The 122,159-nt window shown below is 40.2% G+C and overlaps 1 protein-coding gene across 1 annotated transcript; it reads right to left on the minus strand.

The window, feature by feature from the left end:
• Positions 1 to 7,090: 7,090 nt before the first annotated feature.
• Positions 7,091 to 121,267, minus strand: GABRB3 (gamma-aminobutyric acid type A receptor subunit beta3). Its single transcript, XM_075093573.1, has 9 exons — positions 121,092 to 121,267; positions 120,816 to 120,907; positions 120,580 to 120,647; positions 42,595 to 42,815; positions 34,428 to 34,510; positions 33,199 to 33,336; positions 26,116 to 26,268; positions 21,593 to 21,837; positions 7,091 to 10,549 (listed from the first exon to the last, which is right to left on the minus strand). The coding sequence occupies exons 1-9, from the start codon at positions 121,169 to 121,171 to the stop codon at positions 10,199 to 10,201; spliced, it is 1,431 nt and encodes a 476-aa protein (XP_074949674.1). The 5' UTR covers positions 121,172 to 121,267; the 3' UTR covers positions 7,091 to 10,198.
• Positions 121,268 to 122,159: the final 892 nt, after the last annotated feature.

Below are 122,159 nucleotides of genomic sequence, written 5' to 3' on the forward strand. Positions count from 1 at the left end.
ATGTGATTTCTCTCTAGAAATATATCAAAAGAGTAAATGCTAGATGGAGAAGGGATATTTAAGGTTAAGGGCAATTTTGGCAAAAGAACAAAAGGGGGAAAAAATCAGCCATAACTACATTCAGCATGGAAAGCTTTCTAACCACCTGAGCAGCGAGAGTCTGCAGCTTCCTCTCGGTTGGAGCCACTGGGGCAATCTCTGGGACTTAAAGGTAGACCCTGATCACTGCATGAAAAGGAATGAGTGGCAGGGCTCCCTGGCTTTGACAAGGCAGGATGCTCCTAATGTTCAGGTTTTGCTCTCAAAAAAGCCAGTGAAAATGGAAATGAGTGCAGGATTTGCTGGCAGCCTTTTTGTTAGCTTGCAGATAGCAATAGGAACAAGTGTACTGAAAATTTCCACAGCTAGCTATCAGAGCCTCATCCAGAGAGTCCCCTCAAGCTCTTACCTTCATGTTTTACAATCACTTTACAATGGAAAAATGGGTATATCCATGAAGATGGTGCTTCAGCAGTTATCAACACTTTTTCTTATTACAGCTGAAGCTACTAAATATGCCTTTCAAGACCATTTGACGTGCCAGCCAGCATTGAACTCCAAATGGGCCACCTAAATTTTAAACAGAAATTCCTCCAAAACTGCTACATTATCAGCAGCATGACGGTAGCCCTCCCTTGCCTTCCCACATTTGAGGTTCTTATCCTTTGCGGTTTTCATGATTCTCTGCCCTTATTCAAACCTGTAGTAACTCACTCTCAGACTGCTGAGCTGGCGTCAGTAGGCAGGAAGCAGCACAAGAATCAGGCCCTCTTTTTACTTTTGTACATCCGAAAGCAGTTTCTGGCCAAAAATTTTCCACTTCCTAAATGTGAGTTGTCTCATAGCTTCAGCTACAATAACCTGGTTCAACACAATCAGCTCTTAGATAAGCTTTCCTTTTCAACAAACATCTAATATATCCATACTACTATTAAATAATAATACTGTTAACATGATGATATCAGTGTTTGTATTAAAAAAAAATAATAAGAATACCTATCTGTTGCAGCAGGACGTCAGCCTGCCTCCAGCGGTGGGGAGAGCCACCTGAAATGCCAGAGGTGCTCCGCTCCCATTTTTTGGGGGTGGTGGAGGTTTTTTATTTAGTTTGGCATTTTGCTGCTAAAGGGAAGGTCTGGGTTTTGTGGACATCCAGGGACAAATGAAAATGCAATCCAGCTATTTGTCACCTTACCAGCTGCAATATACTCGATTAAACTAAAACCGCAAAAACTTCTATCCCCCTCAGCTATCATAATTTCAGGTTTCAGTCCTCTACTGTATTTCGATCTTTCCCATAGATGCCTTAAGTTCTGGCATTTTTTTATGTCTTGAATTTTATGTAATCAATTAACATGTAAATTTTCCGTCAGTCTGGCTAATATTAACTTCAGGTGCTATGCAAAGCCTGTCGAAACCTCCGAGAGCTCTTCTGTTGACTATAATGGGCTTTGGATCAGGACTCTTAATAGCAGTCATTTGTCTGAATCTATTCTAATTTAATGAGTGATTAGCAGATGTTTTTTCCACTCTTTACCTAACAGTTGATAAATCAGAATCCGTGAGGAGCTGTGTACTAAATAATGATATGATTTTACAATCCTCAAATTGCTTTAGAAAATAGATTTATAAATCATGCACATAAAAGTAAAGGATATTGACAAATTCTCTGCTATAAAAGAGGAAGCTTACTGTGCTTTATGTGAGTCTCTCAACAATAAAGTGTTACCTACCATGGGACACTGGGAAAAACTGTCAGATCTTTATATATCTTGGTGTCTTGGGTACCTCTCCTTTCTGTTCTCTTTTACTTGAGGTAATTTACATGCCTTTGGTACTCCAGCTGAAATTCCCGCATTTAGGACATGATTTCTGCTTTTAGGACAATTTAGGAAATTTCCACTTTTAGGACAAGATTCTTGTCTAAGCAATGTTTAAAGAACTCTTTGTGAAGAAAGAGTTGTGCAAAGAATAAAAGCTCTTGATTTTCCGATTACTTGCTATTATTTTTAAGTCACCTTCCAATCCAAGCAACGTTTCTAACACAGAAAGATACCAACTATCAGGATCTGTACTACTCGACCTTTCATGATATTTAGGCATCTGGCTTTCCAGCTCAAGTAATCAAGATGATAATTAAACCTACATCTTTGTGAATGTCAGAACTGTCATTTGCATTTGGAATGTTACATGTCTGCAAGAAATGATGATAAAGAGAAATTTAGCATCAGTGAGGTCATTAGGAAATTGTTCCAGCATTGGCTTCACCAAAAACTTCCTTGTCAAAGCAAATGAGATATACGGAAGTATGCTATATGTACTGTCCAGATAGAATACCTAATCAGTGTCATTATACTTTGCAAATGTAATTTTTGACAGTATTTTAGATGATGACCAAGCAGTAATAGCAGATTATGGGTATCCTTTAGATCGTTTCACTATTAATACTTTGCACTATGTGCAGTTGTATACACTTCCAGTTTCGATAAGGCAAAGTCAGGAGTGGCAAGTTCATGGCAAAACATGTCCTGAAATTGTTTCTGTTTGCAAATAAAGCCATGTCACAGCTTTCCAATCTTAATAAGCAATCAGAAGTTATTTCCCAACAGCCAACGTGGTCCTAAGTTTCCAGCCAAAGTTGTAAGCCCGCACTTTTTCTCTCACCAATATCAAAGGCGAGTGGGACAAAGTGTTGACCATGGTATAGGATCACCTGCCTTGCAGGATGTCTTCTGTCATCTGCAACTGAAACAGTTTAGTCCAAAACATTATAAATCGAGGCAAGTATAGGAATTATTTCTATTTCTCTGGCCTTATTTCTGTCTTGTACTCCCTGCCACATGCAAACTTCAAGCACAGCAACTCCAGCTGCAGAGTACCATGAAGCAGCACTGCTGCACACACAGTTCCCTCTGTTGTCACTCACAAGTTTCTCTGGAGGCTGGTTTTGCAGCTAGTCAAAGAATTAAAACTAAAAATGTTGGCTTGGAACTCCAGATGTGGGCTTTAAATAGCCCTCAGGATGAAAGTATGTATTTCCCTTTGTTATATATAGGGTCTACAATGACTGAGGGACTAACTTAGATAAATGTGCCATGTGAGATGGAATGAATTCAGCCCATGTGTCCTCTGCAGTGGCAAGCAAGTTAGGCAGCTCTGAAGGGCAAAGCAGCATGTCCACTGTGCAACTGTCCAGGAGCAGCAGCAGGAAATACAGAGCTTAGGGAGAACCCATGCCTTGAAGGCACTCACGGATATCTGACTGGCACCCAAAGCCTTTTCACGACAGGATGCGCCCCTCCATCTAAGATGCAGTTAGATGTAGTGCTTTTGTTAGCTCTTGCATCAGAGGCAGATGCCTACGGCTCTTGCCCTAAGTCATGTCCCGGGACCATAATCAGCTGAGCTGGGAATTTCCATCAAAACTCTCCAGCTGCTCAGCCAAGAAGAAAGACCTCGGAAGGCAAGAGGAGCACAAGTGCCTGACTCCAGCCTAGCTCTCGGGCTGCCTGCACTGGGACATTTACTGCATACTGGTTCCTACTCCCCCAATTGTTTGTGCCTTTCACATTAAATATCCCCGGAAGAAGAAAAGACAGAAAGACTTCACTGCTAGCAATTTTAGATACTTTTGCATCTACCTACATTACTGGTGTTTGGGACTGCAAACTCTTAAGAGTAGCCCTAGGCAGGAAAAATTTTGTACCAAATGACTTCTGAACCTGTGGATTAAATGTATCACCTGAAGCAAAATTTGAGCCTGGGTGTACGGAGAGACGTCTTAATTGCCTGACAGCCTGCAAATTCCCCTTTTCTAGTAATTTTCAAAGGATGGGAAAATGGGGTCTCTAGTGGCAGTGCTGGCATTTTAGATGGAGGAAGTGTGAAGCAGCAGTTAGTTGTTAGACTAATATAGTGTCTGATCTGTGAGACATTTTCTAACAAGCGGAAGATGTACTGCTGAGCAAGCCCTCAACTGGCAGCACACATTATTAAGAACCCACCAGGACGTGTTCCTGTGCCCCCTGCTCTGGGTGTGCCTGCTCAAGCAGGGGGGTTGGACAAGGTGATCTCCAGAGGTCCCTTCCAACCCCTGCCATTCTGTGATTCTGTGTGATTCTGTGATCTGCAGGCTAGAGCTCTCAGTAACCTGTAGACGGGTGGTTAACCTAGTGCAGGGGTAATGTCAACTCTGACCTGTGATATGGACGAAGGATGGAGAAAATGCCCAGGGGTCTACTGCGGAATAGATTTAAAGCTTTTAGAAAACTCCCCATGCTCTCCCAGATTCCCAAGTACATTCATATTAAAAAACATCAGCACCTGGAGACAAGTGTGCTAACTCTTGAAGGCTAGAACATAAACTGAAATATATTTAAATACAATATTAGAATGAATAACCTAAAGATTACCATGTTGTATCACAGCCCCAAGTACATGTGCTGTTTGCCTGTGTGCCTTCTGCCAGCTAGGATAATAGCTACCTTATCTCCAGGTTTTAGCAGCAGGAGCAATACCATCTGAAAGAAGCCAACTGCTGGTGGTAAGCTGGGGGATAATTCAGAATTTAGCCTAAGGCTCCCTCTGGAGTCAAAGGAGAGAGATTGGTGCCTCCAAGGAAGCATTCAGAGCAGGGACCTGAGTGGCTTTTGGGAGCTCTGCCTAGGGAAAACTCAGGGAGGTGCTCTCCCTATGCCTTGCTGGAGGTACGCCAGCACAGGGGCAAACTTGGCCTGAGCAGCAACTTTCTGGGCTTTCCCTTGTTTCCTGCAGAGAACAAAACCTGCTAATCTAAATTAGGCTGCAATGCTGGGACAAAGGCATACTGCATAGCACATCGCAAAGGTACGGGACATTGTCCAAGCAAATATCGTGCTTGCTTGAGCAGTACCTAAGTTCAGTTAATTAGGCAATAATTCAAACTCTGGCTGATTTTAGGCGTGGTAGTTTTTCTTTTTGTACTATCACATATCCCTTCCACGTGGGTTTAGTTTTCAAGTATGACAAGCGATGCCGTATGTTGGGTAAGCTGCCAAAGGGTTTGATTTTTCAGGAGATGTATGTATGAGTCCACAAGTCTGGCCCTGACAAGCTAGAAGAATCACATAAATGAAACACCCAAAATCTGTAATAATTTTAGAAAAGCTCAGACCCTGTATTTGGAGGAGTGTGAAGGCACTTCCGAGAGATTCTTTTTTCAAAAACAGCTCAGAGAAGCCTTGAGATTCCCACTGCTTTTAGTTTAATTTTCAGCTGTCTGCCATACTTCTTCTATCAGTAGGTAGCATTTGCTGTTTTGACAGTTGTAACTATAAAATCAACATCTGTGGAAACAGTCTTGATACTTACAGGACCATATTTATTTGGGGAAAACAGCCAATCGTTTCTACTAGAACCTGAACTCCTTATGAGTACTACTTAAGCAATTAATTGATAATCCATATATCAGCTCCACAATACACACAAAAAAATTACATCTCTTACCAGATAGTCCCAACCACAAAACTCAGCTTGGTACATCATTAATTTTTCCTACTCTACAATATGGGCTGGACTGGAATAAATAGATAAGAGATGCTACTTATGATCAGGGAAGCATTGTTGAAAGTGAGCAGAAGCATGCTGAAATCAGAGGGAGCCTTCCTGTTGACTTCAAAGGCCTTGCAGTCTCATCTACGGTGCTGACTATTTTATCTACTCCTAAAAGTTGTGACATGTATCATTAGCTACTAGGAGATTTAAGCAAGCGTGTGACAGCTTGTTCCAACACAAAGCATGGCAACTGGGTTTCAGGACAGTCTGCTTTCCAAATCTTCAGGCTATTTTTTTGTTGTGGGGGAAGGGGTTGGTGAACTGTCAAGATAACTTTAAAAACTCCTCTTGGAATCTGTCCGTATCCTGACTCCTCTAAAATAACTTACTAATGCTTAGCAATAAAAAGCGCAACAAACCCAGTTGGCATGCCTGACACAAGTAGCGTAACTGGAGAAAGTTTTTTTGGTTTGGTTTTGAAATATTTATGACTTGACTAATGAAACAAACAAACAGGGTACCACTGTCTTCTTTTGATATCAAAAGCTCTTTTGCCTCCTGGGCAGGTAGAGCTCGCACATAAAGCAGAGGACAAACTTTCTGCTCTTAACAGGCAGTGCCCCAGCTTGAAGAGAGGTTGGTTTGCCATTAAGAACCTTGCTAAGTCAATGGATGTATTTTTTCCCCTCTTCCTTAATGTACCATAGAAAACACTAGGAAATATAGTAGTTTAATGCTTAAGAACCCCTTTTGCTACTTGTGTGCTGATAAGAAAATGCTTTCACGTGGTTTTATTTCTTTGAAATCGTGTAAGACTAACCATGATGTGATACTTAACGCAATGAAATGTTAAAATTTAGCCAAACACACAGCTGTCATACTCCCTCCATCCCCAGAAAAAAAGGAAACAATTAATCTTTAAATCCTTTTAATAAATGAATATTCATTCATCAATATTTTCAGAAAGCATCTCTTCGTCATTCCATTCTACTATTCTCTTTTTTTTTTTTCACTGCTGAAGAATACCAAAAATACATAGATGTGCCTTAAGCAAAAAAGGCTGGGTTTTAGTTTATCTTTACAATGGGATAAAATCAACTTGGAGTTAAACCACCATAATATTTCTACTGTTTATTGACCCTTTGGGCTATAACACAAAATAGTTCCAGTTTTCTCTTTTTTTTTATTTTAATGCCTTGTACAAAGGGTGTGCAAATGTTATTTATAGTAGTGTTGAGTTGGAAAGGAGTTAATTAGCTATGAAATACATTACTCTGGTGCAGTTTGGTTGAAATTACCATTTTTAGTCTTAAAGCCATCTATGGTTAAAATCACACAGTGCAGCCAGCGGAAAGGGATAAGAGCCAGAAAACGGGAGGTCAAGGCAAACACTGTTGTTAACACATGGTTGTGTGTGTGTGTCTTTGTGTATAAGAAGTGGTGCTGGGACTGGAGGGAGGGAATTGGCAAAAAAAAGGCACAAAAACGTGTGTTAAATGAAGTGTTAACCTTAAGTGAGAATTTCCTGGCTTTTTTCAAGTCAAACCGAGGCTTGGATTTGTTCAAGGTTCAAGCTGCTTGTGCCCCATGGAGCTCAGCTAGACTGATGAACATGACATCTCGTGAAAAAGCTGAAATGCGCAACTGCCCACTTTCTGCAATGCGGGGAGTACGGTTTCATGAAAGGGGCTGCGGTAACACACTGCCCTCCAGTTGTGCAAAGGGTAAGAGAGGGAGAGTGCTCAGAGACTCAGCCCTCTTGCCCATGCAAGGGAGTCGTGGTACCTGAAAGGGTCCTGAAAATGCACACTGCCTCTTCGCTCTGGCCAGACAGTAATTTTCCATTTGCTTGAAAATCCTGGCTGAAGCCACCGGAGAAATGATTTCTGTGGGATTTGGAGCACACATTTCTATCACAACTAAAAAGCCTCTTCTTGTTGAAGATCTCTGCCTGACCACATGATTTCTAGGAGCTGGGTCTTGAAGAAAAGTGGGAATTGTGATTAAATCATGACAGTGGGAGCGCCCTCATCTTGAATCCCATTTTTCAAGGTAGTTCTTTAGGGCACTTACTGAAAGACTGGTTTGAAGATCATTTCGTTAGGGTAATTTTTCTATAGCAAAGACTATAATTTTAAAGTTTTATTAAAATCAGATTATATGCTTAATTATATTTTGCTATTAGGATAAAAATTTGGGAGGGCTTCTCAACAACTCTACGAAATATGTACTTTGGGAGGGTGTTAATTGTTTAGTTCCTTTGATTATAATGATGACAATGTGCACTATAATCCCTTCACAGCTTGAAGAGATATTAGACAGCTAATAATACGCTGTGGTTTACCAATGGGAGCTAATACTGAAGAGATTTTAAAAACCAAGTTTTTCTGCTCCAGCTATACGGGTTCTTTTGAGGCTCTTCAGACTGTTGAGTTGTCTGCAGATACAGTGCTTAAAAACTGCAGTTACAGCCACTTTGCACCACTGCCAAGGATGCAGCAGGACTGCGGTGCTGATCCTGCACACGCTGGCAGCCAGGGTTAGGGCGAACGCTACCAGCTGGGAGCTGCATTGCAGCTTTGCTGCAAGGCAACGGTGCGGAGCCCATTCCTGTTCAAGGAGCATCCCTGAGGATGGGATTACAACACAAACCCGCAACCCAGGTTCGTCTACACTGAATTTCAGCCCAGAACAAAGTTTCACAGTTCAGCTGCAAACAGTCAGGGGTGGGAACAGTAAGAGATCGTACATGGCCGTGCTGGTTTTGGCTGGGGTGGAGTTAATCTGAGGGGTTAAACCACAACAATGGCAGCAGCACAAGTATCACTCCTCTACTCACAGACAAATCAAGGACTAGTGAGAACACGGGTCATTACAGAGCCAAGGCAGCCTTTTCAGTTCCATCCCTTTTTGGTGTTTTTGATAGATGCATATCCACACATTTTTTTCCCATAGACATCTCCAACTAGCATCCAAAGCTCTCTTATCTGGCAAAAATCCCCATCCCTGTCCAGAGGAATTCTACATGCAGAGAACTGGTGGGGCCACGCCTGAATTATTTTTTTAAGATCTATTTATGCTACTGTATCTGTTCTTTGCGAATGTACATGATAGAAACACTGTTTACAAAAAATATATCTTCTTTTCTTTAGAAAGGTTTAGTTCTGATAAATAACAAATTAAGTTTACAGATCTGAAATTGGCATACCTTGATGACTACAATCTACCAGACTGAAAAAAGTTGGAATCCCGGTGAGGGAATGGATCGGGATGAAAACCAAAGTGCTCACATTTACATGAAGGATATGTTTGAACAGGGTTGATGCTGAAACAAAACGTATCGTTTGCTATCTCGTGATCTGTGACTGCAGCACACTAGCTTGCTAAGTGTACGTGCATATACTTCCAGTATATAAATAAAATATGAAAATGCTCCATTACTGAATCAAAGTATTGGAAGTGCTCTATTTGCTCAATTCTAGAGAATAAAAAGTTGTAACATCACAGAAACGAAAATATGACATAGCATGCGGTCACGATAGCAAGCACAGGGAAGAAAAATATTGAGAAAATATACTTATATGCATATTATGCAAATATATTTTACATTAACATACAATGTTATAAGAACGTTAAATAATGTGAATGCATGTTTAAAAAAGGCTACAGCTAGGTGGTTTCATGTCAAAGTAGCAAATAACCTGAGACATCTTCTATGCTTTCACTGGAATAACAATCTTTAAATCTACAGCAGATGTAGAACACATTGACAGTAGTTGAATTCTCAGCTAAATTATACTAAAAATGTGCTGTTCTTTCAAAATGACATGGCAGCTGGAACCAGTCCAAGGAAAGGAAAATGTGCTGTACATTTACAGTACTTACAAAAGATTTGTTTCAGTGTTGATGGACACTTAAAATGCTCATTTGAAATGTTATGAACATGTATATGTCTTGAAAGACCTACAGCAACACTCCCATGATCAGCTTGCTTACTGCAGAAGAGAAAGCAAGAGATCATTAAAAACGATGCCCACTCAGGACCGGGAAAAAATGTACTATGACATATATAAAAGCAAGAAATTTTAGCAAGGAGAAATAAATCTGGCTTGATGAAATCGTAGTTGATGGATCTGCAATATGAATGACTTATTTTAAACTTACCAGTGTAATTCTACCACTTTATGATCAGTGTGTATGGCAGCATTTACAAACAATGTTACTAAATACTGACTTTATACACGATTACAGGTGTTTGAAAATTTCTATGACAATCGGAGTTTTGTAGTGATAATATACAACACTTACTTTCTCAAGGCTTGTTGTTTTGACGACACCTGCCTTTCAATTTAAAAAGTTCCTCTGAAGTGCATCCTATGTTAAAGTGTCCATAACCTCAGAACAAATGTGTACATGTGTGTGTGCATACATATGCGTTTGCTTCGCAGTGTGTGCTTTTATATACACACAATTTGTTCCTGTATGTATTCACACATACATGAGTATGGTCTACATAGTAAAAGTTCATATATATATATATATATTTTCTATAAATATATATACAAACTCTGCAGGCAAGTAGTACTTCACTTGTTGTAATTGAAGTCCTTTAAAAAAGTTCAGTCACTCAGTTAACATAGTATAGCCAGTAAATTAAGTTGAAGAGAGAAAATGTGAATGGAAACACCATTCTTGACCATCTGTCGATGGCATTCACATCTGTTAGATCTGGGATTTTTATTTTCAGTTGCGAAGACCTTCTTCGTAAATGGCCCCTCTTGCTGTGGGAGCCTGTTCTTTCTGACGAACGCCTTCCAAGGCTTTCGCGATGTGAGCTTTGTTTTCTGTACTGGATTCCTGAGTTGTCAAAGGATATTGTTGAATTTCTGGCATCTGTAACGCTGGTAGTGACCTCGTTGCTTGCCACCTCGTTGTGAATTTCAAGCGATGTTAGCAGAATGTTTCCATGGGTGTCCACCTAGGGGGCAAAAATAGAAAAAGAAATTGTTTCAAAAGACTTGGCATCTATCAGCAGAACGTGGGTGTATTTAAATCTCCAAACCCATACATATTTTAAGAAAGCATGTATTTGTTTTAAGCATGTGATAATCTTAGAAAAAAAATGGCAATACTCAGCTGCTTAAAATTAGACAAGTACTTAAATACTTTTACAAACAGGGTTATCATCATACTACCAACATCCAGTACAAAACAGTATTTGGCAAATCCAATTATTCTCCTCTCCCTCTAAACCAGCCATGTTTTAAAGGATGCTGTAGTTCAGTGAAATCTTTACCTTGCTGGCAGTGAGGGGTGAGGGTAAGGGATGGATCCTCTCTCTGCTACCTACCTGTGAAGTTTGCTAAAATCACAAGAGTAGTTCTGGCCTGCTGAACTCTTGCATTTTGGAATCACAGAGCTTATTTACCACTACTCTCTTAAACTCTTCCTTCCAAAGCCATTTGCACAGTTTTGCAGTCATGGCAATGCTTAACTGAGGGGCTCTTCCACTTGGCTAAGTGATCTTAAAAAGCAGTGAACTTCGACAGGGAAGAAAGCTGCTGAACTGAGGAAACAGGAGGCACTCTTTCCTTCCGCCTCCATATCCAAGAGGCGGTGAGCACAGTGTTGAGCACAGGTGAGCAACACGGTGCCACTTTCAGTAAGTAAGTGGAAGCTTGTGATCATTCAGAGCCCTTAAATTCTGGTCCAGACTCTCTAGTCACCCTGAGTACCGACAGAGGAGGAGCAGCACAGAGTTGGGTACAGCTCCTTCAATCCAGAAAAACTTTCAGTTCGCCTGAGTGGCGTTGACAGACAGTCCCAAACGATGCTGTCTTAGTATTTGGTAGCTTCAGCCATGGGGTACCACATCCCCTTTCGCCCCATGTCCTGCATGCTGGAGGACAGGCAGAGAAGACAGCTGATACAGGGATCAGCTCCCATTTTCCTGACTGCTTTTGGGAAAGGAAAATAACACCTGAATGTAAAATAAATGCTCTGTACCGGGTATTTTCAGCCAGTCAATGCATGTGTGACTCTGTTCAAGTGAACTTGGTTCCCCATGTCAGAAATAGATAGTGAATCATGGCATCCAGGATAATTTCCAGTTTTATGTATAAAATTTATTCAACCACAACTTATCCTGCAATTAATACATTTTTCTAACCTGCCACATGATCTAGCTGTGTTAACTGTGCAGCAGTTGAACATCTCATCCTACAAGCATCTGTTTAAAAGTGGTTGAGAAATGACACTATTGCCACGGCCTTTTGAAGTTTATACAGTCATCTGATACCACATCCTTTGCAAGCTTTGTGTGATGCATTAAAAATGTGCGTAGCTATGTGTCTGTCCATATGCATTTAGCTTTCTTCAGTCTTGTTAAAATTCTGTAAAATGGATATTTCTTTCATCAATTATTGATGCTACAGCTTATCTTTCCTCAGTGAAAACAATTATGACAGTATACCAGTAATGCTTTGCCAAGCTTCTTGCAAATGGAAAAGAATATAAAATGCTATGAATGACATACAGGCAAGTAGAAAAAAAAAATCATACGGTGTCCAACAAATCCTGCTGTTGTAGGCAACAGTACATTATGCTGATGAGTGCCTATAAATAAAAATAAACAACGTGAACCAAAATAATGGGGTGGAGAAGCCTCAGTGGTGATTAAGAAGAATTTATTTTCCCCATGGCAGAAACCCATTGGGTACAAAAGTATGAGCTTGAGGTTTATAGACACGAGTTCATGCTGTTGAGCAGTATCTGTAACCAGGGAATACACACACTGTAAAATACAGCCATGGATATCATCACTACTTATGGTGGTCTCTGAAAAAAACTGATGCAGTTTTCTCTGGGTGGGTGGGATAATTTGGTTTTTTTTTACAAATTATGATCAGGATTTGTTACAGCATTGTGTAAAATATCTCCACAATCTGCATTTTCCTTATGAAGATGAAAACTACATCTCTCATCCAGGCCCCCACAGCATCACATGTCATCTCCTTTCCCACCACCTCCCAGGCTTTTGAGTAATGTCCTTCAGCTGACTAAAAATCACCATTTCGCTGGGCTCCACCCTGACAGCACTGCCTTCCCCTTGCAGATCTCTACTCCCTTTCCATCCACCACCACAGATGTCAGCTGATCATTACCTCGGGACTTCCTGATCTCTCCAGATTCTGCCTGCCACCTACATATATATAGACCTTTGCCTGTCCATGGGTACTTTGTCCTTCTACACCAAGCCCTGGATTTTTCTAAGTGAGGTGTCAGCTGAAAGCTTGTATCCTGGAGGGTACACCTATGTGTTCAGGCTTCTCCTGCCCAAGGAAAGTATTAATTCGATTCCACTTATTTCATCACACAGCATAGCCTGCTTCACCTTATCTGCCAACCTTACATGCCACCCTAACGTAGCTTCCGCCTGTAATCCTCCAGTGATGCTGCTGCTTTTCACTGCTTGTCACTGCTTCTATAAATCAAACCAGAAAGGTGGTCAAGAAAGTTGCAACATTTGTGTAAATGCTTTCTCTGAATATACTATTTTGTCCTGTGAGGTTGTATGACAGCACATATTTTCTCAAAATATCAAGTAAGACATGTTTGGAAACATACTTTGGAAATGCATCTCTGTTCATAGAGCAAGAGACTTGAATGTCAAATACAAGGAAGGAGCAGATGAAGAGGTCTGCAGAAATTGAAATCAGCCTTCTGGTCTGCAGATATTCTTGAGACCTATTCCTGCAAACTGATGCCTTCAGAGGTTTTGGACAAATGACCTAAGCTCTCAACAAAATTAGGGCAATATATGCTCATGCTCTGTGACAATCTTAAGGTGATGTTGTGAAGTATGAATACTTAATGCATGCAACATTTTAAAAAGTATTTGCACATAAGCATGACTTCCGAATGACTTAAGCAATTGTTTTAATTGCTTCAACAAATGTACACACCCTCTCTCAATGAATAAAGAAACAAACCAATAATGGCAGGGTATCCTGTGCAAGTCGACTCATGTTTGCCTGAATATACAGGTAAGGCAAAATCCTCCATGAGTAAACCTGAGTTGCAGGGGTTTGGATTCGATGATCCTTATGGGTCCCTTCCAACTTGAGATATTCTATGATTCTATGAGTGCAGATCAGTGGCTCCAGGGAAACTGTTACTCCAGGTGCAGATACAGATTAAGAAAAGCAGCTAACTGATTACAATCATGGCTACACACGACAAACAGGCCAATGTCTTTGATAAAACTTTAGTTTTACTCCTTACGAGCCTTAGAATATGATTTTATCACCTGGCTCAGCAATGTCACTGTCTGCACACTAGAAATTCTTCCCAAAGTGCTAATCCCAGGCTCTGCTCTCGAACCTTTTTATCGACTGGAGGGATGACATTGTGTATTCAACCAATTTCCCCTTACCCCTTACCATCCTCCTTTAACCTAAAGATTGCCCTTGTCTCCCTGGGCCTCCGTGCTTCTTGTAGTCTTTTTTTCTGCCAGACCATGGCTCCACCTGAAGCCGTTCATTCCCATTTCCCTGCTGCAGTCTCCGCTGCCAGAGCTCCCATCTCCTCCCTGACATAAGCCAGGGCTGGTTGTTTCCATGGAGTGCTTCCCACTGAGCTCATCAAAGCAGATGGAAACAGCTGAGTACCAAATCATTAATTAAGTCCCTGCTGAATCAGCATGGATCCAAATATGTAAAAGTGATGCTCTTCCTTCAGAATCAATTTTAATCAAACTCCATCCCTCCCACCTCTGAGCAACTGAGCTCCTGTACCAGGGTGAAGTGATTGAATCTCACATAAATCCATCTGGAGGTTGAGAAGCATGAAGCATGAAGCATTGACAGGACAAGGGGTAATGGTTTTAAACTAAATGAGGGTAGATTTAGACTGGATAAAAGGAAAAAATTTTTTACTATGAGGGTGGTGAAACACTGGCACAGGCTGCCCAGAGAGGCGGTAGATGCCCCACCCCCAGAAACATTCAAGGTCAGGCTGGACAGGGCTCTGAGCAACCTGATCTGGTTGAAGATGTCCCTGCTCACTGCAGGGGGGTTGGACTGGATGGCCTCTAAGGGTCCTTTCCAATGTAAACCATTCTATGATTCTGTGATTCTACGAAATGCTGTGACATATTTTATACACAGAAAAACAGATTCACTTTTGAAGGATCACCACTTCTGAACCATACATATTACAGTACAAAGGAAAAATCCAAAGACTCTAGCAGCCTGATGTCATCACACAAAAATGACCATAACTTACCTAACTGACGCCAGAAAGAGGAGAATTAAGATAAGGCTCACAAAGAACCTCTGGTCCTTGCTCTTGGAGGAACACCACATCTCCGATAGGCTCAGTTTGGATTTTATGTTGTAGACAGGAGACTTCAACACCCTTTTTACACCTGGCAAGTCCTGAATCTACTCCTTAATTCTAGACAAGGTACTGGCTCGTTTAGATGTTAAGTATTATATTTTTAAAGAAATGCAAGCCAAGAGCTGCTATTGAATACCTCTCTCTGATCAAGATGCTTGGAAAACTTCGGCTTTAATGGCAGTTTGGAAGCACTTTACTAGGGTCGGGAAACGACCATAAGGTTTGATTTACTATTAGGTAGTGTCTGAATTATTTCAGGTTCATTTAGTTCTCTGTTTAATATTCCATAAATTTCAAGGAGTACTTTACAATGAAATCTCTTTTTCCTCCTAAGTCTTTCACTCTAGTACACAAAAAGAAAGAGGAGAAGCATTTTGCTCAAACCCCATAGGTATGTTTAGGAGTTCATCAATCCCAAATTTTTAAATACCATGTAAACACTTTCCATCATATGAAGCAATATAAATGCAAATAGTGGGTTTAAATAACAGCGTGAAAAGCTGTCTCTGTAGTTAGCCTTGCATTATTTTACATCAAAATTACTATTCAAGTACATTATCCCAGAAAATAGATCTCCCCTTAAAATTATAATAAAACGGAATTATTCTTGGTGGAAATTGTAATCTAGACTCCAGCTACCTGATTCTCACCTGATCTGCCCTGGTGCGAGCACCTATGGTTATGCAAGGGGCAAAACTACCTGGTAGCAGTTTCCATCTTCTTTACTTATGTGTAAATGGCTTTCCAACCTGTAGAACAGTACACGATCAGGCCCTAAGTGTTATCTGTGCTTAAAACAAAATTCATTGACCACATTATGCCTTTGATATTTTAAAAATAATTTAAAGCAGCAAACACAACAAAAATGAGTGTTGCGTGTTCTCCCTGAGTCTAAAAGGTGGTACCTCTCTCACTAGTATTTTAATATATTTATATTAATTAATAAGCACAAAAAACCTGAAAGAGACAATTATGTTATATCACCCTCGTAGATGAGCTCAGGCTAGCCAGCGGAACTGGGAAGAGGGAAAGATCTTGAAAAACAAGGGAAGTGTGAAGAAGAAAAATAATGAGGAATTTTCATGTTAATATCACTGTCCACCAAGTAAGAATGGAGTTTGACAATTAACCTTGAAGTATTTGAACAGGAGAAGAAAGGGAAATAAATGGATGCTCCTTCCTTGCCCTGTATTTCACATTGTCTGGATTCTTACAATCTCTGGGCTGTACTATGGATTGCAGGTACAATCCTTCTTACACTCTCCAGATCTGCACCATTCATACTTGTGCAAAGTGGCTGTAGAACAAAAATTAGTACACGCACGAGTCGCCCTGTGCATGATGAATGTCCCGATCCTAAGCACTACAGGACTACAGCTCTTCCCACACAAACTGTGCTCACCACCTGTGACAGATATTTTTCAAAACTTGGCACCTACTCATCACACTCATGTTTCAGAAATATCCCACTGTTCGAAACAGCACCGAAAAAAGTATCCAGGAAAGATGAAGATGCACAGGAGAATACTGCCAGCTTTGCTATTCTCATATTTCCCAGTTTAAACTGAGTGATAATTCTGCCACAGCAGCCAAGATATTCATTCTCAGAATAAAGTCCCACTTGTGAGAAGGGTTGCTACAATTAACAATCCTTTAAAAGCACTAAGTAGATGTAAGTGGCCTGAGCCTCTATTCTCAGCAATGCCTGGTGGGAAGCTGCTGCCTTGGCCGACAGCGGGGGTTTGAGCCAGGAATCTCCAGAGCTAAAAATACATGCAGGAACTGCCTGATGAGAAGGGCCTTTTTATAAAGGGTTATGCATTATTTTTGTTCAAATGAAGCTCTTCCCACATGTCTGACAGCCATGGGGGGTTGAAGCTTGAATGAGCTTGTGTGATACTTACCCTCCTGATTCATACCCTGGGGCTGAACTTTTGGTCCCACCAAACTGAAAAAATAAATTGCCACAGCTTGAACTAAGAAGCAATATTTTTAGCAGGGGAGTGTAACAAATCATAACCTCTGTGGACTGGCCCAGAAGGAGCAATGTCCAAAACACATGCTCACCAGCTGATTATGCCAGTAGCCTCTATCACAAGAGTGAACAACAAGTGAGAACAAGATTGCCTTAGAGCTCTCTCATGCTGATTTAGTTGTAAATTAGGCTGTATCTGAGCCTTATTTAAAAGAAACAATTTATGTAGCAAAACTGAAAGTGCACAGAGAACTACAAATGAAGCCTGAATCTGCCAATGCAAACAGGAGAAACAGAATCGATCTGTAAGAGCGGTGATCAATTTTCAAGGGAAAACATTTTTAGAGGCCACCTATTATTTTCTGACAGTTTGTCCACAGAGGACTTTAATTTAGGCACCGATACCATGGGCAGAATAAATATTTTATGAAAAATCACGATACAGTTCTTCCTTTATCCTAGAGCTTGTTCTTATACATGAACCAGTGTATCAAGGTTTTCAAGAGAGAGTTTTCAATCTGAAACTGGTACGTGTATAAAAATTATTTTACACAACAAGAGAAGCATCCTGTGTTCGTCTCCAGTGACTGTGGTTTACTGGGATAATGCTGGAAAAGTTCAGTGAGGAATACCACCTACAGTGCATTACGTGAAATAAAATATGATGCCAAAGCAGTCAAGAGATGGCTACGAGCCAAATTTTCTTTGTAGTCAGCTGCTGATCCAATGAGTCATCTGTAAAGGCTTCCTCAAGTTTCATCTCCTCACCAGCTCTGAATCTTCTGAAACCATTTCCAGCGATTCAGTTTAGTCAGATGTGCCTCAGTCTTCATCCCACATTCAGCAGTGCTACACAGGAGAATACTGGGCAGAGTTTTCCTCTCCCCTCTGCTTTTCTTTGTCACCTCTGCAATGTGAGGACACGGGCTGTGCCATTTATATGCTACGAGGGCTCTTCTTTCCCTAATGCTTGGAGCTATTGGGCTCATTGGCTTTAACACATGGGCAGAGCTGGACAGAAAGCCATAACGTGAGCGGTGAAGCCAACAGGCGGCTTGGCAGCAGCAGCTGGTGGTGCCTCCTCAACGCAGCAAGCCTCAGTGGCAGCGTATCAGGAACAACTCAGAGAGAAATGCCTAAAAGCTTGGCACTGGAGAGGCACGTCCATAGCAGCAGTATCAACATGGAGATGGCTGTGCCAGTTTTGGCTTTTCAAACCCGCAATCTCTGACGCAGCACAATGCAAATGCATGCATTAGGAAGCAGAGTTACTGGCCACGAAGAGCGGCTGCTTTGCAAAGCAATTATCAAAAAAATACCCCACAAACACACCCACATCTGTGGATTTTGTGACCTAGAACATTTTTGTTAAACTCTCCTGCTCTACAATCAAATAAGACTAGGAAAACCCTTTTGCTAATATAAGAGCAGTGTTTATAACCAAGCCTGCTAGCTTGCACGCCAGACTTCAGTTCTCTGATGTGTAAAAAATGAACTACAAGGCCAGTGTCCATGCTGGTTCTACCAGTTTCCATGGGCTAAAATGCTCCTGACTGAAAATAACACAGCATTGGCCCTCATCCTCCTCTTGTTCCCTTTGCCTGAGAGACAGACACTGCCTCAGCAGTACTCCCAGTCTTGGGTACCACAAGAGCAACGCTTGAACTCAGGGCCTGAACGCCAGGCAGTATGTTGTGCTGCCTCTGCTCTGCTAGTGCTGCCTCCCAACACAAGTGATTTCCACGGAGCCGCGGCCCCTCCTGTCTGAGCACTGACTCAGGCTGGACCTGATACAGCACAGTTGTTCTGTCACTACACCCACAGGTTATAGCATCTAATGCGAACAATAAATGGGCTAATGTTTATTTATATATTTGGTTTGGTTTATTTTTTATTGCCTTTTTTTTTCCAGTGCCCTGAGCTAGTGCCCTAAATCAATGACAGGGAGCTCATGCACACGGTTCGTATACAAGCAAATTCAATTACTGAAACAAAACAGCAACACAAATCAACTCAAAATGGTAGTCTTAGAGACAAACTAAAAATAATGCTTTCTTCCAGTTTTATATCTGAAACCTTTTCAAACTTTTTTCCAGCACAGTGTACATTTTGACAGTCATCAAATAGTGGAGATAGCTGCAAAGGGGGCTGCCTGTTTTTAGGGGCTCTCCCATTCTTCAAAAATGTTGCTCAGCCCCAAATCATGTGAGATTTGAAATATTTCCCAGGATTAGAAATCCTCCCTTTCTGAATGGAAATATACTCCATGGAAGCCTGAAGCCTCACCAAAATTAAAAAACCAATAATTTCATTGAACTTGTGCAAAGTAGTCTTCATCTGTCATCTGTGGCTCTGAGCCTCCCTTACTGTGCAGTATGCCTTCCAGTTTGTGAGCCTCTCCCAGGACATTCAGCCCGAGTCCCAGCTCTAAAGCAAGAAGCAGGCAAATGCCAAGCAGCCACAATTTCCATCAGATTCAATGATCTTCAAAAGCCAACAAAGAACAAATTGGAAGTTAATGCCTCTTTACTGCCCCTGAAGAGGTCAGAGCCAGGGTTTCAGAGCTTTCAGGTACTGTCTTCCACAGCGAGTATGTTAAAGAACACTGGCACGACCACCTGTCCTCTACATCCATGGATGCCTGTACAGCACGGTCGATGGTGGGCACAATCCAGAACAATGGAAACCATTTCTATGGTCTGGAAGCCCTGGTAAACTTTGTCCAAAGTAGATCTGCTAGATGGATTTTCCCTGAGCAGCTCATCCTGAAAGCAACAGGACCTCTTACCTGCTCTGAGCAATTCCCTCTGCTTTGCATTTGCCAGTGTTTTTCTGATCAAAAATTTAGATTTGACATCCTACATCCACTGAATCTACATTTTCTGTCTATGCTTTGTTACAAAGGAAGATTTCTGATCAGTGCTACCTACTGTCCCTGTCTTTTCCTGTTGTATGCTGGCACCGCTTCTCTGAAGGCACTGAACCCACTGACAGCAACGAAGTTCTGTTGACTTCACCATTTGAGGCCTGGAGACAAAACGTTTTCCACAGAGAATGGGACCATACTTCATTATTTATCCTAGATAATTTCAACAGCAAATATTCACAGTCAGTATGACTATATGTGTCTCTACAAAGCATACAGAGTTCCCTTTCACTGCTGGGACCACAAGAGACAGAGGAACACACTCTTCTTTCAGCTCTGGAGTGCTGAATTAGTATCCTAATTTCATTAATGCATGGTTGATATTAAAACAGCAGAAAAGTCAGAAAAGTCCATGATATTTGATTAGGATGGCCTGGAAAGGAAAGGTTGTAAGTCAAAAATGAGGAAAAAAAGGGTTGATGTATGGTATGATCAGATCTGGGATATAAAAATGACATGATCTGGCTAGGAAAACCCCTCATTTTCATTAGTTAAGGTTCATATGCTCTTTTGGCAATACAGACCAATTGAACTCGGTAGAAGAACAGTCAGGCATGGGGTGCTATTGGGCCCATCAACAGGACTTGTACTGATTTATGTAAATCATTTAAATGGATGAGACTCACCAGATGGTTTCCACTGGGAGAACTGAACCTTGGTGCATACATCTGCATTACCTGCTTGCAGCTAAAATCTCGTCCATTGCTTTCAATTCTGATACTCTTTTTTTTTCCCATATGCTTTTTTAATTACAATAACTATTTATTTTTTCAGGAAAGGAAATTCATTCTTCTTGCTAGTTTAGTCCTAAGTAGTGCTGCCAACTGTGATGAAAATTTAGTTTCATAATATAGGGGACAAAAATGAGTTTATTGGTTCAAAAATTATTTCACCAATATGAGTGTTGATAATTAGGTATAGTTCTGCATTACATTTGCTATAGCAGACAGAATCATTAGGATCAAAAAATACAGCTTGAAATTACTTTTATGATACTGGTATTTAATAAACTGTCACTGTGAACTCTTCTAATTTATAGCTGATAGAAGAAACAGTCTTACTCAACAGAGCTGACTGAAAAAGCCTCACTGGGAGCATTTTAGCCCAAAAAGATATTCTATTCAAACTGACATGGCTTGCTAACATCATATAGTGTTGAATACCTTGAATTTTACTTCCAAAGGGGGAAAAAAAGGGTATTCACTGGTGAAGTAATATGCCAGGCAAGGAAATAGGCTGGAGCATAATCAGCACAGACCATGCCAATACTGTGCTTCAGAAATCAATCGGAAAGTTTCTCCAGGAACTATAATTTTCTGATGGTCTTAAACAGCAGCAGATGACAATGCCACACACAGTGGTTCAGCTATACTGGCCAGTTAATTAGCATGGTGGAACTAATCCCTTATCTGTTCTCTCGCATTTTAAATGTCTGCTCTATGTGAAGTGAGAAAAAGTATGCCTAGATCCTGGATTCCCTTAGGTAGGTACTTGAACGAAATCACAATCAAATTCTGACTTAAGCAAATACATGCCTTTGTAGATCTGTGCCTTTATTTTCCGACTAGCTGCACTCCCATTGTTATCTCCTTCTTACAGTTACTTGTTACACAGATCATGCTCACTTTGATTTTTGTAAGCCTAAATACACTCTTCTATGTAGGGTCTCGATTATAAAAATACCAAAGTTTGCCCACAAAAAGGAGATTAAAGAATCTTACCCGATTGCCTTCAAACTTTGAGCGATCATTGTTTGCCTTTGCTGTTTTTTCTGCAAGTTTCTTCTGCCTTTGAGGGCCTTTTCCGAAGAAAATGTAGTTGACAAAGGCGTATTCAAGTAAGGCCAAGAAGACAAATACAAAGCAGCCCATAAGGTACATGTCAATGGCTTTAACATACGGAATTTTAGGCAAAGTCTCTCGCAGGTGAGTGTTGATTGTTGTCATAGTCAGCACAGTTGTAATTCCTACACAAAGGAAAAAAAGACCACATATCTTACAACTCTAAGCAGATCATGCTTCAATTTTATTTTCCTTTTTGGCAAATTTGCCTTGTCAGTGTGAAGGAGCTTAAAAATTTGTGAAAGATATCCCACAGGTGACATCACTGCAAACAAAAGTAAAATTAAAGCTTGATGCTTTATTATTCTGCTACAATATTTCCTTCATATGATCTGGGGGAACAGCTAACAAGGGGGCCTGGCACCGATGCTGTGAGTTAACATAGCTTCATGGAAGCCAGGGTAGCTGTACTGAGGATCTCTTCCATGAACACCAAACAGATCAGCAACAGGAAGGCAAAGAGTCTCCCAAGCATTAAACGGTGTGCTCTTACAGCACTGTGCTGCTCAATACAATGGAAATAAGTTTTTAAAAATTAACAAAACTAGTTAGAGCTCTGGATAGATAAAACCATGAGCACATATCAAGGCAGAGTGCTCATATAGATGGTGAAAGATTCCCCTCATGCAGTTTTAAATTTCTAAGAGTTAAGCAGCTGGTTGAAGTTAGTCCTGTGGGGTCCCTCTGTAGCAGATGAAAAGAGACAGGCACCTTTCTAGGGTAGGTCATCCCATCTATTTTAGACACCTGTTTCAGGAAAGGACAATAAAGAAGAGGAATTTGAGATTACTAGTTTAGAGCACTAGTCTAATTTTTACATAGAAAGGGGTGAGACGACTACTGAGAGGCAGAGAGGTATGTGCATTGGTGGAAAGAAAAAGACAAGGAGGGAGAGCAGCATTTTTATAGTGATCGACTGGACACTAGTAAAGCACCTAGAAAATCTATCAGGTATGTCAAACCCTCATTTATTTACCTAAGCATGGACACAGAACCTGAAAATATATTCCACAGCACTGTTTTGAAAAGCTGGTAAGAAAACCAAATTTATTGTCAGCCTGCCTGAATTCACAATAAGCTGCAGGGTCTGTATGTCTGCTGGAAATTTTATGGGAATCGCAAATCACAGGTGGCTGAAAACACTGATTTGTGGAACAAGTCTACATTGGTAAAAGAGGCAAGCCATTCTAATAGATCCCCTCCATTACTATTTTCTCTGATTCCATAATTATACCATCAGTTTGTAAGTAGCCATTAAAATGCAGGCAGCACAAAAATAAAGAATGAAAGAAAATTGCTGCCATATTATAAAGCACAGCTTCTTTTACCTGAAGAGACAGAAATAAAGACAATATAACTCAAAATCAAGCTGTTGGTGTAAACAGTGTCACTCCAGGGGAACTGTAGTAGTAGTCTATGAGGTTCTGTAACAGATATTTTGTATATTTAGTAGGTCAGCGTCATGCGGTTTTCAGTGCTTTTCCTCTAAACCATGAAACAAGCATGTGTTGATGTCAGATGTTTCACGGCTTGAAATACAGCAGAGACACACACAGCACAAGCATATTTAAAAACTGTGTTGGTATAACTCACTCAGCTCTGCAGTAAAATGAGGATTATAGCTGACGTATTACTTTAACCTAAAAAACTTTGACAAAGACTCTAGAAAGCCTCCATGCCAGCAAAGGAATAGGGGTAAGAAAGGTAGAACAGCAAACACTATCATAGATCTGCAGCCCAAGGAAATTCTCTAGCCTGAATTAGCTTCTTTCCTTGTAGGATTACCTGCTGCTGCTTCCCATAAGGGATTCAAAGAATTACCTAAGATCCAACTGATTCTTGTATCAGAAACCCCAGAGATCCCTTTTAACACACCCTTGGCATCTCACTATCCTCCCACAGATGCTTACTAAAGTCTAGGTCAACCAGGGACTTAGAAGCCTGCTCAGCAGGGATTATAGTGCCCACATTTTTGATGCATGTTCCCAGGCTCTAATCTAAATGCCAGAGATGAGTCCTTAAACACCACACGGGGAGAGTTCGGTCATCCAGAATATTAAGCACACCAGATAGCAAGGTGGCTATCACTAACCAAAAGGATCTATGTCCCCTGGGAGATCCTGACACCCTGCAGGCAAATGCCCTTCTGAAGATCAATAATTTATTTTAAAGCACAGCTGGAGGAGAAGCAGCTGACATTTGCCTATCATATAAAAATAGGGTAATCTTTTGATTACAGCCCTTCCCAAGAGTGAAAGCTCTTGAGGTTGCTTTTCTCCTCAAAGGACTGAATTTCAGAACTTCTAGGGTTAACCAGCAAAAACTCAGTTTTGAACAGAATTGCTGGGTTTGAATATTTCTCTTGAGATCAGCCCTATATCAGCCTCTATCTGCTGTGTCTACAGCACACAGTCCCTGGAATGAGCTGGCCTTTGCTCCCTGCCTGGATTTCTCCATTGAGGGAACTACTTGGTTCAGTGCAGGCTGAAGCACAGACAGCGTGCGCAGTGAGGGACCAGGGACAGGAACAAAACATGGGAGTGAATGAACTAGAATCAGGCTTCTTCCAGGGGTAGAGTAAAAGCTTGTCTCCATGTCTCTAAGACTGCACAGAGAATTCGTCCTCTAATAAATACCTATGCCAGCAGGCCTTAACCTCCTCTGAACTGAGCTTTTCAGAGCCAGTTGCATATGTCCAAAGGTGCTATATTGCCTTTAAACTTGGGTACCATTTCATATCAGCTTCAGACTCGTAAGATGGCTGTACAAAGGAACATCGGATTAGACCCATGCTACTGAACTTTATTATACAAACATCACAGACATAATCACCAAGGCACTGATTGTTTTCTCAGAAGAACCTATTAGATGGATTTTCATCCTCTCAAAAGGACTTTCTATCAATCAGAACACCTGGGCTCCTGAGCTTGCCTTGAATGTACTCTCTGACTTTTGTTCTAATACTTGTGTTATCACAGTACAGTACTTGATGAACTTGTGCTACACAGAAATAGGCCACATGAGACAGTCCTGTTCCTTAAACAAGTTAAAACTGTGTGAACCCATTCTAAAAGGGTGCGGAATGTCACTGGGTTTGGTAACTTCGCCTAACTATCTGTTCTCTGCAGCCCTGGCCGGCATATAACTCTAGATGCTGACTGATGTGTTTGAAGTGCTCCCCTCAGTCATAATGTCTCCAGGGTGGATCTTTGGTCTCCAGTAGTTCATTTATGAATACATCAGAGCTGTTTGGACTCTATGTCCCATCTCCCATTAAGCCACTACTTAGCTGCAGCCTGCTGAACATGCACTAGCTGCTGAATGGTAATGCCAGATTGTGTCATGCCCATATGCACCAGCTAATCCACAGTATCTGTAAAATTACTGTACAGTAACTGCAGTTAATCTACAATATCTTCAGCTATCCAAGTTTAGATGCTAGGATGTAATATTATATTGCACAAATGTATAGGCATAGCGGCCCAGCCTCTTTAGTATTTAGGATCTGGGGAGGTACATGGTACAGAGATGGGGAATCTCATGGGGATGGGTTAGAGTCACAGTTTTGCTGTGGTACGTGTCAGAAAAATAAGGGGACTAGGGAATATATTTCTGTTTTAAGAAGAGGGTTGAAGACAGAACAGGCTTGAAGTCAGAATTTGGGATGAGATGAGAGGCTGCAGTAGTCATAAGGATTACTTATAGATCCATTTACTGTTCCTTGTCTCTAGCTACCCCTGAATATGCTTCTGTAATAGATTAAATATTTCCTGTGAGATACTTTGATGCCACCTTCCCTTGTCTAAAGGATACTTTGACCTGAGAAGGTCCTGGACTGGGATCACCAATCTGTGCCAAATCCATGTTTCTCTTCCACGAGGTAAACGGTGCTTTAAGCCACCACAAAAATGCACTTGACATACTGTGCGTTCTGAGGGTGAGCCGGGACATCATGGTCTGTAGCTGATGTGCCCCTGTGCTCTGAATGAGCACATGGTTCATGAGGTCTGTTCCTGCCACTGTCAGTTAAAGGACCCAGGACCTCAGCAGGAGGCTTGGAGCCACACTTGTCTTCCCACACTGAGCTGGACTAAAAGCCTAGGCTCAAGCCCTTGGAGTGTGATTCTGGAGCTGCTCCCCTCACTGAGGCTACTGGTAACAACATTAACTTTGATGAGAACAAGGCTGGGACCCATATGAGCAGCTTATGTCAGAGATTTAGTGGTAGTTACATTCTTGCATGCAGGGGAAAACATCACTTTTGAGGCAACACTAAATGGCGTGACTTTGATGTAAATTATTTTGGAATATCAAAACATTGACATCACGCTGCAGTCTTTAACAACCTCTGAAGGCTACATTCAGTCTGACATTTTAACGTTCCACTCATTCTTAGCACATACCAAGGGCAACTCTTGCTGCTGATGCATCATAATTGATCCAGAATGACACCCATGATAAAATGGTAATCAGTATGGAGGGCATGTAGGTTTGAAGAATGAAGTATCCAATGTTTCTCTTCAACCTGAAGCTCAGTGAGAGTCTTGGATAGGCACCTGAGGAAAGTGAGGGGAAGACAGCGTTATTTACACTGAAGAAAAGACACCTGCAGATAGTTGTCTTCAGTTTCCGTAGAAACTAAAGCATGTACCTTTTATGGGGCAGTATGACATCTGCAGAACAGTAGGGAAAACGCCTTCACTGTATTACTGGTTGGTATTAAAAGAAACCTTGCAGTGAATATAGTGATATCCACACAATTTGTATTTGGGAAGAAAAGAGAGAGTAAATTATTCTAGATTATTGAACAGATGGGTGAGCACCAGTTAGTTTTTAAGAACAGATGCTTAGGTCTCCAAGTAAAATGGTTATCCAAATACAGTTTTATGTATAGTATTTATACTGAGAAGATTAGTAATGTGCACAGTTTTGTATTTACACGGAAGAGTTGTTCATGAGATGGAACTTCTTAATTACATCTGAACTATGAGAATCATGCTACCTGTGGTGTCAAAAATAAATTGTAATGAATCCTAGTGAGGAAAAGCCTTCAGACCAGATCCAAAGGCCTCTATTATCAATTACAGCCAGACAGAATTTTTCTTCCAAAAACACTTTAAGCAAAAAAATATGATTTTGTAGGTGTGTATATATATATAGAGTATATACATAGGATTCATGACTCGTTACAACTGGAGCAAATAAATAATGAAAAAAATGAATAACCTCAATGTCATTGTTTCAAACAAAACATTTTATTATTTAACTTCAAACTGATGTATTTCAAAATTGGTGTTAATCTCACTGAATATATTTTATATATTTAGAAATATCAAACAGTTAAAAAAATTGTGGCTTCTTTCACCAAATGCAAAGATAATGAAACCTGAGTACAGCTGTACAAGAAAAAGGTAGTCTTTCACAAAAAATTAACTCCATTATTTCAGTGTTTGCATTACTAGTAATATATGGTACTTCTAATAGCTCATCTACAAGCTCTAGTTACAGTCAACAGCCTAAAAAACATTTCTGAACGTACCGAGGGCCCAACTAGGTATTATATCACATTCCACCCATTCAAATGCAAATATGTGCAAGATGTGAAAGATTACATCTAGAATCAAATAAAAAATTACAAACTTCCCTTTAAATTATGTTCTTAAGTTTGCGTATGAGCATAAGAAGTTACATTTGCCCATAGACACAAGAATGATGGATTTCCTGAGAGAGGAAGTGAAAGAAGGAATAGAAAACTGCAGATTTCTCTCCATCCTATTTCTGATAGTTAGGTATACTTTGAGTCATATGACAGAAAAAATGCTACACTATTTCCAGGCAGCAGAAGCATCCAGGGAGTGACAAACTTTATGCACCTATCCTTAGCTGTTATGTCAAATAATCTCAGAAGAACGGTCACTGAAAAAGAAGTATCTGGTAGATGTATTTGTTTGCTGTGATTACTTTAATCAGTAGTAATTTTTTCCAGGATGAAATGCCTTCTAGTTTCACCAGTGGAAGAATATTGGTAGAGTCAGGAAATGTATTTCATCGTGAAAATCAGACCAAAGTTTTCTGCTGTGTAAAGCAGTCAGCATAATTTTCAGCAAATAATCATCTAGACTTTAGCTTGCTTAACTTCTTCATTTTCTAATGAACAATGTTTCGTTTCAAAAGACAAATTCTCTCTTTGAAACCACGCCTGCTTTTTTGCTAACAAAGCTTAACTTTTTCATTGAGCTTCTTATGAAATGGTTTCCATAGCCTTGTGTCTACAGACTATGTAAATAAAACAGCAGCATACTTTGCCATCATGAAGTACATTAAAAATGTAGCAGAACCGATGACCTTTCTGTAGAGTAGTGCATCAGACAGAAACCTTTATAAAGCTCTGTTGAGGAAAATTATTTCATATAATACACCACCCACATAAAAAGATTCTCTATAAACCTCTTCCTTTCCAAAAGTCCTGTTCAGGTCTGGGTGTCTGTGGAATATCATTGATAGAGATAATGATTGGGAAATCTCCCATAAAATACTGATTCTTTGACAAATAGGCTGAAAGATTCATTCAAGAAGGTTCAGTGGAACTGAATCACTGAATCAAAACCTCTTCTTTGGGCTGCTCCAGTGCCAAGGGCCCTGGACACATTAGGGGAACTCAGAGGAAGAAGAAAGAGAGCACTTTGCTCTCAGTAAAGCAGGGAAAATGGTGTGGATAGAGGAGGTGTGTGTCAACAGTGGAGAGAAGTAATGTGTCACGTATGTCAGTAATGTTCAGGAATGAAATCCTAAATGGAGAAACAGTATAACAGCAAACTTTAGACATTTATCTCAAATGCTTTTCCTGTGACCATCATCCATTACCTCATCACCACCTCCATCTAATGAGATAAGGTAATTACTGAAACCAGTGGGACCTGGCCTTAGTGGTGGACTCTCCAGACAGATTGTCTAAAGGCCAGAGAGGTCACCATAAAGTTGTTTCAAGCACTAGGTTCTTCGTCCTGAAGCCAGAAGACAGAATGCTAAGAACGATACCTAGAGCCAGGGCTGTCTACTGTCTGTCCTCCTGCTCTAGAGTTGGAGCTGGACTGGAACACAGAGATTCAGGAGCAAATCTGAAGGTGCACTGTTCTTTTTGAGGTGCCCTATGACATCTTAGACGCTAGCATGCAGCTGGTGATATGACATAGCCCCTACATCTTTCTGATTGGCAGCTGGAGGCTAAGATGGCTGCCCTATGTCATCTCAAATAGTCGTTGATAAAGAGACTCACTTGAACTGCATACACATGAGCTAGGAGTCTAAGCTCCAATTACATTTACAGAGGAGTCACTTCATCTAGTCGATCTAGTAAATGAAACCCAGTGAATTATCCATCTCCTCCTAAAACAGACTCCTGCTGGTGGACTGAATTTGTCTACAGACTCTACAGACTGTACTGAGTAGATTCCTATAAACTAAGACACCTGATTCATATGTAGACGCTGAAATTGTATTCACCTTAAATCAGAGCAAGACAAATTCCAGCCCTGTAAGTCTCAGGGTAGGTTTTGAAGGTCTGTGGCTCCTGGACAATCTAACCAAAAGTCTTGCTGGCATCATGGCTACTTACTGGAGTTGACACATTGCTCAGTTTCACAGAGGTAAAGAGAACATCATTCTGTTTTGCAGTGAGTTTCCAAGCTCAAATTTTATTGGGAGATCTGGATCTGAAGAAATTTCAGAATAAGTTGGTCTTTGTATAGTTCAGGGTGAAACTGAAACATGAACTTGTAGCTTCGTTTTTCATACTATGCAGCCAGGGTTCTCCTTTAGGTAGCTTTCCCTGAGACTACAAAAGTTTGTATTACTTTCACCTGTAATGATTTTATGCCTTCACAGATGATTTATTGGCCCTGCTTCCAGCCTGCCATCTCTGCTATAATATCTCACCTCCAGCAAACAGACTACAAGAATCTGTGGAAAAAAAAGAATTAGAAGAAAGGACATTCCTTATTTCCTCTACTTATTTCCCTCTCTTTGTCTGGATGGCTAAAGCTCTGTGAAAAGGATAGGTCCTAACCTGCATGGAACAAAGATTGTAAGCCCAGATCTTTATTTATCTAAGAAGGGACCATCTTGTGTAATTTATTTAATAAAAATGGATTTCTTGGTGAGCTCAACAATTACACTGTTACTTGCCTGATTATGCTTGGATAATGATTTGTCAGTTAAGGCTCAGTACATTTAAAGATTAATTACCAGGAAATTCTAGTTGTTAACATTCCATAAAAATTTGGTTTTTTTGCCTAAAGAACAGCGTTGCTGTTCAGGGACCAGATTCGTTACCTTTCCTCCCATCTCACATAACATGTTGAGGTCTATAGGCTAATTTAAATAGTACAGCAAGAACATAATTTGGCCTGAAGTATTTAAATCTAACAACACTATTGAGAATGCAGGCATGAAAACAAATACTTAATCAATAACTGAGGTCAAAATATTCCTCTTTCATATATTTGGGCACTTGGTAAAAAGTAATTACTTGTTTTTGTTTCAATTTCATTAAAAGCTAGCAAGCCGAAATACATAGCTCCAAGGCTAAATTAGTCTCTTGCTGTTTTATCCAAGTATGAACTAAGATAACAGAGTTGGTCAGTTACAGAATTCTTATTTTAATCTGTTCTTCTGGGAAGGTTCTTCAGCTAATTGGAAATGTACTTTACAGATTGATCTTTCAGAACACAGCAAATAATTAATTTTCAGATCTTTTAAGACTACCCTCCTCTTACCAACAGGTTGCTAATCTGGCTCGGACTGCTATGCGTCTTGAAGCTTTTGGGTGGTGTTTTACATATTCCAATTCCTGTTCAGTTTCTTAGCGTTTCTGGATAACAAACATTTAGGAGGCAGATTCAGCTCACCGGTCTAGGCCCTAAATGTTTGCATGAATATTTACATATGGATGGCACATAAGCTCTCAGTGTAAACCATGAAGATCTAGACTTAACAGCCGGTTGATTCAAAGGGTATGATTTAATTGCCTATACAGAGGTGTCTAATGCCATTTGAGATGTCTTAGGCTATTGAATATAGAACTTAATACTAGTTAATTAATTAATACTGAAGCACTAGATTGGCACACAGGACACAAAACTGTGACTCCGGAACAGCAGCCTAACTCTTAAGCAGGATGCTCTACAGCATCTCAAGAGGCACCAGATACCTATGTTTAGGCAACTGAACACCTAGGTTTCTACACACAGAACTTTGGCCTAACTGGGTATTCCCTGTCCTGAATTTGGATAGGAATAATTAGGTGTGTAAATGTTGTATTTTGCACTTGTCCATACTGATTTTTATACTTTTCTTCAGACCCATTTTGCTAATTTGGCAAGATCATTTTTAACTCCAGTGCTCTACTTCAACATGCATGCAGTTCCTCCAGTATTCTTGCAGCCCCACACAGCTTTATGCCATTATCTGTGGGGTTTTTTCATGCTTACCATTGCTTCTCAGTAGTAACTATGGGAACAGATTTTTCCATTTGCATAAGTTACATAAGACCATACAGCACTGCTGCTCATGGAGGATAGGAGAAATAACTACCCCAAAAGCTGTTCATAGCATGACTCTGAAGTCTTGTTTTAGTTTTATACAATCAAAGCACACTAGTGCTGAAATCTCTGAAATGTTCACTGAGATACTGCACTCAAAGAACTAATATCTCCCCTTGAGACTTCAATAACCTCAAAGCCAAAAAAAAAGCATGCCTGACTTATCTTCCACAAAAATGCAGAAAATGGCTCTAATTACTAGGACAATGAAAAAGCAGGGTCTTGAGAAGAAATTTGAAAAGTGTGTGCTGACTTTATCCATCAGATTCACTAGCATGCTTCAGATTTACAATTAAATATGTGGTTTTGAGAAACAAATATGATGTTTCCTCTCCATGGAAATACTTGTCACAAAATTTCATAATTAATCAAGCATTTTCATAATGTCCTGTACCAAAATAATAGTAAATGCAGTATCGTGTCTTCATCAGTGACACAAATTATATGCTTCAGAAAATGGTACAAGAAACATGGACTAATCTGTTCTCTGTCTTGTCCTACTCCCAAATGTCAAGCTGTCTTAAACCATGAAGGATGAGACTTTTTACTCCCTCCACAAGTTCTTTTTGTAAAGAACTGTTATGATTCTGAATATTTGGTCAGTCACATAAATGTCTACTCCTAGTTTTCATTCGCTCTCATATTTGCCTCACAGCTCTTTGGATGTTTCTTTTTCCTGAATTTAACAAATCTCTCTCATCTCTAAATTACTAAATCATGTCTTTACTGAAATATTTCATATGGAACTAAAAGGTGGCTTTAGACTGTCATAAAAACTTCCCAGATAAGTTCTCTGCATTCTCACTGTTGTCCAAAGATCCATTCCACACAAGTATATCCAGTCTTGTGGAGGGGCAGGTAAGCCCTGGCTGCCAAAGATGATACTGGCTGCAGAAGGGAGGCACATAGGATTAGTGTATTGATTTCTCTTTGGAAAAAAACCCTCCCTTCCAAGAACAGTAGCACTTGGCAAACTCCCTCATATTAATTTCAAACACAGCAATATTTACATTTCGTTCTGAAATACAACTTGTGTTTCTGTGTACTTTGAAGCAGATGTTGTGTCCAAAGAGTGGGTGAAGCGATGCTTACAAACATAATAGAACTGTGTTTCAGTTGTTCTAGTGTGCTGGGACAGACGGAACAGCAAACTCCTGCGGTCTGAAGAGTACTGAAAATCTGGAGGTCCCAAATAGTGGCCCCACACCTCCTGATGGCTTTCTGTGTTGCTTTGGTCTTGTCACACACAACAACATTTTCCTATGCTGGTGTCTAACATTAAACATGTAAATCAACATTGTACTTTGTCACCTGAAGACATCCAATGCTGTAAGCTACCAGTAACTTTTATTATGTCTTCAAGGAAACAAGAAAGAAACACAAGTATTTAATTTTAGCATCCTATCAATGGTAACAAAAGCCCTAGCTTTGTATACATTATAATATATACCCATCACTGCAGATCAAGATATAAAAGACATCACAATCACTGTACAATAACAAAAAAACCATGCACTGAACAGTTGTAGGGAGGTGTTCATAAAAATTGTGGTGGCTTTTTAACCTACTATGCCAAAACATACGTACATATGATTGGTAACCCTGTAGGCTACATTTAAACTGATCATTCAGAGGTGAATGACTTCGTATTTATTTAGATCATAGATATTTAGGTACCTCGTTAAGTATCACACACATACAAGAAAAAGAAAGATAAACAATAAATGTTGTTTCATGGACTCCTGCCTCCAGGCTTTATGAGTAAGCAGTTTCTTTAGCTAAACAGTCAACACAGACTATATATAGTTATGATTAATAATGATTAATAAGACAGTAATTGTCATGCACAAGGAAATTAACACTAAATGGGCAAATGACAATACTTGCCTGTGGCAAAGACAACATTCTTTGACACCAGTCTATATTCCACGATGGAGAACTGAGGAAGCTCAATCCTCTCCACACCAGTGACCGCGTTATCTCCACCTCTCCAGTAGAACTCTATGTCATCAGTGGTGTAGCCATCTGCAGGCAAAGCAGGACAGTAAGTAAGAAGTAACAGCAGACAAATGTAGCTTCAAACACGGTACACATGGTTTGTTATTTGAGACAATGAAATTAATCAGAACAGCTGGAGTGGTATATGGTATTTTGTTCTGTATGCCTGTGGGAAGGTCTCCTGAAGAGCTGTGCTATTCAGATTGCACAGGAATTTGAGGCAAAATACTCTGGTTTTTGGTGTTTTTTTTTTCTTTTTTTAATCATTCTCATAAAATTCACATAAGGATTAATGGCCCCAATGAGCCAGAAAATGCTACCCAATAATCTTCAAAATTGCAGATTAGCATGATTTAAGACATCATACACATTTAACACTGAAACAAGTGTATATTTACGCTGATAAGCACAAGAAGAAGGTGGATTATTCAAAGAATACAGACAAACATAATTGGGGCAGATCTTTTCCACTCATACTAGAGAGTGTGAGTCATACCATTTCCATTAGCTTCTCAAATGGAGGACTACGTTGAATATAGAATATATACTAGCATTTTCTCCAGCCAGTAGCAGAAATGGAGCAGGAACTCTTGAAGCACAAATATACACCTGAATATTGCAGTCCTAAAACACGACTAGGTGGAAGAGAGAATCTGGTTCTGTTTGGAACACAATTGCAAATCGTAAATAGGGCTCATCTGAAAGCCCGGGGGGGTCCTGCGGCAAGACCATCCATGCATAACAAAGCACACTGGAAGAAAATGATATCACAGTGTTTGCTCTCTTGAAAATGAATCTGATTAAAATATGAACATTTATTCTCTTGTGTTGAGGATAAGCATCCAGTCACTGTCTCTGTCAAGTCAGGCTAGAGCAATAAAAGTCTTCATCCTGTCCTAAACCCATTTTTCTAGGATGTATCCATCCATCCATCCAGAAATGGATGACCCCTTATATTTTTTTAAAAAGTCAAATAAACAAACAAAAAATCCAAAGGTTGATAATTACATGATCCACATAATGTTTATAGACACTAGTGTAAATACTACACGGTTCTATAAAAGGAAAACTTCCTTGCATCTGAACAAGGTTTTACATGCATTTTCTTATGTACGTACAGCTTTCTATTTCCAGAGTACAGTTTTGTTCATCTAATGGGTATCTTCTCAAGTCCATCATACAAGCTGCAGTGGTTGTGATTCTGAAATACAAACATCAAATAGAGTTACTGTACAGCCAGTAATCCAGATTTTGTTGTTGTTTATTTCTCAAAGTGAGGACTCTCTGAAGAAGAGCTTACAATAATTGGGAATCTGGTCCATAGTTTTACATGGAGCAGCAGCTTAATACAACAGTGGTTTCACTGACTGCAGTGGAACAACTCACTGTGACTTGCCCTTATGCAACCAGTCCCTTTGGGGTTCAACGGGCCTATCCACATATGCAAATATTACACAAACATTTGCTGAGATAAAAAAATATGACTTTATAACAGAAAATTTGAAGCAAAAAAAGTCTGCTACAAATGTCAAAACGATTAGAGCTGTGTGAATAACTGATTCCTTGGTTTTGCGGCAGCTCTAGAAAAAAACCTGAAATGCTGAAACAATATCCTAAGTTCAGCAAAACACCCAATTTCACAGTTGAATATATTTCTCTAGTTTTCAAAAGTAACTTAGAGGATTTAGTAAGAAAGTTCTCTATTGAATTTTAAATTTTCTCCCCAAACAATAATATATTTTTGCTTCCCTATTTTCAATGCAGGCAATTTAGCACACTAAGGATTAATTTGCAAAACATTACATTATTGATGAATCTGCATTTTTAATCAAGCTCTTGCATATCAGGAGTGTCAAAAACGCACATGCACAACCAAAACAATTGTATTAACAGCTTCACACAGCATTGGCACTTTTTGATTAATAGATTTATATATTTGTACTAACTTTTAGACAGTTATAACCGTATGCTCATGATTAATTTTCAGTGTATTTCGGTGTTTTGCTGAATCACAGTCTTTATCAAGAATATGTACATTATTATGCGTAATTTTCTTTATAATGGCTTCATATAAATTTCACATTTAAATTTGCTTCTGGGACTGACTAGGTACATTCCTTACTGATCCTCTTCTGATATAGAATCACAGAAACATTAAGGCTGGAAAAGACCTCTAGGATCATCAAGTCCAACTGTCAACCCAACACTACCATGTCTCCTAAACCATGACCTGAGAGGCCATGTCTACACGGTTTTTGAACACCTCCAGGGATGGTGACTCCACCACCTCTCTGGGCAGACTCTTCCAATGCCTGACCACTCTTTCAGTAAAGACATTTTTCCTAATATCTAATCTAAACCTCCACTGACACAGCTTGAAGCCATTTCCTCTCATTCTATCACTTGTTACTTGGGAGAAGAGACCAACACCCACCTCGTTACAACCTCCTTTCAGGTAGTTGTAGAGAGCGATAAGGTCTCCCCTCAGCCTTCTCTTCTCCTGGCTAAACAACCCCAGCTCCCTCAGCAGCTCCTCATATGACCTGCTCTCCAGACCCTTCACCAGCTTCGTTGCCCTTCTCTGGACATGCTCCAGCAATTCGATGTCCCTCTTGTCCTGAGGGTCTCAAAACTGAACACAGTATTTGAGGTGCGGCCTCACCAGTGCCGAGTACTGGGGCACGATCACTGCCTTGCTCCTGCTGGCCACACTATTCCTTATACAAGCCAGGATCCTGTTGGCCTTCTTGGTCAACTGGGCACACTGCTGGCTCGTGTTCAGCCAGCTGTCAACCAACACCCCCAGGTCCCTCTCCACGGTGCAGCTTTCCAGCCACTCTTCCCCAAGCCTGTAGCATTGCACGGGGTTGTGGTGACCCAAGTGCAGGAGCCAGCACTTGGCCTTGTTAAACCTCATACAATTGGCCTCTGCCCATTGATCCAGCCTGTCCACGTTCCTCTGCACAGCCTTCCTACGCTTGAGCAGACCGACACTCCCACCCAATTTGGTGTCATCTGCAAACTTACTGAGGAGTGCAATCAGTCCCCTCATCCAGATCATTGATAAAGATATTATACAAGACCGGCCCCAACACTGAGCCCTGGGGAACTCCACTCATGAACAGCTGCCAACTCTATTTAGCTCCGTTCACCACAACTCTCTGGGCTCAACCATCCACCCAGTTTTTTACCCAGAAAAAAGTACACCCGTCCAAGCCATGAGCCACCAGGTTCTCTAGGAGGATGCTGTGGGAGACAGTGTCAAAGGCTTTACTAAAGTCCAGGTAGACAACATCCACAGCCTTTCCCTCATCCACGAGCTGGGTCACCTGGTCATAGAAAGGGATCAGGTTGGTCAGGCAGGACCTGCCTTTCATGAACCCATGCTGGCTGGGCCTGATCCCCTGATTGTCCTGCACATGTCTGGTGAATATAAAGAATATAAAGAAGAGATGGACCTTGTACAGTTAGTTCCTCCACAGATAATATTCTGGTGGTAATTCATGCTAATAATATGATAGAGGAAATGCCGTAAAAGTACCTCTAAAAGCTGGAACCCTCAATGTTAAGGTTTTGTCCATGTGTTTTCTCCATTTTGAAGCTTTCTCTTCAATCCCTTAACCTTCTGAAATTACAGTCGTCTAATCTGTAAAACTAGTTCAAAATTCAGGGGCAACATTTCAAGAGGAGAAAAGTAGTTAGGTGCCTTTCTTCAACTCTTTCACACTAAAAAACCTACTCTGTTGTTATTATGAATGCCCTATCCAACCTCCCAGAAAAGGAACAAAAGAATTCTTATCCTTAGCATATAGGTTATTTCAGATGGATAACCACATAATATCCAAAGGAAGGGATTAAGACCATTACAACTATCTCCTAGGACAATAGATGCCACCCTTCACTGACTGAGAATGTGCTTTTGCAGGAAAATACTATCATTTCTTTGCCAAAGGAGAGACAGTTGTATGACCACAAAGGCAATGGATGAGCTAGGAGAAGAAAAAGCTCAAGGATATGTTACTCAGCACATATTGTCACTTGTGTTCCTACCAGTAGCCAGTGAGAAAGTGATGCAGCTGATCTTTGTCCTTCCCAGCCTTATCCATGGCATGATCAAGTCTCTGCCACTGCTGTTCATTCTAGGTGTCCTCTGTTAGTTCCACGGCCTTTCAGGTACCAAGTATTGTATCACAGGAGGATAATTAGGTCAACCTTCCTTCAGCTGCATGCTGGGAGATGCTCTGCTTCCTCTGTTAACACATGTCCCAGTGGGCAGGAATAGGTTATAAACAGCAATTCCTCAGCTGCTCTGCAGTTTAGGGAGACATCTTCTCTGCAGTCAACATCTGCATGTGCCGTTCTGGACCCTCAAGCAAGGTGCTAGACATAGGGCTATTAATTATGGAGATGAATGTCTCCTCAATATGACAACTACCAGTAGCTATAGCTAAGCATAAAAAACTAGGACTAGCCTAGGGTCTTAGAGGAGATAACTTAAATCTGTGATCATTGATGAACATTTTAAATGACAAGGTCTTAGCAGTGATCAGCTCTACAAAGCCATACTGATGGCACAATCAAATGATCTTGCTCCTGAGTCAATTGGTAACTGTAATCAAAGTAAAACAAGCAGGCATACTTGGGCGCTGCTGTTGTGAGGTTTCTATCTCATGCTTCAGTACATTCACCTACCTAGCCTAGGGCTCATTTACGATTCTGCAGCAGAACCCACGTAAGCTTAGTTGATACAAGAGGGAGCGTCGTACCAGGATCTTAACTATTATGTTGTATAACTAGCCTTAAATGCCAACCATACAGAAAACATGCACTTACAAATGATTAATTTGACAGAATTATTAAAAATTATGCAGCTGGCAAGCTTGCATTCAACTTACTAATTGCTTTATGACTTTTTAAGGAATGTATTTTTATTTTGGCCTGTTCGCACACTGTAGGGATTCTGTGTCACAAGTTCCAGTCTGAGAAACTGCACATTCTTGCTTAAGCAACTTTTTATACTACAGCAAAATGTACGTTTTTAATTTCATAAATATCTACTAGAAAAGAAGATACAGCTAGATATAGATAGGCACTGATTTACCCCATTTACTCAAAATAAGTTGAGTGCTCAGAGGTCCCTCCTGAATGAACGTTCAAGCAACCAAATTTAACTTGCACAAATGCTCACAAAAAGCAAATGTTAATTGCTCAAGCTTGTGCATGCTCCCAAGAAAATCAGGTTTATTTTTTATGGGATGGGATGCTGTGTGACACAGCAGGACAGCAAGGTTTCAAGAACTCATCATCACAGCAGTGACAGAGAAACAATTACGAGCCAGACAAAGATAAAGCAGTACGCAGATACACATAAATTCTGGGTGAAAGGAATACACAAAGGAAGTATTTTTAATTGTTTAAAATTCCCTACTCCAGTTATGTGTCCTCTGAATATAGCTTCTTTCACCCTTCTCTGCTACTTAATTCCCAGGCTGACTGCCTCTGATTATATTGCAGTATTGTATAGGAACCCCACCTGTGACATGCTGGGAAGTGCTGCACAAACTGATGGATATTTTCTATTTTCTGTCCCCCCCCAGGTTTACAATATAAAGCAATATAAATATTTCTTATGTGTCTAGGTCACAGTCCTGATGGCTGATTTGATCTTCTGTCCTCATGTCAGCTGGGACAGAGTAAATTTTCTTCCTGGTAGCTGGTATGGTGCTGTGTATTGGACGTAGTATCAGAATAAAGTTGGTAACACACTGATGTTTTAGTTGTTGCTAAGTAGCACTTACACTGGTCAAGGACTTTTCCAGCTCCCCAGGCTCTGCCGGGTGCACAAGTAGCTGGAAGAGGACACAGCCGGGACAGCTGACCCCAACTGACCAAAGGGATATTCCATACCATATAACATCACGCTCAGCATATAAAGCTGGGGAAAGAAGAAGGAAGGGGGTGACGTTTGTCTTCCCAAGTAACCATTACGCGTGATGGAGCCGTGCTTTCCTGGAGACGGCTGAACACCTGCCTGCTGATGGGGAATAGTGAATTAATTCCTTGTTTTCCTTTGCTGGTGTGTGCAGGTTTTGCTTTACCTATTAAACCGCCTTTATCTCAACCCACAGGTTTCCTCACTTTCACTCTTTTGATTCTCTTCCCCATCCCACCGGGAAGGAGTGAGCAGCTGGTGGTGCTTAGTTGCCGGCTGGGGTTAAACCACAACATCCTCTTTTCATCCTGATACAGAAATAAATTCATCCAAAAAAGAACAAAAATAAGCGTGGCTGCCTTTTCTGACTGATTGCAACTAATCTTTTCACCTTGCAAACATCCATCACGTTTTATATACAAGTGACAACTACGTGAGTCCTTTCAGATAAAATACATATATTCCTCCATTCTATTTATTTATAACATTTAGCATTGTACTGCCAGAAAACAAGAAGTCTATATGTGGCAAACACACAAGTAGTTGGAAGGACACTATTTTTGATCCCCAGTCTATAATGCCATTATTTCATTTTTGGTGTATTATGAAAAAAAGCTGTTGTACCATCGTATGTCTTGTATATTGTTCTGAACAAGGTGGAACAAAGCCAGTATCGTGCCCAAATAAAAAAATTCCCCAGAAATGGGTTGAACTTCAAAAAGTTACTGTCCCATTCTCTCCCTCTCAAAGACTTTTCCTGTGGTAGCAAACTGCTTTCTCTGAAGTAGGAGAAGCCTTGAATAATATAAGGTCAAGTCTTTCAAAACAATGACAAAGTCTACATTGTTCAGGAGAGAACGCAGAGACAGCATGGCCCTGGGATCACTTTCGTTATACTTTTTTTGAGGAACTGCTTTGCTCTGTAAATATTCTATAATCAGTTGCAACCCTCCAAAATTTCCTCTATTATTCTCAGTGACCCTGTGTTTTGTGGCACATAAAACTTGAGGTTCTGATCTCAGCCCACAGGATGAATTACAGAATCACAGAATGGCAGGGGTTGGAAGGGACCTCTGGAGATCATCTTGTCCATCCCCCCCTGCTTGAGCAGGCACACCCAGAGCAGGGGGCACAGGAACACGTCCAGGCGGGTTTTGAATGTCTCCAGGGAAGGAGACTCCACACCCTCCCTGGGCAGCCTGTGCCACTGCGCTGGCACCCTCACAGGGAAGCAGTTTTTCCTCATATTCAGGTGGAACTTCCTGTGTTCCAACTTGTGCCCATTGCCCCTTGGCCTGTCGTTGGGCACTACTGAAAAGAGCCTAGTCCCATCGTCCTGACACCCACCCTTTAGGTATTTGTAAGTATTGCTGAGATCCCCCCTCAGCCTTCTCTTGTCCAGGCTGAACAAACCCAGGTCTCTCAGCCTTTCCTCTTAAGGGACATGCTCCAGCCCCCGATCATCTTGGTAGCTCTCTGCTGGACTTGCTCGAGCAGTTCCCTGTCCTTCTTAAACTGGGGGGCCCAAAACTGGACAGTGTACTCCAGATGTGGTCTCACTAGGGCAGAGTAGAGGGGGAGGATAACCTCTCTCAATCTGCTGGCCACACTCCTTTTAATGTCTCCAGACATTAAAATTATTGTCTCCAGATTGTGGCTCGAGGCCAATGCCATAGAGATGCTCTGAAGACACAAGAAGATAGGCTAGCAGTAGAGCAACATAAAGCTCAAGTCCTTAAATCTGTGGAGCTAAGGCTCAGCTATTTTCTTCCTTCTGATCACAATGCCCTATATTTTGCCAAGATTTAATTTCAGACGGTTATCCTTCATTAAGTAACTCATCTGCTTCACCCCATGGATATCTGACTTGGGATATTGCATGCTTTCAGAGGAAAGGGAATGGAAAGAAGTGTGCCACATGTGAGACACTGGTGAAATCCCTGCTAAGCAAATACTAGCAAGTGAAATGCAGTCTGCTTGTGGACATTTACATTTTGCAGAAGAGGAAGATAACTTACTAAAATATGCTGGTTTACGACAGATAATTCTCACCTGAATGACTCCAAATGTTTTTAGAGTGTGACAGAAAGACTTCTGTAGATTATGATCGCAGGAGTTCTAATCTCCAACACTTTTTTATTATATTGCTTGTGGGGATGGTTCTTGAGATAAAGGAAACAAAGATATCTTGCATAATTTTTTGACACTTAGCTACTTGTGGAAAGGATCCTAAACCTGCAGTGTTCCATTTTGGGTCAACAGCATGCGAGATGAAAGCCTCCTTTTGCTAAAAACAGTTAATTATAGAGATGACATTTCCTGAACATCCTAAACTTCTTTCAAGTTTCATAATAGGCTGAGGCTGTTTTTATTTGGCTAGAAAGATTCATCCAGTTGAAGTCCATACATGAGATGTAAAGGAATTAAAGAGTGAGAGGCCAAGACCCAAGTCAAGTAAAAAGTTCAACTGTTGATAAAAAACAGAAGCAGGTAAACAAGTCAGAACTGCACCATCTGCACCACTTTTCAGATATCTTTCATTTTTATATGAGGGACCATTTATCATGCACTACATATATACAGCAATCTTGAGTATTATTTATGCTTAAAAATAAAAGAAATTTCCGATGATGGAAATAGAACTTTCACTGGCAAAGACTTGTTTTGCTGGTACAGTTTAAACCACTGGAGCAAATACAGTAACCTGTCCAAGGAAAGCAACTTTTTGGTACCCATTAAGATGTTTGCTAGTGTAATTATGTTTATTAAGGGAAGGATTTTTCAGCATTCCTAACCATCAAAGCTATGACAGAAAACAAAAGAAAACACAGGTCCAGCCTAAAATACATAGAAAATAGGATAATGTAAGGTCACTTTGTGCTTCTGCTTTGAAACATAACACACTGCAGTGCTGATCCCTGTGTGAAGAAATCACTGAAGGTACGCATAGCCATCGTCTTGACTGTGGCTGACTATTCAACCAGGGCTGCTTGTGGCTTTTTCTTTATAGACTACAGACACATCAAGAGACAACATAAGCACCCACGTTCAATCTTACCGCCTGTATTTTCAACAAAATTTTCAGGTTTACAATTAATGTTTGCCTTTCTGCTTTCTATAGCCACCAGGCTTTCCAGATGTGGTAACTCTGCAGAAACAGATAAAACCTGACTGAAGGTGCTTCTGGCAAAATTAAGAAACATCGAGTGTGTCATTTGCTTTCTACAGGCATCTTTCAGAGTTACAGGGAAGGTTACATAATACACTACCCAATGTTTGCAATAAACTTGTACCAGGAAGCAAATACCAACAATACATAATGACAGCGATTAAATCATCACGGAAATACAGACCTGAGGCCGTAAAGCACTGTTCCGTCCGGGTGAAGGCGAATCATTCGATTCTTCACAGTAACACCATGCACAAATGATTTCTTGTCATTTAAGAAATAAGTGTCAGGCACCCAGAGTTGATCTGCCACTCGGTTATCAAGTGTGAGGTTGAGAGGTATGCCAGCATAAGCCAGCCTCTTATCTCTCCAGTACTGTTGAAAATACATAGTCAAAGTGTAATCCTGGTGATGAAAAAGAGAAGCACAACAGTCAATCATACTTGCCATAACTAGAATTTTTTTTCCCTATCACTAGCTTACTTTGTTGTTGGTTTATTTTAATTTTATATATATTTAAAAAAAGTTTAATAAAACCATTAAATATTCCTATTGCTTATTAAACAATTCTAATAATTCAAGTATCATTCTAGTCTAAAGGAGCATTTCAAATCTTAAGAAATTCAGCTATTATTAGTATGCTTTATCCTGCTCCTCCATTTCTTTCATTTAGTCCCTCTGACAACTACCTGAAATTATGATGTTTGTGGGACGATCAGTAAGGTAATAGGTAAATACTGCCATCTTCCCCATTTTTAAAACTGACAGATGAATGGAAAAATATTCACAGGATTTTGAATTTGTATGCAAAATTGTATCTGAAAAATAAGCTGCAAAGATGTTGTCTATCCATGTGCCTTTGTGTAAGACTGCATCTTGCAGTGACATAAAGATGTTCTCATTAACAGGCTACATAGGTACTTAGAAGAACAGTCAATTGCAGTAAAATCCTACTAAAGTCAATGTCTGATTTTCATAACTTTGTCAGTTAAGGTTCATGGTGTCTGCTAAGAGCTGTGATCACTAACATAAGAGCCTAAGCATGGAGATCTGGTTTAAAATTCTTTCATTGCAGAATTTGCTAAGAAAAAAAATGGGTGAACATCTGAAAATAATACTTTCTTATATATGGAAATTAATGCTTACAATTAAAGAAAACACTGCTTTTAGGTCTGATAATATTGCCATATTAACAATGAAAAAAATAAGATGGTAAGTGCAGGCCATTAAAAGTCTGATTTTCAAATTACAGGAGTGCTCTAAATGATAAAACTCTTTATGAAACTCTTCACAAAACGCTGAAAAATGTATGTGATCTCCAAACACATTTCAATATATAGCAGCAGGTGTGTAAGCCACAGGATACCTGCGTTTGCATCTGGTTCTACAAGCTGGCAATACAAAACCCCTCAGGCTTGCTGCTTGTTTGGGAAAAGAATGCTCAGGCTTTCTAAGTATGACTGTTGGGAATGGTCCATTCTTGTAATGGGTTTCATGTGGAGACAACCCAATTTCAGGCACTGATCCTGCCCTGCTTCCCTCAAGCCCTGCAGCCTTTCCTTGAAATCAAATGAAACTTGATCATGACTTCACACTCAGAGCCTTTGCATTTTTTATTCAGTGATTCATTCTCTTTAATGAGGGAGCCACTATAGCTTTAAGAAATCAATTTTAATTGCTTAGAAAAATAGATCATTATAGGTATCAAGCTGTTGCTATTTTAGGAAACTAATAGGAGACCTTTGAAAACAAAAGGGCCCGGTGATGGGAGAAAGGAGCCCGTGTGGAACTGCCTGGAAGGAAGCTCATTCTTCAAAACTCAAATCTGACATGACTGCTCAGGAGAACGTGCTCCGACCTTTTGCTCAGAAGCTTTCTTTGGTGGGACTAACCGTCCCTGCTCATCACTGAACAAGGTACATGCTACACTGGGTGCGCTTGCCTCACTCTCATTAGCACGTCAGGAAGACCACATCTCTCCTCATGTTTTCTGCCACCAATTTTCTGACACTGATTCATTAGAATGAATATCCTCTACCAGCTCCATTTTGCCTTAATTAAAGCTTGTTTCTATTAACGTTCAAAATTTGCTATGTGCTTGGCTTCTATGATGGTTCGCACATCAATGTCAGGAAATTGGGGATTATAAAAGCTGTGGACATGTGAGCAGTACACCAAAAGCTCACTATGCCTAAATGCACAGTATATGCACAAAATAATGCAAAACAGAAACAGACAGGGTGGCACTGCACAGCATTGAAAAAAGTGAGCTGGCTAGCCCTAAAATATAAGAGAAGCAGTACATCTGAGCAGAAGAGAGCTTTAGGCTAGGCTCCTTTTTCCTTTGGCTTGAGGTAAAATATATGTTAACAGCTAACAAATGGAGTAATTAACTAGCTAAGTAAAACTAATGTAACAACACAAGCAATAATAGTCTGTCATTTTATTTGCTTATTTAACTAAAATTTATACAGCAGGGAACAACAGAGTAAAAAGTTTACAAATTGCACACAGGAGCAGCAACATCCAGCAAACGTCAAGAACTTTCAGTGTCTTGATGGAAAGACAAACTTCTAAAAAACATCCTCTAAGGCACAAATTTCATTAGGGCTTTCTCAATTAACCTTCACTTCTTATTTTACCTACCTATACATCTGCTAATGTATATGACTGCATTTGCCTGTATTGAAAGCAATGATACTGTGAAAAGTTATTTTAAAAAAAGTACATTATTGCATGTAAAATATTAGTTCATTCCCAGTTCTTCACTAGGTGTCTACTAAGGAAAATGCTCATGCAGCATCTTCTGCAACGGCAATATACTATCCAGATGCCCTGACACATGTGCCTAACCCCATTCTCTGCACTTTGAACAACAGACATAGCAGAAATAGAGTGACCAAGAAAGCATGTGTGCTACCACACACCTTGAAGGATCACTGTATATTTGTGCTCTGTCAGCCTGACCTGATCTGAAGATAATGGGATAGAAAGAATGAATATGACCCATGTTTGTTCATCATCACACTTTTTCTGATAAGCTCAAAGCAAAAAGCAGCAGCAAACTCATATTAGAACTGCACTGAAACTGCTTGGTTGCGCAAGGACTGATAAAATGAGCAGGAAAGGCCGGTTCCTTAGGGCGGACCTACCTAAGTCACTGCCAGCAGAAACTAAGCTTATTAAAACCCATGAGGATGTCAGCTCTCATTCTTCGATTAGCTAATTTGCTAGGCTTTGCCCCATAAAGGAGGATTTCCCCTTTTCTATAATCCAGAGGAAAATAAAAAACGGTTTGAGTGTCGACTAGAAAAAATGCACTAGGTATTTCTCAGGTAAAATGAGAAAATGGACTTCTACCCCTGGGGTGAGTAGCCTACAGAGTTTGTTAAGGCCCACCTTCCTCCAGAGGAGCTTATGATGACTAGTTCCAATATAGAGGTCAAGAGGGTAGATGTCTGAAGCTAGAAGAGATCAATGCCACTACAGCTACTGTATTAGGGTGCTATTTTATATCAAAGATGACACAGATCTGCCAGCTTAAGAAATTCTAACCACTGCACAGAGCACGGACAATTTCCTCAGCATCAAAGGCCTCCATAAATCATCTTTTTTTCCCATACAATACCATGCCACATCCAAGGTCCCCCTTTCCACTCACCAGTTCGTCACACTAATAGACGCTTTAGGTTGAGAATGGTAACAAAATCACTCAAAGCCCTGACAGACAGACAAACACGAAGCTTCTGAATTACAGGAGAAATGTCCTCAGAACATAAAAGGCTGAACTGCACAGGCCACATGAGCTTTCTGTGATGTATTGAAAGACCATGGAACATCCTACAAGGATAAAGAACGGTGATGAGCATCCTTGACTTTCTAGAACTACAAAGATGCCACTAACATAAGGAAAGGCACACAGAAAGATGTGCTGGTGTTTTTTCAACAGTTTTCCCTGTGGGAAAAATTAAAAGTAAAAACTCAAATAGTAGATAATACTTGGGAAGGAATTTAGCTACAAAGGTAAAGAGGCCTCTATACAACTTAAACAGAGTGCAATATATCTGGATTCGTCATGTGTATTATCTGTGATTTCAAAACATCTTAAGCAAGAATTAGAGAGACTCACAATCTTATATGGTGCTAACTACGTACAAAGAAATTTTTAAGTGTTTTCTACATTATATTTGTCTCTTCACAGGCTGAACATACCATGTTCAAGCACAACTATGATTTAACTACAAAGCCACTTCAAACAGGCAGAATGTATTATAGTATGCTACTGTATAGAACCTAATGCACTGACTATAGAACTAATGAACGATAAATACTAATGTGCTGTAATCTTAAAAGCAAACAATAATTTGTTTTCTATTACAGGGTTTGTTATCTTTAATTTTTGTCTCCTGCCCTCAACAAAAAGGAAAGAAAATGTTTAAAATATAGTTTGTTCATCAAAATAAAATTAACCGCCATATAGCAGCAATAACGCTCTAAAATTGACTATCGCTGTTTACAGTCTTAGTGTGTTATGTATCAAGGATGTTAAAGTTTTCCATTAGCTGCAAAAATGTTGTGTTTCTTCAAAATGACTGCTAGATAGAACAGTATAATTAATAATTATGATGGAATACTGTTAATATGACAGCTAATAAAAAGATATTATTAACAAAAAATAAGTAAATACATTGAAAATTAATGGAAATATTGGAAAAAGTTATGCAGAGAAGAACTTTTCCACTGCTTGGGAGGACAGCCTTGTATCTACTTGTAATGCAGATTCCTGTCTTAGATTTGCATTTGGACATAAATACACAACCCGGTTTTCTTAACCAACAGACAAATGTGATTATTACCATTGGATTTTGAATTATTTATTTTTGATGAGCTAATAAAGTAAATACTCACTCAGTGGATAAACAGATGTGTTGAAAATCCATGCCTTAGTCTCCATATAACTTCAAGGTCCCTTCCCTCACCTTCCACATAATTTCAGAAATTAGCTATGGCTGCTGTACTATAAGAAGCTATTTCTGAAGCATTGATGATTGAGTTACACACTTCCCAACAAGCCCAGAGTGAGCTGCAAAGCCAAACTCATGAATCCTACACTTCGACAACATAGCTGTAAATTTGTCTCCCTACTATACACAGAAGAGACCTGAGAAATAGATTCATGAACAATTAATTCACATATAAGAATATAATAAAGACATATTCAGAAGGGCTAACCTTAGGAAGTCAGAATTTACCAGCAATACTGGTCAGTTGTGTGAGATGATCACTTCAAGATTTTTCTCAGCATTTAAAATTTTCTAAAAGCTTCAGCAACTTTCATTTAAAAAAAAAGTTTTATTAAAGAAAAGATTTATTAAAGAAAAACTTACACTGCATTTTACCTGTTGACATTTTGATTTGCCCAATGTCTAAACTATACATTACTTATTTAATTGTCAGTGAATGGAAAAAATCACCAGTCTATTCTTCTGTAAAGTATTTTACAAGAAAACTGCCTGATTAGAGCCTCTCTTGTGTTAGTTGTACTTCATGTGCAGCCTGAGTGAAGGAGATTTGTGCATGTACACAGACACACACGCATCCACCCTACCCCATCAAAGCACCTTCCTCTAATGTTTCTTGGTCTACCTGCTGTTATACTCAAGGTTCATCTCACCTATAAGATCCTGATCCAGGCATCTCTCTGGCACCACTCCAAAAACCCTATAATAATGACCAGTTGAAAACACGGCATGTTTTTTCCCAAACATGTGGCTAAAATAGTCTTCTGTTAAGAAAATGCAACGCCAAAGCAGCTCAGTTACACTGATTTCACTGTGACCCTCCATATATCCATGTTGTCTTGGTATCCTTTGTACCAAATTACCATGCTTTTTTCCCTCTTCTACTGAAACACATGAAGATGGTGTTACAAATAGATATAAGGAACCATTTGATACTACGAAACAAAGTTTTCCAAATAAATGTATGATTGCAGGGGTGTTTCATGCTCTATTGTGCCCTTTGGCACAAGAGTTTCCATCTCCACCACAACCACAGCGCCTTCTCCAAACAGCCTGTCCCCCACCGAGCATCTCTGGGTGCTCTGAGGAGGGTTGCCATACCAACCAGCACTCTGCTTTCTGCAGGCAAAGGGAGCACAGTTGACATAGCAACCGGCCAAAGCAGCTTCTCCCCAGCTTTTCGGGGACAGGTGGTGGTCACTGCAAAAGACGAGAAGCTTCTCAGCAGGAATGAAGGAAGCAGCCGAGCACCCTTGGTGGGTACTGTCCCATGGCACCTTCCCACCACAGCCACGGGGGCTTAGTCTTGGCTTTTCCCTTTATGTGTTCCTCTGCCCACAACAAACTGACAGGGATGTCTTCCTGCTCTTGGGGTGTTCTCTCATCCGAACATTAGTGGACACCAGCTGACAAGGAAGCAAATGCTTGGGCTGAGCTTTGGCATGCAAATACGGAGGGAGACAGAAGAAAGTAAGTTCCTGCAAATATTTCAGTTCAGGAACATAAGTCAAGACAGTAAGAAGCCAGTCTGGGCTGTTTAAGCCCTGACAGATGGGGGTGGGGGGGAGAATACTTAGATATTCCTTCTCTTATTGAGAGTATCACAGGTATTGCAACACCATAGGCTTCTCAGTAATCAGGAGTTTCTATTCCCAAAGGACGGATCAAAGAAAAACTAACATACACCTTTACACATCAAGGGTATCATAGTCTCTGATGTGGTGGCAGAAAGCTAGCTAAAACAAGTATGGTCCTTCACTACACCCCTGAAGATCTGCCCAAAGATTACATGGCAAATTGCAATCAAAATCTACTTGACAATGGACAGATACAACATAAGATTCAACATCTGATGGAGCCCTCCTAAGAAAGAGGAATAGAAATATAAATGTCAAATGTTTAGATGCTATACTGAAAACTCTAAAAGAGACCGCATCAGAAAAATGCCCACCAAATATCCTTAAAAAAAAATTATAAGAAAGAAAAATAATGCTAGGCTCAGTGAGACACTGAACTTGCTTCATGAAGTATAAATTTATTTATTTTAGAGCTGACAGGACCTCAAGAAAACAGGTACATTTAATTGCACTAATTGAAATCCTGCTAACAACCTACAGGGGAAAAAAAAAAATCAACCTTTATCAGCTGTCAGCTGGTTGCCACGATTGAGGCAGCTGACCTTAGAGAGATGGGAACTGACAACTAATGGATTGTGCCTCCTACACAGTAGCGGGATGTGCCACCAGTGAATTGGAGAAATGAGCTAGTGCCCTAAAATCTTAAAGCTATGGGTTTGTTTTTTTTTTCTGGTTATGCAATATGAACAGAGGCTAAAAATTTGGGATCTACCGGGCATCCATTTTAGGGAATGAAGGGTTTGTGATACTTCCACTTTGGTCTTTCCATAAATATATCAACTTATCTCTCTCTTTGGTATTACCTGAATTATCCATAAAAATCTGGAAGAAAAAAACAAAACTCAAGGAAAGCCCTATAAGTTGATATTATTTGTCATATTTGTTCAGGTCTTCCTGTTTCTTACACTATTGTATGCATAATTATTTTAGCGTCTGCAAGGTGTTTTAGAACAGCAGTGATGGAGGTAGTTAAAAGCCTCCATAGCTGGGCATACGCAGATGTGTTTTAAATACGTGACCATAAATGTACAGCTCCACTCCCCTCCTATTTGCTATGATTGAACATGAAAACTATCCAAAACAGTTTCCAGTAAACCTGGATTTCAGATTAAAAAGACTACAGTCTTTTTGACACCATAGAATTGTAAAAAGACCTTTCTAAAGACACTCCAGAACTTGTATAATATTTTTTAATCACTCCTTAGTTAATAAATAAAGCAAAACTATATTTTGGAACAGAGAGCTAAGGGCAACATGCCCTTGAATGAAAACTGAAATACATATCTGCTCCCATCCACACCTTTTGGTTAAAGAAAGGAATATTTACTCCACTGTGGGGAGAACTTTTTAAATTGTCTCCCCTCCAAACGTATTCATTTGCTGACTCTGGGAGCCAGCCAATCTCACTGGCAGTAGAGCAGCAAGGGATGATGCCCAAATTTCTACTCGTTGCCTGTTATTATCTGAACCACCAGATATTCTTACAGGAAATCCCATTCAAGACAGACGCCATGAACAAAATGCCCTTTGAGAAAGATAGTGAGAACGCACTGGCCATGCTTTTAAAATAAACAACTTGAAACATGATCTGTGTATTTTTCAATATTGCGGCACACACCATTTGGGTGTTCCAGGCCTGGAGGGCACCCCAGACCTTGCTGGCCCTGTCGAACCCCAGGAATCCCCCCTCCCTGCCCAAGTCCCAGGACCCCATGTCATCACCCCATGGTTCCCCCCACCCTGCCCAGGGCCCAGGACCCCACATCAGCCCCCCGGGGCCGTCAGCCCCTGCCTCAGTGATGCCGCGGCAGGGCCGGTCTCCAGCTCCCCACAGCCCTGCCCTGCCCAGCCACAGGCCCCGCCGAACCAGGCCCACCGCGGGCCCACGGCCTGGCCTGGCCCCAGCCCGGCCCCAGCCCCAGGGAGGTGCCCGATGGCGGGGCCGGGGCTGCCCCGGCGCCCCCCGGCTGCCCCGCGCCTGGCTGGGCCGGGATGGGCCCGGGCTGCCAGGCCCTGCCCTGGCCCACCATGGGGAACCTCTGCTACTACAGACACCATGACAGGATGTCCACAGCAGCTGTGGAATTTTATATGTAAATGGACAGTTCATTGGGACCAGATATTACATGTTCATTTTTGAGTAAGTAAATAAACTAGAAGAGATTTCTCTGCAATGGCAGAGAGTCAGAAAGGTGATCAGTGAACTGCCCTGTGCAGCCTATTCCCTTCCCTCCAGACATGTTACTTACACTGCCAGCTTCCCTCACTTCACCCTTCCACTCTATCAGAAATGCTAAATCCAACTTTACATCTTGCAGTAACATAATTGGAATGCACGCTAAGTCAAAAGGAAAACAATGTATTTGCTAAAAACTCATTACTGCGGGTAGGATAAACTCATCACGTGCCACAGCTATGCTCATAAAACTTGGTAAAGCGCAAAATAAATGGGTAAAAAAAGCCAAACACTGCATCCAAGAGGAAATATTACAAGCATATGAGATATTCAACCCACACACAAACCTCTTGCTGTGCAGAGACTTAGGAAAGACAAGGAAAAGAGTGTGTCCCCTGTTAGTGCCATTTAAAAAATTAGGCTATGAGTGATTTTAAAGGGAAATGTCTTGCTGAAGGAGAGTCTCCCCTCCTGCATGTGATCTGAACACCCTGCAAAAATCTGGTAAACAGTTTTGGAATCAGGGAATCACAATGTGCCACTGCATAAAGAAAGATGAGGGTTTCAAACTGCAATGTTGCCCAACTCCTGAAGCTACAAACAGGACAGTTTGAACAACTGACCTGAAATACTATTTAATCACAAATCAAAACTTCCAGTTTCGGTAGCCATATTTTTTGAAGAGGAGTTCTCTGATGACAGTGAGCACTCCCAGGGGTTTGTATCCTGCACTGGGTAATGTGTTGGCTACTTTCCCCTTCACGCAAACCTCATGAGGTTCAACGAGGCCAAGTGCAAGCTCCTGCACCTGGGTTGGGCAACCCCCAGTGTCAGGACAGGCTGGGGGATGAAGCGATTGAGAGCTGCCCTGCAGAGAAGGACTTGGAGGTACTGGTGGATGAAAAACTGGACATGAGCCAACTACGTGAGCTCAAAGCCTGGAAAGACAACCGTATCCTGGGCTGCATCAAAAGCACCGTGGCCAGCAGGTCAAGGGAGGTGATTCTGCCCCTCTACTCCGCTCTGGTGAGACCCTACCTGGAGTGCTGCGCTCAGCTCTGGAGCCCCCAGCATAAGACATGGACTTGCTCAAGCGGATCAAGATGATCAGGGGGCTGGAGCACCTCCCCTGTGAGGACAGGCTGAGAGAGCTGGGGTTGTTCAGCCTGGAGAAGGGAAGGCTCCAGGGAGATATTATTGCAGCCTTCCAGTACTTAAAGGGGGCTTACAAGAAAGATGGGGAGGGACTTTTGATCAGGGGCTGTAGTGATAGGACGAGGGGTAACGGTTTTAAACTGAAAGAGGGTAGACTTAGGTTAGATATTAGGAAGAAATTCTATACTGTGAGGGTGGTGAGACACTGGAACAGGTTGCCCAGAGCGGTTGTGGATGATGCATCCTTGGAAGTGTTCAAGGCCAGGTTGGATGGGGCTCGGAGCAACCTGGTCTAGTGGAAGGTGTCCCTGCCCGTGGCAGGGGGGTTGGAACTAGATGATCTCTAAGGTCTCTTCCAACACAAACCATTCTGTGATTCTGTGGTTCTATGGTGTACATACAGCAACAATACTTTCCTCAATGCTATTGGAGGCTATTTTCTGACATCAACACATACGTGCAATACAAGATACTTGCAAAGACAAAAAACTGAATGTCTGTTTCAAGTAACTAAATGTGGAAGGGGCTACTTTTGTATTGCTACATTCCCCCTAGTGTAGTAACAACTGAAAGGACAGAGGGCAAATATTTTTATTTCCTTGGAAATTTGGTAAAAACATTGAGAACTTAAAACTTGGTTTATATACCTCCCTCACACAAAGTGTTTTTCCCTCACTAGACAGTTACTCTGATGTATGTAATGCTTCTCCTGCAGCAAAATTACTCATATAAATCTGTGTGAGGTGGACATATTGATTCCAAAGGTGGTCCTCAAATTCAGAAGTAAAGACACAGACCAGTTATTTAAAGTACTGGAATCTTTCCTACCACAGGTACAGCCTATAACCACTGCTCAATTACTTACCTAATTCATCTACTATTGTCAAATACCTCAGAAGCAGCAAAGTGCATTTAAGAGGCAAGAAATCATTTTCCTCAATGAGGCCTTTGAGTGAACAAAATGTGGCTGAGTAAAGGAGTATGAGCAAGCTACATTATATACCATTGGTTTCAGCCAGAGATTAGTATTCTGCAGAGCACCTCAGTTATGATAATCAAATGGCCTCCTCAAATATGAAAATTATATCCTTGATCATCTACATCTGCTCCTGCTCCAGCAGTGCTTTTTCTGCTGGCTGGAGAATCAGTCCTTCAGACAATGGTATAGGGATGAAGGGTTTAGATTCATCAAGAACTGGACAAACTTTGTACAAAGTTGGTACAGCAGAAATAGGATTAGTGTAAAGCTGCTGGAACTAAAAACCAGGAAGGTTACCAGAGGAGGGGATTGGATTAAAGACTATAGGAAAGCCAACAGGTGCAGACAAAAATCTGGTTTGGGGGATGAATCATAGACGGCTGAAATTAAAAAAGCTTTATATCCTTGAGAAAAATATAAGACAGAAACTGGTAAAACTCATTTAGGACACAAGTTCAGCTCATTCTGCACCCAAAAGTACCATTTGAACATAGCATACAAAAATAAGCAACCAGATCAAATGCAAACATGCTACTATTGAAATGTTATTAGCTTTAAATAAGACGAAGGAACTAGGATACCTAGTTTTAAGTTAAAATATTGACCTAATAGGAGCATCAGAAGCTCGATGGAAGGAAAGCAGTCACTGGAAACCTGTAACATAAACCAAACTACATAGGCAAGGAAAAGAAGGATGCAGTGTAGGTTAAAGAAAGCTTTGCATCAGATAGTTAACTGTACTGAATGTTACATATTATCTCTGCATTAACACGCCAGGCCTACATAAGTATTAGAAATAAACTGTCACTGCCTAACCAGGATGACAATGGTGTCAGTGAGGTGCCAAGAAAGATTTAAGAGACAGCAGAAAAACAAATTAGTAATCAGAAACTTCCATCACCCCCACATAGACTGGATAAATGTCAGGTTGGGGTGTGATGAAGAGACTAAATGACACCACAAATAACTGATTCATGGAGGAGCTTTTGGTGAAATCTGAAACAAGGCAAGACACTCTTGACTTGGTTCTGAGCAACGTGCAAGTCATGGGTCAAAATGCTGTGACAGAAAACTGCTCCATAACCCTGATGGAATTAGGAAATCATCTTTTAAAACCAAGCCTAAAATGACATTTAAAAAGTATTTAATTTCAAAGAGTAAATTGTATAAAAAAGAGGCAGCTCATTTCCAAGTTGGAGAAAAAAAATTGCTTGTAGTCCTCATAATATGAACTTCTGTATATCAAAAATAACTGTTGAGTAACAAACAAAATCCAGAATGTTTAAAATTTCAGGTAAACAATTTCATTAAAAGTAAAAACATGTATTTCAAAAATAAGAAGTCACATCCAAAGGAGTAAAAAAAAAAGAAGATAAACATAGAAAGGCAAGCCAAAACCACATAAACAATAATTCGCTACAGGCATAAACGCTTATTATAAGTCATCATATAGTCTTAAAGAAAGCCTCGTAGAATAAAAAAGTAATGCCTGCCAAGGATTAATGACCAGGTAAAAGACAAGAAATACACAACAGAGCCTAGCAGCCAGTTTTCACAACAGCAGAGGTCACTTGCAGACCTGAACAGGGATCTGTGCTGGACTCCATTCTAGTCATCATTCTCATAAACAGCATAGACAGGGGATGCACATTAAAGTGTTTATATTTGCTACAACATTTCCCAGAACAGTAAAAATGAAAGATTTGAGTGTGAGGAGGTGCAGAAGGACAGCAGCATTCTGAATGCCTGAGTGATACAACAGATAAAATTCAATGCTAATGCAAAGTAATGCATATGGGGGAAAACCAGTCCTAACCCTGGGCCAAGTGGTAGGTTCTGAGCTAAATATGACCACTCAGGAAAACAAATGTGGCAATATTAATCAGCAGTTTTATGAAGAGATCAGTTCAATATTCTGTAAAGCCAAAATATGCAAACAGAATGTTAAGACTGTTTGGCAGAGAAATAAAAAAAAAGGAAAAATTATTGCACTGCATCAGTTTCGTCTACCTACATACTGAATACTGTGTGCAGTTCTGATCCCCATGCCCAACAGGACAGAGTATTACAAGGTACCAGGAGGGGAATGAAAGGTGCGAAACGTCTCCCATATAAAGACAGACTAAACAGGCAAGGACTTTTCTGTCTAGAAAAGAAGCAACTAAGTGATATGTTGCAGACATCTAATAATGTTGTGGAGGAGGCCACCAGCTATCCACAGCTCTTCACTTGTAAGAAACAGAAAGGAGCAAAAGAAATTACCAGATGTTGGACTCAAAACTCTATTTTCATGCGTATGTATATGGATGTGCATGTTTAAACTGGGCAGTTCTTACCCACTGCTTGACACCAAAAATACACAGAGGTCGCAGAAAGCCCCTGAACAGTTTCATAGTTTGATGCTGTGAGAATATTGAAGAAATGCCAAAATTTAGGCTCATCCTACTTTTATACTCTTCTTGAGCCTTTGCCATTGCCCACAGTTGCAAACAGGAGACCGAGAAAGATGTACTTTTGGTCTAACTTCATAACACCATCCTCATGTCCTTTTCTTCATGGAGTGCACTATTAAGTCATTTAGGACTCTACTGCGTTTCCCATGAGCTGATGTGGTTGTCCTGTGGTGTTAATAAGCATTGCTGTGGGGGTTAACAATTTATCATTCCTGGGGGAAAGGAAGTAGAAGTTGTGACCTGTAACACTTACAAAATTCATTTTTTATTCAACGGCAAATGAAGATAATTTTGTACATAGGATTTTTGCAAATAGCATAAATATGCCAATGTAGAATATTTAACTGCCTGTCAAAGTTCAGAAATTAATCTAGAGTTGCTTCTTTAATGATGTTGAATGATAGTTATGTTAACTTTAATTTGTCTAACATCTGCTCCTGGAAAATGTAAGCAGATGCCTCTAATTATTGCCTTTTGATACTTGTATATGCATAGCATGAATAAGAACATGAAAAAATCAGTTTTTTGTGAAGTAAAGGTAAAATGCCATTGGAGCAAATGACACAGCAATGAATCAGATAGCTAAAATATCTATTTTATAGTTAGGAAGTTAGCAAATAAACACAAGAGATACATTACTCCAAGTGAAAATATTGTTTGAAGATGATACATTTATTTAGTCTATGTGAAATTTAAATTAGTTTGGAGCTCGAAGTCAGAACTGTGTTCTTTCCAATTTATGTTGATTGATAGGGGTAATATTCTTGACCTTATTTTCCAACTGCAACACTATTCACATTTCATTTCATTGTTTTTTACGTGTTGAAAGATTTTTAAATTGGTTAAAACCCCACTTGAAGTGGTGCATTTACCCTTTTCAACACAACACAACAATTACATAGCTTTCTGGTGTATGTCAGGAGACAGTTTAACTGTAAATTCCCTGCAGAATGATTCTCCCTTCAGTTATGTCTGTCCATACGGGACCTCCAATCCCATAGCCCCTTGTGCAGCCTCTCCACTGCTCTCACCTACATCTGTAGCCCTGGATTTTGGGTCAGCTGTTGACAGCACTGCTCTCGGACTTGCTGCCATGCCCAGGGACAAATTGCTGCCACCCAGCTGGCTGCTGCTACCACGCAACTGCCATACAAGCCTCCAGGCAGCCACCGCCGCTCGCCTGACGTGCAGGGTCTTGTTGCGGTGCAAGGAAGTAGCTGCTGGCTTTACGTCTGTATTTCTGACAGATCGCTGTCTGCCCAGTCCCCGGCGAGGCTGCTGCTCCACATGGCAGCATGCTGGAGAGTCTCTGGGCTCTCTGGGGTTAGAAAATGTATTGCAGAAAGAGGCCACGATGGGTTTTCAAGGTGATTTGATCAGGAAAAGCTGAACTCTGGCAACTGTTGCAGAAGCAACGTAATCTCAAGCAAATCAAGAAGTTGCACCATTCACACCAACCATGAAGTTGGCTAGGTTATCACCTCTCATACACAGAGCACAGACCATGCCAGTAGAGAAGGAAATATTTGATTTTAAAATATCTATTCAATCCACAGATAAATTCTTTTAGCAGTTTAAATTTTAAGAATGTTTCACTATTGAATGATCTGATTTTATTCATAGTATGTAGACAAAAAGGCTCTGCTTATAACCGAATACCAAATTTTCTACATGGTACAAAACCTGTATATAGTTCAAATTCTGCTAGATGAGAAAGATGTACACAAAACCATATTGCATGCCAGTATAGATTGGTGGACAAGCTAAACGTAATTATTCATCCACCTATAGTGGATGTATGCTATAGTGAGTTTTGATTCTGTTCCTATTTATGCAAACAGATAGTTTTTCTACGTGATTAGCTAGCTTCTGTGATTACTATAAGTTTGTAACTTTTTCTAATATGAATTGCAATTATCAGCTACTAGCAGAAACAGAAGTACCAATCAATAATTATATAAAACAATAACAAAAAGTTATTATTATCTCAAACTCAGAAACGAAGCGTACGCGCAGTTTGTAGTTCAGGATCTAGCCTAGTTTTACATTATCTTTTCTGTTTGTCCAGGTTCACCTCACAAAGAACTAATTCCTATATGGCCAGCGTTTCTACCTGGTCCCGAATCTGGCAGCTCGCCTTCAGAGTAGAAGCTGCCCAATGCTGAGCACATTAAAACCTCTGACGCTATACTGGGAAAAACGTTCTTAGAAATGTGGTCATAATGATGGAAATGGATGCATTTGAAAAACCTGGTTGATTGGTTATCTTTTACAACTAGCTGTAACAAATGCGTTTCCATTAATAAAAGAATTGACTTACTTTGAATTCAGACCCTGTTCCCCAGTGAAGTGATTTATTTTATGCTTATAAAAGTCCTTTGCTAGAATTATTGATGTATGTGTTATTATTAGAATAATATGACATGGTAGAAATATTCCAAATGGATTCATAAAGTGGGTCCCTGATAATATAATAACTAAATACAAATATAAAAGATTTATCTTTCCTACCAGATACACAGATTATACATGATTTGCATGTGCAGGCATGCAGGCTGTAAATGCTGGTTCCGTGCTAGTGTACATGAGAGAAACATCCCATGTCTTCATGTCACACTAACATGTTTTTTCAGTAACACAGCTCCCGTACCTAGGCCAGTGGTTTATGGTTAACATTACCATTTCAAAAAGGTAATTTGCTAATCATTCACAAGCCATCGGCAATACACAAAGAGCCACTGCTTAGAGCTATTGTTTCAAAACCTTTACCTGAGGCCATGAATTCTAGAAGGCTAATTTAATTAAAATTGATTTTAAAAATGTCAGTAGGTAATATTTCTTTTTTGGAATACAAGACTTTATTTTACATACTTTGTGTTTTCAGAATGGGTTGACCTTCCTTTGAGGCAATATTCTTCAAATGACTACAAAATGTAATGTCATTTAGGTGTTTCCAGTAATGACAAATACAAATTATATTGAAAAATGTAGGAAATTAGCCCCTGCCTTTCAGAAGGCTAGAATTTCTTTGACTGTCATCTGTGCTGGGCACACTCCAGTTACTCCTACTTAGTTAAGGGCTCCTTTCAGTCAAGGAGGATGAAGTGGGTTGAAACTGGGGAACACAGAAGTGGGAAGTCATGCACCTATGGACTATGATCGGCAACAACATTAGCTGATCAGCTGGTAAGAAGGGTGGAAGACGAAGCCAGGTTTTTTTGGTAATTGCAAGAGCACTAGGGCTTACTAGTGAAGCACATATGTGAAGGATGCTGTAGTAATCTTAGCATGCAGTGGGTGATGGAAGTGGCAGTGCCACTGCACAAGATACCAGTTACGATTTCACTTAAAATACCCTGTGAGGTTCTGGACATCTTTCCTCAAAAACTTAAACTGGAAAAGTTGTAGAGAAGGGCTAATAAAAGTCCAAGGAAAGAGAGAACCAGTCTTACGAATAAAATACTGGCTTGTTTAGCTCAGTGGCATGAAAAATTGGGTGTATTATGACTCTCTCCCTGCACCACATACACTGATTTCTTTCAAACTGAGTAGTAGAAGATGAAGGGAATGTATGCACCTACGTCTTAGCACAACACGTAGTCAGGATGCATCTGCATTGTTTACCCTGATCCTAGGGAAGGAAACTCTCCATGTTCAGAGGTAATCTAGGACAGTTTACAACTGATTGCCTTGAGAAGAAGCTGCACTTCATCATTTAGTGTTAACCTTTCACAGACAGTCCTAAAATAAACTCGAACCTATATAGAAAATAGGCAACAGGTCTTTTTTTTTTTTTTTTTCCCAAAGGTCCCTAGGTGCAGTTAGGATGTAGGCTCCTAAATTATTTATGACCTTAAACTCCTTACCAAAGCTCTCATCAACTAAATTGTTAAAATTTTAATGGGAATTAATCCGAATAAATTAATCAGAATTTTTCTATTTTATTAGAAAAAATACATTAACTAGATTTAGAAGCATCAGTTGTTTACTTAATGTTGATCTGATTTGTTGGTCACTGTCATTGTCATTAATGAAAGATTCAAAGTGTTTATTTTATTATTTATACTGTTAAAAACAGAAAATCTGAACTAAACCTGAAGTTGTGGGACTTGTCCAAGTACACTTAGGGCTAAAGACACAAATCTATTTACATATCTTAATCCTATTCAAGGGTGTACATCACACTGCACACACACACCAGTCTGCATTTGGAAAGAGAATCACAGACCTCAAGAGCGTGTGAAACCATGTGCATGGGGCCTAATAATACTGGAGGGATGACAATGACAAGCTGCACCTCTGCAGCATGTCGAGATGCCTGATGCCATCTGCTGATGGGCTGCCTCACCAAAAAGTGATGTAAAGGCCCGGGAGCATGGGAAAAGGAGGCAAGAGCCCGCTTTGAGGGTGTAGTTTGAGTGGCATGACAGGTCAGTAAATAGCAGCTGGAGACATCTGTGCATTTGTGATCTGGACTTTGGAGTGTCCCAGGAGTGGACTGATGCCACAGGATCAGGATCCAAGTGTGACTGATGCACCAGGAAGAGCTCACAAGACAGGTTGATGAAGAAAGAAGACACAAAACAGAGGTAAAGCTCTGCTTTGGCACCCTGACGTTTGGCCAAACCAGGGTGTAAGTTACAGCCCAGGTATAAGCAGTTGCTGCTTTCAGATTGTTTCTACATCATCATGTTAGCATTACTGCAGTTTTATTTTAAATGTGCTTAGTCTTTTATTCAAGGATTATGTTCAGTTTTGACTGAAAGGAATCATTAAAAGGAGAAGATATTGATGAAAACCTGCAACAACAGAGATAGTGTGCAGTTTGCATGTAAGTACAGTTACTACTGTATTTAGAAAGGATGAGAGCATATTCATAGATTTCATGCACCAGACCTATGGCATGTCCATGCCTGGATAAGCGTTCTCTAGAACAGAGTCAGAGCAGAAGAACTGCACATTTTAAAATACTTCTGTTGCATGATTCAGATTCTGGGCTGAGCTCAGACAGACAATTTACAAATAATGGGCCAGATTCAGCTAATGTAATGCTATTAGAGCTCTACAGGTTCTGACGGGGTTGTACTCCTGTAAAGGAGATGTAAATTTCTCTCAGTAGATAATAAAATAATGATTCGCATAGAATGCTATGATGCAAGGCAACCCCGAATGAAACATACATGCTTCCCTCCTTTCAGGGCAAACACTGGCTTTTTCTGTTGGTTTCTGCCTGCTAGATATTTCCTTCTCCTTCTACAAACTGAGTTTGTGCTCAGGCAAGTTCTTCATTTATTGATTTTTTTTTAGTATTCCACCTACAGTCATCCATTATATAGTCTATGCCACAGGAGCTTTATCCTCTTTGCCGTATTTTTGTTTCTGAGTATATCTGATTTGGTCTGTGCTTTTAAATGCATTCATCATTCCACAGAAATCATATTTCTTCCTCTAAATATATTCCCCCATACTTGTTTCTGCCACTATGCACTTTTTAGATTACACTTGTTTTTACAATATCATCAGACCAGAGCAATAGATTCCTCCTTATTACTCTGCTGTGGATTTAGTCTGAATTTTCACAGATGTAACAGTGCAGAAACTGAAACAGAACATTTTAAGGTGCTGGAATCAATCTTTTCCCACAAGCCAGCACTTGCATTTATGTGAATGTGTATTAATAACCATTTATATTCCTTATAAAAGTGCTGTGAATAACAATCACGCAATTCTGCAGGGCTGGTCTTAGGAACTTTGCTGGTTGCTGTGTGCTGGCTCTTGCCATATTTCTGTGCATCAACTGTGTTTATTCACTGTTACGTGCAACCAGTTTAAACCTCACTAATCTCAACATCTCCAAACCCCATAGGCAGTAAATACAACTCCCTGCCTTGGAAAAAATACAGAACATTGAAGCCACCTGAAAACTGACAATTTTCTCAATATGTTCAGGTTTTTACATATGATCTGAGCCACCTGAGCTCAAATTTGCCAGGCCCATAAACTCAACAGACAGAAGGAAGAGGAAAGCTGAAAGACTTCCAAAGTTCAGCCAGAAGCAGCCTACATTTTATTCTAAGATTTACATGCAGGTAAAAAAAGGTAACTTTGGCTACTGATCCCTCTCTTTCTGGCAGCTTCCACAGGCTGATATTGCTTTGTGTTTTAATGTTGCGTTACAGAACAAAAGGTATTCATAGGAGACACAGTTCATTCAGGTCTAACTATCTGGATAGTTACACATACAGAATTAAGGAAATGGTACTTAGTAATTTGGAGAATTTTCTTTGAATTATATAGATTTCAGATCAGTTCCTCAAAAGGACCTCAGGATAACTGTTGAGAGTAATCAAAATATTCATTAGCAAGGAGCGAATCACAATAGATTGCAACCAAACGAATCTCATGCAGTCATTGTATTTCCTTATTTGTTTCCCTTGTAAACAATACATATCACAACTTTCCCAGGATGCTCAAACTTATGGATTAGTCAAACTATTTCTATATTTCTAAGCAAATTTTAAAACTCCCTTCCAAAAATAATTTTTAGAAATTTCTGTGCAGAATACTGGATCTTTATTGAACATTTTATTCTTTTACTCTTCGTATGCAGGAAAAAAAGTTGATACCCTTTACTCAAAATATACTCTTTAAACACAATACTTAAGAAAATATTCTGGCACGTACACGCTTTCCCTTCGCTCATCACTTTAACTGTGAAGTTGTTACCAGAAAACTTTAATCAGAAAATCCTCAGGAATAGTGTTCTTATTCTGTAAGTTTTTAAACTACTAAATAACTTCCAAAATTCCTTGCTGTTTTCTGTCTCAGAAACAAGCTGGAACAATCATACAACCACACAACTTCAGCCCTAATGTTTGTTTAAACATGCAGTGCAGTTGTCACTAGGGCCTCCAACCACAATGATGAAGCCCATTCATTTTGTGTGAAACAGCCTCAGAAAGTGCTACAACTGAGTTTTACCCTTTGGTACATGTATGATTTAGTTACAGCGGAGAAATAATCCATGCAGTAGAGACGGAAACAATTTGGAAATACAAACGCTCTGTTGCCATGAAGTCAGACAGACTGGCTTGAGGGGTTGTGCTCTCCCCTCATTTGGCAATAAAAGAGGTAAATATTTTGATTATCTATTACCATCACATGATACGATGCCATTATCTGATACATTTTAAACCAGAATAAATAAAAGGAACACAGAATGACACCCGTATGCAGCAGAGATTGACATTAAAAATATTTGTCATATGCCTTTTCTCAAGCCAGAGGGAAAAAAAAAACCCTAATGCACTATCCTTGAGGAGCCTGGCAAGTACTTCAGTCCAAAGGAGATACATTATTTGCACAGGTATGCTTTTACCAGAGAAGACTGCTTCCAATGAAAGAATGGAAATAACAGAAATACTAGGAGGACAGCACCTTACACATGATTAAGCTCAGCAAGAAAATGGATGTATCATACCAGTGTCTGAGGACAGTTTGAAAATGCAGATGCAGATTATTATTTAGTTTCATTATAAAGATGTATATGAGAGGAAGAAAGGACTACAGTAAAAATGCACCATCAGTGAGGAAAATGCTGCATGTGCAGCCCTGGGAGAAAGCCAAGACCCACAGGACGTTTTTTTCGGGTAGAGCGCTTGTGCCAATAACCAGCTTATTTCTGAACACAAGGGCGATTCCTCCTCTTCACACACAGTGCAACCAGGAAAACAGGACTTTGCATGTATTCTTGCCTTTGTGTGCCTCCTTTGTAAATAAACACCATGACTGGACTGAGTAACACCAAACTCATTCATTTCCCTCACCAAAAAGGTAACAAGACCCTGTATGCTATCAAACAGCGTGAACCTCAGCACAGTAATATCCACACGTGCTGTCAGTTTTAATGATTAATTAATTAATATTCACAAAACTGATTTAATTATTTGTTTTTTACAAAATTTATTCTGTCTGGAATACACATTATGAAGCACCAGATGAATGGAAAAGATGAAACGAAACATGCTCAAAGGCTGTTTATATATTAATGTATTTTAATATGTCTGAAGTATTTTTTTAGTAAAACCTTTATTTTTCACTTCAACTTTTGAGATTTAAGCTACTGCTGAAGTAAAAGTAATCAACACCCTGTGGATACAGAACAAAGAAAGACTGTGCTACTTTATACTTAAAATATTTAAAAAAAAAGGTAAACAAATGAGTTCCCAATTGCCTGTGTATTGAACCAAAGGCTGAATCAGCTCATTTCTAGAGCTGCGCTACCCTTTCAGTGTTTCCAATTCAGGAAGACACAGTCCATAACTAAGTGGAGTGTGTGGTTAAAATCCAAGATTTGCTCATTTCTGGCTCATACAAGATTTTGTTAATATTATCTTTAGAAACAAAATGAATTTTAAAAATGAGTTGTCTGCTTAGAAATAGCAAGCCTCTTCAGCTTAACGCATTTGCTGGGGGTAGCAGGTGAAAACACCTCTTTCTTTCAGAATCAGTGACTGCCATTTCAGGCTGCAAAAAATAGAAAGCAGTAAAATGTCAGCTGACACAATGAATATCTGTATAAAAGCAATGATACAATTTGGCTAAAGCTAGGAAGATGTAGGTGATAGCTGAGGACAGTAGAGCTGTCAGCCTGCTATACAGATTTTATTGCATTTCTCGTAAAAAAAAAAAACAGTGATGCATTTTATATTATGCACGACATTAATATTTTTGCATTTGTTAGTGCTCACCTTCCTATCAGCACTTTTACTTTGTCACTGACATAAATCTGCTGTATTAGCAGCCGCAGAATACAGGTATGCAACAGGATGTAATGACCTTTAACTTGTATCTGTTTGTCTGCTTGTTCAGTTAGATCAGCTCAACGAAAATATTAAGGCAAACTTGATTAAAAGGTAACCTTATTCAGATGTTAAAAAAAAATTACATTGATCAAACTAGAGTATCTGCCAAATTTCCACGACGTCAGTTTTAGTGAAGAGCAACCCCAGACTCCACGGGCAGCCACTCTGATGCTTCTGAGGATATTTGATGTATGCAAGTGCACATCATTTGCATCCCCATAAACATGAGATAAACACATTTCTTTTTTGCATCTGTCCTCTTTTGGTAGCTTTGGACTATTATGTGATCTCTGTCTACCGATATAATCCGGCTGGCACTAATTCAAAGAGTGTGTTCCTGCCAAAGAGTTTTCCCTATGACTAAAATGCTTCATATTTTTCCCCTCTGTACTCCCACACATATTTGCATCCATCTTTGCCTGTGGACTGTTGGGTCTTAGGAAATGCTCAGAAATTTTGCAAAAAAGAAACTATTTTAGCTGCAGAAAAACTATTTCAGAACATTTTTATTGTCTTGGAAAACATTTTAATATTCACACTGTCCTCAGCAGTTGGTTTGCTGATGTTGCTCTCATTGGCAATGAGTAAAGCCCAACCACTCACCAAAAAGAGGACAAGGATAAAGAGAGTACCCAAATGTCAAATAAGTTTGGTAAATTGGGGCACCAATAAACACCATGGTGAAACCAGGATACGTTTCCCCAGTGAACAACGCTGATCTGACAACAGACACAAATAGTGAGACTACTAGTAAATCATGTAAATCACTTACTACTAACAACGCCAGTACAAGCCCTCCCTTTGTCTTTCATAAAACATATGACAACATATAAACAGGACAGAAAATAAGTAGCAATGATTAGTAGATTTCATCTCATTTTTGACTCTTAATGAAGAGACAGCACAACAAATCACAAATGAAAATAAAAATAAAATTCTATGCAAGAGACGCTGTTTACTTAGAGTCTGTAAAAATTTAACATAATTTCAGCTAGATCTATCTACAGTCCTTGTGTTGTTGCTTTGATGTGTGTACATATCACTTGAAAGAATATACACATAAAACCAGAAGTTTTTTTCCTGAAATCTATAGTCACGAAGCATATTTGTCCTGAAACACAAATATTACAAATATAAGAAAGCCTGTTCAAATCCATGAGTGTAAATATTGATTATGAGATAAATTAACTTAGTGGGTAAGTATTCTTTTTTCTTGCATGAACAAAATAAACAGTACTTATTTTACAAAAGATTTTTTTCAGTGGCTCTTTACAAAATAATTCTAGTCCACAATATATATAGCGTCTTTCGGTGTCTTATAGCTCATTTACTGCTCAAGGTTTTTTGTTTTCAGAGCTCTCAGTATCTGGCACCCAAACACCAGGTTGTGACCCTGGAGTACAGCAACCCATCTCACATCTTTCAATAAAAAGAACGTTTTTACTCTACTGGATACTTGACACAAGATGACTCACGAACTGAACACCTGGCAACTTTAGGCAACAAGATTAAAACACCATTTTCTGAACCTTCTAGTAGCTTGCTGACTACTTAATAATAATTCAAATTTTCCCACTCCAAACTATTGCTCTTTTTCCTTTACACTTGCCTTTTTCCTCTCTCCCCTTCTTCCCCTCCCTTTCCCTAACCCCTCCCCACCCCCTTACTCCACCTCTCCCTTTCCCTTTTTTTTCTTTTCTTACCAAAAATAACAAAGTTCATCATTTGAGCCATTATGCAGTGAAGGCAATGAAAAGAAACTCAAGTGGATGTTGGATGACAACAGGAATGGTACCCCATGCGATGCTCACCCAGGATACTCTTGCTGTATTTTAGTGCCAGCATATCGCATTCTTAATTCTACAGCCCTGGACCCCTCCCAAGCACAAACACACAATAATTTCTCAGCAGAAAGATGTGATTGCATATCTCAGTTACAGCTGCCATATTCTGAACACTTGTGATCACTGAAAAACTCCTTCACAGCCAATAGTACCAAATATTGCTGGACATTAAAAAGGCAAAAGCTTCCAAGGACAGAAATACTACACGCTATAATAAACATCTGAAACTAAGCCAGTCTTCCATTTTGTTGTATGGACAGTGACTCTAGATGCAGGCTGTATGAGGACCACATTTCCTCTTTCATGAATGACAAGAAAAAGATAAAGAAAGCATCTATGACTTCTTCAGAGAGCATAAGTCTTTAGGCCCAGGCTCATTCTGATGAATTTTAGGCAGTTACATGAGTGAGATGTGTAATTGCCCCAGGCCAGTAGAGAAAGACAAGCTATTCTAGAGGGCCATTTAGATCTTAGGGAAGCTGAAGCCTCTGGAGGTGCACTTCTCTTTCCATTGACTGCATATGCAACCTAGGACAAATGCACTCAGAATTTAGGCACCTCATATGAACCCCAATTCAGTTTTCACAGGCTAGTTACTAAATGTGGACTAATTACTGTTGAAACAAAGCCACCTCTGAACTCAGTATATCAGAATCTGAATCAAATATCTATTGCAAATGCACTTTTACTCTTGCTATTCTAGTTTTCACCACATAATTGCAAGCAACTCTTGTCCGTTTCATCCCCTTATTATATTTCTAGAGATGAGAAGTTGATATTTGTTTATAATAGGTTTAAAAAAAGCTTTATATTTCACTTTCCTGAATGTTCTGTAAATAGGAAATATCATCCATTGTCTACTTACCACTCAAGATAGTAAAAAGATAACTCACCTCTTCTAATACACCATATGCCCCTATAAAAAATTTCATGGCACATTTGCTTGTAGAAATAAAGCAAGAATTAACGCACCTGCTTCAGCTAGAATTGTTCTGGCCGTCACAGTTGCCAGACAGACTCACAGAGTACTGGACAAGCATTGGTGTGTTGCTGTCATCTTACAAATACACTAAATTTTCATCTCAACGTGGTAAATAAATTGTTTGTACACACAACCATTAGCTTAATTTTGTTAGACTATCTAAAGCTGTAATTTCAGATTTATTAGAAACACTTTTTTTTATTTACAGCAGGGAGAAAGAACGTAAGTGAACAAACAATGATAAAATAATTAACATTACAGTACAAATTTTGACACAGTATCAGAGCCCAAACCCAACATAGGTTTCCTTTTATTTCCAGAGAGAAATTAACTCTTGGTCTGGGGGATTTATTAATCACAAAGCCAAGCAAGTATTTCCATATTAGAGGCATAACATGGGTAAAATACCTGCCTGCCAAGAAATTCATTACAATATGTGTAAACATATAGAGGTGAATGGATCTCTGACACTAAAATTCATTCTCCTGGAGCCTAGTGCATTTCTGCGCTCTAGCAGCTCTGGCAGATCTTGGTGTTATCTAGTCCTGTGCTTCACAACACCTCGTAGAAATGCAATTGCCTGGCCTGGAAGATGATTCACATGACTCTTTGGTACCTGTGGGCAGGGTTCAGTTACCAAGACACACAAACTTACTCCTCTTGGATATTTAAGATTTCTGCACAAGACTGAAGGTAGGGCACATGACCATCAGATGATCCACTCCTTTCCTGGGACAGTACCTGGAGGCCAGATGGAATAACTGCAATGCCCAAAGGGACACTAGATACCTGTAACTGAGCAAAGGACTCCAACCCTCTCTACTACAAAATCACCACAGATCTAAAAAAAAAAAAAAAAAAAGAAAGAGAAGAGATGAGCAGAAGTTGCACAGGCATTAGACTGAAATAGCCGACCGAGTCACAACTAGCAGGCAAAAGCATAGGCCGCAAATTCTGATGTCAAACAAATTTCATGCCTCCTGTATAACTTCTCCCACTTTCTGTTCTATTTTGCTAACTTAGTCATAGAAGAAGCCCCTGCTGTTTCTCTATCAGAGTTTCATTTTTTCTTTATAAATGAATCAAAAGAGAAATGAGATAAAAGATTACAAGAAATACTTAACTGATTCAACTCCTTTTCAGCCCATGTCTGTGGTGTTCATTTCCAACTTTTCCACCCAGACATCCTCAGAATAAGCTGCCAAAATGGGAATTTCAACTCCTAAAGCTGTAAATACCTCCAGGAAAACAATGCTTGAAAATACATGCACTGATAGAGTTATTACTCACTTTCCTGAATGGCTCATTGCTAAAGTCTTCAAAGAGGGCAGGATTTTACCTTAAGTAGGTAGACATATCAGTTCCTAATATCTCTTTATTACAGCAAATCACCAGCTAGAAATGGTATCTTCAAGGAGAATGAATCTTGCCGGTGTAGAATTTGTCTTTTAGAATTACACGCCTGGCATCTCTGCTTGCATAACCACGGTCTTCTGGTTCAAGCACTCTAGCATTTTCCAAGTATGAAGAAGAATCAAAATATAACTTAATTATACTGACATTATAGCTGCTATCTACTTTATGATCTAAAAGAGATAAAAGGTATAAATTTAAGTATTCAAGCATATGTATATCTGGAGAATACAGAAGTGTTTATATCCTATTTGTCTCCTGTGTACAGAAGTAATCTTTGAAAACTCACAAAGCAGAGCCAATAAGAACAGCAGGAAAAGACTTGGCTGTTCTCATTAATTCTACATCGAATTAATTATAAGCAAATTAATAGCAGAAATGTATCTGTCAGATATCACTCATTCTACGGAGTCATTAAAACGCGATGTAATAAATATTGGATGGATAGCAGAAGAGCTGTATGACACAAGCTTTTAAACAGAAGGGCAAAATCATGCTCTATGCAAATTGTTGTCCAACTAAGGCAATTTTACATATTATTAACTTTTTTTACAATAATTATTGAAGAGTTCTTGAATGAACTCTTGGGATTTGAAAAAGGCAATATGATTAAGTTCTGCGACAAAGTATGACCAATACTATATCAACTGTGTGCACCCTCATGAAGAAATCTAGTGAGGAGAAATAAAAAGAAGCCCATCCTATGGGACTGACCTTTAGAAACTGGGAGAAGACATTCCAGCCATTCCTGAGTACATTAGCTGGGGGAATTTGCTCAGGACAAATGTACTGGAAGGATATGTCTGTGTAACAGAAGACATGCACGAAAGCAGCCCTCTATAGGCAAAGATGCAGCACAGATTTTGCAAAAAGATTCTGGCTTGCAAGAGGTTCAGCGCTGAGTTGACTTCTGCTGGTGGCTGCCAAGAGTTTGAGAGAGAGAGAAGGAAGGAGGGAAGGACCTTCAGTAAGATTCAGGCCATTGTAGCCAGGGAATTCAGAAGCTCCACATACAGCATTCCACTGGGAGAGCTTAGAAGACTGTTAGCAATCCATCTCCTGTGGATACAGGCTGATTTGGGTGACAAGCTGAAAATAATGGTGCCTGGTTTGGTGCTGTCTCAAACTACAACCACAGTATGACAGCTGCTGTACAACACTACATATGCTCGACACAGGAAAGGGGAGCTTTCGCTGGTTCTCTGGAGAGAAGGGTTAAAACAAGTTGCTCCATCCGAAAACCAACTGTGAATGAGTATACACAGGATCTATATGTCAGAGTACAGGGCAGTTCTGGAAGACCCCCTAGGGATAAGCCACACATCCCCCTGATGTATGCTTCTGCCCCCTCACACAAGGTTCCCAGGCTGCCTGCCATGCACAGAGCGGGCCGGCAGACAAGTGCAAATGTGGAACATTACTGTAAAACATGCAGATGCATGGGTTGCATCAGAGCACCTATGGACAGGGGCAGCAACTGGTGGGACTGAAGCTGAATTGTACCTCTGTTTTCAAACGCACAAGAAAAACCCAAGACCTAACCCTAAACAGCGGCAGATGACATTAGAAGCTAGGATGCAACTTTACCTCCTCAGAAAACAGGTTACCATCAGAAGGCTTCTGTACTGATGCCAGATGGGCTTTTTCAAGCATCTGTAGATCAAACTCAAGGCTTCAGGCAAACCAGAGACAAATACACAGCAGTGTTTATCACCTACTCGTAAACCAAACCAACCAAACATGCAGATTCAAATAAACCTGGAGGCAGGATTCCTACGTTTTAGGCATTAACCAAGAAGTGTATGCTGTAATTTCTTTGAGGACAGCTACCCCAGCAGGGATATAAGGCAAAATTAATACAGCTAAGCAGGACTTAGAAGTGTGCACAGTATATGATCAGAAACAATCTGCTTTTGAGTAAAAATATAAATTTGTTTTCACAGGCATGATTTATAGACATGATCAGAAAACCGTTTGTAAAATTAGAAGTGAATATTTTTCTGCTCAGATTAGCCATGCTAAATGGGTGATAGTTTTGCCCTTTCTCCTGATTTCCTTTTTTCAACACTCAGAAGTTAACACAGTACCACTTAATTCAGAAAAATGTGTGAGAAAATGTAGGTCACTTGTGCTGAAGGATGAAAAAAAGACAACAATGGAATTAACAATTTTTATTAACAAGAAAGAGAACCAAGAAATACCAACACTTTGGAAATGCCAAGATAGTACTTCAGAGCCCCGCTTTGCCTTCTTCCATGGTCTACATGTAAGGTAGTTACTTCAAGCTCAGGAAACACCCCTAATATCACCTCCGAGTGAGGACACCAGTGATTCCCAGCAGCAGGTGCTCTGCGGCAGACAGCTGCTTCTTGCTGCTCCTCCTGTGCTCCGTTAGCCGGACACCTGGGAAGGCTGGAACCAAACTTCCAGCCACATCCTCTTCGCCATCCAAACTTGGGTGGGAGAGCAAGCCACACAGGTCTTGCTCTCTCTTTCTCTGTTCCAGTACCAAAATGGATGAGAGACTGTCCATGCCAGCATATAGGCCAACAAGTTACAACTCTTTAATCTCCAATGAGGATTAATCAAACCAACCATAAAGTGACCATAAGAAAAAATGCTAATGAGACAATATCACCAGTCATTTAAAACATTTTAAATTTAAAGTAACAGAAGAAGAAGGCTAGACTTTTAACTACTCCCAGTAGAAGAAAGGAAAGCAAAAACGGGAGGTGTTACTTTTTTTATCCAGCAGAACATCCTATCGCTCTCTACAACTACCTGAAAGGAGGTTGTAGTGAGGTGGATGTTGGTCTCTTCTCCCAAGTTACTAGCGACAGAACGAGAGAAAACAGCTTCACACTGCATCAAGGGAGGTTTAGATTGGATATTAGGAAAAATTTCTTCACTGAAAGAGTTGTCAGGCATTGGAACAGGCTGCCCAGAGTGATGGTGGAGTCACCATCCCTAGAGGTATTGAAAAGACATGTAGACACGGCACTTCAGGGCATGGTTTAGGAGACATGGTAGTGTTGGGCTGACGGTCGGACTTGATGATCCTAGAGGTCTTTTTCAACTTTAATGATTCTATGAGTCTATAACCTCACAGGGATGATAGCTGGCTTTAGTTGCAGAGATTTGAATTCAGTTCTCTCAGACAAGTGTCCCTGCCAGGGGTCTTCCAAAGGGTATCTTGAAATGCCTTTAAGCTACTCCTGTCTTTAAGGCTTCTTGTCCTTCCACTAGGTTTAAAATCCTCAAACACTCAGGGAGCCATTAGGAAACAAATGTGAAGTTAACTCAGTCACCGGATGGCTAGGACATTCAACTGTACAATGAGCTCCTCTTCCTGCTCAGGCAAACACCAAAGTGTTACACACCAAGTAGAACATTGTCAAATGGGAGAGACTTGCAGGACCCCACATGCGAGTATGCTATGCTGATGGTTATGTCTTCCAAATGGTAAATGAGTCAAATCCCACTTCAACAACAAAAGGAATTGATCCTCAGATGTCCATGCATACGAGTGCCACTGAAGGCCTAGAAAGTAAAATGAAACCTCTTCTATTTAATTATTCTGACTGAAATAGTCTTCTTTTTTCTCTTTGGAAACTAATGAGTGCCTTCTGAATCAATCTTACTTTTTCCACACACTCAAAAAAAAAAAAAGACAACTCTAATTTCAATATACTAAGAGAAGAAAAAGATCACCACTCCAAAAGAAACCTATAGAGACCAAACAGAAAATCAGAAAGAAAACTAATCCAACTGGCTTACGTGTCAAAGGATATATTGCAAAAGACCATGATCTTCAATGGCCTTTCTTTCAAATCCCATAAAGAGCAATGTTCCACATCAGCTGGAAAACAGTGACTCTGAGAAGGGAAATGCTTGAAAGAGGCCCACTGTGGCATCTTCCTCTTTAACTGGAAGGTCTTCTGAGTGTATCTATATATTTCCACATATGAGCTAGTATTAATTAATGGTCTGCATTTGTTTCTCCCTAGTGTTAGGCGAGGGAAGACAATTTCTGCCCAGCCAAACTGTGACCCTCTGTGGAAAGGAAAGTAACAGGCCAACTCTCAAACTTGGGGGCTCCTAAATAATTTTCTGTAATTCTGAAAAGCTAAGTCCTCACCACCTCTGAGTTGCTGCAGTAAAATAGAGTACTTCTGGAATCTGTTCTCCAAGTAAAAAGATGTACCAGTTTCATTCTAGCCATGGAAGTGCTACTTCACTGGTTGTTCTCCAATGACACAGTCATAGAAAATCCCAAGCACGAGTCTTGCATAATCCTGCAGCTCATTCTCCCTTGTTTATGGATTTAATTATACCTGGATAAGCTATTGCCCAGATAACTTAAGATACAGGAGAAAAAATATAACCCAGTTCATACAATATTGTAATTAAATTTCACAGGGCAAAAGCATGCTGTTTGTTTCACTTGTTTAAAATCATATCATAAACACTAACCTTCTCTCTAAAAACCATCAACTAGCAACATGGAAAAGCTGTGAAGGATGTACAGTTATGCTGAGTGCTATCTGGTTGAAACTTTAATTTGCATGGAGGCCCACGTAAATCCTTGGTGCATGTTATCTAAAACTGTTGTTGAAAGGATACACGGCATAGTGAAAGGGGGTGAACTGAGGCTCCATGGTGTGGGTTAGCTGTTTGTGTTTGGTACACTGATGATGTTATGAAGTTGTTACAGCAACAGGCCAGGACCCTCTTGGGGAGAAAAAAGAAAAAAACCCAAACAAACAAACAAAAAAAAACCCAAACAAACAGAAAGAGTTTACATGACACTTAAATGCATGTAAATCTGTGAATCTGTTTTGACTGAACAGGGATGGGAATGGGCACTGCTCCATTCCAATACCTCTGCATAGGCTTGAATTTCTCCATTTCTTTCGCTTGGGACTTTATTGTCCATTAGATTCCACAACCAAATGTTTACAACCTCCTTTAACCTAAATAAAATCCTAGCTGGTCCAGTCAAATAGAGGAAAACAGATGGGGATATTAACTTTTTCCTAACTGTTTCCCAACAGCTCTGAAATTCCTTAACTTTATGAGGAGCGGCAGAGGGAACTGGGGCTGTTTAGCCTGGAGAAGAGGAGACTGAGGGGAGACCTTAACGCTCTCTATGACTACCTGAAAGGAGGTTGTAGCAAGGTGGGGGTCGGACTCTTCTCCCTAGTAACAAGCAATAGGACGAGAGGAAATGGCCTCAAGCTGCATCAGGGGAAGTTTAGGTTGGACGTTAGAAAAAACTTCTTCACCGAAAGGGTTGTCAGGCATTGGAACAGGCTGCCCAGGGAGGTGGTGCAGTCTCCATCCCTGGAGGTATTTAAAAGAAGGGTAGACGTGGTGCTTGAGGATATGGTTTAGTGGTGGATTGGGCAGTGATAGGTTAGCGGTTGGACTCGATGATCTTATGGGTCTTTTCCAACCTTAACGATTCTATGATTCTATGCCTTCACCTTGCTCTCCTGTTTTTCTGATGAACAACAGCAGAAACCCCTAATGTAAGTGGTCTGAAAGGATTAGTGAGGTAAGTGAGTTGATCTGACTTATATTGAGCTTGGAAGCATGGAAACTATTGAACTGCAAATAAGAGTGTCAGACTCTTCATCATTGTTTACTGCTATGCTTGTCTGCCTCCTTCTGACTTACCTTTGCTGGATTTTGAAACACTCAGCAAAACCTGAACATTCATAAAAATTTTCTCTTTCCCAAGAAGAATAATTAGTGTCTGGAAATTTCAAGCAAATGTTTTTCTTTTTATCACTTAATATAAAACACTGATAAGGGAGAATTCCTCATTATAGACCTATTTGTAATATTTAAATGATCTGCATTTGTTATCCTTACTCTTTTTTCTAATCTGGTAAGAAAATGGAATAATCAAGTTATTTAGCAATGCACCACAGGAAAATGCATCAAAAATCTGAATTTTAATAACTTCAGCATCTTGAAAATAATAGAGAATTAAAAGGATAATTCAGAAATGCATTAATTCTAACCATTCATTGCAGCATTGGCATGGGGAAAGTTGTACATCACCTTGATGTAGTATAGAAGTCTGGCTTATAAAGAACCAAACCAACCTGGATAAATGTTCTTGACTTGGTGCATGGCATGCAGCATATGGCAATCTTTGGTTTATACCACCAAATGTAGATACAAGAAGGGTAACATCAACCTATGACAACTACATTATTCAGATACAGCAAATCTAAGTTTCTAAAGCCTTCAGGGCTCTACAGTGTGTCAAACATAGTTACATTCTACTGTTTAGTGGCCCTTAAATGTGTATCCTAATTATGTAAACACCTACGTTTTACATAAAACTCCTCAAGGACCACTGGCAGTAAAGGGGACACACCTTTTGTATTCATAAACATACACCAGAGAGTGGGGTCCCCAGTCTTTCAGCTCTGTTTAACCCAAAACCCAGAATCAGCAAAAGGCAGGAGGAAGAGATGAAGCTGCCATGAGCAGAGGAATGACTTCCACTGATGCTTTTCAGCCACTTACCAAATTCAAATAGGACATAAACGTAAATTCTTGCACTACCTGTAAAACTAAGATATTTTTGAAAATGTATCCGGTTCAGTCCAGAAATAAATTTGCTGCTGTATATTCAGCTACATGGGAATGTGCTGAGGATGAGTAGCCAGCTGAGGATTACTCATGGCTGTGAAACCAGCTCTCAGCATTCACAGCTGATAAGCATATAGTGCATGGCCTTTTGGCTGTCTATATTTGTACCACTCTGCTTAGATGGCTTTCCATTTGCTTAGCATTGGTCAGGTCATTACATCAGGCATCAGCACTTCCCCGTAAAACAGAACGATTGCCTGAAGCGGTTTTAATCAGTTTGTAACTGGAAATGTTCCATACAGGTCAATAGCTATCAGTTGCTGGAGTGTGCATAACGTAATTAGCATGGGCTACAATTGCTATTTTTTACTTTAATAAGAGCCTTTTTGCTAAAGTCCACAGCTTTGTCTGAAAAGATACTGAACTGTCTCTTTCTTGTAGTAGTGGCGCAGTCCATGGAGGGTTCATTCTCCAAACGATTATATTTGCACTGTTTAAAGAAATCCATTATGCTTAAATGCTACTGGAGGGGGAGGACGATGAGGGGCTGTTTGGTTTTCTTCAAGTCAATATTGCTGCCCTTCCTCAGCAGAACTGAGGAGGTACCTTTCTCTTATTAATCAGTATAGAATATGTATTGAAGTTGGAGGGCATGAACGACATTACTACTGTTAGCACATACCTTGGAAAGCCCTCCACAGACTGTTCCCTATTATGCCACACATTATTCACGTGATAGTAATTTGTCTTTTGGACTCAGTTCTCTTCTTTCAGCAAAATCTTGGGCTCCTAGGTGTCTACAGCCCTAAAAATGTTTGTGAACTAAAAGGACATTTCCTCCAAGCTCCAAACTCCCTCCAAGCTTCAGGAGTTTCTACAGCTCAACCACTGGCTGGTTTCTGTAGCACTCTCCTGTGTTTCTAAGTAGTTTGGTAATTAAACAGACCTGGCTTTGAGAGGCAGGTCACGCAATTATTCTGAGGTAAACAAGACAACTTCTCCAGGCTACTGATAGCGGCTGTTGCCCTCTCATTGTGTTTTACATATTTAAAGCCTAGCTTCCATCACAAGGTAAAATTAGCACTGAAGCAGATAATTTTTTAAAGCATCAGTTCATAATGTTAAACAGAGCAAGCGACTTTCCCTTTGAATTTGCATGTTAACATCCATCCCCACAGTCTGTGCGTTCCTTGTTTTAAACGGCAATAGGTGGAAAAAAAAGCCAGGGAGGTAAAGAAGCAGCAAGCAGTAATGGTGAACTGAAATAGTATTTAGTGCTACAAAAAGTCTCCTTTTATTATTATTATTAAAAAGCAATGTTAAAGCAGCACCTGAAAGTATTGGTTTAAATTAGGCTGTATTTAGTGGCTATGGTACAGAACAGACAAGAATACAGTCTTCATTCTGTACTGTTTATGCTCCGAAAGACATACTGAGATGCAAAAGGACATTTGGGAAGAAATACAAACAAAACCAATTCTTCTGTTACAGTATCCTCTTTGTATATTAAAATATTAGTCAATTATTCTTATGCCATCATCTTCTCAACGCACTTGAAAGCACTAAAACTTAGAGGTTTGTCACTGCCATTCAAGAAGAAACAGGTCATGAGCAGCCCAAAACCTTACCCATGATGGAGAACTGCATCAAAAAAAGTGTGGGCATTTTTGTTTGAGCAGCAGAAGGGTGAGAAAGATGAGGATAGCTCCCTTTGTGGAGAGTTAGAGAGCGATTTGATAAAATACAAAACCAAAACAGCCACGAAAGATAAAGCTGTTTCCAGAAGACAAAATGCACAGAGTGAATGTAATAGAAGAGGAAGAAGGGGCAGTGGTGGGATTCCCAGTGTCAGAGTCCTGAATTCAAACTTACTGGCAGAAGAAAATTGTGTCTGTACTTAAAGATAAGGAAAAAATGAGAAAGATGTGAGGAAAAACAAAAAAGGAAAGGAAATACCACTAAAGGATACTGAAGTAAGCCTGGATCACACAATAACATGTTTTGGAAACTTACTGTAGAGATGCATTAGCAAGTACAAGCAGAAAGAGAATAAATAAAATTATTTGTAACCTTAAACAAAAGTGGAATATGAATGGAAAGGCAAGCCTGCGGCTACAAATTATCTAAGTATTGTTGAGTCTTGATCAAGGATACCAAAACCTTTGGATCCAAATGACACCAAAGGTCAAATAAAAATACATAGACAATAGCTAGTGCTGGTTCAGACCTAGGCTAGAGAACTCATGAGAGGGTTTAACTATCACATATGTACAAAGGGAATTATTTGGTAATAATCATGGAAAGAAAGAAATTCAACCACGGTAGCTTGCCAGTGCTGAAGAAATCTTTCCAATCACATTCAGCACAATTAGAACTTGGGTGGGGGGTTGTTCATTTTGGTTTGTGCCTTTTTTTTTTTTTTTAACTGCTGTGTCTCTGGCATAATTATTAATTATTCAATGCAGGGCTCTGTTGGAGAGAAATGCCAGTTGGTTCCAGATGACCAACCACTGGAATTACAGCCCACCGCTAACCATTTGTTCATCCTGCTTCTTTGCAGCCTCGATCTATTCCCTCTCTGTGATTTTCGCCCTCTTTTTGCTGTTCCCCTCCTCCCGTTCTTGGCAGACAGGTGGACATTTTGAACGCTAAGAATGAAAGGAAGCACGAGGAAACTACTCTGAAGTCCCTCTTTCTCCCCATGCTAAGCTCAGCAGACAGTTTTAAGGCTTCTAACATGACTTCTCTACTTGCAACCTGGGGTATGTTCCCCGTTTCTGGAAGGAAGAGGAGAGGGAGAGAACCACTTGGACTGGTATCTTGTGCCTGTTCTCGTTATCTGTTTGTACACAAGGGTACCAGCACAACAAACTTCAGAAATGTTTGCTGTTCATTGGCTCTAATTTTTGGGAGGGGATAAAAGGGGATCTGAATAGCATTTCTACCCAAATATGTCTACAGATATTTTGACTCAGCTTAAATCTAATTGTAAACTTTAAAAAATCTAAACAAACGAAACTTCGCTCCCTCTTCACAGCAGGGAGCTTCACAGGAGTAATGAGTGTACTCCCGGATAGCCTTGTTTATAATCAAGACCAAAATGCTATGCTTCATAGGCAAGGTCTATTCTATAAATTAACTTAAATAGTTCAAGCTGGCTTAATTTGTGTAGAAAAGATCCCATTAGTATGTACATTCTTCAAACAAAAAGAAATCTGTCTACAAGTGCAGGGTGTATTTATGTGCATAATTAGTGTAATTGTAATAGCTGCAAAATGAAGATCTGTAGAAACACCCTAGAAAACATGGAGTAACCAATAACAATCACCATTCCTATCGATATAATGTGCTAACCGGCTGAAGAGCTCCCTTCTGCAGACTTTTAAATGTGTTTAGTTTTAGAAAGAGCATGAAAAAACAGACAGCTCTGCAGGTCATTTGTCTAAATCCAGTGCAGGTTACAAGAGCTAGATAGTCTGTCCCATATCAAGTGTGTTCACAGCTTATATGGAATGTTTTGTTCTCCTTAATGAAGTCTTAAAGAGCAGATCACAAACATGGTTGAGGTGCCAATGCTGAGAGCTGATTAAGAACTTTTTTTTTAAGCTTGGCTAAATAAACTCACGCTGTCCAAACCATTTCAGTACATTCCTAACTTTATGCCTGGGCAGAGATCACATGGAAGCAAAGGGGACTACATACATGCTCCAGGTTGAAGACACGCGTAAGTGAGCTGCTGAATAAGACCCAAATTACAGCCTTGTGAAGAAGCCCAGCTGCGAGGCCAAAGTCATGGAGAACAAATTACCACTTCTCCTTCAGATATGCCTTCCTCCAGACACAAATAGAATTACATCAGCAGGGGCTGGGGAGAATTTTGCATTGGTGACAAGATAGGTGTGAGTTTCTATTCAGCCTAGGGAGAGCGATAATACAGAATCCCCTTCCAATACCCCTGCTAGCACTCCAGGAGACCTGGGCTTCTGAAATAAGCTCCTGAGCTGATCTCAGCCTGGCTCTGCACCTCCTGTGTAATTACGCTGCTTTTCAGGATGCTAACGTCACAGTCTTTAATCAAATTAAAACTTGAAAATCCACAGACAAAATGCTGAATGTGAATTTTATTGTGGATTTGAAGGGTTGTTTGCTGGAATTGGAGTAATGTAGAGGATAAAAACTCTCTCAGAAGAGCAGGGTAACCTCTGCTAGTAAGACCACTGGAAAGCACGTACTATTCAGCCAAGTATCTAAGAGCTATGGATACAATTCTGAAGCAGAAATGATAGAACTGTGCCTTGAGACGGGAACGCCACTGGCTGACTACTGTTTTCAATCTCGCTGTTTCTTATGATGTTCTTACTCAGATGATATTGTGATCAATAAACTAATGGAGGTCTTCTTTAAATAAACTGGTTTTGGCCGTACGGTCTTTTCAGCTAACAGTGTTCTATCACATCAGCGGCTGCCAAAGAATAAACTGAAGTATTTCCTCAGACATGACTCTCGCTTCAGTTTGGCTCCTGGCTGAGAAGATGCCGATTCCCAGGAAAGCACAGTCCACCAGTGGATGCGTGATACAGAACGGCTGTCGTGCTGCTGGGGCCGAGCTGGCACCAGTGGCTTGTACCCTCCCCTGGCATGGGGGGTGGCGGGCTTGGCTTCCAGGAGGAGGATCTTGTTATGCCTAGGACTCAAGCCCCTTCGGCTGCCTCCCATCCCAGCACAGGACTGACTACTGGTACCTGTCCTGTGCATCAACAGGAGACTGCAACCCTCAGGGCTACCAGTCTGCTTCTGCTCCCTTCACAAGCAATGAAAACTATATTTTTAAACTATATAGATACATACCTATATATCCAAAGAAAAGACGACTTTTTACGCTACTAATGAGTAGCCCATAGGTCAGCCCACATCTTTGATATCTAAGATGACAATATTAATATTTCTATTATCTTTGAGAACCAGGGTACAGAGCTACCCCGAGGAGTTTTACACATTATTTTCTGCACATTGTATTATTGGGTTTATATTCTAGTAGAAAACAAAAGTAATTCTTTTTCTGGCATATTCTGGCTTGCAGGAGGAGATCAAGCACATTGTGTGAACAAGAATTCAGAGAAAAAGAAAGAAGCCTAGTTGTTTGATATGATAATTAATTTACCATACCAAACAGAAAGAAAAATATTTGGCAGGTGGTGATGGACTTAGTGTTGCTGTTAGCAAATTTTAGTTTACTTTCAGTAAGAGCACATTCACTGCATAGTAACCTTGAGTTCACTTTGCCAAAATCAGTGGAGAAACAGCCTGTCAACTGCAATAGATGCAGCTGGCTATAGGTAGCTGGCCTAGCGTACTAGCTTTCAAAGTGGTGAGCTGGCAAGGTTTGTCTTCAACTTGGGGGCACAGGACAGGGCACCACCGTTCATATTTATCTCTGCCTCTACTCTGTGGGTTGTCCTCTATTCTTTACACAGGACATATAAAATGCTAAACAGTAATAATCTAATTTTATCTGAGCATTTATGTTTAATGAGGTCTGCATTGTTCCTTCCTGTACAATGAAATGTATCATTTGCAAAAAAAAAAAATTCTTAAACAAAAAAGGGAACAGGAAATGAGGACTACAGAGTAAAAATTAAAAGCACACAAATATGGCTTGACCGTTAAAAACAATTCCCCAGCTGAGAACTCTTAGCTTCTCTACAAAGAGAGTTGCTCCCTTGTAAGTATTTTATAAATCACTATTCTGCTGACAAACAGTACGTAACCCATTAAGCTCCTAGAGATGTTATATCTACATCAGAAAAGAATAGCTCTATTTTTACCCACAAACATGTTCTCGTTAAAGGAAAGCAAAGTAAAGCCATGGCAATTAAACCTAATAGCTGTGCACAGCAGTCCTGTCAGGCTGCCTCTCTATAGGTGAATGGAAAATGCAGGGGGACTAAAAGCTCTGTAGCTAGAGGAAATTGCACAATTAAGATGCTTTTCTGATTTGGTATTTTTAATCTGTTTTTAGGGGAAAGAGGCTATGCATTTGAAATTTCCTTCTAATAACAGGGAAAACAATTAAGTGAGATTTGTTCCTCCAATCCTATATCTTATTCCTTTCAAGAATCAGAAATACAGTGAGTTTCAATTTCTTAGAGCATGTTCTGCTACAGAAGACAGGAATGAGAGGAAGATGTAATCATTCACCATTTGGCTCTTTGCTTTCCTGCCAGGGTTTTCAACTCCACCCCTTGTCTTCAGATCCTCAAAAAACACCCCATGGAGACAAAAAAAAAAACCAAACACCAAAACAAAATACAAAACCAAAAGAAACCCATAGCACAAAAAAAAATGTGTTCTTTTTCAGATATTGCAGAACATGTCTCATTAGCGGACCTTTCTTTGGCCCAAATTTGAGAGTGCTTGGTAAAGCCACTTGTAAGATATGAGACTCAGGATAAATAGGTGTTAATTATGTTTTGAAGAGTCTCTTAGCACTTTTTGCCATGTTGCATCTCCAAAAATTGTCTGTTCTGGAAACTTCAAATAAACCTTATCTGAAGTGAGATGTAGCTGAAAAGGGCCATTAGAAGAAGCAGGAAGGCATTCTGGGATATTGTTTGTTGGTAATTGGGAAAGTAAAAAGAAACTTACGAGCTTTGAAAGATTTTTAAAGTATGCAAAATGACTAAATAAGATTTGGAGTCCTAATCCTTATGCGTAACTACAGGTGAACACAGCTTTGGAGGAAATGAGGGAGTAACATGATTGTTAAAATGGTGGAATTGAGCTCTCTTCCACCCTGTTGAGAGACATGTGTTTTTCAAGGCAACTGGCAATAAACTCTTACAGAGTGCCTTAAGATGACATTTTCAGGATGACACTAGTGCCTGAATCAGAGAAGCTTCCTTCAAGTTTGCAGTGAAAAGACATAATCCCACTGAACTGGAAGAGATTCAGCATGTCGAGACTTGCACCCTATGCTGCACAGGGTATAGGACATCTGGCCCTTTGCATCTTACGTCTAAAGAGATGGACCGAAGAGATCTTCCAGGTGATGCTCCAAAGGCCAGAAAATAATCACAGCACTTACTAGCCAGGCCCCTGAACAGGACACTGAGGACCAGCTTTCAAGGCATGTCTTGGAGTCTTTTCTCTGAGGATGAGGTATTGCCCTGCTTCTGCTCACAGCCTGTGATAAGGGTTGGCTGTATGTGGAAAAAAAATGGCTAACTGGCACATCTGACTGAGCTTGTGGCACCTGTGCAGGTTTTTCCTTTTTGGGAAACTATGATTAGTGGCAGAAGGCTTCCCAGTGTATGTTTATAGGGATGCTGGAACTGGATATTTAAAAAGAAGGGGAAAAAAATATTTCAAGCCGCAGCTAACGTGAATATATAATCTCAAGATCCACACATTAGAGTTCCCTCTTAAAATAAAGGGGTAGAACCAATTTACGATCTCTAAACAAACCTAGGCTCTCTTTGAGTGTGTCTGTGCAGTCTTTTCTTTATACAACCACCCTGTTCTTACAATCCAGCCAAGCTGAGCTTCATGGAGAGAAGCACCATTTCATATGACACTCAGTCAAATGGTTCGCTTCCAAATCACTATCACAAAGATTTCATTTTTCTTTTCTTCAGAGGACATACACTTCTACCCAGTCAAACCCTGAGTCTGAAATATCTCTTCATCTCTAATAAAGGCATATCACAGCAGTTACAGACACAGCTGCTGTGTTAATAAACACCGAGAACCACAGCCTTGTTTGTTACAGCCTTGCATCTGTGAAGGTCTGCAAGGAGAGAGAGCAGAAATCAATACATGCAGACGGCGGGAACGCTGAGTAACTGCCAAGGTGGACATACACAGCTCTCCAAAGCCTGGAGGCGAGGCAGGGGAAATGGAAAATCATGTAGTATAGAGAACCCCCGGACCCATGAAAACTCCTCTTCAAATGTTTTGTCCTGGTGTCTTGCAGAGAAAATATACAGAAATCCCTAGAGGGGATTTATTATGCTAAAATCATAGTTCAGAACACATTTCAATAACTAAAGGTATTACAAAAGTATTTCACTTGCAGTGAGATGATCATTAAAAAAGGAGGTAACTGAATGTTAAATACAACTAAAACTCAAAGATTCCAAAGCACTGAAAAGTGTGTTATCCAAACAGCTCTGGGTCTGTCCAAAAGCTATTCATGTCGAACAAGAACACAAAAACAAACAATAAAATAAAACCCCGTTCAGTAACTCCAAGATATCCTTTTTTTGCCAGAAGAAAATAGGTTCATTTTCATCAACGATACAGCAAAATAGAATTATTTAAAATCAACTTTTACATTTTTATACTAATACCATCCTCTAGGATCCACAGACAGCTCGTAACAGAAGCTGTAACTTACATCAACTTGACTAAGGGCAGAAGATGGAAGTCATCCTCCCACAATGTTTTACTGTGAACCCTTCCACTACATTACAGAAGCTCAGTATGTCACACAAAGGCACAGAGGTTATGTGAAATAAGACTTGCACATATCTATAAAGCAGCAGAGGGAGAAAGAACCTGACCTTAAACTGTTAATTTAACAAAAATACAGTTGTGCTTTTCAGCCTGAAGCTAGTGTTACATAAGTACAGTAACAGAGAAAAATGGTTTCCATGCAACATAGCTAGATAATCTATCTGAATAAGAAGCTATTTTTAGGTTTTAAGAAAAATTACTTCTTCAGATGAAAGCATCACTTTCACTATACTCAAAAATCACTTCTCGTCAAACAGTCATTAAGTACCCGTATCACCTATTTACATGTTTCGCATAGGCTTGATATTTTACCTGATACATTTCTTAAATGCTAAATTCTATTATAAAACATATAATCCATCCTTGATAGTAGAAAATTTTATTCCAGTAGGTCCTATTTACTAAAACTAATAAATACAAGGTTTTCCTTGAAGACAACTGCATTCTTATGTGTATAGAAGTCAGTTATGTTTCTGTGATATTAATTGTAATTTTTAAAGACCCTGGTAAACTGATTTCTCACAACAATAGCATAATAAAGATTTTCTTTCCAGCTTATCCTTTAAGGGCCTCTTTTTGCCCATTTAAAAATTCTTCTGCTATGCTGAATGCATGGCACTGACATGCAATGCTCATCACAACAGAATTCAGAAGATGCTATTAATTATGTCACTGATTTGTATTAAGACTGCACTGCAGGATTAGTTTAAAACAGAACCCTATGCCAGAAGTCTCTGAGCCAGTCCCTAAACCAATGTACTTACTATACCAAGAAAAGATAAAGAGAAAAAAACAAGCAGAGAGGAGAGTAGGACAACGACAGAAGTCATATTGATGCCACAGAGAGAAAGGGCCATGCTTGCTACATATAGATACATGAGGCAGGATGACAAAAGAAGTGGGAAGGCAAAAATGGCAGAGGAGAGGCAGCACAACAGGAGAGGGAATGGTAGAAGAGTAACATATTAAAAGCAATTGGTGACTGAAGTCCTACTATTCCAGTTGTAACTCAGCAACTCAACAGTGATTACCCTCAGCCCAACACACTAGTGAAGTAAAAGCATCTAGGACACCAGGCAAGTGGCTTTAATCAGTAAGTTTACTTCACAAACAGGAACACAGGATTCTGAGTACTGCCACTTGATGCTGAGGTACCATCTAGCTTCTCATTTAGTGAGGGCAGCTCCATGTCCTCAGCAAAAAGCAGTTGTTGGTCATTTGAGCCAAGGACCCAGTCACCCCAGGTTTGTTTGTGTACACTTGTGTCTTGCATTTACCAAGAGCTAGTGATGGCTACCGTGATTGTTGAGACTGAGGTTTTCCATGATGATCAGTTCTGCCTGTGTATATTAGGAAAATCATGGGCTTAGTTCAGATATATTCAGAGATGATACTGCAATTCAGCACTACCAACTTCTCCTGGGAAAAGTAACAGTGATTTAGTGTAAATACTTTGTTTACAGCCCAAACTGAAAAATAATGCTGGCTAGCAAGCTGACATATGCCCAAAGCATCTTTATGTGACCAAAGAAGACTCCCTCAAACAAGGGCAACAACACGGTAATGAACAAGCAAATGAGTTCTACTGCCCTCATAACACTGTAATGAGGATGGGACTTAAAAATGGAGATACTTTTAAGGGAAAATTTGAGGAAAAACTTAAACCCAAGCAGTGACTATTTCTAGAAGGGAAAACCAGAAACCAGAACTCCTAAAGATGGTGGATCCCAGTTCTGGGACAATTTCACAAAGTTTTGCAAAGTCAGCACACTGTTCTCCCGTGCTAATTAAAACCCACCAGAAAACAAAAATTGAAATCATACTCCCATACACCTATAAAAGCTCGTTTAAGCTTTCCGTATCCGTATTTCTCTATCATTGCATGCTGCCCGTCAGTTGTGCCAATGTGTTGGATACAGAGCTCCTCTGTGAAGCACATTAGTTAAAAAAATAATCAACACAGCTGGACAAAACACTGCACTGCCATGACCATCAGCCTCGCACAGCTGTGGCGAAGGCAAGAGAAGTACTTGGGGCCACAGGAAGGAGAAAGCAGCAAAGCCGTCTTTGCCAGTGGAGAAACTACTGACTACACAGCATCCTCAGTTCCCACAGCAAGGAGTTCACTTTTCCCTGAAACAACATGACAATGCGTTGTCCTTATTTTCTAAATCTTTTGTGAATCCTGGTATTGCTTCACTTACACTAAATTCAGAAGGGCAGCATATGTTAAGCAACAGGCCTTGGCTTCTATTGAACGGATTACAACGATAGATTATTATTTTCAGTGGTTTTGATATCAAACACACAATGGAAGATTTGTTTTATCTTCCTTTATGTTGTTTCATGCGTGTTTCAGAATAAAAATTCCTAGCAAAGAAAATATCATTGATGCATCAAAGTATCAAAACACTTGTAATAGCAACATAATAAAATATTCAAGATAGATAAACCTCAAAGAAAAAGTAAGAATCAAAATTAACAAAAATACAAGTCTATTCATGAACAAGTAGAAAAGGAAATAATAAAGCCTAAGGCTTTGGGGGTTTGGGGGTTTTTTTCATTATACAAAATAGTATCTAGAAGAATATGTGAGATACAGATGAAATATGTAGAATACATACATTATCTCATCTGAAAAGTATTGCCTCCAGAGCCTTATTTTTAATCATAAGTCTGGAATGAAGGATGAGCTTGACAAAGGATATGTAGCTCTGCAACACAGAAGAGTTTGACTGTCACTTGAGACAGCAAGAGCTTGAAAACGCTGAATAACCATTTTGTGCATGTATGGGGAAATCTGTTTTTATGAGTAATGGGGCATTCAGGCAAAACCTTTTAGTGCCCTAACACCCCTGAATGTGTGGTAGGGGAACTAGTAGATGGGTAATGTGCTGGGCGCTGGGGAACCTGGAAAAATATAATGCATCTTTGTGGATCTTTCCCTGGATGTCTTTTGCAGAATTCATAGCAAGACACTCCATCAAGAAGTGTGTGTTCTTACGATATACAGAAACAAAACTTCAGTTAGTAGCTCTAAGTTCTTTTTTGATTGCTAATATTCTTCACCAGGTCTTTATTTAAGGGGTTTCTGTTTGGTTTAACTCTATTTTTCAAAATTCAAACAGTACATTTTAGCTGCATTTCAGTTGGGGTCAGCCTGAACACTGCTACAGTGATCGCTGGCAGTTTTTGACCAAATGTGTTTGGACTGAGACAACTTGGTCATTTAATTTAATTAAACTTCTCTACTCTTCTCTCCTTTTCATCATGTATAATTTAAGCCATGTGTAGAATCTTAGATTAATGCAGCAGTGCAAAAGAAAACCTTTCTCCTGGCAATTTCTTCAAGCAAATCTTAGTGTTAATAAAGCGAGTCAGGGACTGAATGAGAACAATCTTATGTTTAATAGTTTTTAAAACATTGTACATTTAAGGAATACTAAAAATTCTTTATGTTAGTATGTCAGTGGTGTTACTTTATACTATATACTCTTCAGCTGGCACGGTTCCCAAGCATATTGCTGATAAGGCACAGTAGCTAAAATCATTATGCCACTAACACACTTAGGATGTTGGACTAAGCAAGCTGATTGCTATTATTAGCATTTGACTTTTGATGCAAAATAATAACTAAGAATATAATTCAGCGCTAGATTAAAAAAAAAAAAGATCCAATTTAATCTGTGGCGCAATTCCAGTGAATACACACGAGGAAGGCTTTGGACCAATTCATCAACTAAATCTGTTGTATTACATACACTTACTTAAGTGACAATGACTTTATTTTGAGAAGTGCTGAAGCAGCACAAAATAAGCAAGGAATCTGTATGCAGCAGAAACTGCAGTTACCTGAGGTGGTCCTTGAAGCTCCAAGTCAATCTTTAGCAGTCAGAGACAGATCATCATCCAGGATTTTCTGATATTCTGCTCTTAGTAAACTATAAAGGCACACTGTGGGGTTTTGTGTTTGTTTCCCCCGGTTTTGAAGACTTGTATGTTCTAAAACATTATCATTCTGTTGTGGTGTAAAAACCTTTCCTGTTGCCATTCTGCTACGTTTTGGGTTCCCTATTTCAGTCTTGGAGCAAATTAGTCTCCCTGCAACCACCTAGCTGGACTACACTTTTCTGTTGAATACTGAGAGAGGTTAGGGCACGCATACACACCCCCACATCACAGTAATCATGACAGCAGCCATATTTTCCCATAACAAATCTTCTAGGGCCAAGGTTGCCTCCTTGCCTCCCATTTTTAAGGGTGGGAGTAATTTGTAAGCTGCATTCTGTATTCTGGCACAATTTAATTGGAAACCTACTGGCTTCCTTCACAACTTAAGATTTGCCAACAAGATAGGCAGGTAGCCTAGCCAAGGCTGAAATGCTGTTCTTACAATCCACTTAATTCCCTTGTCTACACATGTACCCAATCCCAGTCTACTCTTTAAAACTAAAAAAGAAGAAAAGTATTAGTCAAATAAACACACATGCTTGTATTAGGAAAACAGGGAATGAATGTTACACCCAGTAGAAACAAATCGCATGAATATCACTGAATGTTTCTTAATGTCTATAATATTGACTATTATATGTGTTAAACAACCAAATGGGTGTTTAAAAAAAAAAAGGAAAATTAGGCACTGTGCATTTATAGCATTAAACAGCACCAAACGCACTGAGGACATTCTGGTTCCGAAAGGGGGGAAGAGTCCAAAATGAAAAAAGCAAAATCTCACCACCTATGATTTGATAGGCCCAGAAAATTTCGTAGCAATATATGAAACTCTGTTGCTTTGAACACAGATTTAGAAGAACTTCTATCTACCAGAATGAACCGAACAATAATTAAACTTCTTACTGTGTCAGAAGTTTTCTACTTTCCATGCTATTGATTAACTGCTTGCAAAAATTAGTTTACATGTCTTGCATTTTTAAAAGCAATCTATGTCTACTGCCCTGTGGACAGTCTGGGTCTCTTAAATTACATCTACTGACTAAGAATTTTAATAACTATTTCAGTGACTGACGCTTTCTGGATCATTCCGATCTGAATACAAACAAAGCAGCACTTCAGTGTTAACTATCAAACACTGGTTTTAAGTAGATATCTGAAAACAGAAATAAGTCTTCTTCAGCAGGAATGACACTATCAAAACAGAAGTCTCCCAATGGGATTTGGAAAAACTCTTCACAGAGAGTGACAGTCAGGACACTATATTCTGAACAGGAAAGCAGGCAAAGGTATGTGTGTGAGCGGGAATGGGCGGGGGAATTTTTTAATCATGTAAGGATTGTATTATATTGCACAAACTTGCTAAAGTTACATAAGAAACGCATAGGGAAGGCTAGACTGTCTAGTGTCTCCATTCTGCTACAGTAAGCCTATCACAATCCACTAGAACCCCAAATGTAAAAGGACCGGCCAGTAAGGGGAAGAATATTAGAATCAGATCCTTTTTAGAATCAGATAGAATAGAATAGAATCAGATCTCTTTTTAAAGTGAAATCTCATACTGGTTTCCACTAAAACATGGATTTGACTTACAAAAAATTGCAAGAAAATTTAAGAAAAACCCAGAAAATTTGTTTTTTGAAAAACACATCCCCAAGCTATTTGCAATTATTCAGGTGTTAGCTAACAATTCTCTTGGGTATTTTTTCTTTTGGGTATATTATTTTTGTGTAAATTTTTGTGAAATGTCCTGGTAAAGTAACAGAGAGAGAGAGGCACTGTATTATGATTTACTGACTACTGGTCTGATTTCTTGATCCCTAAGAAGTTCACTATTTGGTTGTAAAGAAAGTTACACTAGATAGTTCATATCAGAACAGAAATGAGACCATTTTAACCACGGTATGCAGAGTAGGAAAAAGGGAAATAAGAACAGGAAAGCTGTAATAGAGACTCCAGTCAGTGCAGGGAGAAGTTGATGGCAATGGCCATGTCTAATCACACCTCTGACTCCTTAAAATCTGCAATGGATGACAGAGAACATAATGAAGTTTGAGAGGAGCAAACTTTCTGATAACAGTTTTGCTACCTGATGTACACATTAGAAGGTCCTACAGAACTTGAGCCACCATGAATATCAAAATCACGAAGTGATAATGCTGAGGTTAACAGAAACAGCAAAAAGATGGATTAGAGACATCCTCAACATCACGAGTACTGATCAGCAAAATACCTGACAAATTCCAACACCTACGAAAGAACACAGCCTTGTCAAAACTCATGTTTCTAATTTGAAAATCCGTCTTGTGCAACTGCTGAGCTGGCATTAACCTCACCACTCCAGCTGGAATGGGATGCCTGAATTGCAGAAGAGTATGATTTACAGATTTTACCTCTTTGCTGGGTAACCAGAGAAGTTCCCCAGCTACAAGCACATTCTTGAGCAGGAACAGTGTGCAAGGTGAAGGATGCAGCAGCACACATTGGCTCATGCCCCATGAAGTGTTCTGCAAAAATGGTTTATTACACATAAACCTGTACAGTTGTCTGTGCATCTCATCAGCTTGAGTGATTTACTGCCACATGGGCACTCTCAACAGCGAGCAGTCATGAAACAAACATCGTTCCTTACAGTTCACCCGGTATTTTTTTATCTGTGGATTGGCTGAGAATAACTAATGGAAGCATTTGCTACTGAAGATTCGTTTCCCAAGTTGTACAGAACAGACCAATAAGTCAATCAAGCTTAGGAGAATTGTTTCTGGAATGGAAAACTATGATTTGTATCAGAAGAATGCTTTAAAAAGCTTGCTGTTTCCCTATATGGCACCATATAATGTGCGAGGATAAACAATGTACCGTCTCTAAAGAAAACCTAGCCTGGTTATTTGAAGATTACTTCAAGGCTATAGCTCCAGTTATAGGACTGTCTGTCTAGGCTAATTTAGCCTGCTGACATTTTGCTGTGAAGATATTTTCAGCATTTTGGAGTTCTGAGTCTCATGGGGAAGGGAACACTTTTCACGAGACACAGTAATTAAGCAAGATTAGCAAATATTCAAATAATTTCAGCTTGAACACTGTTCTGTGCAGCCCTAGCCCTGAAGGTTAAAATTATTATTTAACTCCTTACTGACCACATCCTCCTAACTTTAATCATGTTGCACAGAGGCCATGGTGGAGTCCTTTACTCTCTAAACAGGTGAAATACTGGCTGCACTGAAATAAATCCACTGCAGATTTACAAGCATAGGAACAGAGAATGGGGAAGTACCATCAAAGTTACTGAACGCCATCCATTGCAACGGCAGAATTAGATGGAATCACAATTCCATCCATTAAGATAACCAAGAGTAAGCTACTAACCAGTGGCATTAGAAGGGCAGAAGCAGGCTCTTAAATTAAGGTTCCTCAGCCAAAGAGTGGTACAGACATTGTTTTTCCTACTGTACTACTAATCATTCTGTAAAAGGCATGACTTCCAGTTTGCAAGCTTAATGTTCTTATGCCCAGAGCATTTCTATGGGCAAAATTTAAATTGCTTCAGTGCTTGTAGAAGGCACACAGAGTGGCAGTATAAATACAAGCAATGCCTGCTCAGGTAAACAGTGCAGTGCAGTAAACAATGCCTTCTCCAAAAACTCAGGAACCTCACTTCTGATTTTTTTTTTACCACAGGATGGAACCATCAGCCTTTGAGAGTTACTTTAGATACCAGTTAAAATGCATCTGATATGGGTGTGCAAATAGACAAAAACACACTGTCATTTCCAGAACCAAAGGTCTCGCATACAGTGCAAACTGTTTGACATATTTTGGACAGGCACCTCCTGATCAGCTTCAGAACTAAAATGATCCCAGATTCATCTCCTGATTGTGTCCCAGGTACGTGTTTTTGACATCCAGGTAGACAGTCAGTGAAAGCTAACAGAGAAAACTTGGCAAATCAAGATCTGCTTGAGTAGGTCATTTTAGTGTCTATATGCAATATAATGCATTCCTATGCATTCAAGTTATCAGTGATGTTTGAGTAGGTCTGCCTCCAAAAGTAATGGACTAATGGACTGCAAGACAGAAATTGTTTAGATGTGACAGGCTTTCCTGTGTGGTAGGTGACAGACAGGAGGATTCAATAAATCCAGCAAATACACCACACAAATGAGAACGAAGAGTTGAAAGGTCTCACAGGCAGCTCTTGCACCCACGTTGCAACAGACGAACTGCATCATGGCACAGCAGTACTAGCTGGGTCCTGAAAACACAATGGCTATATCAGGATGGCGACACCATCACTCCAATCAACTCAGCCAACCACTGTGTTTTGATACGCCCTTGGAAGCACCAGTCTCACTGACATTAAATTTCATGGAGAAATATAGCCTGCTTCAACCAGTTTCAGTTTGGATGACTTGAGGAAGTTCACCATATTGAAGTGGATGGCTGCAAATGGAGCACAAGCTATTTGCCTCCCAATTTTGTTTCTGAATGTGGGGTATTTGTAGGAAAGGGACATTAATGCTCTATCATTGTCTTGTTCAGAAAAGCGAAGTCTGAAAAATTCTAGTAGAAAAATGCTCTGGCATTTTACCAATAGAGAGGAAACTGAAGAAACAAATAAGCAGAAAAACTGCACTCCAGAAATGTCAGAGAAGTATTCTGGTGAAAGAAGGTGGATGATACAGAAGGCAGAGGTGGCAAAGAAGATGATGACGCAGAAAAAGGACAAGGGGCCCCAGAATCATTTTTTAATCCATTTTTTGTTCACTGAAGCAGAAATACTGGAGATTTCTCTTGAAACTTATCTTTGATATCTATACTACAACTACACCATTCATATGGAGTGTCCTTTAAGCAAAGAGCTATTACAAGTGCTAAACAGGAAACTATATCCTATGGAACAAGGCAGCCATATTTCAACTGTGGAGGAAATTCCTGGACCTTTTTATAACGACATAAAGTTTACAAAGGGTTTGTGATGTCTAATACTGTAAGGTAGTGGCTTGCACATAGTATTAACAGCCAAGAACTCCCAAGTTTTACCACAATTTTTTCATCATTCACTCCATTTCGGCAAATATGTCACTTCAGCCAACATCTTCCTAAACCAGAAAGAGCTAGGCACCTCAATATATTTTTAAGAACATAAGTCGTTTGATGCCCTTGCAGTATGCAGCAAAGTAAATACCTGTTAACAAAACATTAAAAGATTACTAAAAATTTCAGGAAGAAAAACACTGTGGAATGCAATGCAGCAGGAGAACTGATTATCCTTCATTTCACAGTCCACTGCCAGACTTCTCAAAAGAAGGCAGCTCAGGCTGAACATTTTTGAAGGCAAACATTCAATACCTAATTATGCTTTATGAGGATACAAATGATGGCACCATATCCCAACATTACTAAAGGCATGCAAACATTATAGAATCAGCTGTACAGCTCAAAGCACTCAATCCTTATTTTACACACTCTTTTACAAAGGCAAAGTAGGCAAAGAAGACATTTTCATCTTAACTAATCGAAATTTCAGCCTGGCATAAGCAGGGTAAGTCAAAGCATTATTTCCATGCAGTCATTCAATAAAAGCAAGCTATACATCTCAGTAGGATAATGGAGGACAGAAGAAGGAGTTCTGTACTTAAGACCCTGGTAAAATATTGCCACATTTAATCCAACTACAATATTATTAAAATCATAAGTTGTGGCAGGTATTATCGTTATCACGAGTAATTCAGGTTTGTTCACCTCAGCATGTGAAAACCTGAAGTGGAATTTGTGATCCATCGCTTGAAAGTGCTCAGTAGCACTGGTAGGATCAGTAAAAGTAAAGAAGGTTCATTTTACTTTGAAACTAGAGCATCAGTCATTGAGGTGTATGTTCAAGTTCTCTTCCCTAAACCGCAAAAGCAGCCTTAGGCCCATACTCTGAACACCGAGATAAATTTTCACAGTGTGATCAGCATAATGTGTAGAAATTCACAAAGTCTAAAACAGTTTTTTTCTACATTCTCCAAATCAAAGACTTGGTCCCAAATACAATCAATTACCTTAATTAAATATGCTAGAATCAATCAGGCTGTGAAGTGGTTTGGCAGCAGCTTTCCATATAGACCGAAACCTCTGCAAACGCCAAGCACAATCTTTTCCAACTTTCCAGAAGCTATCATCCCATCCCTTATTTTTCAAAGAGATGGGGATGGACATCAAATAAATGGTTTGAAGTAGTCCTGGTAAAATTATACTGAAGCTTAAAGTGGCAGGCAACCCAGGTCACATTTGTTCTCCCTTCCCTTAAGGTTTTCATTATACAGCCAAGTTTTTCCTAAACACGCCTTGCAACCCTGATTCAATTTAATTATGCTTTAGCTGTTATCCATATAACTTAAAATTAGTAATTTCGGTGATTAACAAATATAGTAGGATTACAACTTCCAACCCAGTTTCATTGCATGTTGTATCATTTCAAATCTGTTCAATGAATAGGCAATTAGTGAAATGACTAGCAGTTCACTGAGTGGACAAACACTGAAGAGCCCACTGAAGAGTAAATACTGGCTCTAAATATGCATGACATAGGCATTAATCAGTTCTTAATCTGGTTTCATTGTCTGAAAAAAAGGGAGCCTATTGCAAATAAAATTCTCAATTATAACAAAAGATGTCTTCAAATTAAAATATGCCATGTTGTAGCCAGGTTTCAGGTAATAATCACACTAAATGACTCTGACTGTACTTTTGATAAACACCATGTAGACATTACACCTCCCCATAAAAATACTGAACACTGGGAGAATTATTTGTTGTGTTTTCTCAATAATATATGGGTCAAGGGTTTTCAATGCAGCCTGTCTTGTTGCCATTCTCTATGAGGTGTCTGAAAATTTAAACAAAATGGCTGAGCTGTAGAGCTGTCTGGCCAGAGAGGTCTCACAGGGAGGAGGAATCATGGTATCTTTCAAATAATTTTGACTCCCTCCTTCTCCAATGTTTTCAGATACACTCATTGTAGATACACAGCTAGAAATACCTCCGAGAGCTCTGGACACATAGCTGGTAAGTAAAACAGCTACAAAATTAAGGCCTATCAACTTCTATCATCAAATATTTCCAGCCCCTACCAAAAAGGAAAAATTAACTTTGCATTATATAGAAAGGCCTGATGGCAGACTGAAGAAACCTAGCTACTACTTACTTTACAGAGACTGCATAACATGCTTCTTTCAGTCACTTATGACTTACATTGTTCCAAATTCACATCAAGAAGGACTTTGCAGGGCCCTGCAAAAAGACTTTTTAAAGGACCAAACTCATGAGAGAATAATCAAAAATTCAGGGAAAAATAAATCCTATGAAACTCCTGCGTTTTTTAGAAAACTTTTTTTTTCCTTTGTTTTTTTTTTTTTCAAATGTATGATGAACTGTTCCAAGTTCACCCCTGCAATTTTGCTTCTCAGCCTGACTACTTCCCTCTGATTTCTTACCTCATCTATATGTTTATGGGCATATAGTCTTCTGGAATAGAGAAGTTCTATTCAGAGGTACGTATCTTTACACAGGAGCTCAGCATAAAGAGGAAAGGTATAGGAAACAAACTCTGGGCTTAGAGTCATATAAATTATAGAAGAACTCCAGATTTTTTAGAAGTAGCTAGCCCTAGTTGCAGAACAAAACCTTAAAAAAGTGAATTCTCACTGCTTGAAACCCATAAAACAACAAAACATCTTACAAATTGGGTTTATATCTGACAAGCACTAATACAATTCAGCTTTGTAATCAGTTTCAAGATGCAAGAGCCATCATTAGAATTCGCGTCTGGCATCTGGCCATATAACGGAGCACTGCCGCCCTCCCGCTCAGCACTGCGCCTTATGCCAGATGATCCCTGCTCAGCCCAGCCCTCCGCTCCAGCACTGGCTCTCTCATTTAGCAGTGAATATAGATTTCACATTGGCCCAGTTCCACACTAATTCTTAGAGGTTAAGATCATGTCACCAATATGATTTAGACCCTGATTCAAAAATTTATTGAAGACAGCAAGTGTTGGATCAGTTCCTCAAAGGCAAATATTAGAGGTCTAACACTTCTAGATTCTCAGTCATTTGGCAGTGCTAAGGATCGCAATGGTGTTGAAGAAGTACATTTTACTCAAATGAGGTATGTACACCCAAAATTATATTATTCAAACTGAAAAGGTGAGTTAAAAAAAAACAAAAGATCTGAATGCTATCCAGTTTGTCCCTACACCGGTACTGACAAGCTTCTACAAAAACACTGTGCAAATGATCTCCCACAGAGCTTCTGCTGACCTGGGCTCTGCAGTCTTGACATTCAGACACAGCCCTGAACTGACCACTCTAAAGCTTCAGATCCCTCCTGAAGGTTGGTGGGGTCTTTTTGGTATTTTTTCTAAGAAGTCTGTTGCTATTCATTTGATTTCACTTCACTCCTGATTTTAATGAATGGGTGAAATTTACTGATGCCTCAACCTTGGAGCCAAAGCCAGCCAGAAGTGCAGACCACACTCTGCTTCATCTGCAACCTGCACACACAAACCAGTCGAAAACAAATGAAGGTGCACAGAAAAAGAGGATGAGGCAGACTATCTTACTAGGGCTGAAAGAACAAAAAATATGAAAAAACCCTGCTGAATGAAGTGAAATTTTCTGTTTATGTATGTATGTTGAAGATGGCAAAAGATACTGACTGATCCTGCTAATCCTGTCACTTAATGATTTGAAATTGCTTCTTTCTAAGCATGTTGGCATGCAGTTTACAAAGGAAGATTTCCACTATTTAACTGTAAATCTCCTCCACAGCCTAACATATCCTGCTGAGCACCTCTCCTTCACATTATTCTAAACCACCACCATACCGATTATTTTTATGGTATGTGTATATTATGTGTTCTCTAATGACTCTGAATTGCTCATTATCTCAGGATTAGGGTGTTAATTTAGAATATACCAGGTGATCAGAGAAACTATTCTTCTACTTGATCTAATGTCACCTAAACCTTAAGCCAATTTGCCATTCCTTCATTAAGAAGTAAACAATTTCTAATTAATTGCTAGCAATTATTTTTACTTTTTTTTCTGATCTTACTACAGAATGTTCATTCCGGATTTAAAATTTAAAATGTAAAAAAGATTATGTAGCATAAAACAAAATGCCAGTTAATACCCTATGTAAGAATGATGTTGTACTTTAACTAGCCAAGTATGAGAACGATGTAAGAGAAAAAGAGGGCTTTACTCATAAAGTGTGTTACTCTTTATCTTGAAGTATAAGGTAATTTATCAAAATGTATTTTTAAATGGACCATGAATCTTCAAACTGTATCTATTAAACCTTTGCACAAATAAATCCTTTAAAAAGCACTTCTTCCCCAATTACAACACCAAGTCATAAAAGCACGTTTATCTACTTTTATTTAGCAAATCGTTTAACGTCAGGAGTGCCTTTAACTCTGCTGACCAGAGCGTGCCTCACAGCAATGCTGAACCGAGGCCTTAAAACATCATTGCCAGTTTGAACAACTTCGGCAAGGCTCTCGCCTTGTTCTGCAGCCCTTCTGCATCGCCCTGCCATAATGCCACTATAAACCAAGTAGAAAGGACTCCTGCAAAAGCATGACTGGAATAGCCAGGATGCCATCGTTTCTGAGGTGGTTTTCAGTAAATGAACCAAAAGGAAATTCCTGCAGCCAGACTACAAACTGTGGGCCTTCGGGCGGCACCCTTTCAGAGGATTGTTTCAACAGAGCAGAGAATACTGACAACGCTGACCCAGAGCATACATGATGTTTCTTTTATTTTTCCCTCCCCTTTGCAGTTGGCAACCTCTCGTTGAAGCGGGTACAGGGGTCAGTGCTGTCAGCAAGAGGGAAAAAGAGTTAAAGCCTGTGGTGAGTGGCACTGGTCTCCCAAAGGCAAGTCCTCGGGGAAGGCTCCCAGGAGGGATCAGTCCTTCATCGCCTCACCTGTGTTGCTCACACCACCAGGGGCCAACTCCTTCTGCGATTTCTCAAATGCACTAAATGGGAGAGTTAAGTAACCTCAATTTGATTTAATCTAGTGGCTCTGAGGGGACAGTAAGTATTTCAAGCTCTATCTAATTTCTGGTGGAAGCAGTAGATTTAGGATTGAAGTAAGAATAATTTTTTTCCCCTAACTTTTCATTTCTCTTCTTCTTCATGATACAGAAAATAATAAAAATATCAAGACAACTTCATCCTTTAAAATAGCTTCTATTCCCAAAAGGTGAAGCTGCATTTGCTCATACTTCCACTCAAGAACATGATAAAAACATTTAAGCCAAAATGAAGAATTCTAGTCAGAAATCAGCCACACTTCTAACAGATGAAAATGAAGGGATTAGGGATTTATGATTATAATCAAGGCAGGTTCTCTACATTAAAGAAATAGTATTTAATTAACACAGCTGAAAACCTACCCAGCACCCCCAGAGACTCTTTGGGTTGCCAAAGGAGTTTGGATGTCACTCAAAGCTTATTTAGCGGGTTTTTCCTCCAGTGGCCGCTCCGCTGCATTACAGTATGCACTACCTGTCACTGCAGTACAAGAACTAGTAACAAACTTCATTAACACTAGCATTAGAAATTTATGATGAGCTCTCCAAGTATAACAGACCACTTAAAATAACTGACAGAGGGAGAAGGTTAGAATTGCTATTACTTTTATCACACTCTGCAGCAAAAACAACAAAAAAGTACACCTTAGAGTTTTAACCGCAACATGTTAATAAGAAAAAGTTTAGAGCTGGTTTTGAAAACTTTAAATATAATAGTGAAATTGCATGAAAGAAAGGAAGAAGTAATTTTTTTTCAGGCTACCTCTCTACATTTTGCTTGCAGTCATCCAATTTATTATTAAAAAATGCTCAGCAACTCCAGTAAAAGGAAATATGTATCCAAATAAACACTTTTTTACCCTCTAACCTCATCCAAGTAAGTACTTGGTGAAAAAAAAAATTGTAACTAACTAACAGGAGTTAGTTTTACTAGCTCTACAGGTCTGAAAGAAGGATAATCTTTATAAATGTATCTTTTAATGCACAGGAACAAAAAACAGTGTTGAGTGAAACAATACAATGCTTAGTGTTGGTTCATCTCTTTGAGAACACAGAATTATCCATGATTTTAACCTTCTAAAATGTTAACTGAATTTGCAGAAGACTGAGGGCAACACAGGACTGTACCTTGGAGGCAAGTGCCTACCTTACGAGGAGCAGCAGTTCAGACACTACAAAAATGCACATGAACTGTTCAAGCAGAAACATGATCTCTACAAAAAGCAAAATGCCATTTTGAAAAATTAAGTGACAACAGGCCAGGACACATTTATGTAAAACGTTCAAAGTCTGTCTCTGTTTATTTCTAAAATTATGAGATACCTTAAAGAAAAATAAAATGAAAACTCAAATGGCTAATGTTCTATTAAGCAATCAACAAGTTACAAATAATCACAAGCTTGTCTATGTACTGTTACATGAATAATTTTTATATTTATTTTTAACCTAACATACACACAGCGCTGGAATTCTAATGCAATGGTTAAGATACAGTCAAAATTGTAAGAAATAAATTTTTATATTAATGTATTTTTAGTAGCCACTACAGAGATATTTTTGAAGTGAAATGATTCCAAAATCAACGTGTTTCTAAAATATTGATCCTAAGATGTATTTTGCAATCGTCATTCCAGTTAATTTAAACATAATTTTCCCCATATATATAAGTAATAAAGGCTAAGTGATGCCACCCTGACACTAAATTATTTCACATGCAAAGGAAGAAAATGCAACACTTGCAAGAAAGAAAAACCTGAACAAAACCTGGGCGTTCTACAGAGGGGTGATTAATTAGATCCGTAACTTTGTTCTACTGCATTGAATCTAAACTGGACCAGTGAAATGTAGCACAGTAGAATACCATCTTATCTTTTTACAGGACACGATATACAGCATCTTAAAAAAAAAACAAAACACAAGCCAAACAAAACGAATTCCCAAATGATATGAAATGTCACAGTATCACTAACTTCAGAAGTGAGGTATTGCAGGTAGAGGCACACATGTTGGGTCATGGGATGATTATACCTGTTATACCTGTACACCCACCACTGGCTGTTATAACCAGTCCTAATGCCACACCTCTCATCCTAGACTTGATCAGTCAAAAGAGATTAACATCCCTTTGCATCTTCCCCTGCCCAGAGTGAGAAGGACCAAATGCTGACCCACATATTCTTCATATACTCATTCCGCTAATTTAATAGAGCAAATAATGCTCTAAAATCAGTAGACCTTTGTTGAGCGGGTATAATTTTACAAAGGATGATAAAGATCTTCCTCATAGGGTATATTTATACCCTATCTTTTGAGATCAGTCAGTCAGAATTCATTGTAACTCTAAATCCACAGATAAATGTTTACTAAGTATGTGAAGTTTTCTTCTCTGAAAGTATCTGATGCAACTGGATCCCACTGTGAAGGACTAAAGTGTTCCATGAAAGCCTCTTTGAAAAAAAGTTAACAAATAATTAAATGAATAAAAAATAAACAAACAAACAAATGACCAAGCATATCTATGTGATAAATTTATTTCAAGCAGAGATTTGCTAGCATATGACATGGAATATAGTTACAAAGCAAAGGTGTGATCATCATGTGCTAAAACACTGGTGTTACCTGGGCTGTCTAAAATAACAGGGAAAATAAGAACTTGAAAGCTCAGGCTTCAATACACTTCTGCATTCCTGGAGTTAGCTCTGCCATTGCTCCTACATGGTAGTAAGTAAATAAAGGCTATTTTAAGTCTTTATTTTCCCGCTCATACTAAAGAGATTCAGCAGGCGCACAGACGTTAGTTTTGTTACACATGCACTTTCACCACAATGAGTAGATTCCAATAACACTGTACTTGTTTCCACATTGCTAAGAAGTACTACGCATCAAAATTATACTTTGCCAGAATATATTGATTTTGACAAAATGTCATTTAGAAAAGAAACCATTTGAAGAAAATCAATGTTTTGTTGCAATATTTCAGTAAATATTTCAGTATAGTTTCATATTAAACTAGCACTACATTGAAAAAAATCAGTGTAATGACAAAAAACATTTTCACTGCTCCCAAGAAATATTTTTTAAAATATGTTCTATCGAAAATACTTAAATATTAAATTTTTGTTGATTCTAGGCCAAAACAAACATGTAAATAATAAAATTGCCATTAAGTGGACAGTCTGGTTCCCACACAGCTCAATTAATAGTTCACATCTGGAAGTGGCCTCAAGAGAAAACTTACATCACAGTAAGTCTACTACTTGGTGTCCTCCTCCCCTACACTCCAGGCTTCTTTTGCAAGGTTTCTACAGGGGTTCTTCATTCCCTACAAGAATAAGATCTCTAATACCTCAGAAGGCACCTTGAGTCTGTTGTCTGCCTATCTGATTGCAGCAGGAATCCACACGTGAGTCTGACAACTCATGGCTGTGCTTAAGGAGGGGTGGAGAATGTATAGGCACTTGAGACTTCTCTTGCACCACCTGGTCATTCTGCCAAAACAGTCTTGGAAGACCTTGAAATAACTTACTAGGGAAGAATTTGACCAGTTTGCAGCATCACAACAGACTGAGCAAACTATTGTGAGGATGAGCTTCTCCCTTTGGCTGCCCAGTCTCCATTCTACAGTGACTGACTTATCCAGAAAACTCTATACCAGTTCCGGGGTAGATAACAGTGAAGAAGATGCTGAGGTGAAGAATGTGAGAAAGTACATACTGCGAAGTTAAGGCTGTGTGTCAGTGAAAGGTCTGTGTGCGTAGTGGGAACCACAGATTATGCCTAATCTGAAACATCTGGGAACTCATCACCAGCTTCTGAATACGGGGGTGTGTCTCCAGGTGCCATACCTCAAGCGTGCCCTAACCACAGGAAAAATATCCTGTTTTCCACCTTTTTTATCATGGAAATCAAAATTATATTGTCCATTTCCAGAGATGCAATACTTAATCCTGATCTCTATTTGATTTTCTGTGCTAGATTTCACAATGCCTGAGTTCTGAAGCTTTATCTTTTTGGAAACGGAGGAGTCACAATTTCTTGAAAGAACACCGCATCTGCTCTCAATTCCTATTCTGCATTTAAAAATACAAATTTTAACAGCTTTTGAAATGTATTACAGTTTCTTTTTTTGAAGTTTATTGAAGTCATCATAAACTCTCATCTCAGGGATTACACACTCCTATACCTTATACTGTAGAACTCAGTACTGCAGGCAAAAGCAGCTTGAGGAAAAGTAGTTTCAGACATAAATTAATTCGTGGCTGAATATCCAAAGACATTTGGATTTTCTCTTCTTGAATTCCTAGCAGCATAATTCAGACATTACTTCAGAAAGATTTTTGAGGACTAGTGCAATTTAAAGCAAATGAACTGCTGCTTTGAGATTTCCAGACTGGAAAAGTCCAGAAATTTAGGGGACAGTTTACAGTTTTTCCTCTTCACAGTCACAGACATACACACACTGCTTTACACTGTTTGTAAATTGACATTTTCTGGCATCGAGAGGAAACGGTGAAAGCAAGCAACTTCCTGTAATCTGCATGAGTGCGCGGAGGTAGAGTTCACTACAATGTCAGCGATTAACACTGGACAGCTTTGGGGGTTTAATAAACGCAACTAACAATGATGATGATGTGCATTATAACAATATGTTGTAGAAAGTATGATCTACAAGGAAAAATGAGGCCAAAAACTATATAGAGAGATATCCTTTATCTGGGTGGACATTAGCTAAATTAGTGCAATCATTTATTTTAATATCCCTTAGCTTAAGCATTAAAGAAACCAACTGCAACCACAGGCATTCCTGAACTGAAAAACGTGGAGGCTGGGATATATTTTCAGGGAAGTATCACTTTTTTGCGCTATTCATTAAACATCTGATACTAGCCCAGTCAGAGATATGATACTGGGCTAAGAGACATTTGGTATGAGCTGATACAGCAATGCTTACACCTGTTTACCACTACTTCTCATAAACAGAGGAGAAATTAGAATAAAGAAGATGATATCGCTTCACAACTAGTTGCTAATTAAGTGATGAATAAATAACACATCAGGTGGGGACGTGCTTCAATGTCCCAAAATGAAATAGCAATTCATTCTGAAAATGGGAGTCAGTATGGCTTTGAGTTATCTATATTAGCGCTGTCCTTCAGATCGGGAATGTGGTGAGTCTGCCAACGTCTCTCCCTTCCTATACCTTGATTTACGCTGTAAAGCCGTTTGGGAGTATGTCAACTTTTGTCCTTTTGGTTGGACCCAAACCAGAGGTGCTTTCCATAAGCACACCTAAAGCTCCAACTGTAGCTTGTTATGCAGCTCACTCAGCCAAACCAGAACAACTTCTACAAAGCAAACTCCCAGCAGAAGCATTTAATGTGGTCACTGGCCACCCTGCTGAACCCTGCAGATCTGCACCTGCTGGGCTGCACAGTACCAGCCTTTGTCACCAAAAACTGGACCAGATCTCAGGAAAGCAGGGTCTGTCACTGGTCTGCTGAAGGATGTAGGACATGATTCCTCTTTTGTCTGTGGCCCCACACCCATAAGACTAACCCCTTTAGGTGGAACTTTGAGACCTATCAATGAAAAGTGATTTCCACAGTTATTTCGAATGCATGGTTAACATGACATCCTGGTAATCAATTCCCTTACAGACCTACAGTATTGTACATTGGTTTTGTAAACTATCTATCCCCCCACCCACATCTCACTCGTCAGGCCCTTCACTAGAGAAGAGACGCAGCTGGGCAGAATCAGACCCGCTGGACCCCATGAGTGGCTCAAAGGTCAGCCTGCAGAGCATGCAGGTAGGTCCGGTCAGCTCAGTGTTGAGAAGGCATTTTTAATGGAAATCTTAGATTGCTGCTATAAATTGAGCTGCCAGTTGGCTTTGTTTTCCACTGCTGTGCTTCCAAAATAGACAGTTTCCCACTTCTGTTAACGTAAAACCTGCAAAATAATTCTACATAGCATTAAAAAAAAAATTACCTGGTTTGATCAGTACACATCAAACAAATTTGTATCTGTTACCTTTATTGACATTTTCTTCCTCATCTCTCACACACACTGAACATCAAGTATCTCTTTGGAGTGCTACAAGTGAAAGTGGAAGGAAAGTTTGCCTCACAGAAAGGCTCTAATGGTGCCAAGGATGAAAAACGTAGGGTAATGGCATCCACACAGCTGGCCATCGCACTCAGAGGGACAACCTGCCAGTGCAGCACCAGCTATAGGTCTGAAGCTTGTTGAGTCTGGAGTCATGCATTTCCTTCAGAAAAAAAATTATTTTGGAAAAGCTGAACTGCAAACATCACTGGAGCCTTCTGTCACAGAAAACCATGGGGAATTTTCATCAGCTCTAAATTCCTGCTGAGAATTCACCTCCGTTTAAGAGTTCAACAGGTATGGCTTAGTGAGGGTGTTTAATAAGGCTCAGCGCAGTACAGCCAGTACATCTGGTACAGAAAAAAAAGCTGAATTTATTAGGCCTACAGGTCAGTATATAAATTTCTCAAAGAGACTCTATGCCTATGTCTCTACAAGTGAATTAAACATGACTAGAATATTAAACATATATTCTGGCACTGAGGCCATCTGGCAAGAACATCTTGAGTCCTTACTATCAGACTTTCTCACCCTCTGAAGAGAGGTGGCTGTAGGCTAGCTGGGTATCTGGCCCTGAGGACTCCTGAGCAGCACCTGGGAAGCCTCTGAGGGAGCACCAGCCGGCAGGGGACAAAACCACCCCATGAAGCGCTCCAAGACTTATTGGTAGGGTTGGTTGGACTTCCAGTACTCAGGAACATTTTCCAAAACTGTGGTGAAATAGCCTATTGGCAGTGGTGTCTGTATGTTTTTCCCCCCTGCCTTTTTTTTGTGTAAGTCTAGAGAAGGAGCCAAGAGTCGTGGTGGGATGGCAGAATAAACATACATACACACACGTACACATGTCAGGGAAATTCAGTTCCTGGGGTTATTTCTTTGTGGTCCAGCAGTAACTGTTGAACTGTAAAGTCTTTAATAATTTCTTTGGGATGTACACTAACTCTAAATGACACTGAGCCTCTGGAGATTATTGAATAATTAATAAAACATTTTTTCTCCCCTTTTATCAGTGTCTAATGTTCTAGTATGTTTATTCCCATGAAGGGAAACCAAGAAAAAAATGGTGTTAGACCTGCTGGTAGAAAACAGACACTGAGTCAAACAGAACTCTTTATTTAGTTTCTGTATGTTTCACTGGGAGTTTAGCTTTAAAAGTATTAAGAAAACAATGTTTTGAAAATATACGGATTGGATCTTCATCAGGTAGATCTTACAGTCAGAACAGCTGAAGAGAAAAATAGGAAAAGTTGTCTTAAATCAGTTTCTTATTCCTCTGATTCCAAAGCAGTCAGACTGAGCCAGCTCCCAAGCAGGAAGTGCAGCAGAGCAAGGGCTACAGAAATACTGTGTGCCAAGTCATCTAAGTGTTACACAGACCCTGTTGCACAGAAATTCTGCCCTCTGCTCATCCTCACAAGCTTCTCTCCATATCCCACCTAGATGAAAAGGTGGTATCAGCTCCAGAAAGGAATTTCCAACAGTGTTTTCCTTCCCTTTTCCCTGAAGGGAATCCTCAGCTTCTTATTTACTCTCTTGCACTGAGACAACAACAAACAGATAGACTCCAGAAAGGATCTGGCTACTTCCTAGACCTCTGGATTTTAAAAAAAAGCCCTTTTCATACATAAAACTTACAGTACAATGCCAAACAATATATCAGGATGAATCATGACTGGCATAACAGTTGGTGACTACTAAAGAGAACACTTGATTAAAAACAACGAAGATATGCCGGAGAGTGATTAATGCAAAAGGGCAAGGTTTAGAAACAAATCAGCATTTGAGAACTCCAGCCAATATTTTTGTAAAGCTAAGGAGTAAGTAATACCATTTGCATCTGTATGAAGATGTTGAACCGAATACCAGCCACAGTTCTGCTATGCAGTTTGCTGATTTTAGAAACAAGGAGAGGGCAGAACAAGGCCTAAAATTCATGCAGATCATGGGACGATCAACAGAGGTAACTGAAAGACGTTTTTTCAAAGAAACAAAGATTCAAAGTATTTTTGAAATTTAGTCTTGTAATTATATACAATTCTTCTGCTGCTTTTAACACACTCTCCAATAGTCACAATGCTGTGGTCCTATTTTGGGGGGGAACATATATCTAGGATGGAAAGCGTGGTCACTTCTCCCCGTTCAAAGCACCTGAAAATTCAGGCTATGATACCTAACTGCTTAAAAATTCCAGTCTTGGCGTGAAGATCTGCGCGTCTGTAGCATTTGCGCCGTCCTATGAAGACACAATGGGATAAGCTGATGGTCAGGATATCGGCTTTAGCACTGGTTTGCTTTGCTTCTGCCAGTCTGTGTGACAGCCGACAGAAGATGGGCCGAAACCTCTTCTCTTTGACACCACTGAAATTGCACAACTGCATATAACAGCCAAATTTGACACTGTATTTTCCCTGGAAAGGAAAGGAAAATGTTCCTCAGAAGTCTGATATGACATAATATGCTAAAATAGTCTCCTCTGGAGCTTTTTCAGTCAATCAATAAAATAAGCGCCTTGGAGGAACACTGAATACGTTTTTGATCACAGCTGAGTTTTTGAAACTACAGCTCCTTCTGAGTAACTGACTATTTACCAATGGTTTTGGTGAAAAACAATAAAGATACCCTGTCCCTGATAAGCAGTAATAACCAAATAAAACCAAACTTTGACTCCACTACGATCTTACAGTAACCTAAAAATGGAACAATTCTGCCCCCCCCAATCTTCCTCCCCTCTGTTCTCTCTTCTGTTCTCTAACTCCATTAGAATCAGTCACAGTTTATAATATGGCTCACCACAGCAAAAGCACAGGTAGAAGTAAACTGGAGGATGTTTTTGAAAAGGTCTGGTCCCTCAAGTCTTCTAAAGGTTTGACTCTTCTTATATTTATTTCTACAGCACAAATGTCTGCTATTCAAGTCAAAATAAATATAGAAATAAGACATAGCATAACAGTATCATTAAAAATAAGCTGTTTCTGTTTTCAAAGAAATTAACATGCCTGTCCTGTACTGACTAGTAGAAAAGGAGACACAGAAAAGGATTCGAAGCCGAGCATTGAGCGATGAGACAGGGCAGCCAGCTGTAGGCAAGGGCGTCTTGAAGAATATGAAAATGCCCAAGTGGCAGTGGGTTGGTTGTACTGCAAGAACTGATGAAAAAATATCACACTTCTGTCACAAAGATGACCAGAGAGTAAAAGACATGAAGATTCAGCAAGAGACAACAGGGAGAAAAGGATGGAAGTGTACTAGTCATCTCTGTAGAAGCTAGGACAAATCTGGTTGCAGTGATAGATGACCACAATTCAATGACAGATTGAAAAGTAACCCTGACACTTTCATCCTTTGATTGCCTTCATCAACATTACATCTAGTCAATTCTTCACACCCATTATTTCCATATACCTGAAGATTTATCACTCATCCTTGAAAGGCAGTATTTCATTGTGTGTCCTCTAAAAGCAATTAACTAAATTCATCTTCTGAATCTTCAGCATTGTTACTGCATTATTGCTGCGTTTTAATCTAACTCCTCAGAAGTGACCTGCCATGAAGTACAGATTCATCATAACATTTTATTTCAGGTTTGCTTTGATTTTATTATCATGAAGGAGATCACAAAAACATATCAATGTATATCAAAGTACAAAGAGACATAGGGGATTCAGCGATGCCACACATAGTAGTGGGCAAGTGACATTCAGTATTGTTCTACAAATATTATAATCAAACAGCATGTAGTGTTGCAAAGAATTTCAGAACTCATTTCTTACCATGGTATGCAGTAGCAAGCCCCAGCTACACTGAAGCTCAGAAGGAATAGCTAATTGTGTGCCAGAAAACAGCAAGCTATATTTGTATTTAGCTTAATTCAGCAGTGTTTTTAGGGAAAGGGAGCGATCTGGTTTTCCCACAATAGATTTTTTTTTTTTTTTTGTAGACTGCACACCTTAGGAAAAGGACTAGAAAAATAACAATCAGAAAATGCAGCCTCCTGCTTCAGGGCACAATAGATGTGGATAATCAAGAGTCAATAGGGAAGAGAAAGAAAAATCGCAAAAGGAACATATGGGAGTCTCACGAGATTTGGTCACTTTCTTAATCTATTAAAAAACAAAATCATTCAGGGACTTCTAGAGAAAAGTAGTAACAAATTACTATGACTTCTCTCTTGAAGACAGCTGTTCAGTGAGCACCAGCAGTCAAATTAGTAGGTATACTTATCTGAGTGGAACAATTCTTTTTTGAGTTAAACCACTTTGCACATACAGAAGCCTTTGTGCCAGCAGGTTACCAAATGTCATTATACACGTGTCTCTGTGGGTAAATTAGAGGAATATATGGCAAGATTATAAATTAGATCCTTTTAGATGTGACTAATGAAGGAAAGAGATAACATAATGAGTGTTAGGGCTAGATTATTTCTTTAGGAAGGCTAAGCAAAAGGGATCTTCTTCAGAGGTTGAAATTTTTTTTTTAATGTAAAGATAAAGAAACAATTCACTAATGGATAACAAGATTACTTTACGCAAACTTCTGGCTTCCCTTTCCAAATTACAGCATCACCATCCAATTCCAAAGGCACCTAACACCACATAAATGGGTATGCCGGGAAAGATGTACAGTATCAAACTTGATGCAGTACTTTACAATCAGGTTAATAATATATGAGCATGCGACTAAAGTGGGTCTACTGGAAAGATAAGCTGATCAACTATCTTAAATGCATTTTCTAATTCACTGCCCATTTTCTTCCTCTTTTTTTTTTCCTGTCCATTTAAGGGGGAGGGTTTATAAAAAGAACTGTAGGCAGATAAACAACATTTTTAAAATAGCTAATCTATTCTGAAGCTAGATCAACCATTTTTCGGGGGGGGGGGGGGGGGAACCCGCAAGAAACGCCAAAGACGACACCATTTTTTGATTAAAAGGAAATGAAACATTTCCTCCTTAAAATTGATTTCTCTTAATCACCTCTCGTTCATCACACAAACACACAGGTAATGCTAACTACTTCTCTTCACATTCCATAATCTCTTACTGCCCAAGGACACCCTGCCTTCTCTGTCACATGAGCCAGAAGTGAAGTCCAGTCTACCTCATCTAGGCAATTAACTTGCACCTATATTCTAGGTGCCTAATAAACGCAGTGTAGGGGACTCTGGTACTTTCTTTAGTTCATTTTCATGAAAAGAGGTTGTTATGCTGGAAATCCTCCACAGAAAGACCATTACCTGACTAAACTGAGGTGAACATCTCCACCTGTATTTAAGTGCATGTTAACCTGTTAACCGCCCAGTGTAGTTGGCCACCTCAAGCTCCTTCTTCTCTTCATCAGTAGCTGTTGCTCATCTACAAGAGCTTTCTGCTCTGTGATACAGCTCAACATGCACCTTTCAAACTGTGAGGGAAGTCACTGTCAATGGGTATGAAGCCAAGCAAGACCAAGAGACAGAGCTCGTCCCCAAGAAACAAGTTTGCAATGGCAGAATCCCAATGTGCAGAGAATATCTGTCCACCTAGAAAACACATTCTCAAAGAGAAACAAAATGCTCTGACAGCAGGGCAGCGTCAAGAGAACATGCAGGTGGCATTCACTTCACCTACATCCAGAATCATAATGGACGGGCATTTGGCCCAAGGCATGCTTCCTGCACAAAGAATGAAACGAAACAAGCTCCCTACAATGAGTTATCTTCCAGTATAGGCACTGCCAGTCTGATAGGATGTATCACCCACTGGAGAGTCACAGCTCTCCCACTAGGAAGGGCGACTACGTAACCTCACATGGATGCAATGAATTGCACTTTTCAGATATATCTAGCCTAGCAAATAAAGTAAGCCAGGAAGTTTTCTGATTCAAAGAGCATGTGCCGTGGCATGGTGTGGCATGGCACAGCTTGTTTCTATCTAGATTAACTTATTTCACAGCAGAAGTAGCTGCATCCAAGCTGCCTACTGGGAATTGACCTGGCATGTGCTCACCTCCAGAGAGTACCCAAGCGTCACCTGGGAAAATGCTGGGCCAAATCTGTGCTAATGATTAACATACAATGGATGCATGCCTGAGTTCAGGTGCCGTGCTCAAGCACAAGCTCAAGCTCAAGCACAGATCATCAGGAGCATCACAACTCTTAGATCTATCAGATCCATAGCTTATGGGGTCCCTTTGCAAACAAAATCAAGGGTTATATCTATTCTGCAAGTCCTGCAAACATTTTCTTATGCAAAGTTCCAGTTGGTTTGGGAGATGTTTTTGTTATCCAAAGAGAAAGCCTATTTCACATGATTTGAAAATGCTTAGAAAGGCCAAGTGTTGCTATCTGAATAGCCTAGGAGGTCAGAAACTAAAGCAAATCACTGCTAGAGCAGAGAAACAGAGATGTGTCATTGTGTTATATTACAATAAAGGCCAAAGCTCATCTTTTGTATCTTTAATGGATAACAAGACTTACTGCATTAGTCAGTACTCCCAACTTGAGTTGGTGTATTTTAAAATTCAGAATTCAAATGCATTTTTGCATTGTCTGTTATTTTCAGCTTCAAAAAATCAGTGTATTTTAAAAGCCACAGTGGCATCAGAAACCACCAAGAATAGCTATCTGCTTACAAAATAACTTTTGACTAAGTAGAAGAATGGTTTCCACTAGTTTACATTTCAGCATTCTAAGTCTGGCAGATTCAATTTCTTCCTCTTCCAGACTTATTCCCCCACTGAAAAATGTGAGAGGGGCTCAGCTTCCCCACACAGCCAAGTCCAAGTCCGGGAAGGGGAAGCCCTCAGCTCTTTGATTCTGCACCAGCCCAGTCCCAAAGAAGGGAAGGGCTTGCCCAACCAAGCTCACGTGGCGTGTGAATTGGAGTACACCTCAACATTTGACATTATAACTAAGCAATGAGCTCACGTGCTAAGCCTGTGATGGATAAGTAACCACCTGACCGGGAGATGTTAAAATATCCCTCATGTGATCACAAAATAGCCACGTGTGACTCAGGGGAATGAAGCTCTCTCTTTCAAGTAACTTTAGGGTTAACAGACCAGCAGAGTATGATAGTGGGGCTATCTTACATCTCAATTAGAACAAGGGTTGTGCTATTTTTAATCACATGGATTTAAGCTTGCTTATAAAGGTTATCTTCTCTGTCCTACATATATTTCAATTCAAGACTCACAAAAAGCCTACCTGAAAAAACCTCCATAGTTCAAACTGTATACAGAATTTTACATGCATTAACCTGCTGGGTAGTATTACTTAGTGCTGCTAAAAATCATCTATGTACCAGTTCAGCACAGTCTTCTACTTACCTCCAAAAGGCAGGTTAAGGAGGAACAATAGGTGGAATTCATTCCAACTTTAACTAAAAACTGAGCATCTATCCTAGGACAGTCAACTCCTCTCATTGTGTTCTCTGTCCCATTACCCTGTTAGCACCCTAGATAGGGCCAGTCATCTTTACTGTCTTAAATACCTGCCTTAGAACAAAAAATATTGTCTTATGGAAGGGCTTCCCTCTGTTAAAGGGCGCTCCAGTGATCAGCTCTGGCTGCTGGTCATATGCTGGACAACCTATTTAAAGCTTGTGAAACAAGCCACGTTCAAGGACCTAACATCCACTGACAGAACTATCCTGTACAGAGCTGTGTACTGACATAACTTCACAGCTTCCAGAAACTGCACTAGCTGCACCAGAGGTAACTCTGGCATCTCTGCAGATTGCTGAATTGTGCCATGGAGACATACCCATGAACTAATGAAAATTCAACATTCATATTAGTATAAAGAAAAAAGTCATTAACTGCTATTGAACTGCCAATTATCCAGTGTAACTGCAGACCTCCCAGCACAGCTGTTTTACTTTCCCTCTCTGCTGAATGCAATATTACATTCATATTGCAGGTTACATTATCACTGCAACCTGTAACCGGTTCCTAACTGCTGAGAGAACAAATTATTTTGCCAAAATTATTGGTTCAAATCCGTAATAGTGAATAATGAATTAGACATGCCTAGACTTGGGGATTTTTTCCTTGCAATCTCTGTAGTTATAAGAAACTGTGAAATTCGATTACAAATATTAAATGAACTCTCCTTTTGAAATTATTCTTCTTCCAGCTATTTTTGATGACTCTGGGGAGAAAGAAGAAAGTTTGTCCTGGATAAGCTAAAACCCCTAATGGTAACTAAATATTACTCAACCTCTCCCACTGAAAGTTTTTATTATCCTTCAGTATTGATGGATTGTACTTGATACTACCTGAGTTTAAATTCTTTGTATTATCTAATCTTTATTAAAATGAAAATTGTGGGGAGAAGTGTATCATTAGTAAATGATCCTAAGGCTCTGGTGACAGTTAAACAAAAAGTACTGTCTTTCAGAGTTTGGAGACTTAGGAAGTGGCAAGTTACAAATCATGAGAGGTTGCAAGAGTAACCAGAGAAGTATTAACATGTGTTTGTTCTTCCCCAAGCATCCACTACCAGCCAGTATCAGAGTGAGGATGCTTGGCTGGGTGGACCTTTAGACAGATATGTCATGGATGTTCCTGCATTTTTATGTTGTCTTCTGCCAAGCATGAGATTGTCTACCGTGCCTTTATCAGACTGCTAAGCATTCTGCATGACTACAGACATTAAATTATCTGAACAAGCACTCAGTGCATGAATAAAAATAGTCATATAAATAACACACTTTTCTCTCTTTTCTTCTGTCTTCAAAGGAATGGGAAAAAATGCTAAGCATAGAGTAAAATCCATAAAGTTTCTGTGAATTTTCCACTCCTGTATAACTTAAGTGAGTGTACTTCTTCATTACTTGGGCAGGATGAAAGGCTGTTGACGGAAGTAAAAGTTTACTCTTGGTTACATGCACAGAAGTCCTGACCTTGTATTTTATGACTAATTTTTTAATGACCAGTATATTTCAAAGGACACATGCAACACCTGTTGCAGTCAATGCAAAGATACCAAGAACACGATGAAGATATATACACAATGTTGGTAACTAATGACATCTCAGATGACATGGCATATCCTCATGACGCTGCCATGTATTACTAACGACCTATGGGAGACTCCTGATCTTCTGCAGCATCAGCGTGAGACCATGCTTCTGTGTACAACTCAGGGGAGCACTGACAGAAAGTGTAATTAAACCAGAGCACAGATTCACAGAAATACAGTGCTGGATAAGACCTCAAAGCATCAGCTCTCCAGAGGCAAGAGCAACACCACTGAAAGAGCTGTTTTTCTAGTCTCTTCTTTAAAGCCTGAAACAAAGGAGATGCTACAACAAATGTAGTTAGCTGAAAAGTAATCTGAAATTAATTAATTAATTTCTTCAGGTCTTACTGCAATTGGTTCTAAAGAGCAGCTCATCATCTTCCTCTCACCACCAGCTTCCTACATATTGGGAAATTTACGTCCTCTCTCTGTCCTATTTTCCAGTGCTAAACAAACCCTTTTACTTCAGCATTGCTGTATACACCCTGATTTCTGATTATTTTAATTAGAAACATTTGTTTCCGTTCCTTACATCTCCTGTTTGTATCATTCTCCCTGCAAACCAGTGCAAAAACACCGGACACAGCATTCTTGCTCAGGCTTCACTAATGGTGGACAGAGAAATGCCTGTGTCTTGTGAATGATGCTTCTACTTACGTACCCAAGAGTAAGACACATCTTTTCTCAGTTGTATTGCACTCGTGACTTGGATTAACTTTTTCACTTGCTTTAGACTCTGGTCCAGTAAAACCTCCACATCATTTTTTTCTGTGCTGCTGCTTAGCCAATTCTTTCTGATTTTAAGCACTGGATTCTCCCTTCCTTACAAAAGGTAACACTTTATGCTTGCCCCTTCTTTATTTAGGGCCATTCCTCTAATTTATAAACATAATTTCAAATTCCTGAAATGTCTGCAATTATTCCACATTGATGTCATCACAGATTGTATCTATTTCATCATCCAAGTCAGAATGATTCAAAGTTGGCAGCTGCAGTTAGCTTTTAAAAGCCTGTTGCCGCCTCCCAGCAACATTAACTACCTCCTCATTTCTGCATAAACAGGTATTTCTTCCCCTTCACAGCAGCTGCTTTTCTCTGCGGATAAGCAGAAGCCTGTCATCAATTCCCCTGGTCAAACAGGAGTCACTCTCCCATCACGCCATCTGCTGCAAGTGCTTCTCCCTCTGTCAACAGGAACTACGAAACCTGATGGGTGGAGAGAGAGTGAGGCAGGCTGGAGTTGTTCATGGGTACTGTCCTGAGGATGAGAAACGGATGAGGCCAAGACAGAGGATCAGAAGGAATTATGCTCCTCTTGCCAGCTGGCAACTAGAGGGCAGGTAACCTGCTAAGATAGACTGTCCTCCAGGAGCAGTACCCGTTGCTGCCATCTCCTAGTGGATGGCTGCTGGCTCATCACCAGCACAGTAATACCATTTTTTGCAGGGCTGTGCTGGCCTCAGGAGATGCTTCTCCGCTTGGGCAGTATTTCTTTCTTCTTATTATCTATCAAACACATATATGTGTGTGTGTGTATATAAATATAAACACACACACAAAATTATTTATATGGTCTATCTGCCGTCTCTTTAGTATGATCTATGAGTCTCCCTATGTACATTAAATTATAAAATATATAAAAGCCAAAATCGGTATATGAAGTTATATATTCTATTTTATACTCCTGTGATTTGTGATCCAGTTATAAGCACTGCACACATGAATCTTCTTCTGGCTGGAAAAGTTGTGTTTGCAATAAAAATGATTACGTAATCACTATTAGTACAACTCATTTACTCTCCGCATCTGAATCTTCAAAGCAAAATATGTCACAACTCAGTTACAATTTCCTGCATGAGATTACTTTGAGGTTCTGTTTGCAAAGTATTTAGAAAGTAGCTGCTTATGGCCAGAAATATAAGCTATATTTATTATAGTAAACAGGTTACATTTTGCCATGCCTAATTGCCGCCACCTGAAGACTAACCAAGTTGCCTTGGCTCTCTCCATAGTCCTTCAGGAAAGACCTCCCAGAATAACGAATCCTTCCATCTAAAAAAAAAAAAACCAAAAACCAACAAACCAAAAAAAACAGTATCACACAGATGTCTAAGATACCTCTTACAAATTAACACCTATCTCCTGGTTCCAGAGGGAGCCTGGAGGATGAGCATTGGCTGGACACCTAGGGAACAATTCACTTACCTAAGCAAGGGTGTCTGGTGCCATATTGAATGCTCTGGATTATGCAGGACCATTGCATAAAGCTGGTAGGTACAGCACAGGACCTATGGGAGTCCTCTACCCTTCTGGAGAGGCAGCTGGAGTCGAAATGGGATACCCTGAGGCAGCTAAAATATCTAACACTCACTATTAAGGTGTCCTCTCTATTTTAAGGTAAATAGCTCTCTGGACTCCATCACCTGTATTGACAAGGATAAGATTCAGTTGTTTAAACTTCAGGAGCTGGTGTCACATTTAACACATGTGCACAGAGCACAAAGACATGGCAGAGGACTTGCAAGAGATCTGCACCAACCTGGACTGGAAACTGGAGGGCAATTATGATACCATGAAACCAAAATGAATGTAGACACCTTTGCTAAAGCAGCCTAATTCTGTTCTAGATCCCTATTAACTACGGTTGTACAGTTTATCAGTCTAGGTCACATTTAGACATCAAATTTTATACATCTCAATTAACAAGAACTGAATCCCACCCCATTTTTTAGATATCTAAAGGAAGATGTGACAAATCTCATCAACAGTGGTATGAAGGTTCTGCACCTTCAGTACTTCAGGTGAAGTATGAATTAATTCACCTAGAAATAATTATTTATGCCTCACTATCTAAGGAAGGTAGACAATATTTGCCCTCAGTGAATAAGAACTTTCGTTGACCCTAAAGCAGCAACTAAAACACAGTTTGTCAGAAAGATGTCAAAATTGCTTTGAAAATCGGCAAGCACCCAATGAAATCCATATGCATACTTGCAGTTTTATACTGGAACATATGTAAAAATAAAAAATTACAGTTTTAACATGGAACAGATTACATCTTTTTCAGAAACAACAACTCCTAAGTTTTATGGTCTGACTTTATGTCAAACTAATTTTCTGAGTACAGTATTCTCAAAACAGCAGGATGACTATATAGCCAATGATGCCTCCTGGGTTTTGCTGGTTTGAGTTTAATTTTATCGAAATTAGAGCCTTTGAAAAAACCCTGGATGAACAGCTCTGAAGTCCCCTCTATACACAGAAAAGAATGCAGACAGCACTTCAGAGAGCAGTAGCACAAGTTTCCTTTCTTACAGGAGATCATACTATTCTCTGCAAAACATTATCTCTAAGGAGAAAGGTTCATTTCTGCACTGATCCCCTTGTTTTCTCTATCCACTTTATGGCTTTACCTCCCATAAACTGTAAAACACATCCAAAAATAATGGGAAAATGAAAGCACGGCACCTTAGTCTTCCAGCTACAACGATGAGTTTAGAAAGGGGATTTTTTGGAGACTCAATGTATTGATTATTTAACTTCCTAATGATAAAAAGCTACAGGAGTATTTGGGTGCTTGAAATTATATGCCTGGAACTAACGCATTTGATTCACAAACTAAATGTTGAACAAGAATCTACTATGCAAATTCACAAATTGTGGATACTGTCTGACCGGAAACAGGCTGACAGACTAGTCAAAAGCACAAGAACTATTCCTTTTTCAATTCACATCATCTAAGCAAAACACACCTCTAGAACACAGGAAGTACAGAACACAATCAACCCACATCATTGAAAATTATAAATTATAAGCTACTGCGATGTGACAATAGTATGCTTCCATACTCTTTATTTGTAAAATGACTTACAGTATTTTCTCAGTATTACGTCTGTTATTATTGATTAGTATTTTGTTTGGAGATGTACATCACTGTACATTTTACAGGCATTTACAGCAGTTTTAAATGCAATTATTGGAGGTATGCACAAAAATAGGTAGGTGGTTAAGTACCCAATTACAGGTATAATTTGTGAAATAGGCAAATAATAATGGGAAAGCACGCACAGGTAAAGCGGGGAAATAAAGCACATATGGAGATATACATATATATGTGCGTGTGTGTGAAGGTCATTAACAGACTGCAGCCCTTCCTTGAAAAATGCATTTCTTACATTCAACATCATTAATTCATTCTTTCTATCTCATATGTAACTCAAAGTATAAATATGAAAGCATATTATTTTTTACTCCATAAATGTTTAGTATTTTCAGCATGATGTAAACAGTATAGCAGAGTAACAATTTCAAAAATGCTAGTCAATATTTTCAAGATGTTATGAGATCAGGTAGAAATTGCTTATTTAAAACTTTCCAGTAAAACAATTTGATGCTTTGCAGTCCTGATACTTGCATCGGTCCTCCTGATCCAGCTTAGCATTTCAGCATCAAAAGGTAAAGAAAAATGTTAACTGTTCCACGTAATCTGAGGAAGATGCACATTCCTCTTCAATAAGTCTATTCTAAAAAACAGCTACAGGTAGTCTGGATGCACAGAGGGCAAAGGGTTTTTTAATAATTTCCAACAGAAAGACTAAAAATACACAAATAAATTTTTAAAATGCTGGAAAGCCAAACGAGTAACTAGCAACTGAAGATTCACAGAGGAACGTGTTATATTTAAGCCTACAGTTTGATTAAGAATACAAGAGAGTATGATGCAAGCTGTAATTCTTGTTACAAAGAATTGTCATCATATAACTGAAAGCTATATTACAGGCTGCCTAGAAGGCAGCATAATAAAACGTGCTGTAATAACTTTTTATTTATGTTCATAAAATTGAAGAATGTTAATTCTCTGGTTATTTTATTTTTAATACAGAGATGAATTTTAACAAGCCAATTTATAAAAGGTTACACCAATGTCTAGATTTAAATCAAAGGAATTAATGTCCATACTACCACAGTTCACAGAGAGAAATTCTTGTAAGACATTTCAATAGCTGATGAGGCTAAAGGTCAATGCTCACAATATCTGCTTGGAATTAAACGAAAGAATATGTCAAAGATTAAAAGTTGAGTTGGTAACCAGCACGAAGTTCAACAGTTATGTCTCAGGTCTTCAAACTGTGACTTTTTTTTTCCCCCCCTCCCATTGCTATCTTAGAATGTATACCTCCTCAGTAATCTTCAAAAGCTCCGTCTGTTCATCATTATTCACCGTTTCTTGATATTTACTCAAGAATCTTTGCAGATCAGTATAAAGTTATCTTAAAAAGTAATCAACTCAGGCAGCACTTGGATATAGCTGTGCTTAGTCAAAGGTGACTTCTTTGACAGGGAGAAGAGACTAGCTTAGCTGAAACTCTGGTTGTAGTTAAGTGTTCACCAACCAGAAGCCTTTTCTGCTCATTTTTCCTAAAGTAAATTGATACAGTTTTTGTAACAATAGCACTTTAGCAATTCCCTTCAGAAACACGTATTTCGTTTCTGTTGCAAGATCTGTATTGATATTTTTCAGACTCTGCATTGCCCCTGAGAGGGCACAGAAAAAACCTCTTCACTTCTTTAGAGCTCTGGCAACTCATGGGGAACAGCGGGCACTGACTTGTGTGGCAGCTAGAAACTACAGTAATTGTTACACTGGCTCACTGTCTGGGAAAAATGGAGGGCACCCATCCTCTCGAGGACCTCCTGTCTTATTCCAAGATCTAATTACCCAGCCTGGCAGCACAAGAAGCAGTGTAATTACTTACTTTTCCTTATAACCCTGCTGCAGTGGGTTGGACAAGTTGTTACTTAAACCTAACAGGCTTTCCCACAGCTTGCGGGGGTGGGGGTGGACCCACAAAAAGCACCACACATACCCTCATTTTCTTTCCAATCTCAGTCTGCCCTTCTCTGATATTTATTGCCTGTGTGGCACTTCACATACACAAAGTGTTATATGTTAATTTAATGCGTAATGTAGTGCTTCCCGAAGTGTGGAGCACAGCCAAAGGTGGGGAAGGTAGCAGTGGGGATAATGAAATCAGACTTTTCAATTACTCTTCAAAGGTTCAGCTTCCTTTTTTTTTTTGAGAAGCAATCCTACAGGTACAGAAAAGCCTGTGGAATATATGAGGTGTCTCTGTAGCTGCCTGAATTTGCAGGAAGCCTAAAATAAACTCTTGTAAGAAAGAAATATCTCATTTGTCTCCCATGAATGAGTAGCAAGGCAGATGTTGGTGGCACTTTTACCTGCAAACAGGTAGCTGTATCTCTGTTAAAGCCACTTTTTAAAAGATTGGAAGTAGAGCAAGAAGTTTCTATCTCAGAATTTTGGGTAGAGTGGGTGAAAGAAGGGGCAGGGTTAATGAAAATACAGAGATCATGTATAAAGCCAAGCTATGACAGGTTGTAACACTGCAACGGTGCACTGAAGGAGGGGTAGTGCTGGTGTTATTGCCATATTTACTAAAAGACAGCTCAGCTTCCAAACATAAGGAATTATTTTTAATGCCATAAATGTAACTACAGCACTGCAGAGTAAGCTGGTCTTTTACCTCAGGTTTGCAAATGGAAGAATAGAAGGACAAAAATCTGTGATAGAAGGGGGAAAACAAGTAGTTTGTTCAGAAACATGAACAATCCACCTCATATTTAGGATTAGGACAAGAAACCAATTCTACCTTCCTAACCCCAAACTACCAAACTGCACAGAGCAGGGGCCGAACCGCAGAAACACACTCAACCACCTCCCTCTTCCCCAGTGAACCTGACAGCCCCGAACAGTATCACTTTGCGAAGCAAAATTACAATTCCTCCAAACTCCACAGGCAACCGCGCCTGCTCTAGATGCTCAACAACAATTAACACGCTCGCACACGCCAGAGTTTATCCACCGAGAAGCTGCGTTGGGGTGTATTTTTCCCCCTAAACCGCGCAAGAAGCGGGGAGATGCCGCCAGCCGCGGCCCTCCGCCACCGGCCCCGGGAGCCCCGGCGCCCGCCCGCCCGCTCCGCTCCGCACCCCGCCGGCTGCGGGGCCGCGGCAGGTGCCGGTGGCCCGGCGGAGCCCCAGCGAGCTCCGGGGTGGGGAACGGGAAGGGAACGGGAGGAAGCGGAGGGGAGATCAGGCGGCCCGGCACCCCCGGGGCTCTGCCGGGCCACTCTCACCTGCGGAGGCGGCCGCCGGCAGCGAGAGGGGAAAGGGGGGAAGGGGGAAAGCGCGGCTCTGGGGAAATAAAGTTTTCAGGCGGAGAAGAGAGAGAGCTCGGCCGCCGCCCGCCCTGGCAGCGGCGACGTCGTGCGAAGGCAGGGAGGGAAGGAGGGAAGGAACGGGCGGCTGTGACCCGCTGGCCGGCAGCCCCGGCCGCCCCCCCCCCGCCCCCACTCACCATGTTGACTTCGGAAACCATGTCGATGCTGGCGATGTCGATGTTCATCCCCACGCAGACCGGCGGACCTGCGGGCAGAGGAGACCGTTACCCGCCGCTGCCGCCACCGCTCCGCGACCGGGCGGCGAGAGGGGCCGCGGGAGCCCGGCTCCGCCGTGCGGGAGCGGCGGCGGCCCCGGGGCGGGTCGGGGAACGGGGGAGAGCTGCGGACTGCCAGCCCGGCCAGGGCGACTCACCTCCGAAATCCGGCCGGAGGCGGATGTCGTAGCCCTTCAACAATTTATCCACAGTTTCTTTCACGAAGGACATGTTGCCGGGATCGTTCACACTGTGGGGGCGAGAGACCGGGGGGGGGGGGGGGGGGGGTGTCGGGCGGGGGAGGCAGAGGACGGGGTGCGGGGGGCCGGGGGCGACGGCGGGAGAGGGGAGCGGGGGAGGGGGTGCGCATTAGCTTATTCCCCTGGCGAAACGCATCCCGCCGGCCGCCGCCGCCGGGGCACGCCGGCTCCTACCTCTGGGCGCAGCAGACCACGGCCACTAGGACGGGAGCGGAGAAGATCCCGAAGATCCTGCCTCCCCCAAAGCCCCACATCCCTCCGCTCCGCGCTCCCTCCGCGCAGCAGCAGCCGCCGCTGCCGCGATCCGGCTGCCCCGGCTGCCGCTAAAGGAAGAGGCGGAGGCGACAGTCCCCGTGTTCCCCCCCGCCCTCCCCCCCCCAAAAAAAAAATCCTCCCCCCACCCCGCCGCAACACCGCTGCCCGGCCCGCGGGAGCCGCCCGCGCACCCGGCTGCTCCCACCCCGCGGCCGGACGCCGCCGAGCCCCGGAGGAAGCCGCCCTCCGCCGGAGCCCGGCCGCCTCCCTCCCCTCCCCTCCCCTCCTCTGCTCTCCGCCCGCCGTCCCCACACGCCGCCGCCCGCCCTGCCGCCTTCCCGCCAGCCGGGATGGGAGGGAGGGCGCCGCCGTCCCTCCCGGCGGAGAGCCCCAGGAGGGGCGCCTCGGGGAGCGGGGCTGGCCGCGGCCAGCAGCGGGGGCCGGTGGCTCCCCCGGCGCCGCCTCGGGGCACGCCCGCTCCGCCGGCCCCGGTCCCGGCCCCCCGCGACACCCGCCCTGAGGCGGGGGTGCCCCCTCGCAGCCCCCGCGGTGGATCCCCGCAGCCGGCTCCTCTTCGGGAAGGCGAGGGGATCCGCGGGGTGTGAGTGGGGCTGCGGAGCCCGGGCGGCCCGCCGGGACCCCCCTGGAGCCGGGTGAGAGGGGGCTGCCCGGGGCCGGGCCGGCCGCCCTCCGCTGCCCCTCAGCCTGCCCCAAGCGGGGCGTCTGCGGCCACCTGCCCCTTGGGGTGCCCTGGGACACCGTTCTGGGGCGATGCCGGGTGGCAGGCTGCTGGAGCTGGGCTGGGAGCCCGGCCCTGGCCCACGCAGGGCCGGAGAGGGTCCCTGCCACGGCCAGGGGTGCGGCGTGCACCGACAGGTAGTGGGCCTGAAGCTCCCTTCAGCCATGCTGGCGAGGGTGCCATCAGCACAGGCGTAGATCGTCATCTTTTGCCAGGCAAAACCTCCTTTGGCTTCCAAGCGTGTATAG

The sequence above is a fragment of the Phalacrocorax aristotelis genome, chromosome 1 (genome assembly GCF_949628215.1).
Source record: "Phalacrocorax aristotelis chromosome 1, bGulAri2.1, whole genome shotgun sequence".
Taxonomy (NCBI): domain Eukaryota; kingdom Metazoa; phylum Chordata; class Aves; order Suliformes; family Phalacrocoracidae; genus Phalacrocorax; species Phalacrocorax aristotelis.

Bases quoted from the DNA above. Each gene is read 5' to 3' on its own strand.
- GABRB3 (XM_075093573.1), bottom strand. From the start codon at position 121,171: ATGTGGGGCTTTGGGGGAGGCAGGATCTTCGGGATCTTCTCCGCTCCC. The intron at 34,511-42,594 runs GTCTGTATTTCC...TTTGTATTTCAG, and splicing joins ACAGTGCTTTACGGCCTCAG to AATCACAACCACTGCAGCTT. The intron at 33,337-34,427 runs GTACGTACATAA...CTTTGCCTGCAG, and splicing joins TACTCTGGAAATAGAAAGCT to ATGGCTACACCACTGATGAC.